General features: G+C 39.3%; 1 protein-coding gene across 2 annotated transcripts; it reads right to left on the bottom strand.

Annotated features, from left to right (window-relative positions):
• Positions 1 to 24,744: 24,744 nt before the first annotated feature.
• On the bottom strand, positions 24,745 to 103,951 carry smad5 (SMAD family member 5). Of its 2 annotated transcripts, XM_041797137.1 has the most exons (8): positions 103,833 to 103,951; positions 74,497 to 75,374; positions 62,919 to 62,948; positions 62,658 to 62,828; positions 56,522 to 56,629; positions 27,859 to 28,080; positions 25,862 to 26,118; positions 24,745 to 25,778 (listed from the first exon to the last, which is right to left on the bottom strand). In XM_041797137.1, the coding sequence occupies exons 2-8, from the start codon at positions 74,894 to 74,896 to the stop codon at positions 25,635 to 25,637; spliced, it is 1,332 nt and encodes a 443-aa protein (XP_041653071.1). In that variant the 5' UTR covers positions 74,897 to 75,374; positions 103,833 to 103,951; the 3' UTR covers positions 24,745 to 25,634. The 2 variants fall into 2 exon arrangements, with proteins under 2 accessions (XP_041653071.1, XP_041653070.1); XM_041797136.1 differs by having other exon boundaries at positions 62,658 to 62,948.
• Positions 103,952 to 108,351: the final 4,400 nt, after the last annotated feature.

The raw sequence follows: 108,351 nt of genomic DNA, 5'->3' as shown, positions 1-108,351 counted from the left end.
TGGAAAAAGTGAAGCGCTGTGAATACTTTGCACTGTATATGATGCATGATAAACACATATTATGAGTTCAATCTTGATTAAAACAATGGTTTTCTTTCAACCTCAAGCATTTTCCAGCCTGAGAATCAAAACTACAGACCTTTTTCTTACACAGGTTTTTCTCCAATCAGGGCACACTATATTAGCACCAAAATGAGTAATGGAGAACATAGCAGCGCAGATGCATTCAGCTAAAATGTCTCAAATGCCCCCTCGTGGCTGCCTACGATATAGGAACTGAACCTCCTGTAGAGGCTAAAATAATGTAATAAATTTTCAATTCATTATGTAATAACGCCACATTTTGTAAGCCACTAAGCAGTTAGGGTTAGGGAAAGGTAGTAAGGTATACCCTGGAGCCCACCTTAAGTCCTAGGGTTAAGGTTAGGTGTTTAGTCTAGAGACCTGAAGGGGGCTTAGGTTTAGGCATAAGTCACTAAGCGGTTAGAGTGAAAGCAAGGTAGTTGGGTAGGGCATACCTTGAGGCCCACACTAAGTCCTATGATTAGGGTTATTACATAATGTGGCATTATTACATGGCGCTACACACCTACATGAAGAGAAACCTGCAGTATATCAAAAAACATGCAGACTCTTTCTTATTATCCTAATTAGTAGAGAGGTTTAGTGACTTTTGACTTCAAGCCATGATGCAATGGTCCCCTTTGGCATGGAAGTACCTTAGGGCTATAGGAATAAATTTATCCTAAGACACAAGTGAGATCACACTTTGTATCTAAAATACACACATTTTTAAAAATGGCCACCAACCATACTTAAGAGGCCCATATCTTTGCTTCTGTTATAGCTATAATGACAAATTTGGTGTCAAAGTGTACATTTTGGGGTCAAGGAATCCAATAAAATAGATTTCAAGTTTAAAAAAACAACAGTATTCTCCTTACCATGACAATTGGGGGGGGGGGGGGTAAATATACACATTTTACATAAAAAAATGTCATCAGAGTGACTTTAATTATCTTTTCCTTCAAAAACTTTAAAATTTTGTATTTAAGCAGTGCAGCTAATTCTGTACATTACATTTGTCCAAAGTAGCATGAGATTTCGACCAGTAGCCTATGCAAATCAGTTCCCATGACAACACATCACATCTGCACCAGGGGCCTGCTGCACAAAACTAGGATAAGGGATTAAGCCGGGATATCTTGGTTATCCTGGCTCAACTTATCCGTGATCCGGTTGCACAAAAGCGATACAGTGGAAAGTGGGATATGTTAGGACTTAAGTTACCATGGAGATTTATTCTGTGGAGCTAGCCTGCTCCAGACCAGGCTAAGTTCCAGGATCTATTTAATCTCATCCCTTATCTCAGTCAGCAGTCACCACAAATGGAAACCAATAGTTATTTCACTGCCCACTACACAATGTTATCAAATTCAACTAGACCCACTGTCATTATCTAAACATTTTTGATATTAAAGTTCAATAATTTTAGATGAATGATTTTTTTGATGATTTTGCAATCATTAGATAATTTACAGTTTCCGACAGACTATATATGCCGTTTTAATATAGATACACATCAAAGAGTAACATGAAGTTCCTGTATTGAATAAGGATAAATCAAAGCAAGTAAACCATCAGCTGCTTTCAAAACTGAGGTTGCACAGTGACTCTACAAGATAGAAAGCATGGAATCAATGCATATTATAGAACATAAGAATAAATACGCATTCAAAGGTCTGTATATAATACATGGCTGCACACTGAAATAAATGCACACATACACTCTAAAAAATTACTGTTCTTTACTTAATAAAATCAATGAAAAAAATATTACAAAAATATCAAAAAAATGTTACACAAATTGTCACAAATGAGTAAATCTATCTTATACTTTCTATTTTGTCTACATAAATTGAGTTATTAGATTTCAGCTGAAATTGCGTGGGGATGCTGAGAGCTGAACTGTGGAAGAACTACTAAAAATCACAGAAAAAGCAAAAAATTTACTGAAAATAGCATAAAATAGCTGAAAGTAGCCTGATAATAGCTCAAAATAGCCTATAATAGCTAAAAGTAGCATAAGCAAATTTCAAAGTAGCCTGATAATAGTTCAAAGTAGCCTAATAAAAGGTCAAAGTAGTCTAAAAATTGCTGAAAGTAGCATAAACACAGCTCAAAGTAGAGCAAAATAGCTAAAAACAGCAAAAGAAAAGCTAAAAGTAGCTACAAAAATGGCCTTAAAATAGATGAAAGCAGCACAAGAATAGCTCAAAGTAGCCTGAAATAGCCAGAAATAGCCTAAAAAAGCTAAAAGTAGCATAAGAAAATCTCAATGTGGCCTAAAAACAGGTCAAGGTAGTCTAGAAATTGCTGAAAGTGGCATAAGCACAGCTCCAAGTAGAGTAAAATAGCTGAAAATAGCAAAAGAATAGCTGAACATAGCCTTACATAGCTCAAAGTAGCATACAAATAACTGAAAATAGCATAAGAATGGCTCAAAGTAGCCTACGACTGACAGTAGCATTAATATTGCTCAAAGTAGCCTAAAAATAGCTGAAAGTAGCATAAGAATGGCTCAAAGTCACCTAAAATAGCTGAAAAAAGCATAAGAAAAGCTCAAAGTAGCCTGTGATAGCCAGAAAGAGCCTAAATATAGCTTAAAGTAGCGTAGGAATAGCTGAAAGTAGCCTTAAATAGCCAGAAAGAGCCTAAATATAGCTTAAAGTAGCATAAGAATAGCTTAAAGTACCATACAAATAGCTTTAAGTAGCCTAAATAAAGGTCAAAGTAATCTGAAAATATCTGACATTAGCATAAGCACAGCTCAAAGTAGACTTTAATAGATGTAAATGGCATCAATGTAGCTCAAAGTAGCATAAAATACCTGAAAGTGGCATAGGAATAGCTCAAAGTAGCCTAAAAATAACTCAAAGGTTCATAAGCACAGCTCAAGGTAGACTAAAATAGCATCAATATATCTCAAAGTAGCCTAAAATAGCTCAAAATAGCATCAGAATAGCTAAAAGTCACTTCTAATAGCTGCAATTTGCATAAGAATAGCTCAAAGTAGCCTATATATAGCTGAGAGTAGAATGAGAATAGCTAAAAGTAGCCTATAATAGCTGAAAGTACCTTAAGAATAGTATAAAGTAGCCTATATTAGCTGAAAGTAGTAAAGGAATAGCTGAACATAGCCTAAAAAGTGCTGAAGAAAGCAAAAGAATATCTCAAAGTAGCCTATAATAGCTCAAAGTAGCATTAGAATACCTCAAAGTGGCCTATTATAGCTGAAAGTAGCATAGGAATAGCTTAAAGTAGCCTAAAATGAGATGAAGATAGCATAAGAATAGCTCAAAGTAGCCTATACTAGCTGAAAGTAGCATAAGAATACCTTAAAGTAGCCTATAATAGCTGAAAGTAGCATAGGAATAGCTCAAAGTAGCCTAAAATGAGCTGAAGATAGCATAAGAATAGCTCAAAGTAGCCTATAATAGCTCAAAGTAGCATAAGAATACCTCAAAGTAGCCTAAAAGTAGCATAGGAATAGCTCAAAGTAGCCTACAAAGAGCTGAAAATAGGATAAGATTAGTTGAAAGTAGCCTATAATAGCTGAAAGTAGCATAAGGATAGCTCAAAGTAGCATAAGAATACCTCAAAGTAGCCTAAAAGTAGCATAGGAATAGCTCAAAGTAGCCTACAAAGAGCTGAAAATAGGATAAGATTAGTTGAAAGTAGCCTATAATAGCTGAAAGTAGCATAAGGATAGCTCAAAGTAGCCTATAAAAGCTGACAGTAGCATATGAACAGCTCAGAGAAGTCTAAAATAGCTCAAAGTAGCATAAGAATAGCTAAAGTAGCCTATAATAGCTGAAGATAGCATAAGAATAGCTGAAGGTAGCATAAGATAGCTCAAAGTAGCATAAGAATAGCTCAAAGTAGCATAGGAATAGCTCAAAGTAGCCTGTATATAGCTGAGAAAAGCATAAGAATAGCTCAAAGTAGCCTATAGTAGCTGAAAGTAGCATAAGGATAGCTTAAAGTATCCTATAATTGCTGAAAGTAGCATAGGAATAGCTCAAAGTAGCCTATAATAGCTGAAAGTAGCATAAGAATAGCTCAAAGTAGCATAGGAATAGCTCAAAGTAGCCTATAATAGCTGAGAAAAGCATAAGAATAGCTCAAAGTAGCTGAAAGTAGCATAAGAATAGCTTAAAGTATCCTATAATTGCTGAAAGTAGCACAGGAATAGCTCAAAGTAGCCTATAATAGCTGACAGTAGCATAAGAATAGCTGAAAGTAGCATAGGAATAGCTCAAAGTAGCCTAGAATAGCTCAAAGTAGCATATGAATACCTCAAAGTAGCCTAAAAGTAGCATAGGAATGACTCAAAGTAGCCTACAAAGAGCTAAAAAAAAGTATAAGATTCGCTGAACGTAGCCTATAATAGCTGAAAGTAGCATGAGATTAGCTGAAGGTAGCCAAAAATAGCTCAAAGTAGCAACAGAATAGCTCAAAGTAGCCTAAAATGAGCTGAAGATAGCATATGAATAGCTCAAAGTAGCCTTTAAAATGAATCGGGTTCAAAAGTAGGAAAAGGTGCTATTTAATGGCAAAAGGTAGCTTAAATTGGTGAAAAGTGGCAAAAATGGTCATACAGGGGCAAAAATAGGATAAAGTGGCAAAAACAAGCAAAAAAGAGGAAGCAAGTGGTATTTAATTGCAACAGGTAGCTTCAATGGGTCAGAAATGGCATCAAAAATGGTGAATAGGAGCAACTATGGGAGCTATGTGGAGATACATGTATGTGATAGTTAAGGGGAGTTAATCTGTGTGTCTGTGTAGGGGCTCCGCGGTTGCTATGGTGATCAAAGCCTGCATGACATCATTGTTTAATCAAGGCTGAGATCAAAGCATAATTAGAAACACCTGTGACAGCTTCTGTTAAAAGTGCTCAGAAAACTGAGTAAAGTGGCCAGAAAATGCACTCAAACAAAGTCAATTTAAGCTGTTGTTGTGAAAGCTAGCAGAAAATCAAAAGTACCGTGAGAATCAGCAGAAGTTGAGGAACGCGGTGATATGTTTTTTATGTGTGGGAAGTGAAAAATCATGCTACAAGAGCGAGTTAAAAACAGTGGTACCGAAAGCTCTCACTCAGGAGTCTTGATCAAAATTTGTATTGCTGCAGATTCGGAGCTGTAGTGGAGTTAGTGATGCTTTGAAGATCACTGTGCTAAAACCGTTAATCCCATTGACCTCAAATCTTTTTTTGTGAGCAAGAGGAGAGGTGTAGCTACATTTTGCTGTTAAAATTATTTCTCTGGAGCCAATATTTTTCTCAGGAGAGCAGTTTATTCACAGGGCTGCCTCTAGTTTTGAAGAGTCTGTTTCTCACTCTGGCGGTGATGTCATCACTCTAAGTCTCACTCTAAAACGTCTGAGAGAGCCAAAATTTTGAAAAAGTTTGATCAGCAAAAAGCATGATAGTTCAAAAAGTATAAATAGTAGAAAAGATTATTATAGTTCGCAAAATTCTGCACAAGAAGCCGAAGAGTATGAGAGTAAAATAGTGAAAATAGCCCAAGGAGTGCCAAAGTTATGAGCAGTGGAAAAAAGTGCAAATTTGTGAAATTTTTGCCATCTACTTAACATTGTTAAACAAAGTTAAATCTTTTAAAAATTATAAAAGTTAGAAATGAGAAAAGTCATAGCAGTCGAATGGTGGAGAAACGGGATTTTTTGAAGTTTGAACGGTGTCAATACGACAACGTATGAAGGAGTAGATAGCCGGCGCAGAGGAAGAATAATAAAGTTCAAGATGGCCGACGTGGATATCAATAGTGTGGATGCTTAGTCAGCATCCCCACTAATTAGTACAAAGTGCACTTTGAATGATTACGTTCTCTTCTATCACTTTCTGTTTACTATTCACCAAATAGCTTACCTGCTCCCTACAGGCACGACCTATCTCCCTGAGTTAGTGTCCTCACTCGTGGTGCAAATGTGTCTAGTGCCCAAAGGCATTCTGGGACACAAAATTATTACATTGGCTGAGTAATGTTTACCTAAAACTTAAAATGTGTCCAACAACTCAGAAAAATAGAGCTAAAATAGCTATTTTGGATTTTTAGTTTAAAACAATCATTTCTTTTTTTTTTTTTTACAAGCTGGTCAGACTTACAGTTTGCTTAGTTGTTGCTTCTGTAACTGCTGCTTGCTCTCATTGTTTTATAACTGTGGTAGTGTTGCCTTTCTTTTTATTTGGTCCTTTGCCTCCTCATAAGCCTCCATGAGGATTTCTGTCTCCGATGGGGAAAAGTGTGCCGCTCTCATTGTCATGGTGAATCGGTGAATCTGTGATCAATGGCGGGGTCTATTTGAGGAAGCCACATGTGTGCACTAATCCAGGATTGGTTTCACCTGGCTTGATGAATCTGTGTCTGCTCATCCTGGCTTGGTCTTTGTGCAACCAATTAAGTCTGGATGCTCTTGTTTTGGATTCGCTGAACCCAGCTCAGTCATTTATCCTGGATGTCTGAATCCTAGTTTTGTGCAACGGGCCCCAGGAGCTGTGACAGCTGCTGTTGTCAGAGGTGACAGGTTAACACTTTGAGGTTTGTATGACTTTCTCATTGAATAGAAAAACGTTTTTAACGTTATATAATTAATAACTAGCTAGGCTAGTAACTAGTTAGCTTTATTATAACTAGCTAGTCACTAGTAAGCTTCATTATAACTACCTTACTAGTAACTAGTTAGCTTCATTTTAACTAGCTAGTAACTAGATAGCCTCATTATTATTGAAGCAAGCACATAGCCTACTTGTTGCTAGCTAGTGAGTTGGCTTAAGTTTTTGAAAGATTTTTACTTTTTTGAGGGCTTGTTAATGCTCATCTTATCTATCTCATGATGTTAAAGCAACTTTATTTCTTATTTCAGATTAGCTACAGTCATGGACGAAAGTATTGGCACCCCTGGAATTTTTCCAGAAAATACACCATTTCTTCCAGAAATTTTTGTAATTACAAATGGAAATTTGTGTTTGGTAGATTATTTCTCTGTGTAACAATGCTTCTTGGCAATAAATCTTACACCGTTGGAAAGTCTTATTGACTTCAATCATGGGGAAACGGTTAACTTGAGTACTTTTACTCAATTCACAGCTTATTTAGCCACTTCATTTTGATAAAAACTAGTGCAAAACACACGACAATATAAGAAATCAAGCTTTTAAAACTCAAAGATATCTGGGGGAGGACCCCAGAACCCCTACCTGTGTCTGAAGTAAAACTACATGCCATAACATAACTATAGGTACAATGTGGCTTACTTTTTGGTAGTTTGAAGTTTCAGAGTTATGTTAAGGAAAGGACCAAAATAAATAAAGATGCTGAGTGGAGGACAGTTGTTCAGCAAAGATGTGGACCAGCTAAGTCCCACAAATGATGACTTGTCACATCCAATTCAAAAAGAATACAGTGATCTCTTTTTAGATGAGCTTGGAAAGCTTCCTGTGACATACAGTGATCTCTTTTCAGATGAGCTTGGAAAGCTTCCTGTGACATATACTATGACTCTTAACCCAGATGTGAGACCTGTCGTCCGCCCTGCACATCGCATTCCAGTGGCTATGAAAGACAAAGTCAAAGATGAGTTGGACAGAATGCAGCAATTGGGTGTCATTGCACTTGTTATGTGTTGAACATCTGGTTCTGCTGTGTCATCTCCTCCTGCCGCATTTACATTGAGCTGTGACCTTGTGATAACAAAAAAAAATGTGCATATGTGGCTGTTGCCAATTGGTGCACTGTGGAGGGAGTTAACTCCTCTCACAGCAAACCTCAGCTGTGCCCTTATTATTCTATATAATATTTAACATAGAATGAATGAAATTCAGTCCCTCTTCTTAGCAAATGTGGCTGGCACAGTGAATGAAACAGGGAAACAAAACAGCACTGACCCCCTGGCCGTACGCAATAGTGCCTTAACGCACGGACCATTTCGCCCTTAATGTGTAAATGCCTTAAGTCTGTAAAATGTGCTGAGTTTGGTAGCAGGCTAGGCTAACTGTCCAGGTCCTATGCTAACATGTTCAGGTGTAGTATTACAGATGACATACACTATATTAACAAAAGTATTCGCTCACCTGCCTTGACTCACATATGAACTTAAGTGACATCCCATTCTTAATCCATAGGGTTTAACATGACATCCGTCCACCCTTTGCAGCTAAAACAGCTTTAACTCTTCTGGGAAGGCTTTCCACAAGGTTTAGGCGTGTGTTCATGGGAATTTTTGACCATTCTTCCAGAAATGCATTTGTGAGGTCACACACTGATGTTGGACAAGAAGGCCTGGCTCTTAGTCTCTGTTCTAATTCATCCCAAAGGTGTTCAATTGGGTTGAGGTCAGGACTCTGTGCAGGCCAGTCAAGTTCATCCACACCAGACTCTCTCATCCATGTCTTTATGGACATTGCTTTGTGCACTGGTGCACAGTCATGTTGTCATGTCAATCATGGGGCCCTCCCCGAACTGTTCCCAAAGTTGGGAGCATGGAATTGTCCAAAATCTCTTGGTATGCTGACATTCAGAGTTCCTTTCATTGGAACTAAGGGGCTTAGCCCAGCTCCTGAAAACAACTCCACACTATAATCCCCACAGTAAAATCGTAAGTGTAAAGTTAACTCCCAAAGTGTTAAATTTAACACTTTCCTCGAGTTTATATAATTTTCACGGGTTCCAAGTTAAAGTTACACTTTCGAAAGTGTTAATATTTTAACTCTCTGGTAGAGTTCATTTTTAATGCTCAGTATTATTTTTTGACTCATAAGAGTGTGATTTTAACACTACAGTGTTATTTCCTTTTACTCTGGGTGTTAATTTCTCACCTTTTCAGTGTTATTTTTCTACAAATCTAAGTGTATTTTTAACACTAAAAAGTGTTATTTCCTTTCATTGTGGGTGTTAATTTCTCACATTTTCAGTGTTATTTTTCTACACATGTAAGTGTACTTTTAACACTAAAAAAATGTTATTTCTTTTCATTTTGGGTGTTACTTTTTGACACATTGAAGTTTTTTTTTTTTTTTTTTCAATCTAAATTGAATAATTGAATAATTTACTCACTAACATAATCTGGTTTCATGTCCGTTTCATTAACTAACATAATCTGGTTTCATGTCCGTTTCATTAACTAACATAATCTGGTTTCATGTCCGTTTCATTAACTAACATAATCTGGTTTCATGTCCGTTTCATTAACTAACATAATCTGGTTACAAATCTATACATATATCAAGGAATACTGATACATATTAAGAGGTATATCTCCTTACATACTAATATTAGTTTTCCTCATTATTACTTAACTTTTCCTTTATCCTACTTCCCCCTCTTTATTTTCTTTATCAAAACATGTATGTTTCAAATGACCATTTCCTGTACCCTCTCACATGGTCTTAAATCCCTAATATAGGCCATAAATGCTTTCCATGTCTGACTGTGTTTTTTTTGGGTATCACTTAATCTAGCAATCATATTTTCAAAAGCTGCTGTTTCTGTCATAACTTTCAACCACTCTGTGATCTCTGGCTTCTGTGGATTCTTCCAGTTACGCAGAATTATCCTGGCTGCTACCATACATCCTGTTATTACCAGTGCTGACTCTGCTTTCGTAACACCTACAGGTATTATAGATTTGTCTCCTAACAAACAAAGTTTTGGAGTCTTCAAGACTTTTCAGCACCAACTTCCAAAATGGTAAAACCATTTCCCGAGCTCCATATCAAGGTCCTTTTGCCATATTAATCTTAAACTTTCACAGGTTCCACTGTTGTTATTGGAAACTTTGTTATAAAATGCTGAAGCAGATTGTTGAGTACTAGGGGAGCTTAAAAATTCTTCAATTTTATAATTTCGTTCTTTCTCTACTCTCTTTAGCCCAAAAGTTGATCCCATGCTACTCCTCAGCTGTAAATACTTCCAGAAATCCCCTTTCTCATCCAGGTTATATTCTTTTTTCAAGTCTTCAAATGACATAAATGAGCACTCTCTATAGAAATCCTTGACGATATGTATCCCTCTCTCCAGCCAGGTGTCCCAAAAGAGATTATTTTTTACCTATACGAATTGATGGATTGTTCCATACTGAGGAGTAGTTCTGTTTGTATGGTGAGACTCCTAGGGTTTTATGTGCTTTTGTCCATGCCCATTTTGAGTGTTGTAGAATCAAATTCCCTCCTATCTGCTTTCCTGTATCTTTTTGTAATAGTATTTCAATGACTCCGAAAGGTGCTGTGATGGCCTTCTCTATGTTTACCCACGCAGAGTTAGACTCATATTTTGTCCAATGTCTTACCAGCTTATTCATCTCAAATGCTGCATTATATAGTTCCATATTAGGGAGTGCTAATCCTCCACTCTCTCTTGAGGCTAGAAGCTTTTGAAAAGAGATTCTGGGCTTTTTTCCATTCCACAAAAAAATATTTTATCATAAGATAATATCTTTTAAAGGTTCCTTCAGGAATATTAATGGGAATCATCATAAAAATGTAGTTAACTTGTGGAGCAACCACTATCTTTAAAATATGATTTTTTTCCCCATAAGGTGAGATTTATTAATTTCCATTTATCCAGATTTGTCTTGATTTTTAGCAGTAAGGGAGCCATGTTTATAGAGATCATGTTTTCTAAATTTGGACATAACTTAATGCCTAAATATTTCATTCCTACAGGGACCCACTCAAACTGAAATGCACTGAGTGCAGATTGGTTACACCCTCTTGATATTGGCATACTTTCGGATTTTTGCCAATTTATCTTATATCCTGATATTTTTGAGAAAGACTCTATAGTGAATAAAACATTAAGCATCGACATAGCAGGATCTTTGATAAGTAGTAAAATATCGTCCGCATATAGAAACATTTTGTGTTCCTCCCCTCCTTGTAAGACCCCCTTAATGCTACTGTCTGCTCTGACTGCAGCAGCCAGAGGTTCAAGAAAGAGTACAAACAATAAAGAACTGAGGGGGTCGCCTTGCTTGGTTCCTCGGCCAAGTTTGAAGAATGGTGATCTCACTCCATTTGTTAATACAGCTGCCTTTGGATCTGAATAAATTATATCCACTCAATTGATAAAATTCTCCCCACTTCCAAATACTCCAAGAGTGTGTCGTAAAAAAACCCTCTCCAACCTGTCAAATGCCTTTTGAGCATCCAGTGAAAAGGCTGCTATTGGCATATCTTCATCGTGTTTAAGTTGTATAAGATGTAACAGTCGCCTGGCATTGTCCGAAGAAGACCTTCCCTTTATGAATCCCACTTGATCTGGATGTATTAAATATGGTAGGATAGTTTCCAACCTCATAGCCAGGATCTTTGTCAGAATTTTACAATCCGTATTAATCAAACTAACAGGTCTGTAACTTCCTGGATCAGTGAGGTCTTTATCTTTTTTGACAATAAGAGAAATCAATGCTTCATTAAATGTTTCCGGTAGTTTACCGAGTAAAAAGGATTCCTCATAGACACTTGATAAAATCGGGGCTAGTCTGTCGACAAACTTTTTATAATATTCGGAGGGAAAGCTGTCCAGCCCGGGTGATTTCCCAGCTGACATTAATGAAATAGCTTTTGCTTAATTTCCAAAACCGTTATAGATCTGTTCAGACATTCTCTCTGATCCTCAGATAGTTGAGGTAATTTGATTTTTGAGAAAAAACTTTGATATTCTGTCTCTACTGGATTTACTTCTGATTTATACAAATGGCTATAAAAATGTGTAAATACCCTATTAATATCTTTTATACCATGGTCTTGGTGAATACTCGATTCTGATTGGCTCTGAAAATTCCATTGGTGTCAATTAACTTCTGTACGGAAGAGTATTAGGGCCACTGAAAAAAAAATTTTGAGACAATTTTTTTTTTTTTCCAATTGTGAGAAAAAAGTCAGAATTCTGAGATTAAAGTCAGAATTCTGACTTTAATCTCAGAATTCTGAGAAAAAAAACATTTGAGACTTTTTTTTCATTTGAAGAATAAAGTCAGAATTCTGACTTTTTTCTCAGAATTCTGACTTTAATCTCAGAATGCTGAGATTAAAGTCAGAATTCTGACTTTTTTCTCAGAATTCTGACTTTAATCTCAGAATTCTGACTTTAAACTCAGAATTCTGACTTTTTTCTCACAATTGAAAAAAAAAAAAATTGTCTCAAAAATTTTTTTTTCAGTGGCCCTAATACTCTTCCGTACTTCTGATATACAGACACCTTTCGAACTTCTCAAGTTGTCCCGGTCAAAAAAAATCTTTTCACTGTTCTAAATTAATGCCCAGCAACTGTTAGCCGTTACTCCGTTGGGAGTAACTATAGCGACCTGAAACAGTCGTATTTTCTGAGCAGGGAGAACAGCGCTTACAGCCATGGACCGTCATCAACCGTCACTTTACTGACATAAATAAAATGACAGACTCTAGGTTTAAGACCTGTAACCTAAGACAGTCTTATCTTTTATATCCGACGCTGTTGACATAAACACGACTATGTAGCTATGCTCTCAATTGTAATAAGAGGTTCTGTTCTGTGTTTACTTATGTAGCCTAAATGAGCAGTGACAGTAGCCAGTGATGTGCGCTGGATATATGTAACAAAATGCGTATGTACTGTGTCTATTGACGTGTGTCAATGAAGTTTTCTCCCTCTCAGAGAGAGAGAGTGTGAGATCCAGTTAGAGCAGAGCGGATGCCTCACTGTGTGATTATTCCTTCGTAAATAATTCGGATATGCACGTTAGAAACGCTGAGCAAACCGACTCTGCTAACAGACGTACGTCTTCTCTCCATCACCTTAACTCTGAGAGGTGAGTGTCACAAAAAACTCACTTCCCTTCTGTTCTAACAGCTATAAACTATTGTCAGAAGATTCAAATAACACAGACAAAGGAAAAGCAGCTATTATTTATTTGTAGAGCCAAAGGAAACGCTTCTGATTAACCGTCATGATAATATCTGATAAATATTGACGTGTCTGGCGGACAATCAGCACCTGCAGGGCGTGGACAGCTCTGTTTCACGTCTGTGACCTCGTAGTGCAGAAAGAGGGATTGTTCTGTTTATTCAAACAGCTGGTCTGCTAAAACTAAGCTTTCTATCAGATGACTGTTCATGTTAACTTACAGGTTTATAGTCTGATCACATGACTCTCCGTCTCACTCGTCTTCATGTCATTTCATTGATAAATCCGTTCAGAAAGTGCGCTGAACAGACTATTTTTTTTGTTCCGTTGTGACTTGGTATCTATGGCCCGCCTATTTACTGGAGTAGTGAATAACGTTTACATTCCCTAAGAACGTTATGGGATTGGAATGGCTATTCCAGTTATTAGTCAAGCCCTCAGGCGTTTCTAGGGGAAAGAAGTTGTTTTTGTAAAACTTTCTATTTTGATCACAAAACGTATGAAATTATAAATTATTAGTTTTATTGGTTATTTTCGTTGGTAAGTGACCATGGTATAAGCGGGTTAATGCCCTTGGAGGTGTCCAGTTATCAGGGAATAATGGACGACGCAGAGGTGTGAACCGTCCGACACGAAGCAGAGGTTCGGCGAAGTTCGGCGTGATGGCAACCAGGGCATCGAAGCAAAACACAATCGTAGCCGCAACAGGTGGGACAAGCACCTCCAATGGTGTTATGTAAAGCAATTAGTCTACATTATTGACACATTTCAAATAATTCAAATACTTGAGTTTGTCACCTCCAAATTAATTTTTAAAGATTTATGAAAACACTACTAAAATCTGCTAAAGAGCACTAAAATTAGAACTTCCGCTGTTAAAGTCTTACAATTTTTGTTTACATCATCTAAATCTATCGACCCCCAAGACTAAACAAGTGTAATAAATCAATAAAACAAAAGATCCATTTCTATTTTTTAATGATTTTTTTCCAAACACCAATAAAACAACTTTACTCTTTGTACACATTTACAAAGAAAATAGAGGTAAACCATATGCACTTTGCAAATCAAAAGGCTTATAAATGACAGGACTGTATGCTTTGATCACATCTTTCTCATCGCTTTCAAACACTTGGTAGGCATGAAAATGTTCACTGAAATGGTCCACCACAAGCTTGCTCACAACAAAATAGACAACACTACCTGGCCAAAAGGATCTTATTTATTCTGCAAAACAGGCATTTCATGTTCACTTTCACTCTGTCCCACTGATTGTTACCCAATTAGTAGAGAAAATATCTTCTAGTTCAGCAGCTGGCAAAGCTTGGACAATGCCACCATTTTCCTCGTCACCCACATTAAACAGTTTCAAGGGCCCATACTCAATATTGTTTAAAGGTGATGTCTCCCAATGATATGCTATTGAGATCTGGTGTTTTCTTGCAAGTGATTTTGTGATGTTCTTGAAGCTTTTTAGAGTGTTTTTGAAAAGCCCGTGTTTTGCCTCAAATCTCATGCTCCACATATGTAGCAGAGGTCCTATTTTTCTGATACAAGACGGGTAGTGAAACATAGTGATGTTTTGGGAGCAGGTTTCTACCTGGATACAACTATTTAAACAAGTCATGATGTTCCATTATTAAATGTTTTAAAATCACAGTCATGCCTAATGTTACAGATGGAGAGAATATGATGTTAATTATCTGCAATAATAGCAGCAACAAAGTCCCGTTTTGGTTTCCCTCTGGCACAATGTCACCAAAGAGCAAAGGAACATTTCTTACCAAAAAAAAGAGTTTGAATGGAGTTGAGTCCTACATTATTGCCACCACTATCCAAGTTCAACTTGGTAGGACGATTTTTGCGCTCCAAGTAGCCATAGTCAAATGCATAAATTCGAGACAAAATATCAGATCTTGGCGAAACATTTTCTGCAAGACACTTCAACAGTAACTTTATCTCATACTGAGCCATCCCCCCGAAAATATCGTGCATTATATCCAAAGAGAAGTTGTTGAAAACATAAAACAACTCTAGGCTGTTTAGAGTTGAACTCCTCTTTACACCAAACACTGATAATTTCTGTGGGTCTGACTGTAGCTCGTTGATATGCATTTCAAAAGCTCTTTCCTACACAAAATAATCCTTGAGTCATCCTCACTGTAGACATTTTGGGCATCATCTTTGTCAACCAAACACAAACAACAAAAATACTGACCACTGAAAGACTCTACAAAACCCATTATTCCATGCATCCGCAAGTTGTCCCTAGTTATCTAACATAACTGACATGCCAGATGGATGTGTTTAAAACATCCATCTGGGAAAGCTTCAATAGGAAACATCTGAGAAAAGGCAGAGGCTTTGAAATATCTTCGGAGTATGATTGGGTGAACGTTCTGTGTCACATCTCTACGGGCCAATCAGAGCAACAAAGCACATGACGCAGCCACTAGAAAGCTGCGCGTGCGCAGCTCTTGAGGAATAATGCGAAACATGGCGACTATAAGTTCATGTTAGTTCTTGCCTTTTGTTGTTTTTGAAAAGAAAACAACTCACTGCTGTTCTTTGTCCTTCTTATAAAGAAGAAATGTCGTCGAGTTCTGATAAAACTGGCGCTTTAGCAGCATCCACGCTAATCTCTTCCTCCATAACTGCACCAGCTCTTGCTGCTGCTTGTTTACGTCACAACTCTGCTGTGCCTGAAAGTACTGCCCCTCGTCACTGATTGGTCCTGTCACTTTCTAACTGGGCCCAAACAGTTCAGATGGGAGCTTTGCAAGATGGATTCACCAGTGAAAAACAAGGAAATGGGCGTATCCATCTGCTTTGCAAGGTTACCAACATACAGTACCACAGACTTTTTCAGTGGAGAAAGGCAAATCCAGGCCATGACTCTCCATTGTTTTGATGACATCAATAAGGGGCTGTAAAATAGAATCAAAGCCGTACTTTTTCACATCGGCTGCATGAAAACAGTGCAACCAACTAAATGTTCATCACAGCAGAGTTAAACTTTGATTTCTGAGGACAAAATAGAGAGCACCAATCTTGTGAACACCACGTTTGGCCCCAGAGGGTTAGCGCTCTCAAAGTCATCGTAGTAAATCTGCATTTGAAAAGAAGTTTGTTGTTTAGAGAACAATGGATGAATCTTAGAAGATCCATCACAAAAGTCTTCATACCTATCCATTTTTGATACACAGGATTCTCCAAGCAGTTTACAAATTTCAGAGTTGTGACACATAAATTTTATTGTTTCCAAAATTGGTATGTAAACACAAGTTTCTTTTACTGGTATTTGATCATAAGTGCCAGTACAAACAAAGCATATCATCTCGTCATCATCCTCTATGAGTTTCTCAGCAGCTCTTAGAAGTCGGCAAAGTTCAGTTGACCGAGTCAGGTGCCTCACTGATAACCCTAATGAGTTATTTTCTGACATGTATGTGGGGTTTAATCACATAAACTCTAAAAATGTATTTTAAAGGGGTGGGTCAGTGAAAAACAAGGTCTGTCAAGATGAAAAAAAAAAAAATCCCCAAAAACTAGTTTTCAAAGCATGCATTTGGTTTGTCAGAATGTAAATTTTGAATTTCGGTTGGTTTCAGGTGCTTTAAAATGCAGTTTTTACATTTTTTGACAAAATGTTAGACTTAAGAGCTGAAAATGTCAAATGGTGTAACCATAAAATAATTCAATTATTTCATATTTTATATACCTACGGTGTATTCAAAGGTTCTCATGTAAACAAGTAACTCATCCTCAAATATCATGCAAGAACCTTGAATTCAAATTTAATGTGTTTTGGTAATACTGAATTGGGGACATGTGCCTAAAAAATCTCAATTTTCTAAATAACTGGTGGCAAATTTTGCAAAAAAGGTTTCAAACCATTTGAACCCCTTTGTAATAGCATAGTTCTTTCTATGCTATATTCATTTGCTGTATATTTTAATATTTTGATAAAAAACAGTGGTTACACCAACTGACACAGAGTGGTTACACCACCTGACCATATTGTTCTTATATGGTAAAAGGCCATGTTTGTTTAAGAATTTGATACCATCATCACACTGAATATTCAAAAAGATCAACTGAACTGATTTTATATATTTGTTTCTTCATTTACTTATTTACTTACAAACTTATCTGACAAAAAAAATAGTTGGACTGAACTCACATCTTTAGGTGTGATCAGTGAAAATAATAACTGACATGGGACAGCCCTGGCAGGGCCAACATGCACCAGGTACGTGTCTGACATTGTACCAAGGATGTAGACAGGCTGTGTCCAAAACCAGTCACTCATTCACTACTCCCTAGCCACTCTATAGTGAGCAGCATAGAATGGACTTGTTGACTCAACTACAAAACACAAAAATGATTTTAAACACTACTCCAGCCGTGGGCGATCACGTCATTGCTGTCTCACAATTAAAATGTTTAGCAACAATGGCTCGTGATTTCCATGACAACGGCTGAGGATCGAATTTAAAGATAGAATTTAACTGAAAACTGATACTGAATGTAACATATTTTTACAAAAATATACTTACAGAGAAAACATTTTTTGTGACTTTAGTGGCGAAAAGTAGATATTTTGTGTGTATTTTAACTTACTTCTGCATAACTATGATGGTCTCATGTCTTATAATCCTCATGGGGGGAAAAAGTTACTTCATTTAATATCCTTGACATTTTCTTACAGATTAAATAGTTTGGTTAAAACCAACAAACAAAAAAGTATTTAAAGAAAGTTTTTATATGTGTTCCTGTGCTCCTCTCTCTTGTGTGTCATGTTTAAGAGCAGCAACAGCGTTGCATGATGGTAAGTATTTGCTGGGCTAGTGACCATCGGCTATTCACTACTTTTCACAATGCATTGTGGGACAGAATGAGTGTACTATGTAGTGAATAACAATGCTCACTCAGAATTCAGACACCGACACAAAATGGTGTTTTTACTATATAAGTAGTACACTATATAGTGAATGCGGAGTGATTTCGGACACAGCCATAACTTTCACTATGAGAGACAGGATGGCTCAAGGCAACAGCCCCAGGGTTCATATTCCCAAGGTACTCCCCACATGATCACTTGAGGGACATGAGTGTAGAACTTCTCCAGGTAGATTAAGGAGTTCCTCAAAGTGATCTCTGGGTCAACAGTCCAAACCAGCACTTCCCCACTCCTGCTGAGAACATGTTTATGTTGTATATGAACATGTTCTCTCAATGAGATTTCCACAACATCCTTGGAGAACCCTGAGTTCTCCCAGTAAAATTGATCACACCAGGCTTTTTGTTGCTACAACTGCCAATCCATGGCCCCCAAGCCATTACATCCTGTCTGCTGCTTTCAGAGACCCCAGAGTAGGCCAAGCCCAGAAGGCCTCCTTCTTCAGCCTGACGACCTCAACCAGTGGGTTTTCAGGCTGCTATCATGACAGGCATCAATGGTCTTCTTGATGCAAACACTCCCAATATGGAAGCTTTAAATACCACTTGGACTCCATGTCCCCAATCTCCCCCAGGTAGCACAAAACTTCTAATGGATGGGAGTTAAAAAATTCTTCTAAGCAGGGTCCTCCACCTAAAGTTTTCAGCTCATTTCACAACCTGTTTATGATTACCAGGTCTGTCTGACAGCCCACCCCACCATCTGATCCAACTGGTGGTGATCAGCTAACAGCCCTTCTCCCTTCTTCACCTCAGTCTCCAAGATGCACAGGGGCAGATCTAATAAGAAAACTACAACTGTATCATCAGTCTCTGAACTAGTATGGTCAAAGATAGCATTAGTATGGTCAGCTAGCAGAGAAGTCTAATAACAGAACAAAACTCAGATCAACAGTTCTCCAAATCACCCCACAAAGTTTCTTCATCATTGCCCACATGAGGGTTAACACCCCCCAGTAGGACTGTCTGATCCAGAGGCTGGACTTACTCCAGAACCCCACCCAGACTCCAAGAAGGTTGTGTACTCCAAACTGCTGTTTGGTTGTAAGGAAAACCAACAGTCAGGGCCTTACTCCCTGCTTCTTTCAGTCAGAGAAACCCTCTCATTTCCTTCAGGGAATGAAATGTTAATACCGGACATTTCCCAGACATAAAGGTTACTCAATAAAATCATTTTATCCTAGCCTAACAAAAATCACAAAGTTGTGAATAAATCCCATATTTAAAAAATATTCATTACTCTTGAAAATAGTTCTAAACAGCAACTTTCTTCTTACTACATCTTTAATCAGCATCACAAAGTTCTGATCATTGATAAAATATGGATTTTGTAATAGGTGTCAAATGGTGTAACCGGTTACACCATTTGACATTTCACTCTAAAACCTAATTTAACAGGCATTATCACAGACATCTATGGAAGCTCATGGTCATGGTGTAAAGATGTCAAAGAGTACTTTTAATGTAAATTATTATTTTTTACAAAGATCATGAAATATAGGCTAGATGTTTTTCTTGGGTCATACCATTTGACATCTGTTCATTGACATTCCTGACCATGTCCTAGAAATGTATGATTATATCAGATTTTAATATGAGATACCAACCTTGAGATGTACCAGTTATGACCATCAGATGTTTATCTCTGTGACATCATTTCCTTAGAAAATGTCTTTTTGAAAAATATGAGCAAAATGGCCCCTTGAATGGTGGTTACACCACGTTGACATTTTAGGAAGCCAACCGGACTCCAAAGATTCCCGAAACTATCAAAAATACACAAAACAATAACTGTTCAAGATATTAATCTAATATTCAACAGTGCTAGTGTAAAAGTATGCCAGACTAGTTCATAGAGTCTTTAGCTGGGATTTTCACCTTTTTCAAAAAAGTTGAATTTTTTTGTACCAATTTTTTTCGGTTACACCACATTGGCATTTTTGCCTAAATTGCTGGATTCTTCTCTCAAAGTTGATTGAAACCTGAAAATTTAGACAAGTGCAGGAAAAGGGGCATAAGTGAAAGGAATTAGTATGAATCTTAATCATATTAAATCCTTTAAGATATTATTAAAACTTTCGGCTACTGTAAAACATGCGTCATGTCATTGACACGAGTATACCTTGGACTGCAATTGTTATTACAAGAGATCTAACAAAAGAAGAAAAATATAGACAGAAACATCAGAACTGCTTTTTTAAAACTTGCATTTATAAAACAAAATGAACAACTTACCAGTCCTTTGACATCTAAAAAGCGTTGGAATGTTTTGAGGACATCTGTGGTTCATGTACGAGATCCTGGCGATGTTGCAATGTCATCTTCATCCTCTCAAACACACCAACTTCATCAGGAGAGTGAAAAAGAAATGAGATAGCCTTCCTGCAGGCATCCCCTTCAAGTTGCTGAGGAGTTATAACTGATCTTCTGCATTTGCATGGTCTGCAATGACTTTTGCTGAGTATTCACAAGATTTCACTGAAGGTATTAGTGTTTTATCTAAGAAGTAATAATCAATGCGAGAGTGTGTCTGATGACCTTGAGAATAAAATGAAAACTCTTTTATTGTTGGGTGATAGAAATGCCAAGCATCTATACAACAGATCCCATCCATAAGTGAAATAAGAGCTCTGGCTGTATTAGATAGGGTTGTTTTTTGGTTTCGATTTGTCAAGAGAAGGATTAACTACTAAGTTAAGGTCTCCCCCAAAAATAAGGTGGTGTAAGTTTAGGCATGGAATTAGTGAGAAGAAGGTGATTATAAAACTAGGACAGTCCCAATTTGGGGCATAAACACAAGTTAAAATAACGGGGGTTTGAAGCAACGTGCCAACAACAATAGTATAACACCCATTTGGATCAGACATGATTTTTTCTGGTGAAAACTGCAGTCATTTATGTATTAATATTGCTGTGCCTCTAGAATGACTCTTAACTTGAATGAAAAATCTGACCAACCCATGGTTTTCCAAGTCTAGTTTGGTCACAAACACGAAGGTGAGTTTCCTGAAGAAAAATAATTTCAGATTTTAAATTCTTAAAGTATGAGAATACTCTAGCTCTCTTATTAGGTTCTCAAAGCCCCTCACATTCCAACTAACAAACCTAATGGATTCCAGCCCATCCATCCGATCCCTAACAGCCATTAGTGATATGCAGACAGCATATCAGTGATATGCATCAAATTACATTTGTCACATAGAGCAAGGTCATAATAATGTACATCCTGTAAGGGCAGGAGCAAAAAAACAAAAAAAAAAAAAACAAACAAAAACAAAAAAACACGCAAACAAAAAAACAGAAAAAACATCATCAAACTAAATAAACATACACACTTTTGTCCTAAATTCACCTAAACAAGGATGAGCAAGCAGGAGATATTACTCACCAACGGCTACCTGAGGTGTATTTGCATCCCTTTCATATAGTACTTATACACCAAAAAAAAAAGAAGTCAGCTGAGCTCTTATAAAAGATAAGTAAAATAAACATGCCCTTGAGCAAACAGTTATGTTCATAGAGTCCTGTCAGTTACTAGTTAACAAAACTACCAGAGGCCCCCCCAAAACAGTACATATAATTCACTTGCTATTTTCTCGGTAGAAACGCTCTGCTTCCTCCATTGAGTCAAATTTGTGCGTTAGTCTGTTTGTGGTGACCCGTAGATGAGCTTGATAGATAACACCGAAGCATATTCCACCTTTGTATAGCAGGGATTTCACCTTGTTGAAACTGGCCCGTTTCTTGGCAATTGTGGTGCTGAAATCTTCAAAGATCCTGATGGTCTGCCCATGGTATGTGACGTCCCGGTTTTTCTTTGCCAACAACAGCACTCGCTCCTTGTGGATGTATCTGTGGAAGCGTATGATGAAAGGTCAGGATCCGTTCGGTGGTTTCGGGGCCAAGCTGCGGTGAGCACGTTCCAATTCCAAGTCGAGGACCTGTAGCTCACCCCCCCCCCCCACCTCCTTAAACAGCGTAGTCATGAAAAGTCGGGCATCGTTCCCCTCCGCTCCCTCTGGGATACCAGTCACCCGGAGATTATTCCATTTAGAGCGTGAGATCAGATCGTCCACAGCCAGCTGTAGTTTCCCGTTCACCAGCATAGTGGTCTCAAGTTTGGACTTCATTGTAGCAACACTGTCCTCCAACGAAGTAGTCCCGTCTGAATGAGCAGTAAGAGCGGTTTCCATTGCGGAGATAGTGATGGTGTGTGAGGCCACAGTCTCAGCCACCTTCTGGAGCGAGGTCTGGATTGGAGCCAGGGCCACGTTCAAGGAGGAGGCAAGTTCACTCGTAACATTTTAATGCAGCTTTTCAAGCTCTCCAACCAACATGCTGAGTGTTAGTGGCTCTGCGCTCTTAGCTGCTGCTTTGGGGGATGCCCATCTAGCATCTTGCGGACTAAAGTGCTGAGTGACTGGCGGTTGATTTTTACCGCAAATGCTGTATGTTTTACTCATTCTGGCTTTAATAAAAGTCAATAGAGCTACTACTAACTTAACGACTTAGACCGTTGACAAAAATCTGTGTAACTGGCAAAAAGGGATGAAGTATCCGGAAGTCCCCCTTCACCGTTTTTTAGGGCAGCCTTATTTATCCCTCTGTAAATTCCACCTCTAAGGAATTCTGATATTTCTCAGACAGTGTTAGTAAGTTACATCTATTCAAAAATTGTTCCATTGGTTCAGGTACCTGCGGCTGAGGTGTTTTGACAATCATAGCTGTCACCGGTCATACGCCCCTGCACCACCAACATTCACATCCATTCCCTTCTGTCTGCTTACCCATTAGCTCATCATTCGTGCCACCATTCAATTCTCCACCTGTAAATCCCCTGCTGAGCAAGCAGAGAGCGTAGCGTAGCAGAGAGCGAGAGGAGCAGAAGCTCGTAGCAGTACACAAAGTGAGTTTGCTTAAAATCCTTTGTTTAGTTTGTCCCACTTCTGCATTCTTCATCCTTCACAACCTCCATAACAAGCCTGGATCAAGCCTCCAACCACTCTTCACTTTTCAGCTGCAAAACTACATGGAAGCCGGTCCCTCTCCCTTGACAGCCACCATCAACCCAGAACACTGACTGACTGAAGACTGACAGACTGTAAGTGTACCGTTTTTAAAAATCTATCAAAACATTTTTTTGTCCGGAAGGTACATTTTTGTTCATTACTTTTTTTTTTTTTCCACTAGATCTTGGTTTTCTTTGCGTAATTTTTTTTTTTTTTTTTGTCTTTCCTTGGAATTTAACCGGAAGTGGAAATTTGTGTTGGACTTGTTTACTTGAGGTACTTGGGGTTTATGGGAATTTGAGTTTCTTTTATGAAAATCTACTTTCTGGTGCCCTGGTGCTGAGTATTGGATATTTGAGTTTTTTTCTTGAAATGTAAGAGTGGTTATTTTTTTTTAAACATTTTGTTGCTGCATTTTTTTTTGTTGTTGTTTTTTTTGGGGGGGTTATTTGTCACTCAGGGTAAGGGTTTGAATTTTATTTGTTTAAATTCTTGTGTTACAGTAAAGACACAAAACAAAACAGAAACTTATTATAACCCCCCCCCCAACACCCCCCACACCCCTAGAAAGTAACTATCTTGCATGTCAGGAGAGATACCTGGCTGGCACCCCTATAAAATAACTAAAAAATCACAATAAAAAGCTCCTGTCACAGTATGTACAGCCTTTCATAGAATTGCTGAAATACATTGTTTATGTCTTTTTGTGAAGTGACTGGTGAGCCTGACTCTTCTTTCACTGACTGAATGGTTTAGTAAAAGTGAAGCCTTTTGAAATTTTTTGGGAGAGAATCCGATTGAGCTGGTATTTTAAGACAGATATTGTATTATACATGCCTGTGGATGGATCGGTGGCATTTTCTGCATCTAACTTTCATATCTGTTCCTCTAACTGTGCTTGTTGTGGAGCGTTGCGTTTCTTTTGTGAGGCTTGAAAGGAGATAACGCAGCCCCGTACATATGCTTTAAAAGTCTCCCACAGCAAAATTGGTGACACATCATTTTTGTCATTTGCCTCAAAAAACAATTTAATCTGCACCTCTAGGTACTCACAAAATGGTTTCCTCGTCAGAAGCTGGGGATCAAACCTCAAAGATCTGCACGTTTTTCTCATCTCGAACAGCCTCAGTTAAAAAGACAGTGGTTAGAAATAATAATGTTGTGGTATATAATATTATTGACTCCTGATAGAAGCTTACCATCTAACAAGAAGAAATCAATTCTTGTATATACATTGTGGACCTGGGAGTGAAATGAATATTCTCTACCTGTTGCATTTAACATTCTCCAAGCATCCACCAAATTTGAATTCTTGATAAAGGAGTTCAAAAAATTTGAGGCATTAGATTGCGTTACCTTCTGAGTCAACATGCTGATAGCCATTCATTTTTTTTTTTAACAGGTAGATGACGTTGGAGACATATCTTAAGTTTTGGTGATATTTTAACATTGATGAGGATGACTAATGTAGAGAAGACTGCAAACTTTAAACTGTTATACTGTCAACATTTGCTAACAATAAAAAAAAACAACCTTTAAAATAATTTTTAGGAACCTTAATTAATTTATATTTGTATTGGGTATCAGCGGTAACCCATATGCAAGTAGTTTTGTCTGATTTTGTCCAACAAAAAAAAAAAAAAAAAAGAAAGAAAAATCCTAAAAATCATACAATTGTATCCTTACTTACCATCCAGTTTGCTTATAGACCCCAGCTTTTTTCACTTTTGGGCTCTTCTGCTTCGAAGATCCACCCTGTTCAGTTGTTTATACCTGTTTAAATCTTACTAAAAATAAATTTCAAAGTAAAACAATTGTTACTAAATAACTTTTTTATTTCTTTTCACTAATACCAATTTTCATGAACATATCAACTTGTACACAGCAATATTTAGGATGCCTCAGGAAAAAAAAGTCGAGTGCACATTATTAATACGAGTATTGAAAATAGTAGCTCGTACATGAACAAGAGCACAGGTAAGAAACAATCATGAAGTCCATTGTCTTATATCAGAAAAGACTACAACTAATCCAATAGCTGGAAAATTTAAAACACCGTCAGCTTATGGTGTGTTAAACTATTTCAGTGATTTATCTCCCACTTTGATAACCATTAGTTTTGCATACTTAACCATCTCTAACAGAATATAGCTCAGTGTTCATTTCTAGTAGTAAAGAGTATAAAAAGCTAGATCTGAGCACAGTGGTTAACAAACAGGTATATTTCTTTACATGTACTGTCCTGACACTGGGAAAAAAAGACTTTTTAAAAATTAAAAATCCAATTTGCCTATGGGACACTAGACACAGTGTTGAAATGTCTACTTCATTATCATCTTAATTTACAAAGGCATTAAGTATTTGAGAAAACAAAATATGTTTCAAGAAGATATTTTGGACTTGTACTCAAGCACTTGCAAATATGCCCTCACTTCTTCCTGTTGTAGTAAAGCAGTATTGTGACAAATATGGCAACTTTTAAGCCTTTTGTTTTCCTCCTCTTTTTTCGAAGGTATTTGCTTTTGATGCAACTATGTCTGAAGAAATGATCCCTGTTGTTCAATTTCCAGCCACAGCTCAATATCCTTTCCCAAAGTTGAGTGTAAACAGTTGTAAGAGCAACTTAAATTACAAATCACAGAAATAAAGAACAGAAAATTAACAAGACAGTAGAAGACTTTCAAAAGCTACCACATGACCATCATTAGGACACAGAGGAGATTGGGTTGAGAGGTGAACCCATTTGAGTTAGCACCTTGTCCAGCCACTGAAGGGGTCCATGCAAGTGCACTTCAATCCAGCAAGGTGTGCTGGTGACGTCCTGTCTATGATATTCAGCACCCCAACCCTGTGAGAGCATAGAAATATCATATGATGACTTATTTTTTTAACCCCCCCCCCCAAAAAAAAAAAAAAAGAATATGGCCTTACCTTGACAAAGCTCATCCTAATGGTACACATCTTGGTAAGCTCATATACAGCCTCAAACCCGTGGTTGACCGACTGAGCCAAAAGCTGAGCAAACTCCTGGTTGTTAAAAATCTTAAGGCTGCAGCCACTAGGGATCTTGCAAACAGTGGTGGGATGAAAGCCATGGTGGTAATTACAGTTTCGGCTCTGGACAAAAATGCTGGTGTCACTGAGGCATTCTGCATACACCTCACCTCCCACATAGTACAGGTGCACTCCTAGTTAATAGAAATGACAAATTGTGGTCAGGACATTTTGCAGACTCTGTTAAACTCATCAGTAAACAGTCATGGACGAAAATATTGGCACCCCTGGAATTTTTTCAGAAAATACATAATTTCTCCCAGAAATTGTTGCAATCAACAAATGTTTTTGGTATACATGTGTTTCTTGCCTTCATGTGCATTGGAACAACACAAAAAATCAGAGGAAAAAAGACAAAATTGACATAATTTTACACAAAACTAAAAAAAAATGGGCTGGACAAAATTATTGGCACCCTCAACTTAATATCTGGTTGCACATCCTTGGAAAAAAAATCACTGAAACCAATCACTTCCTATAACCATCGACAAGCTTCTTACACCTCTCAACTGGATTTTTGGGCCACTCTTCTTTTGCAAACTGCTACAGGTCTCTAAGATTTGAAGGGTGCCTTCTTGCAGCAGCAGTTTTGAGATCTCTTCATAGGTGTTCAATGGGATTTAGATCCAGACTCATTGCTGGCCACTTCAGAACTCTCCAGCACTTTGTCTCCAACCATTTCTTGGTGCTTTTTGAAGTATGTTTCGGGTCGTTGTCCTGCTGGAACACCCATGACCTCTGATGCAAACCTAGCTTTCTGACACTAGGCCCTACATTGCAGCCCAAAATTTTTTGATAGTCTCAGATTTCATGATCCCTTGCACATAGTCAAGGAACCCAGTGCCAGAGGCAGCAAAATAACCCCAAAACATCTTTGAACCTCCACCATGTTTGACTGTAGGTACTGTGTTCTTTTCTTTGTAGGCTTCATTCTGTTTTCTGTAAACAGTAGAATGACGTGCTTTTCCAAAAAGCTCTACCTTAGTCTCATCTGTCCACAAAATGTTCTCCCAGAAGGATTGAAGCTTACTCAGGTACATTTTTGCAAACTCCAGTCTGGCTTTTTTATGTCTCTTTGTCAGCAGTTGGGTTCTCCTCTGTCTCCTGCCATAGCGCTTCATCTCATTCAGATTATGACTTATGGTCCGAGCTGACACTTTTGCACCCTGAGTCTGCAGGATAGCCTGAATTTTTGTGGAAGTTGACTGAGGATGTTAATCCACCATTCCAACTATCCTGCGTTGCATTCATTTGTCAGTTTTTCTCTTCCATCCACGTCCAGGGAGATTAGCCACAGTTCTATGGGTTATAAACTTCTTGATTATATTATGCACAGTGGACAAAGGAATTTCAAGATCTCTGGAGATGGTCTTGTAACCTTGAGATTGTTCATATTTTTCCACAATTCTGCTTCCTAAGTCCTTAGACAGTTTTTGGCTCCTCTTTCTCTTCTCCATGCTTGGTGTGACACACAGAGGCACACAACACAAAGCTTGAGTCAACTCCTATACATTCTAACTGGCTTCAGATGTGATTCCTAGATTGCCAGCACCTTCTACTGCCACAGGTGAGTTTAAATGAGCATCACATGCTTTAAATAAAATGATTTACCCACAGTTTTAAAAGGGTGCCAATAATTTTGTCCAGCCCTTTTTTTAAGTTTGTGCAAAATTATGTCAATTTTGTCTTTTTTCTTCAGACTTTTGTGTTGTTCCAATGCACATGAAGGAAATAAAGATGTGGATACCAAAAACATTTGTAATTGCAACCATTTCTGAGAGAAATGGTGTATTCACTGGAAAAATTCCAGGGGTTCCAATACTTTCGTCCATGACTGTACTTTCTGTTCTGCTGCATGGAACTGTTGAGCGTACCTTTGCCAATGTGTCTGCGAGTATTCTCAATTGTAGAATTGCGGTTGACATTGGAAAGAAGTCCCAGGCAAAAACGGTTCTTATTGTTTGAAGGGTCAGTGAAGCCATCCACCAGCACACTAGTTGAAGAGGCATGGTAAGCCTCACCTACACGATTGTTGAGTTCATAGTAGACAATAGAGCACCAGTGGCTTGGCTCTTCATACTCAACTGGTTGCACATCTAGGAAAATGGACAACATGTGTGATACAACAGGTGAATCATTGTAACTGACAATATATTTCACTTGTGACACTAAATCATGCAGACTTAATATAAAGCCTAAGAATGGAGATCCTTAATCTTTTTTTAATGATACCCTTACCAGTACTCCTCAGTAATACACTATTGACAGTTTTTTATTGTTTGGTGAAAACACAAAATGATGACAAATATTTACAACAGAAGTGCAAACTGAGTAGTGCTTGAGTAATAAAGTCATGATTCAGTCTGTTACATCTGTCTTATACCTGTCAAATACACACATTCTTTATATTCACAACAGTATTTTATGTTTCTCATCAACAACTGACTTCCGTATTTTTAAGTGGCACTTGAACAGTTATTGACATGTAGGATAAAGTCATTAAATTTACTGAGGTTACCTGAACACATCATACATAACCGTCTTTCAGCTTACCAAGTCGGCCAGTTAACTTCAATTCTGCCATTCCACCTTGGATTTCTACTCTGGTTTGGTTGTTTTGACTTAAGAGACTTGCTACAACTTTTGGAGCACTTGTTATAGCATTTATTTGAGCAGATGAAGAAGAAAATCTACCTGAAATGAGTACATGTTACTCCCAGCACAGATGGATATGATTGCAGGCTACTGGCAGACACCATCTTTTTTTTTTTTTCCTTTTTGCAAACAGTTGACAGCCGTTAACTAACCCTAACTTCTTACAAAAGATCTAAAATATATAACAGTATCATTTTTTTGTATTGAGAGTAGCACAAAATTAGAATCTACTTTAGATTATTGTTCCAGGACCTTTACAAGAAGTCACATTTTAAACATCTTTGTGTCCTTTCTTTAAGTATTTTGCCATCAGATGTGATGGAAGTATAAAGAAAAAAATAAATGATTTTAAAATGTTACTGTTAAGTATATTGTGCATTGTTTGTGCTAATTTTATTTAAGTTTAGGGTAGTATATCTCCCTTCCTGTTAAACTGACCAGTCCAACCCTCAGACAAGGCCCTCAGACCTGACTGATAAATCTGACTGAAATCTAGTGGGGCTTTTCCACTACGACTTTTGGCTATGCTGGGCCAAACCAGGCCGTGCTGATTTGCTTTTCCATCACTGGTCTGGCCGAGCCAAGCTGCGCTGTGCTCAAATGGCCCTGCTCTAGAGCAGAGCCAAAGCAAGCCAGACTGACCCACAAGTGCAGCACTGACGTCAAAGCAGTTCACAGGGTTCAGTTTGCTGGGGGGATTTACCCCTTTGGCTACAGATACCCCCTTCCATGATACATTTTCAGCCCACAGGGAGACAGGGAGATAGGTTTTATACATGCCTCTGCTCTAGCTGTCTTTACTCTGTTACAGAGGTGGTCTAATGTCAGCATTCACTGTAGGACTTAAACATTTATTATAGACAATACAGTGCATCTGGAAAGTATTCACAGCGCTTCACTTTTTCCACATTTTGTTATGTTACAGCCTCATTCCAAAATGGAATAAATTCATTTTTTCCTCAAAATTCTACACAATACCCCATAATGACAGTGTGAAAAAGTTTTTTTTTGAAATTTTTGCAAAGTTATTAAAAATAAAAAACTAAGACATCACATGTACATAAGTATTCACAGCCTTTGCCACAAAGCCACAAATTGAGCTCAGGTGCATCCTGTTTCCACTGATCATCCTTGAGATGTTCCTACAGCTTAACTGGAGTCCATCTGTGGTAAATTCAGTTGATTGGACATGATTTGGAAAGGCACACACCTGTCCATATAAGGTCCCACAGATGACAGTGCATGTCAGAGCACAAACAAAGCATGAAGTCAAAGGAATTGTCTGACGACATCCGAGACAGGATTGTCTTGAGGCACAAATCTTGGGAAGGGTACAGAAAAATTTCTGCTGCTTTGAAGGTCCCAGTGAGCACAGTGGCCTCCATCATCGGTAAATGGAAGAAGTTCAGAACCACCAGGACTCTTCCTAGAGCTGGCTGCCCACCTAACTGAGTGATCGGGGAAGAAGGGCCTTAGTCAGGAGATGACCAAGAACCCGATGGTCACTCTGTCAGAGCTCCAGTGGTCCTCTGTGGAGAGAGGAGAACCTTCCAGAAGGTCAACCATCTTTGCAGCAATCCACCAATCAGGCCTGTATGGTTGAGTGGCCAGACGGAAGCCACTCCTTAGTAAAAGGCACATGGCAGCCCACCTGGAGTTTGCCAAAAGGCACCTGAAGGACTCTGACCATGAGAAAGAATTTTCTCTGGTCTGATGAGACAAAGATTGAACTCTTTGGCGTGAATGCCAGGCATATCATGTTTGGAGGAAACCAGGCACCACTCATCACTTGGCCAATACCATCCCTACATTGAATCATGGTGGTTGCAGCATCATGCTGTGGGGATGTTTTTTAGTGGCAGGAACTGGGAGACTAGTCAGGATTGAGGAAAAGATGAATGCAGCAATGTACAGAGACATCCTGGATGAAAACCTGCTCCAGAGCGCTTTTGACCTCAGACTGGGGCAACGGTTCATCTTTCAGCAGGACAACAACCCTAAGCACACAGCCAGGATATCAAAGGAGTGGCTTCAGGACAACTCTGTAAATGCCCAGCCATAGCCCAGACTTGAATCCGATCGAACATCTCTGGAGAGATCTGAAAATGGCTGTGCGCCGATGCTCCCCATCCAACCTGATGGAGCTTGAGAGGTGCTGCAAACAGGAATGGGTAAAACTGCACAAAGATAGGTGTGCCAAGCTTGTGGGATCATACTCAAAAAGACTTGAGGCTGTAATTGCTGCCAAAGGTGCATTAACGAAGTATTGAGCAAAGGCTCTGAATACTTATTTAACCTTTATTTAACCAGGATTTGTTCCCATTGAGATACAAAAATCTCTTTTACAAGAGAGTCCTGGCCAAGACAGCAGTACATGTGATGTCTTAGTTTTTTATTTTTAATAAATTTGCAAAAATTTCAAAAAAACTTTTTCACATTGTCATTATGGGGTGTTGTGTGTAGAATTTTGAGGAAAAAAATGAATTTATTCCATTTTGGAATGAGGCTGTAACATAACAGAATGTGGAAAAAGTGAAGTGCTGTGAATACTTTACGGATGCACTGTAAATTCTAGAATTTTAAAAAAGAAAAAAAAAAATGCTGGAGATGTTTGAAACATTTAGTCCATGACAGAGTTAGTCTTTAATTTATTAACTGGCACTAGTAAAATCTGCTGTTGTCACTGCCCAATTAAAAAAAATATATGGATATGTTCTTTTTCTGCTATTTGGAGACCCATAAATCAATAATAAGGAGACTGTTTCCCAAGTCGACTGAAAATGCAACTTCTGACTTCTTCAGGGGTGGCCTGTGGCATAGACAGTATAGGCAAATGCTAGGGGCGCCAACCGCTCCAGGGGGCAGAAGCATGAGCCCAGAATATTTCAAAGATTCCCCAAATGTTAAATAATCAGTCTCTAAACGTCCCCCTTCTTTACTTTGCGCTCCTTTCTCTCTATCCCTTTCTCTCTGTTTCTCTCTCTCTGCACAGCCCCCACCCTGTCTCTGGTGTGAACCCTCAAAATCTCTGTGCCCATGGATGCCGGAGGGATAATATCAGAGTTCAGACACTGGCTGAAAATGATCAACAAGGTATCTTCTAATTGTTACAAAACAGCATGTGAGTAAGAAAACTAGAGCAGAGAAACTTGGGGAAAGTTGATATTGTTACTACTGAGGCAGGTTCCTTCATCCCAATCATTGGCTTTAATATTAAATGTGCAGTTAGGTGATTACTATTCAGATAAACAGACAGCTGCAGATGATGAAGGAAGACAGAGGGAGAGAAGATCAGCAGAAAAAAGAGGTAAACAGTGTAGGTCTACACTAGAGTAAGCTTTTATAAAATTTTAAAGAGAACTGTAAATTAAATTTTAAAATTCCCCTTTTGAAATTTCCAGAGGCCAATTTGATGCTGAATAAATAGTTCAAGTACATGAAATCGAATAAAAACAGGGCTTTTAATCAAAAAATTCCTGAAGGTTTGGGCTGTGCCTTAATAGGTCAAATAATTACCTCTACTTATCTATGCACATTGTAGCAAGTTGAAATCATAAAATCTGGACTCTACTGAAAAACTAATTTGTGTGTTACCATGCAAAAAAAGTATTCCTGTAAAGACTTCTGTAAAACTTCTGTACTAACAGTAAATATCTACCCCTTAAACAACAAAAGCACCGTCATGTTAAATAATGCAGAGTAGCTTATTCTGAAGTGGATAAATTCCAATTTGTGTTTATCCACACCTCCCATAACTTAATTAATCAGTAATGTAATTACTGGAAAAAATGATATACATATGTATACACATATACATACACACACATACACACCTACACACAGGTATATCTAAAAAAAAATTGAATATCATGAAAAAGTTTGATATTTTATGTATATCATTACAGAAAGTGAAACCCATATATTATATAGACTCATTACACACAGAGTGATATATTTCAAGCATCTGTTTCTTGAAATGTTGATAATTATGGCTTACAGATAATGAAAACCCAAAGTTCAGTGTCTCAGAAAATTAGAATATTACACAAGTTCATTTAAAAAAGGATATTTTAAAACAGAAACATCAGGCTTATGAAAAGTATTGTTGTGCTTGCAACCTTGAAGCAAGCTAGGCTAACTTCATGTGGAAGTGCGTGAGCAGAAATGACTTCTCACGACAAGTAATCTTCTGTCTCTGGAACTTTACTTGACTAGCAAGATTTCTAGTTGTTATGTGGCTGAGGACAAGGGCTAGCATCATTTGCAGGCATCGAGTTTGTTGCTTTTGATTGTCCAACAAAGCCTGTAACCATTTTGGGACTCCCTCAGATTCAGGAGGACCCGCTGCAGCTCCTTGTAGTTCTTCAGTCATGTTAATGGTGATATTGTGATTTTATTTATTTTCTTTCCTCCTTAAATCTTTGTTTCCTTGTTGTCTTTAATTATCATTTCACTTTTAATCTTTAATGTGGGTGCTGTAATTTTTCTTTCTTTTGTTTGTGTTATCCTGTTTTGGCACTACGGAGTCTCCATACATTGAGAACTGTGGTTGCCATAGTAACTCTTCTGCTGTATGCCGTCTCAGAGTTTCCCCTGTTAATTAGCTCACACAGCCATTAATATGGAATAGTCACAACTAGTGAAGGCAGTGCATTGTTGGATTTGCTTCTAAATTCAGTCAAAGAGTTGATTTATCCAGGATTATGCTTCTATCAGATTTACTCATGAAGAAGTTTTGGAAATCCAGCTTCTGACATCAGTTGTCGTGTTTGCAGCCTTGAAGCAAGTTAAGCTAACTTCATGTGGAAGTGTGTGGGTAGAAATTACTTCACACAACAAGGAATCTTCTGTCTCTGGAACTTTACCTGACTTTGGCAGGTAGGAACAATTTATGCAGCCATTTACAGCAGTGATGTTTTACTGAGTTGTATGCTCTTGCTCGGGCATGGAAAGGCTAACTATACCGTTCATGCGATGAGCCACGAGCACCATTTATGTCAAACTAAAACGTCTCGCATAGTCTTGTATCTCCCTGCATGCTCACATGACACATCTGTCTAAACTGTAGCCTGTTGAACTGCTCAGGTGTAATGGAAGACCAGGTTGCTTTGATAGCGGCCTTCAGGACCTCTGCATTGTTGGGTCATAGAGAATCTATGGGGTGTAGGTCAGGCAAGTTTGCTGGCCAATCAAGCACAGTAACACCATGGTCACTGAACCAGCTGTAGGTACCTTTGGCAGTGTGGGCAGGTGCCAAGTAGGGGTGCACGGTATATGCAGTAGACGGTATAAATGATATAAATTTGGCCTACGGTAGAGATTTGGACTCTACTGACCAATCGCGATAACACTTGTTAATGACGTCATCGTATCTGCCTCAGTGTGAGTTAGCAGGCAAAAACGTGTTTTTTCCTCTCAGAGTCTGATGGCTGTACCACAACTAAGTCAGTGTGCTGTCTCTGTCAGCCTGCCTGGGGTTGTAACACAAGCTAAGTGCAGCTTTGGCTGGTCGCAGAGCCCAGCGCTGCAGCGCTTACTCTTACAACGGCATAAACAACCGTTTAAAATTCTATTTTAACTTATGAATTTCTTTTCTAAGTCCACAGTGAGTCAAAGATCCAGGCTGCGTTGTTAAATGAGGTCAGAAAAGCTGTTGTAAACTAGCCGTATTCTCCGAACAGCAGCCAAAGCGAAGCTAACTCAGTGCTAAACACAATCCTTCTGTCAGGCCCCATAAAAATAAAAGCCTGTGGCTCTAATTTTCTGAAATGCTTTTATTGTGAACACCTTCACTAGGAAATGTGTTCAAGTCATTAGCAGCTTAACACACCTCATCAGGTTAGAGATGAGATGCGAAACTTGGAATGGTGTTAGACAGAAGTAAACCTAGAGAGTCTTCAAAAAAAAAAATAAAACATGTTTTCTGTGTTCCTATACTTGGAGATAAATTGAGTATTCCATCAAAGGCTTGTTTTAAGGGGTGAAGGGGGTTAATAACACTTGAATTTGGATTAAAAAGCATTATCTCTTTTTAATTTTGTAATATTGTGATATAACACCGTATCGTCAAAGGCAAGAAAAATATTGTGATACGATTTCTAGGCCATATCACCCAGGCCTAGTGCCAAGTCCTGCTGGAAAATGAAATCAGCATCTCCATAAAGCTTGTCAGCAAAAGGAAGCATGAAGTGCTCTAAAATTTCCTGGTAGATGGCTGCACTGACTATGGACTTCAGAAAACACGGTGGACCAACACTAGCAGATGCCATGGCAGCCCAAATCATCACTGACTGTGGAAACTTCACACTGAACTTCAAGTACTGTGGATTCTGTGCCCCTCCACTCTTCCTCCAGACTCTAGGACCTTGATTTCCAAATGACATGCAAAATTACTTTCATCAGAAAAGAGGACCTTGAACCACTAAGCAAAAGTCCAGTTCTTTTTCTCCACAGCCTGAGTAAGATGCTTCTGACATGGTCTCTGGTTCAGGAGTTGCTTGACATGAGGAATGTCACATTTGTAGGCCATGTCTAGGATTGGTCTGTGTGTAGTGGCTCTTGGTGCCCTGGATCCAGCCTCAGTCCACTCCTTGTGAAGCTCCCCCAAATTCTTAAATGGACTTTGATTGACAATCTTCTCAAGGCTGCGGTTATCACTTATGCTGGTGCACCTTTTCCTACCACACTTTTCCTTCCACTCAACTTTCTATGAATATGCTTGGATACAGCACTCTGTGAACAACCAGTTTCTTTAGCAATGACCTTTTGTTGCTTACCCTCCTTGTGGAGGGTGTCAATGACTGTCTTTGGGACATCTGCAGTCATCCCCTTGATTGTGTAGCCTACAGACCCAGACTGAGAGACCATTTAAAGGCTCAAGAAACCTTTGAAGGTGTTTTGAGTTAATTAGTTGATTAGGGTGTGACACCATGACTTTCCAATATTGCCATTTATATTGCCATTTTTCACAATGTTCTAATTTTCTGAGACACTGAATTTTGGGTTTTCAGTATCTGTAAGCCACAATCACCATCATTTCAAAAGATAAAGGCTTGAAATATTTCACTTTAGGTGTAATAAGTCTATGTAATAAGGGTTTCACTTTCTGAAATGAGTGACAAAAAATATTGAACTTTTTCATGATATTCTAATTTTTTTTGAGATGTACCTATATTTGATATGTGATAGTGTTTTGATACTGAGAAATAAATATCTAAAATTCAGAAGTTTTGAGGTTATATAACATTTATGATTGCATATTAATCACACACAAAAGTACCGAAAATGGGTACCATTGTGTACTGGTACCAGTTCACAGGTAGGGGGAATCAGTACCATACCCGTTAAAATGTGAAAGGTACCCATCCCTAATCATATATTTTCCATCTTCAGCTTGTAAAGTTTGCTAAATAACTTTAATTTTGCCAATTCCACTGTGGATTTCTACACTGGATCAATATTGTTGACAAACAGAGCTCGCTCACAGTTTTGGAGCACTTTTGAGCATTTATCAGAGCAGCTGAAGAAGAAAACTGTCCTGAAGCAACTGAAGAGAGTATTATGACCATGGCTTCATCTCGTGTTATTAGCGTCTTTGCTAACATTAGCAAATATGTGCTTTGCCTTGAATGATGTCCTTTTCAAAATAAAGGTGTGCTAAATTTGACTTGATATTGTCTTTTTTTTTTACCCTTTCTGTATACCCATTTTAAAAAAATCAAATAGAGGGGGCTATAATTACCACACTAGTGTCCTTTTATTGCACCATACAGCTTAGTTTAACATTATACAGCAAGAAGAGTCTTAGAATTGTCGAGGAGATTAAAAAAATACCGCGATTTATGTCGCATATCACGGTATAGAAAAAATATAATGAAATACATTTTTGGCCATATCACCCATTCACAAGGCCTACTTCCAAGCTCAGAGTTACAGGAACAGTGGTTACACTACCTGGATGAGACAGAAAAAGGAAGCTATCAATAGCTGCAACCAGATAAAGTCCCCTCCAAAAGTATTTAGAGTGGTGGGCCAAATTCCTTTAACCTTGCAAAGCAGACGGATATGCCCATTTCCATGTTTCTCACTGGGGAATCCATCTTGCAGACCCTGTCTGAACTGTTCAGATACACCCGGTTAGAAAGTGACAGGACAAATCAGTGGGGAGGGGCAGTACTTTCGGGCACGGTGGAATCGTGACGTAAGCAAGCATCAACAAGAGGCCGGTGCAATTATGGTGGAGGACATTAGAGTGGATTAGAGCCTGACCGATTGATCAGCAGACCGATTAATTGGGCCGATTATAGCGTATCACAGATTAATCAAAATCGGCCAATATGTAGCCGATATATTAACCCTTAGAGCTCACGCGGCACAGATCCGTTGTGCCTTTCTAATCATGTCTTCCAAGCATTCGTAGCTCTTACAGAACATTTTCTAGTGAGCCTGGAACTTGGCTGACTTTCCAGAGTCTCTGAGGATAGTGTTGTCCTATCCAACAATACGTGACACCGTTTATAAAAGCATTGATAACTTTTCGTAATTCAAAAACATACTCTTTTTCCTCTGAAAACTGACCATTTTGCCATTTGTTTGCTACTATCAATGTTTCCATAGCTCTAAAGGACACCGTTGTAGTGGGCCCTGAACTTTTGGTGACTTTTCGGGGTCATTGGAGATTAAATCCACAGCATTACATCTGATAATAAGCATCTTTTAATCAATTTTTAATCCATTTTTGATCATTTACTTTGACTTTATTCAGTCGGCAGCCATATATGTTTGACATGCAAAGCATTGTGGGAGTTGTAGTCAACCTGTTTAGAGGAGTAGAGATGCAGGAGTCGAGAAAAAACAATGATAAATGCAACTGTTAATTCACATGTCCACCATTATCTAAGACTATTGTACAGCGTTTTAAGGTCGTCTAAGTTGCATCTTTGTGAAATAAACAAAGATAATATAAATATAAGAATTTGTGTTCATGTACAGCATATATCCTGTATATATCAATGTTCTTATTTCATATATCGGTTATCAGCCAATATATTGGATATCGGCTGTTATATCGAATATTGGCTTTTTCTAGCCCCCAGTATTGCTATTGGCATCAGCCCCAAAAATCCCATATTGGTTGGGCTCTAGTGTGGAGACTGCTAAAGCGGAAGTTTTATCAGAACTTGACGAAATTTCTTCGTTAGAAGAGGAACAAAGAATATCATTGAGTTTTCTTTTCAAAAACAACAAAAGTCGTGTACTGACATGTCTACAGTTGCCATGGTTCGTGTTATTCAGTTCTCTACTCCTCGATAGGGGCTCACTTCACTTGCAGCCACGTCACGTTGCTCTGATTGGCCTGTAAAGATGGATGGATAAATGTTTAAATGCATCCATGTCATCAAGTGATGCTAGGCCCAAACCAGCTAAACTGAGAAAATATGATGGAAGCTATCTCAAGTTTGATTTTATTGAGAACAGCGATGGAACACCAAAATGTGTTGTGTCTTCATATGTTAAAATAAAGCCCACCAAGCTAAAGCATCATCTGATAACAGAGCATACAGAATTTAAGGACAAAAGATTTTTCGGGCGAAAGGGCGAGGAATACATCCGCCAGAAAACACAAATGGTGAACCTGACCACAACCTTGGAAAAAGCACAGAGGTATTCTTATTTGGCTGCTGAAAGGATTGCAAAAAGTAAGAAGCCACACTCAATTGGACAAGAGCTTCTATTTAGGTTGAAGAGTTTAAAAACACAGCACCTAGGAGTACAAATGGCAGTTAACGTATGTTTAATCAGCGTGAGGGTTATGTGGGGGTCCTTGGAAAATTTTCTGCCCTGTAGGGGGTTCCTGGCCCCCAAAAGTTTGAGAACCCCTGCTCTATAGGGTTTAGGTCTGGAGATGGACTTGGCCAGTCTAAAACCTTCCACTTGCTGTCCTAATGAAATCCTTTATGATTTTTTTACCCACGCCGATGACATTGGCAGGGGGTTATGTAAAGGGTTCCGTATGTTTGTTCGTTTGGTTGTTTCTTTGTTTGTATGTGTACAAGATAACTCGAGAACGGAAAGTTGGATCTTCACCAAACTTTCAGGGAATATTGGGATAGTGACAGGGAAGAATCGATCAGATTTTGGTGATGATCCGCGCATCCGTCTGGTTTTTCTCTGACTTTGAAATTTTGAACACCATAATAATCAATGGGAGCGTAAGTTCCTCGGTGGCGCTGCTTAGGCCTCAGCCATTCTAGTTGCAGTGTATTTTGGGTCTTAATCTTTGCTGAAATGATTAAGGATCTCCCAATCAGTTTGGATTAATGGACCCATCCCAGAAGAAGTCATGCAAGCCCAAGCCATGGCATTACCTCCACTGTGTTTCACAGATGAGCTTGTATGTTTGGGATCATGAGCAGATCCTTTTTTTCTACAAACTTAAACTTTTCCATCACTCTGGTAAAGGTTCATCTTTGTCTCAGGAGTCCATAAAACTGTTTGAGGCTCGTCTCTGTACTTTTTGGCAAATTCCAGCGTGACCTTCCAGTTCTTCTTGCTAATGAGTTGTTAACAACTTCTGGTGTAGCCTCTGTACTTTTGATCACAAAGTGTTCTGTGAACAGTAGATGGTGATACCCATTCAAAGTCTGTTATTGAGTACACCAGTGGTTTCTTTCTTCTTTAGGACTTTCCAAATCGATGTACTGGCTATGGCCAATGTTTGTGAAATGGCTCTGATTGACTTTCTATCTTCTCTCACCTACACTATCACTTGTTTTTCACCTATAGCCAGGTCCGTGGTTTTCATGTTGGTTACACCTCTAACTATAAATGCAATCTGCACAGGCAAAACCCAAATCTGAAACCAAGTATAGACATTCAGCACTATTTATTGTTTGAGTTATCAATGTAATAGGACACACCTTGGCAACAAAACACACCTGTCAGTCACATGTTCCAATACTTCTGCTTACCTAAACATCTGGTGTTCCATTACAAATAAAGCTATCTCCTAAGTTGTGGATCAGAAATTTAAATACCGGGAAATAAAAGCTGAAATGCTGATGTCTTGTCTCATATTCATCTTTTTGATGTGAAACCCAAATGTTTTTAGTCTAAAGCAAAAGTAAAGGAATTGGCCTCACCGTTCCAATACTTTTGGAGGGGAATGTATCTGAGAAGGCAGGTAGTAAAAAACCATCGAGTGACTGCAAAAGACCTCCAGGAAAACTTGGTGGCAACAGGGACTAAGGTTTCAGTGAGTACAGTAAGGCATGCACTGAACATAGACGGATTCCATGCCAGAACTCCAAGACGTACACCACTACTGACCCAAAGGTACACTAAAAGTCAGCTCCAATATGCTCAAAATCATTAATAAGCCAGAGGTTTTGAGATTATGTTCTGAAACAAAACTGGAACTTTTTGGCCTAATGGATCAGTGGTATTGTCTGGAGGAAGAAGAATAATTATGCATATGCTGAAAAGAACACTGTCCACAGTTAAGCATTGTGGTGGTTCGGTGATTCTCTGGGGCTGTTTTACATCCTCTGGCAATGGAAACCAGCAGCATGTGGAGGGCAAGATGGATTAATTAAAGTATCAGGAAATTCTAGGAGGAAACATCATGCTGCCTGTGAAGAAGCTGTAGCTTGGGCATCCGTGGACCCTCCAACAGGCCAAGCATATAAGGTTCTGTATCCTTACCATCTCTGGAGTTGTATGGAAATCAGCAAAGTTGTGGCTCAACACCTACAGCACTCAGCATAAATGAGTACACCCCAACAGATTTTTTAGAAAACCTTTATTTTTCTTTAGAAAACACATGTTCTCTGGGATACTATGCTACAAAATATAAATGTGAGCCATTGATTGCAAACAAGGGTTGTTAAATAGCACACAAACATAAGTAATTTTCCTAACAATATCATTCAAGACCATGTTGCAAAAATGAGTATACCCCAATGAAAGTCTTAGGAAAAATGCTAAATTTTAGACCACAAAATTCTAATAAACACGAATCCAGCTCAGGTGAGTCTAATGATTCATTATCAGATGTCCAGCACACAATTGACAATAAAGGGGGGTTACTTAAAGAAAACCCCTTTCTGTTTCATGCTGTCAGCATGACACTACATGGAAGAGAAATGTCACAAGACCTGAGAAGGAAAATAATTTCTTTACACAAGAAGAGTGAAGGCTACAAGAAGATAAGCAAAGCTTTATTTATCAGTCAGAATACTGTCACAAAAGTGATACAAAATTTTAAAAGGATGGAACTGCAACCATCTCATTGAGACATCCAGGCCGTCCACTGAAGGTAAAGCCTCGACATGAGCATCTTCTGATGAGAAGGGTTCAAGAATATTGCCATGCAAGTTCACTGCAGTTAGCTAAAAAAGTAGAAAGCCCAACTGGGGTGACTGTTTCCCATGACAACAAAATGGCGTACACTTCAGAGGAATGGCGTGCATGGGTGTCACTCATGAAGGAAGCCTCACCTAAAGCCCATGCACAAAAATGCCTGCCAGGATTAGCCAGGGCCCATGCTGAAAAGGACTAAGACTACTAGGACTCTATACTCTGTAGTGATGACATCAAGATAAATGTCTTTGGAACTGATGGCTAAAAAAAACTGTATTGCATCGCAAACGTGAATAGTCTGAAGAAAAATGCATGGTGCCTACAGTGAAAGATGGTGGTGGCAGTGTCCTTATGTAGGGGCTGCATGAGTGCTGCTGGTGTCAGGGAGCTACATTTCACTGATGGTATCATGAATTCACAGATTTACTGCTCTATACTGAAGGAGATGATGCTACCATCACTCCGTGCCCTAGATCTTTGTGCAATTTTCCAAGATGACAGTGATCCAAAACACACATTTAAGGCCACTGTTGCAATCCTGAAGAACAAGGTAAAAGTGATTCAGTGTATGTCTCCTGATCTGAACCCAATCAAACACCTATAGGGAATTCTGCAGAGACAAGTTGAGCATCTCTCTATCCAGGCTCTAAAAGACTTTGTCCTTCAAGAATGGAAAACATAGATGTTGCAACATGTCACAAACTTGTTCATTCCATGCCTACAAGACTTGGTGCTGTTCTTAGAAACCATGGAGGATCATGGATTCCATAAATTGTGAACTCAGCAGGAAAGCCTGTCAATACACCACAGGAAATCAATAACACTTTTGTAGAATATTACTCCAATCTATACACACCAAAACATAACCCCACTCAAGAGGACATTGACACTCTTTTAAACAACACTTCTAGCACTCAGATTAGAAACAGTCATTCCATCAATCATTAATTCAGACCAAACAGGGTCCATCAAAGGAAGACACTCATCTAAAAACCTACACCGACTAATCAATTTAATTCACAACACATACCACACAAACTTAATAACAATAAATAATTGTATCCCTAGACACAGAGAAAGCATTCAATCAAGTCAACTGGACGTTTTTATTTTCACCACTAGAAATTTTGGATTAGGTCAATCATTTATTCACTGGGTGAGGGGTCTCTACACAACACCTATGGTCACTATCACAACCAATGGACTCACTTGACAGTGCTTCACTTTGCACGGAGGGACTAGGCAAGGATGCTAACTCTCTCCACTACTGTTTGCCATCTTTATCGAACCACTTACTGTTGCCATTTGCCAGAAACCAAATATCAAAACAAACAACATGGAACATAAAACCAGTATTTATGCTGACGATGTCATCCTCTATTTAAATAACCCATCATCATCCCTGCCAGAAGTCATTAACCTCATCAACACATTCTCTCAAATCTCTGACTACACAATCAATTGGTCCATATCCACCATCCTCCCTCTGAACCACAGTAACTGGGATGTGGCAGCCAGAACCTCACCTCACTCTCTCTGCACTGAAGCAGCACTTCACAACATCACTTATTTAGGAATCAAAATTTCTTCCAGGCTGTCAGAGTTAGTTAAACTAAACTTCAACCCACTCTTTAAAACAATAGAAGATGACCCTCAACTCTGGAGGAATCTCCCACTGTCACTTTATGGCAGGATTGCATTAATCAAAATGAATATATTACCAAAATCCATCAGAATCTCTTTTCTATGATTCCAATCAAGCCACCTCCCCCCTGGTTCAAATCCCTCAGCTCCACTGTTACGCCACTGTATTCTGGGGACTTTACCTCCCTCCCTTTGAGTGTGTGTGAGTGTTCTTGTGTGTGTTTGGGTATTCTGGCGTGAGTGTCTGCCACTGTAGCCTTCAGGTTGCCGCTGCTGCAGGAGCTGATTGGACTGATCCTGTTCACCTGCGCTGGAGAAGGCTGATTGGCACGGAGGTTCACCAGCTAAACTCACCAATCAGAAGTGGCTGCGCAAAGGACATAAGGAGTCGGCAGACCAGAGAAAACCAGCAAGCTGTAGCCGGCCATGCTTGCATGCCTCTTCGAAATAGTGATATTGTTAATTCCGTAAACTTGCTGAGACAAATAGCCTAGTTAGGTTTAGGAGAACATTACACATGCACAGATCTGTTAGACACATTAGTTTTGGATGCTGTTATTGTATTTCCTTTTTGTTAGGGTAGTTAGGTTTTTTGTTTCTTTCCTTTTCTAAAAAAACTAGGAAGTTGAAAACTCTAGGTTAGAGTCTCTCTTTGTTCTCCTTTTCCACCTTTTTTACAGCACTCATTCAAACCTTTGCTGCCTTACCTTGGTTCATTTGTTAAAACAAACCTTACTTTTGTTAATAAATAACTTTAAACAGAACTTAACATCTGGTTTTTATGTTACTTCCCTTTCCCCTTATGAGCTGGTTGTAACATCCACCATAACAAAATTCTACTGGGAAAAAAAAAAAAAAAAACGAGAATTAAATTACAAACACTTCAAAAATCCAAAACCCTAGGAGGTCTACAAGTACCTAATTTTGCTCACTTTTTAATCGCTCACAAGCATCAGTACATTCACACATGGACCCATCCCACTGAACCACACACATCTTGGACAGACAAAGAACAAACCTTCTGCAAAGAAATTTATACCTCTGATCTTCCATCCATAAGTCCCTCTATCAAGCACCACCCCTGTTTCAAGCAACAATACATAGAAACAACTCTGACAGCCAGGTGGAAATTTTCCCAAATTACTAACACCACCATTTCTCACAGCAGGCTCACCCCAATCTTGAACAACCCTGACTTTTTGATAAACAACAAGACTGGGTAAAAACCTAGTATATGGCTGACCGCAATTATCTGTGATGGCTGTTGACATGCCTGACTGAAATGTGTGTTCTGGCAGAGTGATGTTGTCATGATTGTTATAGGTTTATTATTTTTAGCCTAAGGTATAGTAAGTGGTTCCTGAAATGTAAAAAGCTACATGTTGCCCTGTCTCTCTCTGTCTGGCTCCTTCTGTGTGAGGAGATGAAACCTGTGCAGCATCATCCCCCCTCCCCTCCTGCTTTTGTTCTACCACATCTGATTGATTAAACACATAGACTCAGCTGAGGCTCTCTGTATTCTTTGCTATTACTGCGCAAATGGAAGACAACACTACTAAAAAAGGGCAAAAAGCCCTCCTCTGCACAAGACAAGCTGTCGGTGTGGCTGTGCCCTGATTTCAACAAGAACAGCGCCTAGGTTGGATTAAACAGCAGCGGTCCTACTGTGACGTCCAAGCTAACAGTCAACGGTGGATGAGTCAGTGGTAAATGGGACAAGCTCACCGCCATGATCGGACAGCCATGCCAAAACAGACTTGGAGTGGAGAGAGAAACATTTTTTCTGTCACAGAAGACTTTCAGTGTTGCTCTCTGTGCTTGTTTGGATTTAGACATGTTGTCTGGTTTCAGACAGAAGCGCCGCTGCTACGCAGTCCCAGCTAAAGATAGGCCTGCTAGTCATTAGCTGAGACACAACAACTCAATAGATGTATACGACAACTAACCCTTTCCCTGTAATCATGCCAAAGCCGGGGGCAGAAGAGTGGCATCTTTGTTTTCTTTCGCAGAAAGCTTTCTGTGTTGCTCTCAACGCTAGCTGTGATGAAGAAATGTGTTGTTCTGGCTAAGGCCAAGCTAACGTTTGGCTAGTCCACAAGCATTTACAGAAGTTACCCTTTCCCCCAAAGCACCTCAGTAGAGGAGTAAAAACATCTTTCCCAACATGAAAAGCTTATAGGGTTGTTTTATTCTTTGTCATACAGAAACGTGGCCTAGTTTTGGTGAATCAGAGGCTAAAGCTATATCTGAATATTTAAAGCAGTGGAGGCAGCCATTAGAGGGCTTTCAGCACAAGTAAACCCCGCCCATAGAGCAACTCTGTATGAGCCATACATACATGATGTTAACTACAGCCTAGTTAACACAGTGGAGGCAGCCATCACTGCGAGCATTCAGTACAAGCAAACGCAACTCTGTGGTATATGGCTCATACAAAAGCGTCACACACTCAGTCAGTCAGTTAGTATATGGACAGAGCCATCTGTAGGGCTGCCCTTAGCGGTCAGCCAAAAAAACAATACACTTCTTATCATGGACATCTAAAGGTATCACACACCTAGAACATATACAAAACAATACCCTGCTCATATTCCCACAATTGGTGCAGAAGTACGGCATCAGGGAGAACCACTTCCTAGAATTCCACCAATCAAAATCTGCCAAAACTAAATCTGGTTTTAAATCAAACAACTTAGAGCTTCCAAAACCAACTTCAGATCTCTTCAACACCAGTTCCAGGAAAAAAAAAAAAAAAAAAAAAAAAAAATACTCTCTGAAATTTATAAAACCATTTCCAACCCTGACCAAACACTCTCCATCCCCTCAATAAAATGGGAAGAGGACCTGCAGATCAGCCCTGATGCTGACTTCTGGACCCAAATATGTTAAAACATCTTCTCAGTATCAACCAACACAAACATTCAGGTTCTATAGTAAAAGATAATCCACAGAGGGCAATAGACAGGGGAAAAAATGTTTCAAATGGGTTTCACTGATTCTGAAATCTGTCCACGTTGCACATTTAACACTACAGATAACGATTTACACACCACATGGTTCTGCACTCTGGTTAAGGGATACTTTAACATTTTGGCAAATTCGCCCATTGCATTAATTGCTATAGCCAGTAATAGGTTTGCTCCGTTAGTTGTCATTGCAAGCTATTTCTAGATCTGGGGGGACCGATATATCAGCTACACAGCTTGGGCTATGCAAGCAGACAGTATTTTTTTGCTTTCCCTCATCAAACTCATCAAATACACAAACCAACAACTCCTTTTCATTTAACTTTAAAATATCTCAGTCTCATAATGTTCCATGATTATTTCATAGCGTGGTGAATGTGCAGGTCACAACTTGTCCCCGAGAGCATTTTGGAGTTGTTGGATTGTGTATTTGATGAGTTTGATGAGGGAAAGCAAAAAAATACCATCTGCTTCCATAGCATTAGCTGTGTAGCTGGTATATCGGTCCCCCCAGATCTAGAAACAGCTTGCACCGACAGCTAAAGGAAACGAATCTATTACTAAGACTATAGAAATTATGGCAATGGGCGAATTTGCCAAAATGTTGAAGTATACCTTTAAACAATTTTGAAATAGTGTCACTGACTACCTCTCCACTCTCCTGAACTGCCACATCCCTCCATCACCCACACTCTGCTTACTAGGAGACATGTCAAACATTAACATCAATATCACAGCCCCTAGAATACTCCCCATAGCCCTAACCATCCCCAAGAAAACAATCCTCGTGAACTTGAAATCAAGGAAGAAAAATCAACATTACCATCTGGAAGAATCTTTTGTTTGAATACATAACAATGGAACAATTATCTGCCTCCCTCAAAAGACAAACTGCTGACTTTGAAACTATATGGAATCCACTCATCAATGCCATAAACACTTAATGTCATAAGTCAGTTGCATCCTTGGTTTCTCTTTGCCTGTGCAACAGCAATAACACATAAGTCAGCCTCACATCAAATAAAACATTCTAGTGAGAGAGGACACAGGAAAGGGTGAGTGGACAAATAAAATGGAAAAAAAGAAAAGACACTCATGACAAAAACCTCTTGACGAGCCTTCTAAGCTATTGACACAATCTTTGAAATACAACCATCTCCTTTTACCTGCCTAAAACATCTCACTATGTACTATTTTTGCCCTTCCTCCTTGTTTTTGTCTTGTCTTTGGTTTTTCCTCTCAGGAAGCCTGAAATTTGACCTTAAATTGCTTCTTAAAGTATTTAGACTGATTCAAGGTTTAAATCTCACGCCCAGGGGGCGCTGTTGGACACCATGGAGTGAAGACAAGTTTTCTAGAGCTCTGCCAAACCGTGACATAATAGCGAACTTTAAAGCACAATTTAGCTAAATCTTACCGAAACATCAACCTAAACTTAAGTATAACAGTCTTCAGGTCCTTTTTCTTCGACTACTCAAGTCGTAAACAACGATAAACTGATCGCCAGACCGACTTCCTGTACCAGCTAATGCTACCCAGCTATGCTGTAAGCCGTGATTAAAACAACCCTGAGGACTGAACTTCTTGGATTTAGCTGTTAACGGAGGCTTCTTCTTCCTCTTTTGCTACCATCTCGGAGGGGATACTGAGGTCTCAGTGACTTTTTACAAGGACTTTTACGAGGTAAATCAGTTAACAGTGTTAGCTTCCCAGCCAAATAGACAATTTGGCTACGGCTAGCTAGCTGGCTAGCCCCATTGTTAACGATGCTATCATCATAGCTACCAGACTTTTCCAACCAGGTTGCAGACCAAACTTATTCATCGGACAGTCACAACTATTGTCCGGCGGAACATCAGACAGTTTTCCTAAAAATGGGTGACAAAAAGGACACTCTTCGGCCCAGAAAGTACCAAACAGAGGTAGGCCCCAGTGGAGCCCCGACTTTGCCTAAACATCCGATGGCTTCAAGCGGCCTCCCTGCGGATGCAGAGCACGCTGATGACAGGTTGGGCCCCGCTCGATGCAGGGACATTCACCAGAGCTCTACAAGGTTTGAGACAGGACATATGTGACAAGTTAGATTTGAAGATTGACTCTTTTTCTCAAACGCTCCGTTCTGGAATGTCCTCTATTAGAAATGAACTAATATCATCTTTAGCCATCCTAAAGACCAGTTAACTCCCAGCGTGCTACAATTAAAGACCTTGAGGCTTCAGCCACCTCCTGTAGCGATGAGTTAGTCTCCCTGCGTGACACAGTGTCTGCTCTTGGGGGTGAGGTTAAGGCTCTGAGGGCAAAATGTGAGGACCTTGAGGGAAGATGAAGACGCAATAACATTCGCCTGATTGGTCTCTCAGAGGGTCTGGAGGGCAATCGCCAAAGAGAACTTGTCTCTCAGCTCCTGCTAGAGCTGCCCCACTCCTGTATCAAGGCAAAAAGCTCTCTCTTTTTCCTGACTTTGCCCCCGCCATAGCCAAGAAGCGTGCAGAGTTTGGAAACCCCAAACGCCTCCTACACTCCTGCCCAGGCATCAAATTTGGCCTATTCTACCCAGCTGAACTGAGGATCACTCTTCCTGATGGAGTTCTTCATAAGTTCTCCGATCCTGTGGCTGCAACGGACTTTATCAATAAGAACCTGAAGAAGGCTGTCTCCCCAAATCCACATGGACAAGACTAATGGTGCTGATATTTCAACATATCCTCCTCTAATCATTACAGGTAAATGTGTTAGGCAGACATTTTTTAACTTAAGTGCAGGCAGGAATCATACTAGGCCCTTTTATTTTATTTATTTATTCATTTATTCTTATTATAAACACTTTTTGTTTTATTCTATTCACTCCATCCTTTTTTATTCATCACCCCCCTTTATTCACTCAGTTATCAGTCTATTTTAGCTTTTACTTTTGGATTTTCATTTATTTATGTACTCATTATAATTTAGTTTAATTTGATTTGATTTAATTAATTAAATTATATTTTAATTAATATTTGGTATATAATATTTAATTAATTTAATAAATTAATTTAATTCAACAACAAATCACATTTTCCTTATTATTTTTGATTAATATTTTATTATACTTTTATTAATATTATTTTTTTTAAAAGCTAGCTTATTCTTTTTCTTATGTATTTATCCTTTGAGGGTTTTAACTCGGTATCTTTAGTTCTTTTAACCTACAATTTCATATGCCTCATAACCTACTTTACCCCCTGTGCTGCTGATTTAACTCATCTTGCCTAACTAATCCAGATTGATGGATTGTGCTTTCCTTTATATGGAAATCCTTTCATTTACTGTAGTTGTTATGTTGCTGCTATGGCTTAACAGGGCTCTGTTGAACCACTGGGCTACCTATGTTTAATCGAGGGGTACTTGGCGGCTTGTCTACAGTAGGGGGCGCGCATCTTGTTTGGGAAGATGCTTCAGCAGTTAAGCGAGTGTTTATGTGTTCTTTTGTGGTTGTTCCTGTTTCCTACTTTTCCTACTTCATCTGTTTTATCTGGTCTTCCAGTGCCACTCAGAGGGCTGAACGCGTATCAACACAAAGAGTAAACTTTTTTTTTTGTTTGTTTTTGCTTTTTTTTTCTCGATGAAGTATGACTCAACAACCAGGTTCAAGGGGTCAGCTAACTGGTAACAATGTAAAATTTTGTAGCTGGAACTGCAAGGGATAAATCAACCGGTACAGTGGAGTAAAGTGCTCCATCACCTTCACCATCTGGGAGCTCAAATAATTTTCCTGCAGGAGACTCATCTGAAGGTTTCAGATCATTTCAGGTTAAAGAAGGGCTGGATTGGCCAGTTATTTCATTCTGCTTTTCAAAGTAAGGCTTGGGGTACCGCCATTCTAATTCATAAATCTGTGCCTTTTGTTCCTTCCAATGTTATCTCCGACCCTAATGGCAGATACATTATTGTTACCAGGAGTATCTATAACACCAAACTGATTCTTGCAAATGTATATGCGCCCTACTGGGATGATAACGATTGTTTTTTAGCACTTTCTTTTCTGAACTCCCAGATATGTCCTCAGATCTCCTTATACTTGGTGGAGATTTTAATTGCTGGTTGGGTCCTCTAGATCGTTCGTCAAACAAACTCAGTAACAAGTCAAAATCCTCTAAAACCATTCATGCATCTCTGCAGGAATTTTCTGTTATAGATTCCTGGCATTTCTTTAACCCTACAGTCAGGGAATATACCTACTTCTCTCCAGTTCATCACAGTTTTACCCACATTGACTACTTTCTTTTAGATAATAGACTTACACCTAACGTTCGTGCATGCTCTCACAATGCTATTGTAGTATGGGACCATGCTCCTTTGACTCTGGATTTAGTGTTGGGAGGAGGTCAGCATTCTATTGCATTCAATCCTCGTTTGCTATCTGATGACAAATTTGTTTCTTTTTTGTCAGCTAAAATAGACCTTTTTATAGCTACAAAAGACACAACTTACACCTTGCCCTCTCTGCTCTGGGAGACCTTTAAAGCCTTCATTAGAGGACAGATTATGTCCTATACCAGTTTTGACAAAAAACAGAGAAAGAAGAAATTGACTGAGCTCTCAATTCAAATATTACAGCTTGATAGTATTTATGCTGTCTGTCTTTACAAGATGAGTTTGATAATCTCTCAGCTGTCCAGGTTGAAGAGATGTTGCTAAAATCACAGTACTCCCATTACGAACATGGCGACAAGGCGAGTAAATTATCTCATCAACTTCGTCAATTATCATCCGCTCATCAGATTCCTCAAATTTCAACTCCCAGGGGTGTGACACCTGATCATCAGGAAATCAATAATCAGTTCAGAGATTTTTACTCCTCCCTTTACAGTTCCGACCATGTGACTCTCCTTCCTTCAGTTCCTTTTTCGATACCTTGGTAATTCCTACTATCGATACACCATCTAAGCTGCACCTGGATGAACCTTTCACCATTGAGGTGATTTCACGGGCAGCAGGTACCATGCAATGCTCCAAATGTCCTGGTCCGGATGGGTTTCCCGTCAAGTTTTATTGAAAATTTATGAGTAAAATAGCGCCTCTTTTCCTGAATATGTTTACACACTCATTTGATACCGGCTCCCTCCTTCGATCTCTACTACAAGCGTCTATTTCATTGATATTGAAAAAGAATAAAGATCCCCTCTCCTGTGGTTCATACCGTCCAATCTCATTACTCAATGTGGACTAGAGATAGGGCAAGATATTAGCCAAGCTTCTAGCCCTGCGACTTGAAACCGTCCTACCGTCCATTATCTCCCCTGATCAGATGGGTTTTATTAAGAATAGACATGCCTTCTCTAGCCTCAGATGTTTATTTAATGTTTTATATAACCCATCAAACTCCAACGATCCTGAAATCGTGATTAGCTTAGACGCTGAGAAGGCTTTTGACAGAGGTGAGTGGGGGTATCTTTTTATTTTAATGTCTTGAAGAAGTTCAGCTTTGGACAGAAATTCATTTCCTGGAACACTTTGCTGTATGCCTCCCCGCTCGCCTCTGTCAAAACAAACAATAACTACTCAGACTATTTCCCTCTCTCCAGGGGCACGAGACAGGGGTGCCCGATGTCCCCATTGCTCTTCGCTGTGGCCATCGAGCCCCTTGCCATTGCACTTCGTTCTAACCCTTGCATCTTCGGAGCGATGAGGCATGGCATCGAACAAAGGACATCACTTTACGTGGATGATTTGCTCCTGTATATCTCCAGGCCCAGTGTATCTGTACCTTCTTTGATCTCAACTCTAAGACTATTTGGTCGCATTTCTGGCTATAAGCTGAATTTTGATAAAAGTGAACTCTTTCCCTTAAACGCTTCTGCCTGGAAATTCCTGCTGCATACGCTACCATTTAGGGTAGTTTAAGATAGCTTTATGTACTTGGGAGTTCGAGTCACCGAACGATAAATTTGAGACCCTATTCAAGTATAACTTCACTCCTCTTCTTGCTAAAGTACGGCAGGACTTAGAGAGGTGGTCTTTGCTTCATTTATCGGTTGCTGGTCGTATTAACACTATAAAAATGCATGTTTTGCCTGAGTTTTCCTGGTCTTTATTCCAAAATCTTTTTTTGGAAACTTGACGGAATCATTGCAGATTTCACTTGGGGTAAGAAGGTTCCAAGAATTCGCAAAACTTATTTACAGAGACCAAAGAAGTTGGGGGGTATGGCCCTACCCAACTTTACCTTTTACTACTGGGCGTCCAATATCCGTATATTTCATTACTGGCTACAGGCAGGTGCTTTGAGCGATGCCTTAGCTTGGTTAGGATTAGAAGCGGCCTCCAGTGTGCCATCTTCCTTAGCTACACTGGTCTACACCCCTGGAGGGCTACCCCCCTCAGAATTCTGTAAAATATTTTAGTCAAGTCAAGCTTAAAAATTTGGAATCAATTCAGATGCCACTTTGGGTTGTTGACCTTTTCATTACAAGCTCCCATATTTAGAAATCCTATCTTTCTGTCTTCCATTGTGGATGAAGCATTCTCCGTCTGGTGCAATCACAGCATAAAATCATTTAATGACCTTTATATCAATGGCACTTTCACCTCCTTCCAACAGATTTCTTCAAAGTATAGCATCCCAAAGTGTCCTTTTTTTCAGATATCTGCAGATCCGCAGCTTTATGCGTGACACATCTCCCCAGTTCCCTTCCCAACCCTCAGTTCATACGATTGACACCCTTTTGCTCCCTCTCCCTCATGTCCTTATTATCCACTCCTTATTTAACCACAACTGTTATCAAAATTATACCCTTTTGTTAATTTCATATCATATCAGTAATCATCAACTTTACCATAAATATTAAAACAACCTCTACAAGGATTCTTACATCACACACCACCAACATGCATCTAACTCCTAACAACCCCACTGCATCCAACAACCCTTGCCCCTTATGATAAATACTATTACTATTCTTATTTATTTTCAAACTTCTATCAAACTTCACATCTATCTCTAATTCTCTTCATATCTCTGACAATCATACCCTGCCCTCCATAAACTCTCTCCTCCTCTCCCTTTGTCCACCCTCAAATTAAGATAAAGAATTTGAAGAAAATTGAAGGGTTTTTTTTGCTAGTATTGTTGTTATTATCATCAATATAGTACCAGTATCAATTACGAACATGTAAGCAAAATTTGGAAATCAAGTTCATAAATTAATGAAATCTCCACTTCTACAACCAGACTCTCTTCCAGTGGGTCTGGGGGTTGTTTGGGATTGATGGGAAACAATCAGGAGGTCCTGGTAATAATTTAATATACCCCCTGTACCACTTCTACATGCATTGCACTTCTGCATTGTTGCTGTTTTACATTCGCTCCTGACTCTGATAGATGTATTTAAGAAATTAAGTGTCTCTTGATGTCAGTATTTTAGTCTTTTAGTGCTGTTACAATCAGTGGGCTACATATATCATTTATTGTATACACCGCGTTCCAAATTATTATGTAAATGATATTTTTCTCTGATTTTCCTAAACAGTAGATGCAAATGACAGTCAGTATAATTTTCAAGTCATCAACTGTTAGAGCACAATTAAAATTTTATTGAACAAACCTCCCACTGATAACCTTTTGGTTTTTTTTTGTTTTTTTTCCAAAAATAAAAAAACTCAAAACGCACTCTTCCAAATAATTATGCAGAGTTTCAAAACATTTTATAAATTGTAAAAAACTGAAAATGGTCATTTGTTCAGTTTGCAGCATTAGGAGGTCATATTTACTGAAATCAAAGCTATTTCAATCAAAATCATCTTAACAGGCCAAGTTATATGTTAACGTAGGACCTCGTCTTGGATATCACCTTCATATTTCTTGCATCTATTGAACTTGTGAGTTTTTGGAGAGTTTCTGCTTGAATTTCTTTGCAAGATGTCAGAATAGTCTCCCAGAGCTGTTGTTTTGATGTGAACTGCCTCCCACCCTCATAGATCTTTTGCTTGAGGATGCTCCAAAGGTTGTCAATAGGGTTGAGATCAGGGGAGGATGGGGGCCACACCACGAGTTTCTCCCCTTTTATGCCCATAGCAGCCAATGACACAGAGGTATTCTATGCAGCATGAGATGGTGCGTTGTCATGCATGAAGATAATTTTGAAACAAAAGGCACGGTTCTTCTTTTTGTACCATGGAAGAAAGTGGTCAGTCAGGAACTCTATTTACTTTGCCGAAGTCATTTTCACACCTTCAAGGACCCTAAAGGGGCCTATCAGCTCTCTCCTCATGATTCTGACCCAGAACATGACTCCACCCCCTCCTTGCTGACGTCGCTGCCTTGTTAGGACATGGTGGCCATCAACCAGCCATCCACTACTCCTCCATCTGGACCATCCAGGGTTGCACAGCACTCATCAGTAAACAAGACCGTTGAAAATTGGTCTCAATGTATTTCTGGGCCCACTGTAATGGTTTCTGCTTGTGAGCATTAGTTAGGGATGGCTTAATAATAGGTTTATATACGACTGCAAGCCTCTGGAGGATTCTACACTTTGAGGTCGGTGGGACTACAGAGGCAAACTTTGCTGCTTTGTAATGGTATTTTAGCAGCTGCTCTCTTAATCTGATGAATTTGTCTGGAAGAAACCTTCCTTATTAAGCCGTTATCTGCATGAACCCATCTCTTAATCAGCCACAAATTTCTTCACAGTAAGATGATCACACTTAAGTGTTCCTGAAATATCTATTGTTTTCATACATTGTCCAAGGCATTGCAATATTTGAGGCTTTTCAGCAACAGAGAGATCCTTTTTCTTTCCCATATTGCTGAAACCTGTGGCCTGCTTAATAATGTGGAACATCCTTCTTAAGTAGTTTTCTTTTAATTGGGCTCACCTGGCAAACTAATTACCACAGGTGTCTGAGATTGATTTCAGTGATCCAAAGGGCCCTGAGACACAATACCATCCATGAGTTTAACTTAAAAACAAAAATACTGAATGTTTATGACACTAAAGTCCAATTTGCATAATAATTTGAAATGCAGGGTACATTTATTTTTGTTTATTATGTCTTTATTTCTAGGATTATTTGTACATGTCTGTCTAGCAGTTGTTATAAAGGGATCATGCTTATTTAAAAATTATGACTTTAAATTTATTTCTATATGCTTTTTGTGTCTATTCTTTCAGGACAGGAAAAGTCACCTTGGAGGATTTTTCTTTTCGTGGGAGCCCAAATTCTTACACTCCTCAGTTGTCTACACATTCATTTTTTCATACATGTCGTTTATATTTTTATTAGAGTGAAGAATAAAAAAATATAAATATAAGTGACAAGCGTTTGAAATTTACTTGCAAAAGTAGTGAATAAAACCCAGTTTATTCACCCCAAAATAATCCATAGATTAGTTGACTAATCGAGGAAATAATCAATTGATAAATCAACAGAGGAGAGGACGCATACGCGCATCCCTGAAAATTCTCTATTTGAAGGACTCAGTCAGTCTAAGAATTTTGAGGATCTACATCATTGGAACAGTCCTCCGTCGGCAGTCAATGAAGAAGAATCCTTCAAAAACAGCCATTCCAGGATCCTTCCTTAGCTTTGAGAAACAGCTACAGCTTGATGGCAGTGACCGATGAAATACGGTAGTCCTTCTCAAACTCCTGGACTTTATACTGCAGATGAAAGTGTTAAACTTCACACTGCATAGTCCTGACTAAGGTCAGAAGGCACAAGTAAGGCCTATTTATCTGCTGCAGAACCAAATCTAACTTTGGCTAACATGGTTATTTTAACCAATTAGCAGCAAGCAAAAAGCAGGGATTTGTGCAAGATTTTATGAAATTTGCTTTGGAAGGTTACAGCGTCACAAGATGCATGAAAAAGTATCTTGTCATCATTGTGTAATCCCAACAGCACATCTACTATTTTAAATAAACCTGCAATATTTTGCAGTTACCTGGCAAAATCCCATGTCTCAAATCTTTGGGATTAACATGTCCTCATACATTCATCTGAACAATGTAAAATCTGCCTTGAAGCGAGAAGAGTTGTTTGGCCCATGTACAAAACTCGAAGGGTGCCAGCCTGTAAATGTGCACATTTTTCAGGAAACAGGAAAATGTTCATAACTTAGATTAAATTAGTCCAGTGTCATCAACTTTTTCCATGTATAATAAGGGTCTGGATATGATCATAATCATATGGGAATTTTTCATCCAAATTATAGCACCTCTTAGTGGCAACTGGAAAACTATGTTGTTACTCTCTGGAGCATATCTCCTAATTTGTAAAACAGTTACTGATCAAGTTTTCATCAGAAGGCATGGATGTGGTGGCACAGCGAATTTAAATTTTGACATGATGCTTCCTATAGTAAAATATATTTGTAGTAAACTGTGAAAGAAATGTTTGATTTCATTATCCTTCTATGTTACCTGACCAAAAGAGCTGTCGTATGTCAAATCAATTTTCAATTATCTTTATAGTTACACTGGTTTGAATTCATGCCATGGTGAAATTGCATGCTTTATTTTAAACTATCAGCAGGGCTTTGCAAAAAAAAAAAAAAAAAAAAAAAACAGAATTCAGATGTAGCAAGAAGCTAAAATTTCTGTTTATCATAAAAATGTGTAAATTCCATCCAAAACTGTCAAAAGACACCTTGGCAACTATATGAACTCAAGATGTAAGTGTTCAGTAAAAAATTCTGTTGAGAAAGCCTTGTGTTTTATCTTTTGGAAAATAATTGCCATAGGGACATGCCATTTTTTTATTTGATATACAGTCCTCATCTTTTTTTAGAGATATAAAGTCAAAACAAAACAAATAAAAATATTGAGCTTCAGCTAGACTTGACTGCATTAAACCAAATTCAATTGCATCAAATAATTGGTATAGTTTCTTGGATAGAGCTAATGTCAATCTACATATTTGCACTACCAACCTCCTCTGGTGATGGTCTGCGGAATCAGGGTGCTACTTGTTTCCATGGATTGGCTCTCCTGGCCCTGGTGTTCATCAGGGGGCATGTAGGCAGGTGGTGGGGTGTCAGCTGTCAAAACAGATGTGCAGTTAGAGAGGATCAAACAAGTTTTTCTGCCAGCAAACATTAACACATACCTCCTTGGCCCTAACAATCAACATGTACGGTGTATGATACATATACTCTTGAAATCAATATTTAAAAAATACTACCTTGCCAAATAGTTACTGATTTCCAGCAGAAATGCAAAATTAGTTAATACGAGAGCTGAAACTGTTCCTGAAACTGGTCAAAATCCCATCATCACGCTGTGTGTTGTATTGGATGCACTTTTACTGCAACGTACAATGTAACATGCAGTAAAGATGCGAGGTGTGAAAGAGAGAAAAGATGATGTAACAAGACTAGGTAAAAACCTAGTATGTGGCTGACCGCAACTATCTGGGATGCTTGTCGAAATGCCTGACTGAAATGAGTGTTCTGGCAATAATTTTGTCATGATTGTTGTTTGCCCAGAGGGTGTCGGTGAGACTAGTGACGTCACCGGGATCTGAGGTGTTTTTGGGTTTATTTCCACTTACGGTTTGTGTCAAAATAACGGTGGCCATGACACCTGTGGAGACCGTTATTACCTGCCCGTGGATCTCCTGTGTTTTCCTCAGGTCATACTGTTTCCCTTTAATAACCACCCTCAGTTGTTCTGACCACAGTGGATGTGTTTGATCCTCATACTATCTGCTCCATGCTGTCAAATACACTGGCTAAACACTGCTCTCTGATGCTGCAGACTCAGTGTTTGCGTGAATAGCCATGCTATTTATAGCCTTCGGCGTCAATTATTATTTTTCTCTTCGAACTCAGAACTTATCAGCCCCACACTGCTGTGTTATGCTCTGACAGCATAGGATTATCTGATTATGCCCTCTGATTGCTGTTTTGGGGGACAATTGCGGAGTTTGAATGCTTTAAAGTGAGGCTAGCAGCCGCAAACATTCACACAACAAGTTCCCTTTCCCCCCTCAACTATGACATAATCATGGCAAAGCAGGACAGCAGAGGAGTAAAAACATCTTTTCCAACATGAAAAGCTTATAGGGTTGTTTTATTCTTTGTCATACATAAATGTGGCCCAGTTCTGGTTGAACAGAGGCTAAAGCTATATCTGAGTATTTAGAGCAGTGGAGGCAGCCATGACAGTGCTTTCAGCACGACTAAACCCCGCCCATAGAGCAATGCTGTATGGATGAGCCATACATGAATGATGTAACTTGAGCCTAGTGAGTGGAGGCAGCCATTAGTGACAGCATTCAGTCCAAGCAAACGCAACTCTGTAGTATATGGCTCATACAAAACCGTCACTCACTTAGATACTGACTGACTGACCGACCGACCGACCGACAGATCGACAGACATACTCAGACACAGACATTGCCATATGTAGGGCTGCCCTCAGCGGTCAGCCAAAAATGGTACATGCGCTGCATCTTTTAAGCACCCACTGCCTGTGCACACCTCATCTCTTTTATACAAACATAAGAAGCTTGTATCTATAGCTGATTTTGCACATCTTTGCACCTCCTGTAGGGACGTTTATTTGGGTAAAACTTAGGAGAAATGACAGGGCTTTGACAGCAGGGAGACAAAGCCAACACGGAGCCTGGTTACTGCATGGAAACAGTGAGGAGCGCTGTGGAACGATGACGTCACAGCGCAAGCATGGACCAAAACATGGCGGCCTCCTGGTGAGTTTATAAACAGATTAACAGATATCTAGTGAGTTTTTTAGATCAATATGCATTTCAGAGATACAAATATCTTTCCAACAAGATGAACTTGTCTGATCATACAGTGTTCCTATAAAAGCCAGAGACAGAGAAATGGCACTTTCTGAGCAGGGCTGAAACTGAGGGGTTTACAGATGTGCAAAAATCTAAAAGGGGTAAAATATGAGACCTTTAAAAATGTGTTCTCTAGGTTGGGAGAAGGTGTTAAGGAGTCATATTTTTGCTAGTGGATTAACCCACAAATAAAAAATTGAACATGGATCAGATTGTTCTGATGTAAGAGGACAGCACAGGCATCATGAGACCACCATGGGAGTGTTGGATCTTTCTTTCTTGCAAGAACATGAAATGTTACACTAATACAAAATGTACATGATGTAAAATTGGTTTTAAATAGGAGACCCTTTACAAAAATAAAGATTATTTAATAAGAAATTGGAGCATAAACAAACTACTTAAAAAACTATTGGTGCTCAAAATTTTCCTGGAGAGGATCCCCAAACCCCAACTATGGCAATGTGTTATTTATTATTAAATTTGCTTTGCCATTAAAAAAATGTTTCCTGCCATCAGCACTGAAAAGCAATGTATTTTTGTCAAAAATTCTGTGTTATCTACAATACTGGCTATTTCACAGAAATAAGTTGCAGTTCTTCTAAGAGCCCAATCTTCTTTTCTCATTTATATATTCATATTTCTCTCAAAGAAAGTGATAGTGATTAATATCGAAAATTCTGAGCATTCAACATTTCTAATTAGATAACTTGATCTGTCACCAGAATAATTAAATTCTCTATTACTGAAATACTGAGCTCGAGTTCATGTTGATGCATGTATGAAATGGTAAATGAAACCCCCAACTGGGGTGGCAACTTAGAAGCCACCAAATGTGTCAGCAGATCTCCAATCAGCAAAACAAGTACCTTTCATAGTATCAAGACTAATTATCTCACACAGAGTGTCTCAATAAATTTTGATTTTCTTTGTCTTCAGCAGATCATTTTTGTCTTTGACAGTAAAGACAAGAACATTACTCCAGGGCAATTGTCATTACTATATCAGTATGTCCTATCCCAATGGTTTTCGAACTTTTTTTGCCCAAGGCACACCAAAAAGCAAGTTGATGTCTCAAGGCACACCATATTAATGTCCTTGCAAAATAGCCTCTTTAGCATGTGTAGCAAGTAGCAACATGTCCCAGTCCCAACTGCATGCAATGTGAGCAAGTGCCAGCTACATCAGTTTGATTACAGTTTTCTTTGTAGCATCCTGACACTGTAAGTGATGCACTGCAGCTCCCCAGGTTTACCCCAGTCACGCTGTTCCTATTTTTTCTCTGTCGCTCCTATTAAGATGGACAAGTAACAAGGGAGGAGGTTGCACAAAGGATGACAAGACACCAGGATTGTCCTGCCAGAGGATATTCTTAATTTTCTTCCACTTTTCTCAATCCCGAAACTTGTTAGCTTGTTTTACAAAAAGCAGTGTGTTGCATGGATATTCTCCATGCCCATTTATGAATTTTTTATGGTCTGACTTGTGCTAACATGGAGACAAAACTATGTGGCTCACAGCTGTTAGAGGCACCATACCTCAGATTTTCTAAGTAAAAGCATGAGATGTCATATCTTTACATGTAAATTTACATTTGAAAATTTAACAGATAACAGATGGAAAGTGAGTATGCAATGCTATATGATGCAATGCAACGTGTAACGTTTGCATGCAGTAGGGACATTGGTTATAGTCTCTTTAGTTGTTGCATAGTTGTAGTACTTATGTAAAGTCAGACGAATTTTCAAGGCACACCTTGACTTGTCTCAAGGCACACCAGTGTGCCACGGCACACCATTTGAGGACCACTGTCCTATCCTGTGACAAAAGCCATGACTCATCATTTGGTCAGAGGGTAATAGAGGTAAAACATGAAGCAACAGACAAGTTCAGTTTTTGAGGTAGAAAACAACAGAATTCTATATGAAATAGGAATGGGCGGTAATACCGTATACCAGGGGATTAAAAATGGCCATGGTATTGCTTCAATAACCGTCATTAAGACAGGGCCATGTAACCAGTGCATGATTTAAAACAAATGCCTTGAAAACACGTGTCCCTCTCCACCAGCAGCGCCACTGCCAGTGTGTGAAGATGCTTTAACATGATAAATGAAATCCTGCTTATGATTTCATTTCAATTTGGCCAATAATGAAGGCACTCAGAGCTATACCAGCGTATTTTTGTGCGCTGTGTGCAATGGCCTTGCTCCCTGGCACAGCGCTGGCACAGCGGTGTGGTCCTCTAGTCAAAGTGTTTAAGTGCACTGCTGGTTTTAATGTGATCCACGTGTATCATGAGTTTACAAAACTATCTCTCTTCCTGTGTGTAGATCAGTGATGAGAAATGTTACGTTTAGGTTGGCAGTAACCACAGGTATTGCGTGCTGCAGCAGCAAAGTCAAGCACAATTACCCCATTAAGAGATTTTAAAAACATCAGAACTTTTGTTAACCCCTTTTGTGGGAAACTTAGATGAAGTATATCAATGTTTCTAAGTTATTCAAAGCTCTAAAGTGGTCCATAACTTTTTAAAAACCTCCTATATAGTAAACCTGCGGCACGATGGAGCTTGCCAGGCTGCACAACCTGGATATAAATAATCAAGGCCGATCTTTATCTGTTTTGAAGCATACAGGACATTGATTCACATTTGTAGATACTGTATAGTATAATTGTGGATTATTATTTCAATTCATCTTAGACAATAGGGGTAAAGAGATCAGCTAAGTTATTACGCACAGAAACACGAAAAGAAAGAGAAGAGGGAAAAAGGAGACAAGGGATGACTTAATTCTGTAACTCCACTTACCTGTAAGGTGTGAAAACAAAGGCTTGACCTTTAAGTCACTTCTAGCTAGGAATGAGCGGTAATACCATATGCCGGGGTATCAATAATTATCCACGTTATTACTTCAATCACTGTCATGAAGACAGTTCTGCATAAAAAGTGCACGTTTAAAAATACCTTGAGAGTCTGTGTCCATTCCCACGAGGAGCACCACTGTGTGTGTTTGTGAAGATGCTTTAAAGGTGATAACAGCACTTCTGTCAATGATGTCAGGCCAATTGGGTAATCGACAAATGCGTGCATACATACTGCCGCATAGAAACTTGTGTGCCATGGCCAGGCACAGTGCTGTATGGCATCACGGTCTTCTGTAAAGGCAATCTGAAACATTCACTGCTGACTGTACTGTAATCCATGACAACATGAGTTTAAAAGTATTTTAATCATTCTTTCTGAGTGTAGATCTGTGATTACAAATTATGAAGTTTATTAATAACCACACGCACATCCTGCAGCAGCACCGCCAGGCAAAATAAAAACCATCAGATAGTTTTAAAAACATTCAAACTTAATTTTACTGCTTTTTTATGTTGAATAGATAAAGTAATCGGTGCTGATTGGTTATTTTTGGCACTGAAGTAGTCCCTAATGTTTATAAGCTTCATATAAAGTTAACTTGTGGCAGGACGGAGCTCGGCATTGTTGTGCTACGAGGAAATAATATTAAAGGCCAATATATTATCTGTTTAAAGGCACACTGGGCATTACTTAACATTCCCAAAAGTGATGTATGATAATAGTTTATTATGTCTAATTTTAGCTCTTGGAAGGAGTGGAGGGTAGAGAGGGGAGAAGGGCACACATCTGTGTGGAAAGGAACAACAGAGAAAAGTCATTTGCACCTGTTTCCTGAAGTAAATTTTAACTTCTATGATAAACACGTTTTATCACTTACAGCGCTCCTGTGAACGTCCCTCTATATGTTGTGTTTTTTTAACTTGAACGATTCGTTAAAGGACTCAATGCAGCACTGAACTCCCGCTCAGTCATGCCATCCTACGAGCGCTTTTTTGTCGGTGGGGGGTAAGCGGTAATACCGTATACCCTGGTGAAATTTGGAGAGGGTATGACAGTATTGAAAAATGGATGCTGCCCAATGCTAATATGAAACCACACACCCTTTCTATTCTATTAATTCCCATGCATGCATGACACCGCAGCAAACACTGACATCTGGGGGTAAATCATAAATTACCAAAGGTCCACTGGTTCTACTATTCCCATGCTAATAGTTTTTCATTGCAATGACATCTTCAATGCACCTATATTTCATTATTTACTTTGGTTTAAAAAAATAATATAAATGAAGGTTAATATTCGTTGCCACTTTCTCATAAACGACCCTATCAGTTTCTTCCATTAGATAATACAAGTCAATAGAGAATAGCTACTATTCCAAGTGGACTTACCTGGAAGCTGGAATGGACTGGAGGGCCCTGAGCTGGCAGGAGAGTTTGGATAAGTACCACTGCTGGCTGGTGAAGGAGGGTATGGTGAGTTAGGAGAGATGGCAAAAGAACTGCCTCCACCTCCTCCGCTATTGCTGCTGCTGCTTCCACTGTGTTGTTGCTGGAAGGATTCTGGAAAGGTGGCGTTGAGTGGCATGTGTGGCTCATTATGAGTGAGATTGCGGAATTGTACCAGCAAGCTGTGCTGAGGGTTGAACTCACTGTGTCGTGGTACCAGGACAGGAGGGAGCACTAGAAAGTTGAACATAAGGATTAGAAAATAAATTTATTGAAATAAAACAATTTGGTGAAAAACTGTATTGTCTTACTTTTTTAGACAGCAATGTTTTTATATGGTAACAAATTTTACCCCTTTAAGACAAGTTCATATTGGTCTTAGAGGTCCCCGGAACATGCCTGTGAAGTTTGTTGCTGAAAAAACACTCCAGTATTGGATTTTTTGCATGTCTAAAAACCCCTTTGTTTCAGCCCTGCACAGAATGAGCTGTTTCTTTGTCTGTGGCTTTAAATGTTAATGAGCTGACTGACTTCGCCCCTGACTATGCCTTCTCAGGAAAAGGATGTGGCTTAGGCCTCGTCCAGACGGAGATGAATTCAGGAGTATACGAAAAGGTTTTTTGTCGTATCGGAGTTTCGTCCACACGGAAATGGCGTTTTGGGTGACTGTAAACGATACTTTTCGAAAACGGGTCCCTGAGTGCATAAATCCGTTAACAACTAACTTTCGTCTCTGAGCGGATGGCTACCCTCATCTTTCTTGAAATGATTACGTCACATACAGTGTAGCTCTCTTAAGGCGCCTGCACGGGTCCAACCAACACTGTCATGAAGACAGTTCAACGTTACAGCACCACGTACAGGCGTGGCATATGCACTACAGCGTTTTCAGTCGTTTTCAGTGGTTCTGTGCTTATGCAGATATTTCCTGAAATGATCCCATCTTTACAGAAAATTTTTATCAAAACAAAACGGTAATATATCGTTTTCGTCTCCGTGTGGACAGGGCCTTAATGGATGTGGCTCTCCTGACCCAGGAGAGGAGGGTGGGACATTCCTCCAAGCGGGGAGGGTCAACCGAATCTGGGGGCGGTATTGATTCGTTGGGGTGGGGGAAAAAAATCAATACAGCATAGTATCGCAATATTTTGTTTGGTGATATATCGTATAGTCTCATCCATCAAGTATCAATTTTTTTCAAATTAATTGCTAATATAAACCAAAGTCTATGATAATGGAAAAATAAAATCAATTGCACAATTGTTTGTCCAGTGAGGTTGGCAGACGTGACGGTCATAGAGCAGGAGAAAGTACAACCAATGACAGCATCAGGGGAAGAAAATTAGGAATGCAAGCAGGGCACGAATGATATGGACATGACACATAAGGTTTGCAAGAAGTGCTACATGAAAATAAAATACTGTGGAGATACGACAAACATTAGGACAAGACTAATGCTAAATCAGCAAAACAGTTAAAAAATGGTATGGATTGCAATATATAGCAATATATGGTATCGCAGTACTGAATAGCAAAATGTTAAAAATTGCAATAATATTGAATCATGACCCAAGTATCGTGATAATATCATATCACAAGGACATTAGTGATACCCATCCCTACTAATTCCCCACATGACATCATGAGGGAAAATCTGAAGGGGGGGGGTCTGATTCTTAGGAAGAGGCCAGGGGCATATATTTTTTGTTAGAAAATCCTAAAAAAGTTTATTTTGTATAATGTGTGACCTTTAAAGTTAAAGCTGATGTCTAAAACCACACACACGCATACACACGACCACACAGACTTGCCTTAAAACCCTGGCTGACTAAAAGCATTAATACTTGTACTATACTGACAAGAAACTGCAGCCTTCTGGACAGGCATTTGGTGAAAAGTAACCAAGGTGCCAGACAAGGCATTAAACACAAGGGCTACAGCTACCATTAACTAATTGCTCTATATAGTTATCAAAATTCATATTAAATGACCAAAGGTACAAAAACTAAAGGAATTTAGTTTTAAATAATATAGAAATAGTAGAATAAAAAAAACCCTTAAATTTAAGAAAAGGAAATGAAAATTTTGTGGTCATTTTCTTTCAACTTGCTAATATTTGTTCAAAGTTTGCAATGAAGCATCAGTTAAATGACCTTGGTAAGGAAGAAACAGTAGCTTGTAAGTAAGAAGAATTTTAAATTCTATTCTAGATTTTTTTTTGGAGCTAGTGCAGAGAAGCTAAGACAGGAGTTATACGATTTACTTTCCTTATTCTGGTCAGTACACATGCTGCAGAGTTTTGGACCAGAGGTAACAAATGCATGGACAATTTTTTTATGCACCCCTTTGAGACAAGATGTGCCGGATTTTAGTGTTGTTGCAAAGGTGAAAGAAGGCTATCTTTGAAACATTCTTTATGTTGGTGTTGAAGGACATATCCTGATCAAACAGAAATCCTAGATTTCTCACAGTGGTGCTGGATGTCAGGCTAATGCATCTTTGAGGTGTTTGGGGCCAAGCACATTAACCTCAGTCTTGTCTGAGTTAAGAAGCAGGACAATCTGGTCATCCTGGTCTTAATATCTTTAAGGCATGCTTCTAGTTTAAATAATGGAGTTTTATCACCAGGCTTCATGGATACATACAGTTGGGTCTCATCAGCATAGTAATGGAAATCTATGTCATGGTTCCACATAATGTCACCTAGAGGAAGCACAATAAGGGTTTAGAAAAATCGGTCAAGAATCGGTCCATGCACAGAACCTTGAGGAACACCATAGCTAACTTTGGTGTAAGTGGAAGACTTTTAATTAACATGTACAAACTTAGATCAATCTGCGAGATGTGATTAAAACCAGCTTAGTGCTACTCCTATAATTCCAAGTAACTGCTCAAGTCACTGTAACAGAATGTAATGATCAATTATATCAAATAAAGCACTAAAAAAATAAGTACAGAGAGAAGACCTTTGTCAAAAGCTAACAGTACTGTAGATCATTAGTCACTTTAACTAATGCAGTTTCTGTGCTAATGGGGGCACGAAATGCTGTACAATTTTCTCAAAAAGACCATTATTTTGAGAAAGTGGCTTGGCTGATAGGCCACTACTTTCTCCAGGATCTTAGCAAAAAATGAAGATTAGATATAGGTCTATAATTAGCAAAAGTATCGGAATCAAGTGTTGGCTCTTAAGTAAAGGTTTAATTACAGACTGTGGCACATTTCCTGTCAGAAATGATGTATTTGCCAGCTTGGTTCTGACTGGATCTAAAAGTATATACAGTGCTTAGCAAATTTAATTTAAATTTTGGTTTTAATTTATAGACCACCCTAACCCTATCCAAAGTAAGGTTTATGCCACAGCTGCCCTAAATTAACAGCACTAGTAATTACCAAAATCATTTTTTATGTTTCTGCAATGGTTAATACAACAATATGTAGAAGCTCTCTAACCCAAATAAAAATATTTTTAATGCTAAAATATAATTATTATTGTTATCCATGAATTTTCAAATTTACTGATTTACAAAAAAACCTGAAAAAATAGTAAAGCACGTTGTATTTTTCTCGATTATGTCAAATTATAGTTATTTACTTGCATTCCTGAACAGAAAAACTAGTTTTAGTGGTTGAATGTTATGCTTGACTAATTTCTGACTCCTCAGAGAAGGCCAGTGAGCCAGCTCAAATTTGATTGAATTCAGTTTGAAATCCCTCATTCCTGTTCAAAATGATAAAATGTGGAGAGCTCACTGAAAATGAAAGAGTCTGCATTAAAGCACTTCATGATGGTGGATGGTCTTTTAAACAAATATGAGAGGTGGTCAAATCAATTTGTTAAGCTCTGTAAATATTAGGCCTGTTAATATAAACTCGTTAATGCTCGTGATTAATATTGAAAGCTTAACGCATTAAAATAATGATAATAAATTTAATCATATGACTAAGTTTGACCACAGCTTCCTCCTGTAGTCCTCATTCACGGATGTTTCTGTCCCTGGGTGAAAAGGTTAAAGGCGGGTCAAACGCAGCCAGCAGTGATGAGTGAGGAGACAGACTCAGGTCTGCTTCACGGCAAATTTCGATTTAAAAAGCTGCCTAATGAAGCCTGGATGAAACAAAAGTTGTGTGTACATACTGCAGTGATGAACTGTCTTTACTCCGAACTACGAATCTGAAGTACCACCTTGGGGCAAAATGCATCGTTTCTAATGTTAGCAAAGTCACTAACAACAACACGGGATGAAGCTATAATAGCTAATGTTGCTAATGCTAGCAAAGACGCTAACAACAACACAGGATCAAGCCATAACGCCAAGCTACACCAGCACAGTCCAGCAGACCTGGATTTGTCCCCAAAACGACAACATCTAAGCTAACTAATGCGATTGCTAATGGGTTGCAAGAGACATCAGACCATCGACATTGTTGACGACAAGGGGCTTCAAGACATCATCCAGGTCACCTCGGATGACCCGTACCACAGAACACCTACAATAACTACTGTCACAAGAATCCTGGAACTGTATGACAGCTAAAAAGGCAACTAAAGTGGAGCAGCTGGCCCGAACTACAATTACTACACTGATGAGAGACCATTGGACATCAGTCAGCAACTTCAGCTACCTTGGGTTTACAGCACACCTGATCATTCACTATATGTAACACAACTGATACACGAATGTTACATCATTTATTCGTGGGAATTCGAGTCTGTCCAACTTGAGTTTGAAGCCTCCAAGGGGTGAGTAGGTCTTTAAGTTGTGACTTCACCTGTGTACCTCACACACAGACACACCCCTCTCTCTCCATGACTTTGGTGACTGTGGTGAGGTAAAATAACTCATGCATGGATACGTTTTCTTGTAGGTACAACATTATGTCGTCCTGTGCTGCCCCATGTTGAGCTACATGATGTTTGCCAGTGTTTTGTGCAGCTGTTTTGACACGCTTTGTATTGTTTATGAGGGGGTGGGGTGAGTGTTTGTGAAGTGAGGCACACATGCCATGCTTTAGTGTTCCCCCGGAACATATTCCCCAGATATACGTTCCTCTTTCTAAAAAAAAACACAGCATTTCAGTCAAATTCATTAAGTTTCCACAATTTCCACGTTAATAGATTCTGTTTTAATTGGCCAATTCCATGCTTCCGGTAATGCAGAAATCATAGGGCCCTAATAGTGTTCACACAGTCGCGATTTACAGTTGGGGGGGGGGGGGCTTGCAGTAACTTTTACTTTTCCAGGCTTTCACTGCAGCCTCTTTTAGTTTCAGTTTAAAAATCCAAACCTGTCTGACCCTATGTGAAAAAAGTAATTGCCCGTAAACTGGCCCATTAAATCTGGTGTAAAAATAACATCAAAAATCACCAATCTACACTCAGAAAGAATGATTAAAATACTTTTGACAAAAAGAACATCATGCCAACAGTCAAACATGGTGCCAGTGTGATGGTCTGGGGCTGCTTTGCTGCTTCAGGACCTGGACGACTTGCTGTGATTGATGGAATAATAAATTCCACTGTCTACAATAAAATCCTGAAGGTGAATGTCCATTAGAGCCTGACCGATATGGGACTTTTGGGGCCGATGCCGATACTGATATTGGGGCCTAAAAAAAAAAAAGCCAATATCTGATATAGCAGCACATATCTGATATTTTGGCCGATACATGAAATATGAACATTGATATACACAGGATATATACTGTGCATGAACACAAATGTGGACATGTGAATAACAAGTTGCATTTATCTTTGTTTATTTCACAAAGATGCAACTTAGATTACATTAAAATGCTGTATAATAGTCATACTGTAGCTGTGGACCATATTAGACAGGAAAATGATAAATGGAGAGCCATATTTACATCGTTGTGGCAAATATGCACATAGAATATGTTTACAATGTGTTTCTTGAAAACCCTGAGGAAGGCCACTAGCTTAAATGCACCTGTTTTATAAAGTTGTTCTCTAAAGATCTACTATTAGTGAAAGTTTCTGTCTCCACACTGGTAGAATATGTCACAGTAAAGATAAACACCGTATGATTGCTTTTTTGGTTTGTGCTTTTCAAAGTAAAAGCCCGGCTTAGCATTTCTATAGAGAAACTCCATTCAGTTGTACAGAATGAATAGTTCCCGACACACTTCCTCTGTACACAAAATCAAGTCACTTTTAGCAGTGTTTATTGAGGTAAAACTTTTGAAGAAGGACAGAGCTTTGAGAGCAAGGAGATGCGGCTGACATGCAGAAAACTCGTGCCCCGTGTGAAAGTCGCACCGGCAGGAACTGGAGCTGACACACGTGGCACACGCGAGCAGCCAAACACGATCCCAGTCTGAAATGGACGTTAGTCCTCTACTCTGCTGCAGTCGAACTGCGTGAGGACGAGGCTGCTTGTGAGTGCTTAGGGACCGGGAGAGGCCCAAGGCAGCAGCTCTGCTCAGTGAGAAGGGCAACAACGATACGTGCTTTCACGTCAGAGTCTCCAAAACTCTCCAGTAACACCAGAAAAAGTCACTAGATTTGTCGCTGGTTGCTTTTTTGAAAATAGAGTCGCCAGAGGGGTCTGAAAACTCACTAAATTTAGCAACAAAGTCGTTAAGTTGGCAACACTGAGTGAGGGAGAGCTGCTCTGCACTCTGCGTCCGAGGGGAAGGGACAGGCTCGGGCTGAGTTCAGCATGGAGACACAACACAGAGCGACAGCAGCAGACAATCCCCACGGAGCAAAAAAGTTAATATATCGGCTACAATTTGGCCGATGTCGATTAATCTGTGAAACGCTATAAATCGATTGGGCTCTAACGTCCATCCATCAATTCGTGCCCATTATCATGAAAGAGAGTTCTCTAATGCAACTGTTTTGTCTACTTATGTTGTGTATGAACTGATGTCCCGCTTGTTATGTCAGAGATAGTTAAAAGAGCGCTGAATATCAGTGCAAGATTGTAGCAATTGTACACAATTTATTAAATTTGCAAAACAACATTAACACTTGTAACAGGGCTGTACGTTAACTTTTTTTGCCCATAACGCTGGTGCTACAGAGGTTGACAATCTTGTAGCACCAAACAAAAAAACCTGTAGCAAAATATATAAAATGTTTGTTACATCTCTAAAACCAACATGTAACCAAAACATATGCTTAGTAAGTGAATGTACTTGAAAAACAAATCCAAAACGGCCTAAATTACAGCTCTCATTAATGTCTACCAAAGCAAACAGCCAATCACAGAGAAGAGAGACGCTGATGGTTCATCTCCATATTCAGACACAAAACAAGAGAAAACTGCTGGAAGCTGACTAACTTTACAGAAGTTTTGGTGTGTGAAGATTAGTAGAGCAGTATGATTTGGAAATCACACTTTGAGATAGATCAGACAGAGGAGCAAATGAGCTCATTTTGTGCTATTTGCTGCTGGAATCCTTTTGTTTGTATTCATCTTTTTTTTTTTTTTTTTTACTTTTGGCAGGACCAACAGACAGCTGAAGTCTTTTTCTGTGTTCATCGTATTTACTTAAACTTAAGTGTGTTCTAGAGACTGAAGTATGTTTCCTTGTTCATCCTTAAACTGTGTTTCAAGGACTGAAGTGTTAGGTCTGAACTAAATTTGTATTAATATACATACATATTTATATATTGATATTGATATCAGCTAATTTTAATTTGTAAATATCCCCCTATTGTATAAACCCCAATATTGTGCATTCCTTGTCAAACTAATAAATATAGTTAAGTTTTATGTTCTTATGTGGGCCTTTTTTAATGGATTTCTTGCAGGCCAATTCAAAAGGACCCAGGGCCACAGTTGGCCCACAGGCCATAGTTTGGACACCCCTTATATATTTACTGATACTCAGAGTAATAGGAAAATATTCCTAACATTAGTAGAAATTAAGGCTGTCAAAGTTAACGTGTTAATATCGCGTTAACTCAAATTACTTTTAATGCCGCTAATTTTTTTGTCGCACGATTAACGCATGCGCATTCTGTATGACCCTCGACCCATCCTGTAGTTTGCCAGACCAGGAAGTTGTGCCGTCGTGATGCGGTACAAGTGTGCAGAAATGGATACAGGACAGAGACTTTTGAATGGCAGGTTCAGCTGTCAGATCATGTCAGATAAAACTGAAGATATTTTCTCCTACTGTTGACATGAACGGAGTTACAGGAAGTTCATAGAGTCTTATATAGCCCGCACCACTCGCTGGCCATGCACAGCGCTAATGCAGAGAGCCGCCCCCCTCGCCATGCTGGATTTGTTTACAATGGAGACACTCAGACAACTCTGCAGGGATGGACTCGCAATCTGGCATACCGAGCGTTTCCCAGTGTGCCGACGCACTTATGGGCCAGTATGATTTATTCATTTATTTAGGCTATTACATCTGCCATGAACCAGCACCACAGCTGTGCTATTGACTGTTGACTGGTTCGATCACGTCTCGTTTATCCCCCGCTCTCATCCCCACGCAGCTCCTGCTTGAAAGTGAAAGTATTCGGAAAAAATGAAACTTACTGAAATGATCGACTGGAACTGTAAATAAACGCCAAATTTAGATAACAGTCAATCAAGATGCTGCAAAACTGTCAAAGACTCTGCAGTCCCTATAGGAAATTGTCTGATGCATGATGAATGTACAGCTGCATCATGAGAAGGAGGAGACAGAGCAGCAGAGGCTGGTGTGTGACAGGAGAGCAGAGGTTAGTGAATGAGCTCTATAGAGTATCATAAGCTGAAAGCATTATTAGACTGTAGGCCTCCTTTATTTAGGAAGAAAAAAATGGTTTTAGATTTAATCTGTAGCTCTTCTATGATCTGAAGAATGAAGAGATGGTTAAGTCCTCTTCGTACACCTTAAAAGTTCTCAACTGAGACTTCTTTTACCTTGTGTGTTCATGAGTTTTGAAAAGAGGCTTCACATGTGTGTTTATTGACATCATTCTAGTAAATCTACTGTCAGCATTTATTTTACATGTGGACTACATTTTTTAGTTTGAAAGTAAAAATATGATAAATAATAGCAGACATTTTTTAAGTAATTACTTGCTTTTTCTCTTGAGCAGGGCAAATGTGTCCATCTTACTCACATCAGAACAGTGAAACACCATTAGATGTGTGTGCCTTACTGCTGAGCTCTCAGCAGAGACTTGACTTCTTTATGTCCATGTGTGATGATGAGATCTGTTGTTCTGTGTTCAGCTGCTGAGAACAGAGGATTTAACTTCTAGAAGTCAAAAGTTTGACTCTACATTGTGGTATTATTCAGTAATGTTAAATTAAGGTCAGTATCTCCATCTGTTGTGGCTTGTTGGGCTTGAGTTTACCATGATATGCTCTCAGCATATTTTTGCAGCGTTCAGTATCTCTGAGCTCAGACTAGAGAATGTTCTGGACTTTATCTGTTGTTGTTTTGGGTTGTTGACATGAACAAACATTTGCATAAAGAAAGCATTTTTGTCCACTTGTGTTGATAAGGGTATTTAAATCTTGAGAAAAAGTACTGTAAGGTACATTTAGAACAGACAAAAAAGTGTGATTAATTTGCGATTAATCGCAAGTTAACTATGGAATTTGTGAGATTAATCATGATTAAAAATTTTAATCTATTGACAGCCCCAGTAGAAATTCATTAAACACTGTTATAATTTGGTCTATATTGTTCTATCACACTGGGGTCTGATGTTTATAGATCTAATGTCAATGAACAGGTGCTCTTTTCTCTCTATCAGTGTAATAATAACATCAGTACTATTGGAGTTCAATGATAATTTAATAAAAACTATCTCCAAATCACTTCTTGACCCTAACAATAGCTACACACAAAGTTTATGCAGTGTTGGATGTATTTATCTTCTCCGTGCTTCTGTCTCAGTCTCTCTCCCTCCCTACACTGCTGTCTGTCTGTCCGTGTCATATCAGACTTGTATGCTACATTCAGATGCATATTGTCTTGTTAACCAAACAGCAGCAGCTACGATGTTAGTGGAGAAAAAATGCATCGTTTTATACATTAATCTTTAATCAGAACTTTGCGCAGACTGAAAGCTCTGTCCTCTCACTGACAGCCAACTCACTGCAACCGTCAGCGCAGATACACATTTTTAATATCGTCTAGCCCCTTGGTTCCCAACCTAGGGTCTGGGACCCCCCCCAGGGGGGGCGCCAGAGATCTTAGGGGTGGCCCGAGGCTTTGTCTGCTCTGAAGCTGCCAAAAATTGGTTTGCAAATATTGACTAAAACCATGATAATGCAGTTATAAAGTAGTTTATACAAAGGTCTTTTGTTAAGAAAAGTATGCATGGACCTTTTTCAGGGTTTTATCAGTGGAACAATTAAAATCTATGTTCATTTTTGGCAGCAATGTGTCACTTTTTTTTTCTCTCTTGGGTCCTAGGAGGGCTCTGCTGTTCTGAGGAGCGTGTAGGGGGGGCTCCAAGAAAAATGGTTGGGAAACACTGGTCTAGCCTACGCGCCTCAACATAAAAATTGGGATTATTGTAGCACTCCTCCTCAACATAATGACACCTGTACTGTATATGCCCTGAGCCTGCCCAGTCTGTAAGAACAGCAGCAGGTCAGTCTCCCACCTTTGCAGAGCGTGGCCGCTCACGCTCCATATGCACAGGATTGCGCATGACGAGAGAAAAACACACTCTGCTTGAGTCCAAAAATGTACCAGAAATAAAAAAATGAACTGGGCATGAAATTCAAATCTCAAATCAAAGTGGAGTTAAGTTTATGGGGCAACAAGTCAAACCTAAAGTCTTATCTGCGCATCTGGCATGCACACGCCTCTCTCACTTTGTCATAGCGCCTGTGCGATGAGGAATGAAAACCTCTTAGCACAGACCAATTTTCTCGTAGCATTTGCGACATATATGTCACACTGTACAGCCCTGTGTAATGCAGAAAAATCCTGCAATCCCCGTACATCACGCTACAGACTGACAAACCTCTGTGAACCGTGGTTAAGATTAGCGACAGTCGGGCTCATGTCTGCACCAAATCTCTCTTGATCTTCTCAGCAGGCAGAAATACGCAAGGCCCTTCACAGGCGTGTGGGGGCAGGTGTGCAGCATTCTCAGTTCCTATACAGACTATGACTGAGCAGACCATCCACGGGTCATTTGACGATCATTTTATCATTTTAAAATTAATTCATCCAGGATCCCTACAAACAAATTGATTTGACTACCTCTCATATTTGTCTCAAACACCATCCACCATCATGAAGTGCTTTAATGTGGACTCCTTTATTTTCAGTGAGCTCTCCACGTTTTACCATTTTGAACAGGAATGAGGGATTTCAAATTGAATTCAATCAAATTTGAGCCAGCTCACTGGACTTCTCTGAGAAGTCAGAATTTTATCAAGCATAACATTCAACCACTAAAACTAGTTTTTCTGTTCAGGAATGCAAGTAAATAACTATAATTTGACATAATCGAGAAAAAAACAACGTGCTTTACTATTTTTTCAGGTTTTTTTGTAAATCAGTAAATTTGAAAATTCATGGATAACAATAATAATTATATTTTAGCATTAAAAATATCATATCAGTTAGAGAGCTTCTACATATTGGTGTATTAATCATTGCAGAAACATAAAAAAATGATTTTGGTAATTACCAATGCTGTTTATTTAGGGCAGCTGTGGCATAAACCTTACTTTGGTTAGGGTTAGGGTGGTCTAACAAATTTGTTGAGCACTGTATATATGAGAGAGAGAGAGAGAGAGAGAGAGAGAGAGAGAGAGAGTTTGTGCAAAGTACCTACCAGGACTCTCAACTCGTTTGTAGTGGTATGGGTTGATACACACTTCCTTCTGTTTTGAGCCAAATGGGTATTCGCACAGTTCCACAGGCTTAAGTTCATGGTGGGACTGGAGGTCAGGCCAGCGCCATACTCTGCAGTAGATTACATGAGGCAGACCTTTCCTATGAGAAACCTGTAGCCTACCATCCAATGACCTTGGAATCGTGACACACTTGCTGGGCTGCCCGGGGCAGCTCAGAGCTTTCTCAAGGTCCTCCATGGCTCCTTTCTTCTTCTTCAGCTTTTTCACTAGGGCATCCACAGCTTTTTCTGCCCATTTCTCCTCTTCATCTCCCTGCTTCCAGCCAAGAAGACGTTTCACAGCTGGGCTTGTGAAGGAGAACAGGCTGGACATGGACATATTGCTGGATGTATTGTAGTTCAAAGGAAAGACTCACTCCTAGGGTTCCAAGGGGGTTCACAAGTTTCCCACTAATAAATTCAAACTAGTTCTTGAAGCCTAAGATTTGTGAAAGAGGTAAGTAAAGAAACTATTTGTGTGGGTACAGGTGTGAGATGCCAGGAGAGATAAGGATTGGGGTAGAGTACAGGAGAGAAGACTTTATTCTCATCTGACCATGGACAGGAAGCAGGGGAGAAACAGGATTCCACAAGCAACACGTGGCAGCTAGAAAAGGGTCTTGCAGCAAGCAGTCCAGAGCTGAGTCCCCACCACTTATCAAGGGAAGAGGAGAGGGCTGCAGGAGCTGGGTTACCAACCTTTGTCAAATTGTTTGCAGCAGGCTGACAGTTTTGGAAGCAAGTGCTCACTTCTTCACATTAAGCCAAAGTCACTTGCCTTAATCAGTGTCAAGTTGGCAGTCTACCACACCAGGCTTCTGCAAAACAGAGAATGAGAAAAAAAAGCAGAAACCTGTTAGAATAAGCAGCATGCTAATAAACCTGGCATGGTATGGGTGAAATCACCAGTTTCATCCCGATATGATACGATACTGATATTTTGGACAACGATACGATATTTTCAGATATCACAAAATCTGTCACGACACAACTTCAATTTGATTCGATATGGGGCCCAGGATCGATATCAGACGATGGTGTGCAAAAATTTTGTTTCCAATATCTTTATTGTGAAGCATCTGTACAACAGTATACAGTTTCATACACCAGTGTTTCCCCGATATGCATCCATCAGCGGCGCCGCTGCTGGAGTCTGACCGCTGCTGCTGCATTTAAATGCAGCGTCCTGTATTGAGTCAATACGGGACGCCACTTGTTCCATATTTCGTCCCTCACGTCCTTATTGGCCACTGATTGACTAATACGTCTTGAATTTGTCGATTGGTCAGCTAAAACATAGAGCCAATCAGAATTTGAGTAAGGCGAGTCTTCTCTTCGCAAAAGAAGGCGAGAGGGAGAGGCAACAGCTTCAGACACTCGTGGCACAAAAGCATTTACACGGAAGTAAGCGGGAGAACACGCTCTCGGCACATGCACACATGGAGTTCAGCAAGACGTCAAAAAAAGTTGTCATTTTCCTCGTTCACACAGTGCTGAACTGAAAGGACAGGACGTTGCGATAGAGTCCTGCGTCGGACAGTTAACATCCTACCTGACCATTCCTGCTGATTTCCTGGCCATTAACACCTGCCTGTGCAGTGTGTGTCATCTCTCCCTCCCACCTGTACGTGCAACATGCACATCCAATTCCTCCTACAGTCTGACCTGACACGTAATGCACGGAATGACAGAAGCTGCGTTCATTTTAAGAAATTATAATATTGTATTCACTTAAGCACTGTCCTTGACAAATTTGTTTTTTTACTGTTCTAGTCAAAGTTTTCTCACTGAATGAAGCATGAAAGAAAACACTCACATCCTTGTCAGGCATCACGCTCCAAAAACATCAGCTACAGCTGACAGCCTGGACTAATTAAACCCTGGTTATATTAATAAGAGTAATGTCAGGATCAGATTTACAGACTTCATGTACACATTCTTTGTTTTTTAAGCTGTAGGTGGAATTATTTTCTTGATCATTGTTCGCGAGTGCCAAAAAGTGTAGCGTACTTCAGTCAGCTCCTACAGAGAGTTCACTTTCACTCTGTTTGCCCCTTTCTGTCCCTGTCCTTGCCTGTAAATAAAACGCTTTATGAAAAGAGGCCAATTTCTATGGATTAAAAGGATTTCCCCTCAAATAAAAGAATGTTGGTTCAGTATCTCTGTGCCAGTCTCTTCCTGTGCGTCATGAGGCGCATCAAAGCAGTAGAGACCCTCTGCTGTATGTCTGTAGTGCTATGTAGAGTGTGAAAGCTTCTGTACACATTTATGGAATTATATTGTGCCTTGTTTACGAACATTTTTAGTGCAAACAAAAATTAAATTCAGACCTGATCACAACTCAGCCCTCTAACTAGGTTCTTTTAGTGGATCTAACAGAATAACTCTCCTTAAAAACTGCTGCAGGTGCTCTTGAAATATGTCTGTAATTAATTATTTCCTAATGTGTTTATAACCCTACGTTTCTGACACTGTGCTATGGGCACATGGGGGCTTGTGGGGTCTATGCCCCCTATGTTTTCTCAAAAGCCCTGAATCTTTAACTTTGGTAAAAGTACATTATCTCTGATTACTGATGAATGTAAAAAGAAATATCATGTATTTTGATAAATACAGTCACCCTGCATGGAAATTTCATTCAAACTGAACCCCCCCACCCCACACACACACACACATCAGTTGTTTTTTACTTTGAAAATCTTAAAAGCACATGCTACAGAATAAATAAAAACCTTACAATTAATATTTCTGCATTTTTTTAAGAAAAAATTATGCATCTTTAACGACACATGGGGGGGCACGCTTCACCTCCGCTGCTACAACTCCATCCTAGGGGAAACACTGTAGACAATGGGTATATTGATTCATTTTGTTACAAACCATAAAAAAAAATAAAAATAAAAAAATACAGAACGACTGAACATGGAAAATAAAATAACATAGGAAACACCATCAGACATTATATACCACCCTTGCCCACTCCAACCCAGTGTAGTGCTACCTAGGACTGCTACAGAGGGCCAAGCAAGAACAACGCATCGTATCAATCTGACTTTCTCAAGTATGAGATCAGTGGATTCCAGATCTTATCGAAATCTCCCAAACTGTCACAAAGTGTGTGTCTAATCTTTTCCAAATGGAGAGTATCAGTCAGTAGTGTTAGCCAAGCTTTAAAAGTTGGTGTATCTGATTCCTTCCAAAGCAGCAAAATTTGTTTCTTAGCACACAGAAGGCCATAGGACAGGAGGTGGCGCTGTGCACCATTAAGATTTCCAATACTTTCTAATACCCCCAGAATAACTAAAATTGGGTCTGGGTTTATTTTTTTGAGTAGAAAGAAAATATTGCGACCCAAAGTTCCTCTAGTTTGGAGCATAAGACATAACTATGTAGTCTGCTTCAGCTTGATTACACTTGTCACAGATTGGCGAAGTCTCTCGGAAGATTTTATGTAGCTTTACCTTTGAATAATGCAATCTGTGTAAGATTTTAAATTGTATGAGACAGTGTCTGGCATTAAAGGAACAGGTGTTCACATACTTCAGGCTTTTGTCCCAAATGTCTTCTGCTATTTCAAGTCCTAGTTCTCTCTCCCAGTCTCTTTTTATACCGTCCATGCTCATTGGTCCAAGTTCTTGCAGTACATTACATATGAATGAGATTGCATTTCTTTCTGTTAGGCAGTCTCCAAGACACTGATCAAGTTTGTCAGGTGTTGCAGACTCAAATCTGTCTAGATGAGTCCTCACAAAGTGCCTCACCTGGAGGTATCTAAAAAAATCATTCTTAGCAAGTCCATATTTCTCCAGCAGCTGCTAAAATGAGGCAAAGGCACCCTGAACATATAAGTCACCAATACAGCACAATCCTCATTCTCTCCATCGATCAAACGCTCCATCCATAGTAGAAGGAATAAACGCTGGATTAGCATACTAGACTCTTAACTATTTGCCTTCAGATATGAATCGTACTACAAATGACTGGATCATATTTATAACATGACTTTTTGAGACTGATTGGAGACATCAAGATAGGACCAATTGAGTAGGGAAAAGAAGCTTCTCTTTCAATCTCCAGCCAGCTAGTGAGCACAATCGTCTCATCCAACCACAAGGAGATGCAGCGAATATTAGCTGCCCAGTAGTATTGCATAAAGTCTGGAAGGGCCAGCCCACCTCTTGTTTTATGCTTACTTAAATGCCCTTTTTTGATCCTGTGGGATTTATAGTTCCAAATGAATGGAAGTATGATGGCATCTAATTTTTTAAAAAGGCCTTAGTCAAGTATATAGGTAAATAATTAAAGAGGTATAATAACTGAGGTAGACAGACCATATTGACAGCATTCACTCGTCCTATCAGAGACATTGTAAGAGTTTTCCAAAACTCTAGTTTATATCTGAACTTATTCAATAAATCCATATAGTTCACTTCAAACAAAGAATTGTACTTCCTTGTGATTTCTAACCCCAAATATGTGAATTTCTCCAAGGCCAGTTTGAATGGCATCTGAACCAGCACACCTGTATTTTCACCACACACTGGCATCAGTTCACTTTTTCCCCAGTTTACCTTGTATCCTGAGAATGAGCTAAATAATTTTCAGAGAGCTTCTTGGGGCAGTGAAGCAAAGGGGCTGAGCTTTTTTGCCACAGATTGAGCATTCTCAGGTTTCTCAACCCCTTTGCGTCTGACCAGGGTGGGTGTTTTCTCTGTTTTCTGCTGTTCGAGTGCTGCACGGATGGACACAGTCTTGGCCCTGCGCATACAATGTCTTTCTTGAAGGTATAGTACTTCTCAACCTTCCTTGGTGTTATCACAAAGGCTCCTGCACCTTTAGAGTACTGGAGTTTGAGTTGCTCCTGTCCCTTCCTTATTTTTCCAGTTGCTCGCTTGACATTAAGATTATGGTCCAATGCAGCTACCTTCAGCCTGGCTTTAAAGCTCCCCCATCAGTCCTGGGCTACCTGCTGCGCTCACCTGTCTCCACTATGAGGAAGTGGCCCAGAAAGCGTGGTAAACCCGGAAGCGTCCTGGTGAGAGACAAAGCGTTCGGGAGAGCCAATTCTGGGATTATTCCTTTTCGTACAACTTTTGGTTATCCAGCACCTCAAAGCTCGCTTGTATTACGATGGATTCAACCTGTGGCTCCGCGCGCTTGGACACGGGTCTGCATCACCTGCCGCTAGAGGCACCGCTGCTGCACAAGCACCTCGCCCAACATCGTGGTGTGGATTTTGGGTGCCTCCGGTCGTTGTGTCGCAGCTCTTCACAGTGCCCTGAGAACGTGACTCTCCGCTTTGGCCTTTTGAATGCTAGATCGCTAGCAAATAAAACATTTCTCCTGAGTGATCTTTTTACTACACAGAAACTGGATTTCATGCTGCTCACGGAGACATGGATTCAAGCTGGTGAGTCCATTCCATTCTCAGAACTTTTACCACCTGAATGTTTGTTTCTGAACTCTCCTCGGATCAGTGGCAGAGGTGGGGGACTAGCAACAGTGTACAAATCCAGCTACAACTGGATTTGTACACTGTTGTACAGATTCTTTTTGAGCTTTGAGCTTCAGACTTTTACATTAAGCCTGGACACCCCGGTCCTGTGCGCTTTGGTGTATCGTCCTCCAAAGTTCAACAAAGACTTTATTCAGGAGTTTACAGACTCCCTGACAGGCTTATCGTTAAACTTTGATAAGTTCTTAATTGTCGGGGACTTTAATATTCATGTCTGTTGCGAATCCAGACCTATGGTCAAGGACTTTTTAAACCTGATTGATTCATTTAACTTAACGCAGTCAGTGTCAGGCTCAGCACACGAGAAAGGGCACACCCTGGACTTGGTATTGTCTTTTGGTGTTGATGTAAAACTTATTGATATCTGTGAAACGCACTTTTCTGACCACTTTGCAGTGCTGGTTTCCGTAACGCTGTCTCAAACCCTCTTTGGTCCGTGAGTCCCAGAACGCCGGATGCGCACAATGAACGCTCTGACCACCTTGTTGTTTTCCAACGCTTTTTGCGCATCTGAAACTATGATTCGTGATGGACATCAAAGCCTTTCAATGGATGATCTACTCTCTCGTTTTAATGACACTTGCACAGAGGTTTTGGACTCAGTGGCTCCATTAAGACTAAAGCATGCAAAGCCTTCGGCAGAGCCTTGGCTTAATGAAAATACGCGTAGACGCGCTGAGAGACAATGGAAAAAAGACGGTCTACAGGTCTCTTGGCAAATACTGAAAGACCGACTTGCTGACTATCAGAGAGCTGTTAAAGCTGCCAAATGTACCTTTTTGTCAAATCTTGTGTCTACAAACTGCCACAAACCTCAGGTGCTTTTTAACACTTTGAAATCTCCTGTAAATCCTGGTAACACAAATGTTGTTGTGCCCTCACCTACACTTTGTCAACATTTCTTGTCATTCTTTAGGGATAAAATCTCTGCTCTTAGATTGCCACTGCCTTCTGCTGTGGATCTTGTAGCTCCAGCAGTCTGTACTTCTGTCTTTGAGTGCTTTGAGCCAGTGTCCCTCTGTGTTGAAAAAAATAGTTCAGCAGTTAAAGCCTTCTTCATGTCCACTAGATACTATTCCAAGTCGTCTGTTCAAGGAGGTTTTTGATTCTATTGGACAATATATTGTTGATGTGGTAAACTCTTCTCTGATGTCTGGTTGTTTCCCTACTGCTCTGAAACATGCTGTGGTTCAGCCACTCATCAAAAAGTCTAATCTGGACCCAAACACTCTTTCTAACTTTAGACTGATCTCAAAGTTGCCTTTTGTGTCTAAAATTTTAGAGAAGGTTGCATACGACCAACTCCAGGCTTACATTAATTCTAACAAAATTGGTGAAAAATTTCAGTCTGGTTTTAAATCGCAGCACAGTACTGAAAATGCCCTTTTAAAAGTTTTTAATGATCTGCTTTTAACCGTTGACTCTGGGAAGTCTGCTGTTTTATTGCTTTTAGACTTATCAGCAGCTTTTGACACTGTGGATCCCAGCATCCTTTTATCCCGCCTGGAGACACGTGGGCATTAAGGGGACAGCACTTGGTTGGTTTCATTCCTACCTGTCAAATAGGAGTTTTTCTGTTATTTTAGGACAGTACTCCTCCTCTGTGTCTCCCTTAAACTATGGTGTGCCCCAGGGTTCCACATTAGCGCCAGCCCTTTTCGCCCTGTATATGCTTCCCCTGGGTGCTATTTTTAAAAAACACAATGTGTTGTTCCATTGTTTTGCAGATGACATTCAAATATATCTGCCTGTGACTGTGAATGACAGCCAGACCACAATCAAAACTCTGCAAGAGTGTCTCAGTGACGTACAGTCCTGGATGAATACCAACTTCTGAACTTAAATAAAAACAAGACAGAGATAGAGGTTTTTGGCCAAACTAAACCCACTGATTGGACAGGACAGTGTGATTGGTCCTCTGTCCTCCTACTGTCACTCCTCAGTGAGGAATCTTGGGGTGATTGTGGACTCCATGTTCAAACTTGACAAGCATATCAGTGCTGTCATAAAGTCCAGCTTTTTTCAGTTGAGACTGCTAGCAAAAATTAAATCATATCTCCCTCTGGCTGATTTTGAAAGAGCAATTCATGCCTTTGTAACATCGCGTCTGGATTATTGTAATTCTTTGTATGTAGGTTTGGACCAGGGCTCCCTGCAGCTTTTACAAAACGTCCAGAATGCTGCAGCTCGTCTCCTGACTAAAACAAAGAGACGGAAGCACATCACACCAGTGCTGCGCAACTTGCACTGGCTCCCTATCGCATTTCGGGTGCAATTCAAAATGCTATTGATTGTGTACAAATGTCTGCACTTTATGGGTCCAGTTTATTTGAGGGAGTTACTGCAGCCCTATACTCCCCCCAGAGCCTTGAGGTCAGCTGACCAGCTCCTACTGGCTGTGCCCAAAGCCAGGCTTAAGACCAGAGGTGACAGAGCCTTTTCAGTGGCAGCGTGTGGAACAGTCTCCCATTGTCTGTCAGATCCTCTGAGTCTATTTGATCCAGTTTAAGTCTAGACTGAAAACCCATCTATTCTCCCTGTCGTTTCATACCAGCTAGACAGGATATCTTGGAACTCATGACTTTTACTTATTTGTCTGCTTTTATGAATGATATTATGTGTGTATTGTGTGTATTGTTTTTATGGTTTTTGCCTTCATGTGAAGCACTTTGGCCAACTAAAGTTGTTTTAAATGTGCTACACAAATAAACTTGAATTGAATTGAATTGAAAGAAACTTCTTCCTCTTGGTGGCATATTTTGTGTACAAGGAGTGTACACTCTCAAGCTGCCCAGTGCAGATGGAGATGAAACATTAGCAAAATGTAATATCACAATAATTGTGGCCAAAATGATCAATTTTCCATTTACTGTGGTATTGTTAAACTGTTATGATTATGTAATGATTTAAAAAGTGGAGAAGCAGCTCAAACAGCTCCTCATTGTGGGTCGGCAGTATTTTTTTTCTTACGGTTTTGACAATGTACCACATTCATAACGTATTCATGTTGGATTTTTTTGTGTTTCTGTCGCAGGACCTTCTGCACAGATGGGTGGCAGTCAGTGGCAATAACGGAGATCTGCACACCATACTCTGTGAACCTGGACAGACATCTCTCCAGACCGAGTCGCAATAATGCAGGTCCTGCCATAAGGACAAGGACAAGTGCCACAGAGGGAGAGCTGCCTGTCACCACCTTGATAATTTTATATTTAGATTTATATTAATTTCATGCTGTTTTTGGAAGCCGTCAAAATATTTATTTTAAAATAAACTGGTTATTTTTTTAATTTAATTTTTTTTTCAAGGGAATTATCTTAGTGAAAAATAAAATTGTTTTATGCATTTATCCTTATGATTCCTCTATCACTTTGTTTTTCTTCTTTCATGCTTTTACTTTCATGTTTCCTCAGTCATTTTTGCCCTCAAGTTCTTATTGCCTCTCTTTTAGTGACTTCTTAAAAAGTTGGTACCCTTGGTCTCAGGTTTTGTAGCTGGGTTGTTGGCCGGGTACTCATGGGTTCTGATATCTCACGAAATCTTAGATATTAGGATATTACAGCATTAGAGTTACAGTGAATAAATTAACTGCTGCATTTCAGTACGGTTAATAGATTAAGTTAGCTATTAGTATGGTAATTAAATTAATCAGTGCAAATATGAGCGTGAAGGGATGCTTTTTAACACAGAAAGCCTTTTTGCAGCATTTGAGGTACAGTGAATATATAAATTACTTGGAGCATTTAAGTGCAGTTATGTCTTAGGATGTCTTAGTTCTTATTACATCTTGGGATGTATTAGTACTAACAACATCTCATGATGTCTGGGTAATAATGTTTGGGTTTAATATGTAGATTGAGTGTTGATTTTGTTTAGGTTCAATTAGTGTTCTCTTGATGTTGTTGGGTATCTGATGTTTTGTCTATATCTCTTGCTTGGGTTCTGATGCTTTATTTCCTGTATGTCAAAGAACTTAAAAAACCCTTGTCTCTACAAGTGCTATACAAATAAAGTAATTATAATTAGTAGTATGTTTTTCTTGTGAAAGTACACTTAAAGATGTCCTTTAATTTAATGCACCAGCCACTGTAGAGATACATTATTTTATTTTTTTCTAAATTTTATGGTGAATATTAATGCAAAGTGTAATGTCAGAAAATAAGTTACCAATAAGTTTTGCGTTGGTAAAAGGCAAACTGAGAACAATGGTGAGAAAAAAAAATATGATTGGTACAGTAGGCCTGGACTTTTAATTGGCTTGAAGTTGATTAATTACTTTGATACACTCAGTTAAAATAAGACAAATGTGATAATAATTGGGGGGGTGTCACAAGAGGGGACAATATATCGAGAGAACTATGAAATCACACGGGAATAGTATATCAGGAGCGGATTATTTTGCTTTTCTGGGCTTGAATACCGTTTGGACATGATTGCACGTTTTCTGTTGTTTCTATTATGGGTGAGTAAATTATGAAGTTAAACGTATCTATTTTTTTAGAATTAAGATTTTGTGGTTTTATTTAAAATTCTGTGGTTTTCCAACTAAAAAGTTAACTTTTCCTCAATCGCTCAGACGTAGGTCTGTGACCCACTGACCTCCTGGTGACCTGTTGCTCACCAGAAAGGATGGAACAGGTGATGTAGTGATGTTTTACTGTCAGGACTAAGAGTTGTGTTGTGTTTTGATAACCAAGAGATGAACATGTGAGAGATTTGGGTGAATAGTAGGAGTTCCCAACCTGCCACGGTAAGAAAATAGGTTGTAGAGCATTTGCTAGCTGCATGATTATCTCTCTCTGTTCTGCCAGTTCAGCATGCCGTTCGGCTCTTTTCTTTCGGTGCACACCCACCTCTTTGGCATGAGATTGGGTGGGACGGTCTGTAGACCCAGTGTCATATAGAGAAAAGTAAAATACAGAGGGAGATGCCTCTGATGTCAATCTTTTGAGCAATGACTCACTAATACGTCTGCATCATTAAAAACACTTTCCATAACAAAGTCTTGAGCGATGAAGCTCTCACTACAAACCCTAGCATAACTGCTAAGGGGGGGGGGGGTCCTTCCTTTTTACTGATTCCTAGCCATCGACACAGGATCACTGGTCATTACATCGGTAAATGATGACAATGAACGGTCCTCTCCTGGTCTTTAACTTTATAAAATTTATTGGAGCAGCGAGGGGCAATAAAAAACATGCCCCCTTTGCTCTGTTTTTAGCTCACTTTTAGTGTTGTTCCTAGCAAGAGAATATGCACGAACCAATCCGAATACGTCACACGCAGCGTCACAACAAATATGGCGTCAGCCTTGTTTTGAAAGTGAATTTTTGAATACAGGATTTTAGAATTTATTTCGACTGTCGGTGTTTAAACTACATTTTTTTTGGTTTGGGTGAGAGACCCTTTTGTAAATTATGATAACTCCATTTAGTGTTTCATGTCCACTTTAAAACTTCCCCGGTTCTTTGCCACCACGGGGAACTTGTGCATGACAAGTTTTGCACTCAGCTGAAACGTCTTCATCTGACTTTTACAAAAAATACTGCGACACGGCCAACATTACTCCTACTCCTTGCTACTGTGTTAGCGGTTAGCACCGGTTAGCACTCAAGCATGCTGTTGTTGTGATCACATGGGCTCTGCATGCTTGATCCTGCAGTGCTGCAGGACAGAAGTGCTGGAGCAGAGTCTGGAATATACTGCTTGTATCAGAGTGCTTAAATCGGAGACTTTAAATGTAATCTGATATAATCCGATAGTCATTTTTTTGCTGATATCAGACCGATACCCAATATCAATATCGGATCGAGACACTTCTACTATTATTGTTGCAAAAGTATTTGCAAATGTGTACAAAGATCTGCACACAAATCCACAAATGCGTGCACAAATCCACAAATGCATGTATAGATCTGCAAATGCGTGCACAAATCCACAAATTCAGTACAGATCTGTAAATGCGTGTAAAGATTTGCAAATGTGTGCAAAGTTTTGCAAATTTATACAAAGATCCACAAATGCGTGCACTAATCTGCAAATATGTAGAGCAATTTGTATTTGTGGACTTAGTTCATTTTGGTTCAGAATCTGCCTCTCAATTGGCTGTCATACACACGTGACTTTTGCAACACTTGTACCGCGCATGATTTGTACTCAGATCCGTAAGCGTGTACTGAGATCTGTAAGCGTGAAGGCTGGGTCTTTTGCCCTCAGCGCAGGCTCACAGGCAAGCCTGCATTTAGAGCAACAGACCCAGCCTTCGTGCAGATCTTTGTATGCATTTGCAAATACTTTTGCAACATTAAAAGCTCCATATTTCTGCTCCAGTCCTATGGAGGACTGAGAGTGCCAAAATGAAATATATAAATATATAATTCATGAATTATTTACATGTGCCATTAAATAATTAAATGTGCAATTAATTAATTAATTAAATGTGTCATGGATTAAATAAATGTGTCATTAATTAATTAAATGTGTAATTTATGAATTAATTAAATGTGTCATGAATTAATTGAATGTGTAATTTATTAATTAATGTATTTGTCATGAATTAATTGAATGTGTCATGAATAAATAGAATGTGTAATTTATGAATTAACTAAATGTGTCATGAATTAAATGTGTCATGAATTAATTAAATGTGTATTACACATTTAAATAATTCATGACACATTTAATTAATTCATTGTTCCTGCTCCAGCAGTGCATCATGAATTTATTTTATCTGTCACCCCCTCCCATCCAACTCAGTGTGCGGGACTAACGTTGAACAGTCACAAACCATTGGTTTGGTCTGCAGGATTGCCACATGGGGGTGTTTCCCACCAAACAAACTAACACACAAACATGGCAGCTATCACTGAGGACCTGCATGAGCTCTCCAGTGAGTTAATAACAGATATTTTAGTCCTGTAAGACAATGTTGACACTGGAATTTCGGACCCTGAACATGTGGCTAGCAAAGCAGAGGGATTTACTGAAGTTCTTGGAGTTATTTCTGCTCTGCCTGACCAAGATATTGACCAAAGAGTGTTCGCAAACTTAGATTACTGCCATGTTTGTGTGTGTTTGTGTGTGTCTGTGTGTGTCTGTGTGTGTGTGTTTGTTAGGTGGAGAATCCCCTTGTCTGGCAGCCCTGCAGATCAAACCAATGGTTTGTGACTGTTCAGCGTTAGTCCCGCCAACTGAGTTTGATGGGAGAGGATGACAGATAAAAAAATAAATTCATGATACACTGCTGGAGCACATAGTGCATCATGAATTTATTTTATCTGTCAAGAGTGTTCGCAAAGTGTTGATTAACAGGTTTATTTGTCAGCGCAGTAGTAGATGTTGTAATGTTTCGTACACATACGTGTGTTGTTGAGCTTTCCAGGCACTTCAGGTGTCGTCTTTGCTTTGTACGTAAACAATGCCTCTGTCATCAACTGGTCCACTAGCTCAGTGCTAGGATAGATCTCTGTCACTTGGGAGACCAGGGTTCAAATCCCCCTAGTGTCATAATCATCGATGTTTCTTTTAATTTTTTTAATGATTTTATGGAATAAAAAACTATATGAACCCCTCTCTGTGTCTTTACTGGGCTCTGTTAACCTCCCCTGTCCCCCCCTTGGCCTGCAATCACACTGTCCAACGTATCCAGGCCTGACCACAGATACGTCACATATCATCACAGAATATATTACCTAATAATACATAACAACCTAATAATACACTAAATATTGTTGATTTATATGATAGATGATCTGGCATCAGGGTTATTCTACCTGACCTAGGATCTGTATGCTACGTTAACAGAGCCCAGTAAAGACACGGAGAGGGGTTCATATATTTTTTTTATTCCATAAAATCATTAAAAAAATTAAAAGAAACCATAGAGACATCAATAATTATGACACTGGGGGGATTTGAACCCTGGTTTCCCAAGTGACAGAGATCTATCCTAGCACTGAGCTAGTGGACCAGTTGATGACAGAAGCGTAGTTTACGTACAAGGCAAAGACGACACCTGAAGTGCCTGGAAAACTTGACAAAACATGTATGTGTACGAAACAATACAACATCTACTACTGCGCTGACAAATAAACCTGTTAATCAACACTTTGCAAACACTCTTTGGTCAATATCTTGGTCAGGCAGAGCAGAAATAACTCCAAGAACTTCAATAAATCCCTCTGCTTTGCTAGCCACATGCTCAGGGTCCAAAATTCCAGCGTCAACGTGTTCTGACAGGACTAAAATATCTGTTATTAACTCATGGGAGAGCTCATGCAGGTCCTCGGTAATGGCGACCATGTTTGTGTGTTAGTTTGTTTGGTGGGAAACGCCCTCGTCTGGCAGCCCTGCAGACCAAACCAATGGTTTGTGACTGTTCAGCGTTATGCCCCGGCCCCCCCCCCCCCCCCCCCCCACTGAGTTTGATGGGAGAGGATGAAAGATAAAATAAATTCATGATGCACTATGTTCTCCAGCAGTGTATCTTCTAGCTCCTGCTAGAAGGGGTAATAAATTATTTTCAAGCCATTCCAGCGTTCAACGTGGGTTACTTTGAGATGTTTCATTAATGCATGAATTTCTTCATCTTTTTATTCTAAAGGGCCAGAGGAGCTGTTACACTCTTCATCGATAATATTAGTTACATTAACAGGATTATTTGTGTATTTAAGGTGGAAGACATGTTTTTAACTGCACTCATGCTTTTCTACTAAATATTCCTCTATTAAAATGACTTATTCAGATTTCCCTCTAAAAACTAAGGACACTTCACACTGGACTTCAAGCAACTTGGATTCTGTGCCTCTCCACTCTTCCTCCAGACTCTGGGACCTTGAATCCAAGTTGCTTGAAGTCGAGTGTGTGAAGTTTCCCTAGTCAGTGATGATTTGGGCTGCCATGGCATCTGCTGGTGTTGGTCCAATGTGTTTTCTGAAGTCCACGGTCAACACAGCCATCTACCAGGACATTTTAGAGCACTTCATGCTTCCTTCTGCTGACAAGCTTTATGGAGATGCTGATTTCATTTTCCAGCAGGACATGGCACCTGCCCACACTGCCAAAAATACCAAAAGCTGGTTCAGTGACCATGGTATTACTGTGCTTGATTGGCCAGAAAACTGGCCTGACCTGAACCCCATAGAGAATCTATGGGGCATTGTCAAGAGGAAGATGAGAGACACCAGACCCAACAATGCTGAGGTCCTGAAGGCCGCTATCAAAGCAACCTGGGCTTCCATTACATCTGAGCAGTGCCACAGGCTGATCGCTTCCATGCCACACCCACATTGATGCAGTAATTCATGCAAAAGGAGGCCCAACCAATTATTGAGTGCATAGAAATGAACATATTGACATTTCTGTTTAAAATATCCTTTTTTTATTGATCTTATGGAACATTCGAATTTTTTGAGACACTGAATTTCGGGTTTTCTTACCTGTAAGCCATAATCATCAATATTTCAAGAAATAAAGGCTTGAAATACTTCACCCTCTGTGTGATGAGTCTATATAATACATGGTTTTCACTTTCAGAAACAAGTGACAAAAAATATTTGACTTTTACATGATATTCTAATTTTTTGAGATGCACTAGTATATACTAGAAAAAATAATTTTAACCGAATTTAGCAATATTTTAACATGCACTTATATCCTCCAAATGTGGAATAATGGAAGATAATAATGAAAAAGTAAACATTTTAATTTCAGCAACTTGGATGTGCATCATCAACCTTGCGCCTTTATGCTGCGTAAAACTCAAGCGCCAAACACGTCTCTACCAGTGGCTAATCTTTACTAGTTAAAGATGGGAAGTCAAGAAAAAGAAAAATTTCGCATGAAAAAAGGAATTTCAGAGTGAATGGCCTTCCAAAATGTCTGATATCGGTGAGAAACTATCAAACAACAAAAAAGTAATGTTGAACGGCATTTCCAGAATAAGCACACTGCTTAAATATCCTGCTGGCAACGACAGAAAGAGGGTGGTGGTGGAGCTGCTGCAGAAAGCACAACAAATTCAAGGCAGTTTAAAAAATTGGATTTATACTCCAAACTCCACCACTGCTGCAAGTTTTGTCACTGCACAGGCAATAGTGAGACGTGGAAAGCTGTTCATGGATGGGGAATACATGAAAGAAACATTTATTAAATCAAAATATCCAAACACCTGTTCTCAAATTTCAAAAACAAAATGGAGATCATTCAGAAAATCAAAGACATGCCTCTCTCAGCAAGGACGGTCAAAGAGAGGACCATGAAAAATTGCAAAAAATATCACAACTAAACAGGTCAAGGACATCAATTCAGCTCCCGCATATTCAATTGCCTGTGATCAATCAAGTGACATAAATGACATTGAGCAGACAGCTCTGCTGTGCAGGTATGTGAACTCTGATGGACCACAGGAAGAAATCATTGAGCTGATACCAATTAAAGACCTAACACGTGAGAAGGACATTTGTGAGGCTGTAATGAACTGCTTGAAAGCCAAACAAATAAACACCAGCCACATGGTGTCTGTGGCCACGGATAGTGCACCAAATATGAGAGGGACACATAAGGGCTTTGTGCCATTACTACAAAAATCACCGAATCGAAAGCTGCTCACCTTTCACTGCATCCTGCACCAAGAAGCTCTGTGTGCACAGACTTTTCCCCTGGACTGTATGGAGGTGATGGACCTTGTCATTCAGTTGGTAAACAAAATAATGGCAAAAGGTTTAAACCACGGACAGTTCTGTGCGCTGCTGGATGAAGCCGACAGTGTATATTCTGATCTCCTGCTGCACAATAAAGTCCGGTGGCTGTCCAGAGATGAGGTGCTAAAACAGTTTGCTGCTTGTGTGGGACATGTGAAAACATTTCTGCAAAGTAAAGGTCTGTCATATCCAGAGCTGGATGATCCCAGGTGGCTGGAAAAGTTGCACTTCATGGTAGATATGACAGCTCACCTTAACACACTGAACTTGAGTCTGCAGGGAAAAGGGAACACAGCCCTGCACATGCTGGAGGAAGTTTTGTCGTTTGAGCGCAAGTTAACGGTGTACACCAGAGATGTACAGAGAGGCACACTCTCTCACTTCCCTTTTCTGAGAGAGTTTAAAGAACAAAATAATCCTATTAGTTGTATTTATTTACAACGTGCAATCTCAGACATGAAGGCCGCATTTGCGGAGAGATTCAGCGAGTTCCCAAAGGAAAAAGCCACACTCTGCTTTCCCGTCACACCGCTGGACACAGACCCATCCCAGCTAAACATGTCCACATTCCAACCTCAGCTCGAAATTGAACTGGTTGACATAGCTGACCAAGAGATGTGGGTGTTGAAGTTCAAAAGCCCGACAAACGTGCTTGAAGATGTTGCCCATCAGAGAGCAACTCTAGCACAAAACCATGAATGGAGTGACATTGAAAACCTCCCCAGCGGATAAACTTGTGTTTGAACCTTGGAACACCATTCCAGACAACTATAGAAACATGAAGAAGTATGCATTCGGAGCCCTGTCCATCTTTGGATCAACGTACTTGTGCGAGCAGATTTTCTCAAACATGAACTACATAAATCCAAATACCGCTCCTGCCTTACTGATGGCAGCCTGCAGTCCTGTGTGAAGATCAAAGTAACATCGCACACCTCGATATGGAAAAAATGTGCAGGGACATCTAGAAGCAGAAGTCTCATTAAATGGGTGAGGTAGCTATCCTTCGAGTTTTGGCAAATACATTATACTTCATTATTATATTTAGGGCCCGAGCACCGACCGGTGCGAGGACCCTATTGAACTGCAAGGAATTATTCGTTATTATTATTTTTCTCTCACCACTTTTGCATTTCTGGGGGCCTTAACATGCTCCAGAACTCACAAATTTTGGTAACTTGGGAGAGCCTGGTGAAAAATTTCATATTCTGGTGGTTCCATTCATCTTGCTTAAAAAATGACCCCTCAGGGGCCCCAAAACCTGGTTTTCGCTATTATTCAGGGGCCAGGCCCACAGGTTTGAGCGACATGCTTGAAAATTGGTACACATATGTATCATGACTAGATAAATAAAAAAAAATTACATGATTACCATCCTCTAAAATGCACAGGAAGTGACATCATCAAGGAAAGTGTCCAAATTTGGCCCTTTTTCTGTCAATTTACAGTTCTCGCATTTGATCGAACTTCTCCTAGGGGACTTAACCGATTGACTCCAGAGTGGTGTCTCCTGAAACTAGACAAGATGGAGATCTAAAGTTGTGCTCTTGGTGAGTTTTCACCAGGGGGCGTGGCCGTTACAAGCCGTCAAACTTTGACGAGCACTTTTTCACAATTTTTCTCTGAAAAAATGGTGTAAAAACAACAATTATTGTCCATAACTTTTGAGTGCTTACACCCATCATCACCAAACGACTCACAGATGATCACCCATGGAGCCTCTTTCAAATCATGCAAGAACATCAGAAATCAATAACTCCGCCCCCTTCTGACAAAACAAAATTGATTTGGCCACTTTTTCTACTTTTCTCAGTTTAAATATTCAGCCCCCAAACACCGTAGAACTTAGGAAGATAATCTTCGGGCATGACATGCACCATGACCATACCTACAAAAAAGCATCTTGAACACATCCCAAAATCCCAACAGGAAGTCCACCAACTCCACCCCAATTTCAAAATAACACCTCTTTTTGGATATTTATTCACTGAAAACTGATGTAAGTTTTGAGGACATCATTCTATGGCCTTCAGTGTGTTATGGCAACACATCTGTATCACAGTGAACACGCCCTGCAAATCCCTGCAAACGTTTTATTCCCTCAAAACCGCATTTACATAGTTAATGGGCCCTACTGTTTGTCCTTACTATGCTTTTGGATAGAAGAGCTGTTTATAGGTCTGGTTATCTGGCCTTGAACTCATCTCCTTTTTTTAAAGGACTGGATTCGTCAAGATTAAAGTAAGTAAAATTCCTTAATTTTGTTTTTTTGGTGTTTATTACAATGTCTAGAAGACATACATATTTAATTACTTTAGAAAACATTCATCACATTTAATTTAGAGCTTATGTCTATGCTGTAATTTTACAACGCTGGGTCAGAGTGGTAGTCAAAATAGCCTGTTTTCCTTACACATTACATAAGGACACTTCTCACATGGTCACAAATTGAAAATAAACTGCAGCAGAAAGTTGAAGTGTTAGATGATTCATTGTAACTAAGTTCTAAATGTGCTTTTCTGTTACATTTTTACTTAGTTTAGCTTAGACCATAATTAAACACAGGAATAAATGGTATGTTATCATCTACAGGAGTATCTGAAACTCTCTGTAACTTTGTAGTTTTTGTTTGTTTTTAACTTCTAAATGATCCTGATATTTTTAATGAAAGTTTCCCAAGTCGCAGTTTTTGGCATTAGGAGATAGAAAAATAGACTCTGAATGTTCTGGATTTTTTGGGGTGATGCCTGTTGCATTGTTCAGGGAATGGTGTAAATAGTTACCTACATCATTGAATGTGAACCTGTAAGTGCTCTGGGGGATGCATCTGCTCCTTTTAGTATGATAAGTAGAGATCATAATAGGGCAGTCAGACAGTATCATTTGAATGTAGTGGAATTTGTGAAATTTGCATTTGCATTGAAATGAGAATACTTTGATGGACGATACTACAAATTAGCCATGGCTAGATGTCTTTTATACATTGCATCGGTCGCACTGTAATTAAATGCAGCAATGCAGCATGGTGATATCTCGTTGTGCTCTTGGTGAGTTTTCGACCGGGGTCTGGGCAATTATAAGGCCCCAAATTTTGACGAGCACTTTTTTCACCATTTTTCTCCGAAAAAATATGGTGTAAAAACAACAATTATTGTCCGTAACTTTTGAGTGCTTACACCAATCATCACCAAACTTCTCACAGATGATCTACCCATGGAGGCTCTATCAAATCATGCACGAACATCAGAAATCAATAACTCCGTCCCCTGATAACATCATAATATTGAATTTGGCACTTTTGCTGCTTTTCTCACTTTTAAAATTCACCAAAACATACCTTTGAGCTTAAGCAGATGATCTTTGGTCTGCACATGCATCATGATTAGGGATGCACCGAAAATTCAGCCACCGAAAATTTTCGGCCGAAAATGGCCCAAAAGTGCATTTTTGGTTTTCAGCCGAAAGACTGTTATCACTGAAACAACAAGGCCGAAACACGACGTTGTGATGACGCAAGCAAAAAAACGCGGCCAGCATGCGCTTGGTGCAGTGGTTCTCAAATAGGGGTACGCATACGTGAAGGCACTCCAGGGGATACACGAGATTTTAAATACATGCCGGCTATTTAAGAAAAATAGCGCCTTTCTTTGCATGTCAGGAGCGACACGATTTTACGAGTATATTATGTACATTCTAAAATCACATTCGTGCTGCGAACGTCTGCGGTGTGTTTTCTCTGTCCTCTGATAAACAGTGATATTTATTGGAGTAGAAGATAAAAGGAGGTTTTTCCCTCTCTGTCCTTCACTCCATGTGTAACGCGGCACTTTTATGCACAGCCAGGACGTCAGTGCCGTTTTTTTCACGGTTTCATTCATTGTGCCAGCCAAGTTTGTACGAGGAGGGACTGACTTTCTGACTTTCTATGTCAAATATGATCAGTAAGAGTTATAATATTGCACAGCTGAGGCTCGCAGTGAGAGGAGTTAACTCTCTCCACAGCACACAGACTGGCTCACCTGTTTGTGTTCAAGACTGTCCAGAGGAGTCATTTAGCTGGTTGATCTGGAGCTTTTATAAGTCGTATGTCTGAGGTCAGAGGAGACTGTGTTGGTAAATATTTCACTCAAGTCCCGTTAGTTTAGAAACAGCTCCAGCTGTGTGAGTTTCGCTCTGACAAGCGCATATGGTGGTGGTAGTCCTCAAAAATGTCCTCCTCTCCAACATCACCTGATGTTTGATATCTCCTCATATTTTTCTGTATCAGTGCTTGTGTTTTTGCCTCTTTTTTTTTTTTTTTTTTTAGCCTGGTAGAGAGGGAGACAGGCAGCAGGCAGCCCGACATGTCCACATGAGCACAAATTTGCTACTTAAGTATGTGCAGCAATGTCGCGCTGCGAAACGATGTTTCAGGTGAGGAAGCTTACTTTGACTCGCTACAGGTTCTAAATGTAAATATTTTGTGTAAATAATTTGCATTAAAAAATTGCGTATAGGGTGTAAGGACCTTAAGTTTATAAACTGGAGTTAATATTTTGTAGGCTCTTAAATTTAATCACCCTAAAACCCCGAGTCTCCTCCATGGCAGAATGGTTTGACCCACACTGGCGTATACCTGTCAATCACTGTATTCACAACCTCTCCATTCATAAAAAGGTTTATGATTTATTTTTTGTGAAGAAATGCTGATCTATAACTAAGTTCATGATTTCAATTTGAGAAAAGAGAAGTCTTTTTAATAATTTGTTTGTTATTTACAGATTTTTAGTTCTTTCTAACTCTATGTTTTTATTTCCAAATTGTTCCAGAGAGACCACTGCAGCTGAGCAGAGTTTTGCACACTTCTGGGTTTAAAGCCTTTCAGTCACTGTTTTCAATAGCTACATTAATTTGAATTCCCACATTTAGAGATGAGAAGATGTGCCATGACTTTAGTCATGCATTTTTAACATTTAAAATGTATGAAAAAAATTTAATATTTGTAATTTGAAAGTGTTTATCAGTTACAAAGTTTGATAAATCAGACAGCTGTCACAGCTCTTTAATGTCTTTCTTTTTGGCCAAAAAGCTTTACGCTGTTGAGGGGGTACCTGGCTGAAAAAATACTTCATAGGGGGTACATGACTGAAAAAAGGTTGAGAACCACTGATTTAATGTAGACATGAGTTGGGTCTTAAACATTTTATTTTGTATTTTATTTTATTTTATATTGTGTATTGTTGGAATGAAGTGCTTAATAAATATTTACATAATTTTGTAATTTATTTATTCTTTGAAGCATTAATATTAACTTTTGCAATTGCAATTGATTTTAGTGAGGTTAGTACACAGTCATAGCCATAAATGCAATGGTACTAATAATTGGCATAATAATTTCTTTCGGTGTTTTGGTTTTCGGCCTTGGTTTCCTCGTTTTCGGTTTCAGCCAAGAATTTTCATTTCGGTGCATCCCTAATCATGATCCCACCTAAAAAAAAAAAAAAAAAAAAAAAACCCTCTTGGACCCATGCCAAAATCCCAACAGGAAGTCCACCAGCTTCTTGGCAATTTCACAATACAACTTTTTTTTTTTGTCTCTCCCAAAATGGTTTAACAGTCATAACTCTGGAACACATTGTTGTATCTTACACAAATTTCATGTGCTTGATAACAGTCCAGGCTACAACACATTTGTGTTTTAAAATTTTGAAAAATGTTATAGCGTCCCCTCTGGCAAGAGAAAGTCAATTTCACATTTCAGTACCTACATGGTTGGCCAAATCATGCTGAAATTCGCTCAGGTTGTTCCCAAGGAGTTGACATTACACACATGCAAGGGAAAAAACTTTACGTAAAAAGGCATGGCCCTGGCAATTTTTTTGTTCGCCATGAAACAGGAAGTAGAACTTTCAGGAGCTTGTGATATGTGTAAAGTAATAAAACTTGGTGAAAAAGTTCTAATTAGCATGCTGAGAAAATTGATGTGATGTTTGTTGGTGGGCATGCTCTATTGGCTCAATGGCGCCCCCTACAAATTTTCAAAAATTCAGCAAGCCCAGCTGGTTCAACCCAGGCTACTGAATTTCGGTGTGCATATACTTCATCATCAGACCTACAAAAAAGCTATTTGGACCCATGCCCAAATCCCAACAGGAAGTCCACTAGCTTCATTGGATGAAACAGGAAGTAAAATTCTCAGGGGCTTGTGATATGTGTTAAGTAATAAAACTTGGTGAAAACATTCTCATGTTGGAAAAATTTGTGTGATGGTTTTTTGGTGGATGTGGCCTATTGGCTCATGGCGCCCGCTACAAAATTTAAGACATTCAGCCCCCTCAGCTGGTTCAACCCAGGCTTATGAATTTCGGTGTGCATATAGATCATCATCAGACCTACAAAAAAGCCTCTTGGACCCATATCATAAATCAAAGCAGAAGTTGGCCATTTTGTGTTTAAAATTTGCTTTTGTAAATTTAGGGCTTGTACTTGAACGAACTCATCCGAGGGATTTTATCTGACTCCAGATTTTTTTTCCCTCAAACTAGACATCCTTGAAAACCTAGGTTTGCTCTGCGTGAGTTTTCACTATAGGGTGGTGATGTTATTGGTGCCCAAACTTTTCTGTGTTTTGCTCTATTTTTTGCTGTGAAATTACAACATTATTGCCTTATAACTTTTTAGTGTTTATTTCAGCCATCACCAAACTTCACAAGGATCATCACACATTGGTCTTGAATACAACCATGCATCAATATCATCTTTTTGCCACAGCACCCCCTTTGCCAGGTGAACATTTACACCATTGATGTTTCAAGTCTATTTTATGGGTTGCCACAAAAAACTGACCAAAAATACAACGTTTATCCTAGGCCTATGATTTTTGCTCTGTATATGGATCATCTTCAGAGCTACAGAAACACAATTTGGACCCATGCCAAAATCCAAACTGGAAGTCCACCAGCTCCACCCCAATTTCAAAATTAAGTAATTTTTTGGACAATTATAAATTGAAAACTGATGTAACTTCGGGGGATGATATTCTATGGTCCTCAAAATGTTAAGGCAACACAACAGTATCACATTGAAAATGCCCACATGATAACAGCTCATCATGGGGCCTCTACTGCCAACAGGAAATGATGCAAATGGGTCATTTCTGCATTTGTCGTAATGACGCTCAAATAAGGATCGCCCTAGTGTCTTTGCCAGGCTGCAGCACACTGCGCGGGTTCAAAATCACTCCGCTATTGCCACTCACTGGCGACTGCGCCAAACCCTGAGTTGCACCAGGGTGCGAGGGCCCTCCAGTGCTGCTTGCAGTCCTAGTTATGTTTGAATTAGTCAAAGCTGGCAAAATTTTCTATTTTATTCATCTGTTTTTGTTTAAATTATTCTGAAAGTAGGCCACATTTTATTTAATGTATCATTTACACACAGAGTGACTGAACATGTTTCTACATTTACCAATTTTGTTTTGTAAGATTTAGCTTAACCCTTTGATCCTACTATGTCCGTTATGAGGACATTCATCATTTTTGTCATCTTTTTTTTTAGTTGATAGTCACATTTTTATAGATTGAGGCATCAAATTTAGCCAAAGTTATTATTTTTCCTAATATTAAAGAAAAAAATGTGTTGCCCATAGAACTTGATTGACGCGAAATAGCTCCATCCATCCTTGTTTGTCCGAAATCAGACAAATATACTTCCATTAAAAACTTATTTTTTGCCTGTGTGTCTAAGGCACCAAAACAACTTATAGCAACTGTTTCTTTGCAGTCACTCTATAACCAGGGATCTAAATGTCACCATTCCACAGTGATCCTGCAGATTGTGTGAGCGCACCAAAGGCTAGTATTAACCTAGCATAAAACTGCATAGACATCCCGCCCCCCTCTCTCGGGAAACCTCACTTTAAACGCCAAAGTTTGCTCATTTATTATGCAGATATCAACCATAGAAATATAATATGGGGGATTGATGATTCAGATCAGCACCTGTTGCTTTATTTTCTCTTGCTCACTCACCCCTGCCCAACCATCTCTCCCCCTGTCTCGCACTATAACCTGACTTTAAACCAGTGATACTCAACTTTATTCTCCAAAATGGCCACATTGTCTAAAAAATACTTTAGTGAGAGCCACAATACAAACCAGGAATGTCAGGTAGATAAAAGGTTAGATAATTTGTAGTTGAAATGAAATAAAACTGTTTATTGGTGATAACTATGAGGTTAAATGGGATACAAATTAGGGGTGTGAATCATCAGTTTCATCCCGATATGATATGATTTCGATATTTTGGACAACACTACGATTTTTTCCGATATCACAAAATCTGCCATGATACAATTTAGATTTGATTCGATATGGGGCTCAGGATCGATACCAGGCGATTTTGAGCAAAAATTTCACACAGTTACAGAAAAAAAAAATTCTGTAGTTAAATTACTGACAGGTCTCTGTATTTAATAAAAATGTCTCTCTGACAAAAACAACAAAGACCTGATTACCTTTAAATTTGGAACACAACTATGCACATTTGTTTTACAACATATTTATTTAAAACATCAAACATTTTCAGTACCAAACATTTTATTTCCTCACATCCCCAGATCACTCTAAAGCACCAATAGCTATGGACTTTTTCTGCAACCCTTTATAATAATGATCAAAATGTTTGGCCTGTGTTCCCATTTTAGATTTTTTTCTTAAACTTATTTACACATATGTGGACTTCAACAGATATTTCTGCTCTTTATCAGCCGTTCATACTTTACGCAGGAGCCTGTTAATTTGGCATATAGTTCATTTTTGTTGTTTATTCACCTTATGAGATTTAAATGAGGTAAAATATGGGGCATATGATGTTATATAATGATTCTTTATTGTTTTTTATTTATTGCAACCTTGACTTTAATAAATGGAAAGGTTAGACGGAATACTAGAGCAAAGTTTTATTATAAAAGACATTCCTGTGACGTGCAGCTTCATAACAAGAGCGGGAGAGTGGGGGGTATACAGACAACAGCTGTCCTGCTTGAATCACGTTAAGTTTGGACAGCTTATATTTTCATAATAAATCTAACGTGAGACGGCAATGTAAAATAAGTGTATCAAAGGAGATATGCAGCAGCGGACTTTTCCCTCTCTGTGTATCTGTGGTCTGCTGCAAACAGGACTCACTTCCTCAGCCAGTGGAGTGGAGTGTTTTCATCCGTGAACAATCTCATACGACGGTTATATACAGATAAAGATGTAGATGTCAGCAAGGGGAGAGAGTAGCGTCTGTGTGAAATATATCCACACAGCAGAGAGAGGAGAGGATATCCTCTTAGCTGGTTAAGGACGCTGCCTGGGGCGGAAACTGTCAACGAGCGTGCAGGGGGAATTTCAAAATAAAAGCGTAGCTTGAAGCATCCATTTAGATCGATCTTTTCACTTTCTATCGATCTGATTGGATCATCAATCAACCAATCGATGTATCGATATACATCAATCAATCAGTTACACCCCTAAAACAAATGTCTGTAGAGAGTCAGAAGAACCAATATATCATTGATAATAAGCATATATTTATTTTATCTATCATTGACATCAGGCTAAAACCTTGTATCTCAATTTTCATGATTTTAATTTGTTTTTAGAAATCATATTTAAATCATTTTTATAAATTATAAACTTTTCATTCTCTGAAAAGTGTTCATTTTCGAGATACCAATCTTTAGCCCAACACCAGCCTTATGAAAGTTCTACCTGGCCTAAAGATTTTTTTTAAGACATTAGAATGTGCTTAGGTTGAGCTCTGAGATTCTTTTTAAAGAAAATGATGAATTAAGTTTGGCTATGTGGGTATTCATATCTCACACTGGGGCATTAACTGGAGTTCTGTGACTTTATTAACATAAAAGAGATGCTCTCTAATTTTTTTTTCCACTCATTATTAATTCTTTAGTTAAAGGGGGAGAGGCCTCGTTTCGGTCTTTGCCCTGGGCCTCCAAATGACTAAAACCAGTCCTGCCTCACACCTGCAGCTCTCCAGACACATCGTTTTACCCTGCCTCATTTAGGAGCTTTGGTTTTATATTTCTGCTCTTTTGACAATACTTATGATCATTAGTGCATTAACGGTCAAATAAAACACCCATGTTTGGACAAACTTCACTAGATATGACGTTATCTCCATATGTGATCAGCGTGAGTTGTGCACGTTGATGACATGCATCGGCATAATTGTCATAAGATCTGGGTGTGAGAGAGCATTGGCAGGATGTGGCTGGAGAAAAAGATAAAATGAGGAAATGGGAAGCTTCAAATTAAACATGACAGCACACCCTAATGAATGGGCTTACTGAAGAGACGCAACACCTGCGGACTTCCTCTGCCTTCTTCTCTTACACACACTCCTCCGTCTAGTGCTTCCGACTGTAATAAAATACAGATTTAAAATAATAAACGCTTAAATTTGGAAGTTAAAGCCCGTTTCCTTTATGTGGGTAAAATGTAGGTAGGTAACAAGTAACAGATTGACTGATGTGACCTACCATGAATCTTTACTGATGACAGTGTTTACCTTTATAAAGGTTTTTAGTTAACGTTTGTGCAGCTGTCTGCACGTCAGCTGACAGGTTCAACAAATGGAGGCAGTGACACACTGCATCTGGCTACTCAGGGGCTCCGTAGTAAAAGAAACAAGAGAGGAAAATAATAAAATTAATGAATAGAAAAGCTCAGAGTCATGCTTGCCCGATTGGGCATGTTCTTAAAAGTTTTGCTTGCCTGTCGGCTATTTGATGTTGCCCCAGGCATTCGGGCAACCGTTAATGTCGGACCCTGCACAGTAAACACAGTACAAGACCCGGACTGAATGGTGATTGGATGGTTGATGCAGCTGAGGGTGGGACACGTAATGCATGGTTATGACTTACAGCAAATTATTTTTGCTGACTTTTTCCCCTTTTTTAATTTAAATATTAGCTATATATTTTTAATAGGCAGTAGGACTTAAAAGAGCCGCAACGGGTCATTAAAGAGCCACATGCGCCACGCGAGCAGCGGGTTGAGTATCACTGCTTTAAACACTGTAGTTTGCCCATGTATTATGTGGATATCAGCCATGAAAATATAACAGATGAAGGAATACCTTTGTAGGCTTCTCACATGTCATAACAGAAACAGAAATAAAAATTTGTTAACCATATCTCCAACTTGGGTCAGCTCTATGATGCATAAGCTGTATGAAGTGTGCTGCTCTCTGTCAGGATAGATGGATCCAGCGGGATTTTAAAGAAGTGACAGAAACACAGGCTCACAGTATGAAACAATCTGCCACATTCTACATATATTCGCAGTCAAGGCAAATACATTTGACCTGACTCAGTGTGCGAGATCAGAGTGCGTGGCGTTTTTTCGGATTACGAATCCTGTGGAGCAGACAAAGATGCGCACAGCTCCACATGCAGCCTTTTAACAACTTATCAGCTATGGTCCTCAAACTACAACATCTACACATTAAAAGTATCCTTAAAACTGTATGTGATATCTTAAATGGCGTAGCTCATAGTTGCTTGCTTGATGATAGGGATTGTGCTCCACAGTCACTGCCTAAAAAAATTGACGAGGAGTTAAACGCTGAGCTGCGGTGTTCATCTTTCTCTCAATTCCATTAAAAATGCATAACCTCATAGACTATTCTTTAAATATATGCTGGGAAAGGGTTCTTCCTAAATTAAACACCACTAATAGTCATATTGAATTATATTACAGATATTAAAGAGAAAATTAAAATGACGGATTGTAAAATGGTATGACAGAGATTTTATGACCCTTTCCATCAAAAAGACGGACAACAAAAAAGTCCAGCGCAACCTCTGGTCTTTACACTAAATAATAAGGCTAATAAAGAATTTTATACTAAAGCATTTGGTGACAGAAAGAGTCAAAATATTTGTAATACACTGTAGGCTTCTCTTCCTGTTTAGATATTTGTGATCACACACTGAAACCAAACACTGTCAATTTTCATATTTTGTTAGAATAAAAACAAGTCCAATTTAAGCTGTTTAGGCCTCCAGAGAGCTACAAACTGCATGGCAGACTATATGTGTGAACTGGGTGTCAGCCGAAAATGATGTGGGCACACAAACATTACTTCCTCCCTCATTCCATCTCTGCAGCCCCCAGCAAACAACCATTACAGAACTGCATTAATTTCTAGTGCACAATGTTCTAAATGGTGAGTTCTCCTTATAGAACTTAACTTGACCAAATCATTACATTCTGAGATAATCTGTATCTGTACTATGACCCACTGCACTTACCACAGCACCCCCCCCCCCACACACACACACACACACATACAGAGACAAATCGATAAATCACTCCATCAAAAGAGAATTGGTGGAGTCTGTGTGGCTGCCCCTATTTATCGCAGTAACCAGGTTTCAAAGCACCCATATCGACACCGGAACTCTCGTATATTACACTTAGCTGTTCTGTGTAGCATCTCTCGATTATGAGTATACCGTAAAAGAGATACACAATATGGGAGAACCATTAAGGGAGAAGAAGCACCCCCCACATTCAACCACAAGAAAGACTCAGCCAATATTTAATTAATCTACAAACCGTTGCTTTAGATGCTTAACAGTTTCGACTGGTTCACACGATAATGTAGTCATAACAGTGAATGCGGTGTTAACTTATTCTGGTATGTAGCCCATGTAAGCAACCTCTGAACCGCAGACCTAGCTTAGCTAACAGAGCACAACTTGGTTAGTTACCACTTACAAAAAGACACCCAGCACATTAATCGCATTATTGTAAAGGGCGTATATAAAGTAAACGTTCTTCTTGTTAAGTGTTGCTTAAAGTTTTAGTTTTTATATAGTTCTCTTGACCCGTTAAACTCTCCATTCCATAAACTTTTTTAAGTGCTCACATCTAAGGCTAAGCTATGCTAGCTGTTAGCCCAACCCTTCAAGGGGAAGTTATCGAGCCTCTCTATCCTGTTTGCCGAATTAGATCACTGCAGCCAAAGTTTTCCTTAGCGGTGTTATGCGTAAATGGCTGTTTGTTACATACCTTTAAGTAATTGCACGCATGTCATGGCACACAACTTAAACGTCCAACTATAACGATAGACTCTCCTTTCTCTTGGTTTCCGTAACTTCGCCTCCGTCTGACCATTTCATATCCTCCAGGTCCTGGAAACAAGTACATTGGTATTGGAAGGAGTGCAGATCCCTCCGCCATCCCGATAAAGTAGTGCTTACGTCTTCGTTTAATCTACACATTATTTAAAAACGAGAGCATTTTATTCTAATATTAACTTAATGTTTCTTTACACCCTGGTTAAGAAATATGAAATTCAATTGCATACTTATCTAATACTCCACAGGACAAGAGACAAGCGAATGTTCAAAATGTACCAGGGTCGGAGTGGGACTTCTCGAGTGGGATTCATTTTAAGCCCTGGAGTTTCACTGCTCAGACCAGCCCACTTTAGTTCAAAAACTTTCACTAAGGTTTTTCAGTTAAGTATATTAGTTAAATCGACGTTCAATTAGGCCACTCACACTGTGGGACAACTGCTAGCCTGGACCTTGTTTGTTGCTGACAGCAACAATCACACTGAGCCTTGTACTTCTGCTGACACAAAAAAATATGTTTAAAACTGTAAAAAATACTTACCCTGGTCAATAAAATCCAGATCCCACAATTAGAAAATGGGTTTTAAAAAAGGCAGTACGTTTATTCCATCATTTTGACTGTTTGATTTTTATGACCTTCTACACATTTTAATTTCTTCTGGTCATAAATACTGTTGGAAACCAATACGAATGAGGCAGTGTGTGTACAGCCGTGGCCAAAAGTTTTGAGAATGACACAAGTATTGGTTTCACAAAGTTTGCTGCCTCGGTGTTTTTAGATCTTTTTGTCAGATGTTACTATAATATACTGAAGTATAATTACAAGCATTTCATAAGGGTCAAAGGCTTTTATTGACAATTACATTAAGTTTATGCCAAGAGTCAATATTTGCTGTGTTGACCCTTCTTTCTCAAGACCTCTGCAATTCGCCCTGACAGCAGTCAATTAACTTCTGGGCCACATCCTGACTGATGGAGGCCCTTTCTTGCATAATCAATGCTTGGAGTTTGTCAGAATTTGTGGGTTTTTGTTTGTCCACCCGCCTCTTGAGGATTGACCACAAGTTCTCAATGGGTCTGAGGAGCTTCCTGGCCATGGACCCAAAATTTCGATGTTTTGTTCCCCGAGCCACGTAGTTATCACTTTTGCCTTATGGCAAGGTGCTCCATCATGCTGGAAAAGGCATTGTTCGTCACCAAACTGTTCTTGGATGGTTGGGAGAAGTTGCTCTTGGAGGATGTTTTGGTACCATTCTTTATTCATGGCTGTGTTCTTAGGCAAAATTGTAAGTGAGCCCAGTCCCTTGGCTGAGAAGCAACCCCACACATGAATGGTCTCAGGATGCTTTACTGTTGGCATGACTCAGGACTGATGGTAGCGCTCACCTTTTCTTCTCCGGACAAGCTTTTTTCCGGAAGCCCCAAACAATCAGAAAGGGGATTCATCAGAGAAAATGACTTTACCCCAGTCCTCAGCAGTCCAATCCCTGTACCTTTTGCAGAATATCAGTCTGTCCCTGATGTTTTTCCTGGAGAGAAGTGGCTTCTTTGCTGCCCTTCTTGACACCAGGCCATCCTCCTTCGCCTCACTTTGCGTGCAGATGCACTCACACCTGCCTGCTGCCATTCCTGAGCAAGCCCTGCACTGGTGGTGCCCCAATCCCACAGCTGAATCAACTTTAGGAGACGGTCCTGGCGTTTGCTGGACTTTCTTGGGCGCCCTGAAGCCTTCTTCACAACAATTGAACCTCTCTCCTTGAAGTTCTTGATGATCTGATAAATGGTTGATTGAGGTGCAATCTTACTAGCAGCAATATCCTTGCCTGTAAAGCCCTTTTTGTACAAAGCAATGTTGACTGCACGTGTTTCCTTGCAGGTAACCATGGTTAACAGAGGAACAACAATGATTTCAAGCACCACCCTCCTTTTAAAGCTTCCAGTCTGTTATTCTAACTCAATCAGCATGACTGAGTGATCTCCAGCCTTGTCCTCGTCAACACTCTCACCTGTGTTTACGAGAGAATCACTGACATGATGTCAGCTGGTCCTTCTGTGGCAGGACTGAAATGCAGTGGAAATGTTTTTTCGGGGGATTAAGTTCATTTTCATGGCAAAGAGGGATTTTGCAATTAATTGCAATTCATCTGATCACTCTTCATAACATTCTGGAGTACATGCAAATTGCCATCATAAAAAATGAGGCAGTAGACTTTGTGAAAATTAATATTTGTGTCATTCTCAAAACTTTTGGCCACAGCTGTAGATGTGTGAGCAGTGTGAGACAGGGCTGGTTTTAGTTATTCGGAGAAGACCAATATGAGGCCCCTCCACCGTTAGCTGACAATTTTCAAATGAGTGGGAAAAAAAGAAAGCATCTCTTTTGTGTTAATAAAGCCACAAAGGCCCCAATGTGAGATATAAATACCCACATATCCAACCATAATTCATCAGCTCTTTGAAAACATCTCAGAGCTCAAACTCAGCTCATTCTAATATCTTAAAAAATCTTTAGGCAAGGTGAAACTCACATAATGCTGGTGTTGGGCCAAAAACTTCCAAATCACCAATTTTCAGGAAATAAAAAAACCACATCTTTAACATGTTTTATTGCTTTTAAATCTGTTAAAACCCACTGACAGATTTAATAGGTGACCAATAGCACCAATTTATAAAAAGCAATTAAAATCATGAAAAATTGAGATACAAGGTTTTAGCCTGATGTCAGTGATAAAATAAATAAATGGTCATTATCAGTGACATGATTTCTTCTGACACTATACGACATTTTGATGAAGCCTATGCATCCCACTTAATCTCACAATTACCCTCAAATTCATTGATTAATTTCATATCCCCAGTTTGGATTATTGCTCTCAATAAAGTATTTTTAAGACAATGTGGCTCTTTGGTAGAATAAGGCTGAGTATCAGCCTTTTATGCTTAAAAAATAAATGTAGGACATGAGAATAAAATAAGCTGCAGTGATAAGCTGCATTGTTGTGGCTGTGCAGATGTCTGCTGGCATCGTCCAGTGGAAGTTGTTTCTAAGATTTGCCACTTAACATTACTTAAGGATTAGTTATGATCAATCTATTACGTTTTGTGTGTATTTTATAGGCCTCTGATTAGAATTGTGCTACTGCTTTATAAATTGATTATTTGATTCTTTTGGACTATTGTGACAGTGGATTGTTGCTCTGAGTGGATTATTGCTAATTCTAAGAAAGCTGCAGTCTCCATCAGCACATTTTTTAGAATATTTATTGTGACAATACAGTTTGCTAATTAGAACAATCCTGCCTCAAGTCCTACAGCTGAGTTAAGTTTTTGATGCAGTATTTTGTTTTATTCAAATGAAGCATTATATCACAAACTAAAGTAAGTGTAATCTCCTATTTATGACTGTTAGTTCCGCCCACAGAAAAAGATATAGGTTCAGACCATAAATAATTCAATATGAGAGGTTATCATGACTGTGGCCTGTTTTGCTTGTGAAGTCTTATAGATTGTGGTGTGTTCCTGAATCATCTAATGGATTAGGAATACCTCCATTAGTTTAGCAAACTATGGGGCCCCCAAAACAGCATCTTGCATAGGGCCCTCACGGAGCTAGAAATGGTCCTGTTAGACACCCTATGTCCTCTTTATTTTTCTTAGGTATTGAAGCCATTAAACCAAATTTGAGGGGTGGCAACATTCACCTTATTAGGAAAAAGAGAGAATCATTTGGGATTTTTTAAATTAAAAAGTTTATTTCCTGGAGGGATGAATGAGGAGTTTTCTAAAAACAAAAAGGAAGGAAATTTGTGTTTGGTACATTATTTCTTTGTTGTAACAATGTTTCTTGGCAATATATTTTATACCTTTGGAAAGCCTGTTTATTACCCTTTAAAATGGTGCCACATTTGTAAGGATCATGCATTTGTGGGATGAGCAGCCGAACTGAGTATGTGGGTTGCGCCCATGAAAAATGTGCCAAATCTTCTCTGCCAATGCCAAACAGCTTATTTTGCTGTTGCTATTGACTCTTGTCTCAAGCTTCTGGTACCCCCAGGTGCTGCCAATCAAGTGCCTGATTGGCAGCACCTGTGAGCATGGGCCTTGCTACAGTGGTCTGCTTCAAGAATCTGCATGCCATGTTTGACTGATCTGGATAGGGCCCATTGGTTGGGACACTTTAAGGTGGTGTTCCGCAGAACCAAGTTTTGGCGTGTTTGGAGTGAACCCTAGTACCATCTCCAAACTAAAGGCCAAGTTCCATATAACGGGGAATGTCAGAGAAAGGCCATGAAGTGGGCATCCCAAGAAGGTGACACCCCAAGAATACCGTTTTCTCACCCTGTCAGCAAGAACTCTATCCTCCAAGATGACGATGCTCTCCCCCACAGAGCGGAATTTGGGAGTGGAGAGGATGGAATGGCCTGCCAGCAGTCCTGACCTCAACCCCATTG

Source organism: Cheilinus undulatus, linkage group 10 (assembly GCF_018320785.1).
Source record: "Cheilinus undulatus linkage group 10, ASM1832078v1, whole genome shotgun sequence".
NCBI lineage: Eukaryota > Metazoa > Chordata > Actinopteri > Labriformes > Labridae > Cheilinus > Cheilinus undulatus.
Note: the sequence above shows the minus strand (reverse complement) of the source record. Positions and strands in the feature narration are given on the sequence as shown.

Excerpts from the sequence above, each read along its gene's own strand:
- smad5 (XM_041797136.1), bottom strand. The coding sequence starts at position 74,896 with ATGTCCATGTCCAGCCTGTTCTCCTTCACAAGCCCAGCTGTGAAACGT. Across the intron at positions 56,630-62,657 it reads CAGTCCATTCCAGCTTCCAG|CTGACACCCCACCACCTGCC; the intron begins GTAAGTCCACTT and ends CTGTTTTGACAG. Across the intron at positions 25,779-25,861 it reads TTAGGATGAGCTTTGTCAAG|GGTTGGGGTGCTGAATATCA; the intron begins GTAAGGCCATAT and ends ATGCTCTCACAG.